This window comes from Schistocerca cancellata, chromosome 3 (assembly GCF_023864275.1).
Source record: "Schistocerca cancellata isolate TAMUIC-IGC-003103 chromosome 3, iqSchCanc2.1, whole genome shotgun sequence".
NCBI classification, from domain to species: domain Eukaryota; kingdom Metazoa; phylum Arthropoda; class Insecta; order Orthoptera; family Acrididae; genus Schistocerca; species Schistocerca cancellata.
This window is the reverse complement of record NC_064628.1, coordinates 315,330,925-315,475,103: the sequence shown is the minus strand read 5'-3', so window position 1 is coordinate 315,475,103 and position 144,179 is coordinate 315,330,925.

Sequence of the window (144,179 nt, the reverse complement as noted above, 5' to 3'; positions counted from 1 at the left end):
CAGTTGTTTACTCCATCCGTTTGGTATTCTGTTATCAGTTTGTTTCGTTTTATGATTATTATTATTTTTGGTACTTCCCTCATTCATAGGTGTTCCGCTTAAAGATCTGTGTAACTTTGACTTCTTTGCTGGTGTAATTCGTTGTACACTCAGGTTCCCCTCGGGTTCATTACTTCGTTGGAATATCTGATTCCTGGTATAAAAAAAATTGAAAATAAAGGAGCAATTAAAAATAAAAAAATAAAAGTGTTATTCAATATATGTTAGCTGCTGATCTTATTTACTATGGTTAACGATAGTCTGATTTTATTATGTAGTTTTATCATGTGATTTATCCCCTTTTTAGTCACAGTCTGTGATTTCTGTTGTCTGTACTTCCATACTTTATTATCATGCTATGAATGTTCCTATCCACAAAAGCCAGAAAATGACGCTCTTTGGCGTCGATATTGATAGCATGCTGTGAATAAACAATAGCTGTTGGTTTCAATTATTATTATTCCATTACAAATATTATTATTTTACTAACCGTAATTCTACACTATTCACAAAATTCGGTTTCCCTTGTTCGCAACGGTTTACTATGACTCAGTGAATGTGAAGAAGACTTACAGGATGTGTTAAATGGAATGTACAGTTTCATGTGCACACACCAGGGATTGAGAGTAAATCGAAGAGAGGTAAAAGTAATGAGAAGTATCAGAAATGAGAACAGCGACAAACTTAACATCAGCGTTGGAGATCACGAAGTAGAAGGAGTTAAGGAATTCTAATACTTAAGCAGCAACATAATCCATAACGGACAGAACAAAGAGGATATAAAAATTTGGCCTTCAGTGGCAAAAAGGGCAGTCCTGGTCAAGAGAAGTCTACTAGCATCAAACATAGGCCATAATTTTGCGACGAAATTTCTGAGAATGTACGTTTCGAGTTCAGCATTGTATTGTAGTGTAACATGCACTGTGGGAAAACCGGAACAGAGGATAATCGAAGCCTTTGAAATGTGTTGCTACAGAAAAATGTTGAAAATTAGGTGGACTGATAAGGTTAGGAATGAGGAGGTTCTCTGCAGAAAAGACGAGGAAAGGAACATATGGAAGACACTGACAAGAAGAAGGGACAAGGTGATAGGATATCCGTTGAGAGATTCGGGAATAACTTCCATGATACTAGAGGGAACCTACTCTCTGGAAGGAACGGCATTAACACTTATCATTGACAGTCACTTGCTTCAAATTTTCCCAGGAATAACTGGACCTGGCATGCCTGTACACCAGTCTGTATCATCCTACTTGGGCAGACTGTAACACTTGTGGTCTGACTTCTCTGTAGGTCTTGCAACGATATTAGTGTGTAGGCATCTATTTGCTCTATATTTATTAATACATCTTTGGTCCATATCTGCAACCACTGCTGGTGAAACTACAGGGACAAATCCATACGACCATATACGATAACAAAATTTATCTGTCTGTTGATAGTATAAGAACAAACGAAGTGTTATGCAGTCAAACAACAGTCTCGGATCATATCAACTGACATGGTACAAGTGTGTAAGGCATGTTAGACATACTCTGTTCACAATCGCTCTTTTCGGCTTTCATCCACGAGGCTTTGCATTCCATTCTGCAGATGCAGCTGGTATCTGTGACAGAGCACCGACAGCTCCTTTCAAGGCTTACTATGTCCCATGTGAATAATAGAAGTCTTCATGTGCTTTAACACTGACAGGTGACGTCATTTCCACCGTTGGGAATGGTCTATGTTACTGGATCAGGAATATCTTTGTGTTGACTTTTAGAGTATATGCCTTCGTTACTAGCAACCATGGGCAAACCTTGTATTGGAGTAACCTCCCTATGCATTGTCCTATATGTCTTCATTGTTCTGAGGTTTCCGTATTTGCTGGTGTTACTTGTTGCCTAATGTCTCTTAAATTGTTAGAAAACTCTGGACAGGTTCTTTGATAAATACCAGTTTCAGGTTAATCACCTCACAAAGTGAGGACATTTCTCTCGCATACATTACCTTGTACGGCGGAAGAACCCTCATTCTTTCATCCAACCAAGACATCGAAGAAAGGCAGACTACCATTTTCCTTTATCTCTATAGTGAACCGAATGTTGTTATCAATAGAGCTTTGGAGGTGAAGAAACTCAATTAATTTGTCTTCTCTATGAGACAACACTATGAAAGTATCGTCCACATACCTCCAAAACATAGTTGGTTTAAGGGTCAGTTGATGCAGACCAACTCTCCCTGAAATACTCCATTGAAAAAATGACCACCATGGGAGATAGAGGGCCTCCCATGGCGACACAGCCATTATGTTCAGAATATATCTTGGTTGAACATAAAACAGGTTAAGGATGGAGCGTGCCGAATTAAAGCAGTGATGTCCGCTTGAAACATCTGGCAATTAGTGAAGAATCTGCCAGAGGCACATTTGTAAATTTTTCTTTACAAACCATTTTATGGAGAATTTCGAGGATCGATCATCTGCATCAGTTGTTCTTAAACCAACTGTATTGAGGAGGTATGTGGACCATAGTTTCGTAGTGTGGCCACATGGAGAAGATAAATTAACGGAGTTTCTTCACCACGTTAACTCGATTCATAACAACATTCGGTTCGAAATTGAAAGAGAGAAAGATGGTTGTCTGCTTTTGTTGGACGTCTTGGTTAGGCAAAATAATGTTTGCTCTCTGCGGAATTCGGTTTATCGTAAGCCCACTCACACTGATTTCTGTTTGCAAGCGTCAAGTTCTCATCACGTGTCGCAATCTATGAGCGTGCTTAAACACTAGTACATAGAGATCACACTGTCTCAGATCTTCGTAATTTGTCTAAAGAGCTCGCACACCTAGAGACATTGCTTACAAGAAATGAATAATCCACCCAGAAGGTTAACAGGGCACTGTCAATTAAAGTCAAGACTCAGGAAGTGGGCAAGGAGGAGAACGCGCCTTCAATATTTTCAGCTTTTCTCCATTTTGTGGGCAACATTTCGTTTAAAATAGCCAGAATTCGCTGTAAATTTCAAGTGAACTTGGTTTTCCGTCCCCCACCTAAGATCACAGATCTTTTGGGACCGGTGAAGGACCACTTGTTATTGCGGATGTCCGGAATTTGCAAAATACATTTCCAGTGGGGTATGCCTTACGTATGACAGACCACACGCACTGTGAAAGAGCACTGCACTGAGTAACAACGTAGCACTCTCCTTTTGCCACCAAGCAAGACTGATATTGAAGAAAATTTTATGTCCACTGGACATTCAATGGATTGTGAACCTGACCACAGCAAAATGTTTTTGGTGCTCCATTATTAAAGAATCCGTGGAAAAACGCCTGGCGGAAAATATGATGAATCATGTTATCGGATTTCAGCTGGATAGTGCTCGGAACCCCATCATGTCCATGATTTGTTCTAATCGAGGACGGCGGAGTGTGCCAACGGCCGGGGTGAGAGGTAACGCAGAGGACCGCTGAGTTCCGCGTTGCCACCAGCGAGGTCGCTGCTGCCGGGAACTGTGGTTCGTCGGTCAACTAGAACTCTGTAGCATGCACGGAATTTTCGCAGTGCGCTGTATGGGGCAGAATGGAGCAGGTCTTCGTCAGTCTTCGATGGCTCATGTAAAGACGACAATCAGGTGCCTAGATGAAATGTCATGCAATGCATCAAACAGGGGTCGGCTGCAAGCCCAAAATTTGTTTGAACTAACCTCCGTGTTCACAGTTCCTAGTTCGTTCACCACGTTTCTCGTAGTTCAACTGCAGATGGTTTAATTATTCCTACCTACTCAGGTTACCCCCAACGGACAAACGTGCTTATTCTTCGATGTTATCTTTTCCTTGTCATCAGTCTCCTGACTGGTTTGATGCACCAACCAAAAATTGCACTCTTGTGCCAAACTCTTCCTCTCAGATCACCTCTTGCAACTTTGGTCCTCAATTATTTGCTGGATGTGTTTCCCTCTCTGTCTTCCTCTACAGTTTTTACGCTCTACAGCTCCCTCTAATACGTTATTTCCTGCTTTGTCGACAAGTGTGTTCTACCATCCCGAACCTTCTTGTCAGTGTTCTCCATACATTCTATTCCCTTCCTCGCCGAATCTGTGGAGAGCCTCTTCATTCTTTACCTTATCAGCCCACCTAATTTTCAGCTTCCCTCTGTAGCACCATATCTGAAATGCTTCGATGATCATCTATTCCGGTTTTACCACGGTCCATGTTTCCCTCCCATACAATGCTGTGCTCCAAACGTACACTCTCAGAAATTTCTTACTCAAATTAAGGTCTATGTATGTACTAGTAGACCTCTTGGCCAGGAATGCCTTTCTTACCAGTTTAGTCTACATTTTGTGTCCTCATTGCTCCATCCAACATGGGTTATTTTGCTACGTAGGGAGCAGAATTCTTCAACTTCATCTACTTCGTGAACAACAAACCTGATATTAAGTTTCTTGCTGTTTTCATTTCTGCTGCTTCTCATTACGTTCGTCTTTCGTCGATTCACTCTCAGTCCACATTCGGTTATCATTAGAAACATCTTGGGCCATTTTACATTGTCGTGCGCTATTTCCTGGTCAACAAACTCTGTGAGCGAGTTCTGATTTTTCTTCTGTCTTGATTCCGTTATCAACGACAACGTTAGAGCTGCATGTCCGATGCCTTGATATCTGCTGACGCCAACCTGATAGCCATTAATTTTATTTCCCATTCTTCTCCATTTTATTCTTGTGGGCCACTCGGAAGCATTATCTGTCAAGGTGTTTGAACGAAATTCCCCACACTTGTCGACTTTTGCAATCATCGGAATCGAGTTGATGATATTGTCACATACAAGGTGTAGTTAGATGAATCACGAACACTAACTTCACTTAACGAAGATTTATTCAGCACTTGCACACACAAGAGAGCGGAGCGAACTACCTCCGGCCAGAATACAGAGTATATATACAGCTACAGTACATTCCAGCACAATGCTTCTTGACATTTGTGGATACTTCTAGAATGTACTCGAACCGAATATAGAAATTAATACTGTACAGTCCAGGTGAGTTTTCAACTGACGACCCTCCACGCAACAGTTTAGTGTCATAACCACTACAACACGGCGCTACGCAACTTCTTCTGCGATATTGCTCCCTCCTTAAGTGAACATCGTCTCGGTATTACGTCGTCCTAGTCCGGGAATGAGTCATCGGTCCTGCATACTTCGACTCCCGATGACTGATGCTCGCCCTGGCGGAGATTTTCTTAAAACTTTTTTTCTGCTACGCGCTTCGTCATCTTTCAGCTTGTTGCCTGTCGCTGAAGCTTCGAATTTACCCTGCGTGGCAGGATCCTTGTAAGGCTTCATTCAAAGGACGTGGACCGTATCTCTGATGTTTCGTCGTCTTGCGTCGGAGTCGAAATCTTCAACTTCATAAGTAACAACAGACAACTGTCTTACAACCTTATAAGGTCCAAAGTAGCGTCTGAGGAGCTTCCGAAATGGAGTGAAGATCCAGACGAGGTCACCAGGCTGGTAGACAACACAGCGGTGGCTCGCGTCATACCTTCGACGATAGTTTTCTTGAGCGTGCAGAGTCGAGCTAACTACCGAGCTTCCTCACCTCTGGTTAACAATTGGCCGATGTGTAAGTAGGCTGTTTATGTTTTCTTATTGGCAACGTTACGTAGCGCTCTATATGAAAATCACAGGCTGTGCTGTGTGCAGTCTGTGGCTAGTTTGCATTGTTGTCTGCCATTGTAGTGTTGGGCAGCGGCAGCTGGATGTGAACAGCGTGTAGCGTTGCGCAGTTCGAGGTGAGCCGCCAGCAGTGGTGGATGTGGGGAGAGAGATGGTGGAGTTTTGAAATTTGTTATACTGGATATTATGAACTGCTATGTATATTATGGTTTTTCAACACTATTAAGGTAAATACATTGCTTGTTCTCTATTAAAATCTTTCATTTGCTAACTATGCCTATCAGTAGTTAGTGCCTTCCGTAGTTTGAATCTTTTATTTAGCTGGCAGTAGTGGCGCTCCCTGTATTGCAGTAGTTCAAGTAATGAAGATTTTTGTGAGGTAAGTGATTTGTGAAAGGTATAGGTTAATGTTAGTCAGGGCCATTCCTTTTTAGGAATTTCTGAAAGTCAGATTGTATTGCGCTAAAAAATATTGTGTGTCAGTGTAAGCACAGTCATGTATAAATTTTTCTAAGGGGACGTTTCAGATGTAGTCGTCGTCCATGTCATCAGGATGTAACGGAAGCACAGTGTCTATCGTCGTAGTCGCCTCATGCCCATGCACCAGGAAAAATGGCGTAAGTCATGTGGTATCTTGTTAGGCGGTGTTGTAGGCTAACGTCACGAAAGGTAGCACCTCATCCCAATTGCTCTGCTCAACACTGACGAACATTGATTGCATGTCGGCCAAGGTCTTATTAAGGTGTTCAGTAAGCCCGTTAGTTTGCGAATGGTAGGCAGTCGTCATGTGTTGAGTAATGTTGCACCGACGGTGTATGTCTGACACAAGATTCGATTGAAAAACTTTCCCTCGATGCGTAATTAACGACCTTGGGGGCACCGTGTTTTAATACAATGTCTTCCACGATGAATCTGGCTACCTCGGATGCTTCGGCTGTTTTCACGGCTTTTGTAATGGCATAGCGTGTCAGATAAACAGTGCAAACAATAATTCATCTATTGTCACTATCAGACGGAAATGGTCCGAGGAGGTCAGTCTCAACACGTTGGACAGGCGTTTCGGCTCGTGGAATTTGTATGAGTCGGCCAGGTGGTTTGGGAGGAACTGCCTTTCTCCTCTGGCACTAGTGACAGTGCGACACATAGTGACGAACACTGCTAAATAAACCTGGCCAGAAAAATCTCTTGCGGATCCTATCGTATGTCTTAACAAATCCTAAATGTCCGGCATCAGGTGTGTCATGGAATTTCTGTAGAACATCTAAGCGCATGTGTTTAGGAATCACAGGGAGCCACCTCATTCCAAACGGATCAAAGTTTTTCTTCTAAAGTAATCCATAAACTACCTTAAATTGTCCTTTCAACTCTTCTGACCGAATTTGAGATATGTTGGCGTCCTTTTTCTGCTCAACAGAGAGATCCAGGAGTGCGTCGAGACAGTCACTAGCTTCATCAAAGTCTTGATAGTCTTGCACAGGACTTCTTAAGAGACAGTCGGCTTCTTGGGTGTTTTCTTCCACTTTTGAATGCTACGGCAATGTCATACTCTTGAAGACGTAGTGACCACCTGGCGAGTCGTCCTGTTGGATCCTTAAGACCTGTCAGCCAACAACGTGAATGATGGTCTGCAACAACTGTGAATGGCCTTCCACAGACATACTGTCGAAAATTGCACATTGCCAAGATCAGAGCAAGACATTTTCTGTCTGTAGTTTCTCTCGGCTTTTGTAAGTGTCCTAAAAGCATACGCTATAACCTTTTCTTTTCCATCCGATATTTGCACCAGAACAGCACCGATCCCATACCCACCGGCATCCGTGTGCAGTTCTGTAGGTGCTCTCTCATCAAACAGACCAAGGACAGCGTCACTTGTCAGAGCTTTTCGCAGCATATCGAAATAATTTTGTTGAGCACCACTCAAGATAATCAACCAACAAGGAAGACTGGAAGCACGTAAAGTTTTAGAACTGTATGGCAGACCTCAGCTTTTCAAACTGTACCATTTTCGTAACTATAATTACAGCAACTTAGCATGAACGTTTGTTGCTCATTGTCCCAATTGCATTACCAAGCAGAGTCCCTTCCTTTACCGAAATGAACCCGAGTGTCGTTGAAATTCAAACGCCAGCATTAAAGTAATATTGTTAATTCTATTTCACTGCTTTAATTTCAAAGTTCAGTTAAAGTATGCACAGCTGGCTACAATATTCAGATTACACAAGCACAAATTAAGAGTGCGAGTTTTGTTACCATATTTTAGCTTACCTGTGATTGCAGCTCAGCTTGGTATGTACAAAATTTTACTATTGTTAATTGTTCAGAATCATTTAATTCAAGATCAAAGTTAAATATCTTATTTCTAAATTGCGTAGATTCAAGTAGCTTTTGAAATGATTGTTGAGGTAGTCCAAGACTAACTGTGTTTTACTGAATTTCGATGTGCTTCAGAAGGAAAGCTCACTATTAACTTCAGTCACTAAATTAACTTTCGATTTTCCTGTTTTATTAATTCTTTTGCTAAATTAAGTCAGAGTGTAGCGAAATTTATTACTTCTGACAAACTTCCAGTTTTCACACTACATGTGCAACCTTCAGTTGCCACACTTCTAGTGCTAATTATATGTGTAATTACCTTTCTTTTTCAGTTACTATAGTAATTGTCCTTAGGACTGGCGTCCGTAATTTCCCCCAAATCTCAAATATCTAATTACCGCTAGTTAATTGATAACGTAACGGCTGCACATTTACTTTCTTTATTAACTTTACCCCTTTTCAAAATTAATTTCCACCAGTTTCATTAGCACTTTTCCTTTCATTTAGATGTAACTCTTTCCTCCCTCTTTACCGACAGATTAACTTCGGTGACGATTGCTTTTCCAAAACTCCCATTAGGTACACGCGGTTTCATTTTTCACGGTCATTAAGGTCGATAAGTGAGGGGGAGGTTACACGTGGCGACCTTCGGATTTGAGGTTGTTCTGGACACGAATTTTGCATTGTGCAAATCTCGTAACAAAGTATTGGTTACGTACAGGCCGTTACGTCAGCGAGAATAAGTAGTGGGAGTAATCCTAATTATATTTGAGATTTGGCATTTATATTGAAAATTATTAAAATGAGTGAAGGCAACAATGGCCAAAATTTGGTAGACTTGGATACGGAACAATCGGTCGAACAGTGGGAAACGCGCACCGCGGTACCCATTGTTCAGGGGCAGGCGGCTAGCATGAAAGACGCGACCGCCGAAACGCAACAAAGAGCAGAAATGGAATTCCAAACTTTAGAAAATGTTTCGGAATCGGAAGTGAAAATCAAATCTGAATCCCTTGATGACGAATACGTGGGGACAATTAAAGAGGAAGCCGCTACGGAAGTGAAACCGGTAGTTTCCGGGAATTTAACTGATTTATTGAATGTTTTGATTAACGAAATCAAGAGTCAATCGGCCAAGCTAGAAGATCAGGCTGCCAAGCAAGAAGCTCAGGCTGCCTAGCAAGAAGCTCAGGCTGCCAAGCAAGAAGCTCAGTCTGAAAAAATTGAACGGATGCTAGACAATCAGAACAAAGCTATTAACGTTGTTAACAACAATGTTGGAGTTGTTAACACAAAAGTTGATAAAATCAAAGAAGGTATTGTTGTAATTAATACCGAAATCGGTAATCTTAAACAGGAAATGATAGGCGTTCAGGCGGAAATTGCGAGCATAAATACTCGTTTTTATTCCGAAATTAGCAGAATCGAGAAAAGTGTAGGAGCGTCAGTTGCTCCGATCATCGAGAATAAGGTGACGGAACAAATTCAATTAGTGAAAAAAGAGGATCAAAAGAAAGTGGAAACTTTAAAGGCTTTAGTGTCCGAAGTAGATACTAAAGTGAGGGAGCAGGCTAATACCTGCGAAGAGAAAAGGAGGGAAGTGGAAACGCTTGCGACAACCACTTTCTAAGTAATTACGAGAGTGTCGGAATTAGAAAAGAAACTTGACGAAAAACAGAGCTATGTGCCAATCTATGCACATAGTTCGGAATTGTTGACGAAAGAGGAGCGGTTCGACCCCTTGAAAAAAAGGCGGTATACACGCGACGGATTTCATTAAGAATTGTGAAAGAGTTTTACCCAGATCATGGACTAATGAGAGAAAAATTAATGCGATTATTGATGTGCTGGCTGGTGATGCCAAGCGTTGGGGCTTAAACCTCAACCTAACTTTTGACGAGTTTAAAAATTTGTTTCTGGCTGAATACTGGTCAGAGCAAAAACAGCGAAGTGCCTGGCGCGAATTTGTCGTATCGAGGACTTTCGATGCGAATTCTCGCGGTTCGATAAAGGAGTTTTGTGAGGGCTGTATCCGCAAGTTGGAATATTTGCGTGATCGCCGCACGGAATCCGAAATAGTCTGGGAACTCTACAAAAAGCTTCCAGATGATACAAAACGCTACGTAGGAAGCAATTACAGGACAATAAATGATTTCCTGGAAAGAGTGGAGGACGAGGACAATTGGCGCAATAATCGCGACAGTGGTAGAGGCCGTGGTAACAACAACGGATACCACAGCAACCACAACAACGATAACCATGGAAATAATGCATACCGCAACCATGGCAGCAATAACAATAATGGTTCGGACCGTAATAACAATCGGTACAATGCAAATAATAACAGGAATGACAGAAACCAGTATCATACTAACGTGATACGGGCTTCGCAGAATAGTAATAACGCCAGAGGGTGTGATCAGCCGCCTCAGCAGCATCTGGGGAGCATATCTGCTGGGACGAGACAGGGAAACCATTAGCCGCGCCGGTGAGGGGCCGACCGGGCGTGGAGAAATTTTGGCGGCCCAATAACAGGAGAAAACCCAGGTGTCGACGTTATGAAAATTCCGTGTGGAATAATCAACGGCGGGAGAGTGTGCCAGTGTTAGGAGAAAGGAGTGCGCCCACAAGTAGTAGATCAGTTGTATACACGGCAGTAAGAAGTACATTCACTGTCAGTGAGAACAATTTAAGTAGTGTTCCGGAAATCGATTATAAAGTGGCAGCTGTAATACCCACAGCGGAACTGGAGATTGAGTTTAAGATTGATACGCAAGTGTTGAGAGAATATCAGATGTCGGATAAAACGTCCGTCATCGAGCGAGGGGATGCAGAGAGGGATGAGGTCTGGTTAAGGCAGTTCGGTCGCTTATACGACGAACTAAGAGATTATAGGGGTCTTTATGGGAGAAGCGTTCATGGGGAGCACGGGCAGGATTTGCCGCGTCTCGTCCCGCAGGAAGATAGTGTTTGTGAAATGATAGAAATTTCTGGCCCTAACCGGCAAACTGTACCAGAAACAGTTGATGTTAATGGGGAGCACGAGCAAGATTCATCGTGTTTCGACCTGCAAGAGTTGGATGTTGAGGTAGTAACGGAAAGGTCTGGCCCTAACCGGCAGACTTTACCGAAAGTTATAGTGGTAGAAGTAGCCGACCTATCCGACGCAAACCTCCAGTTTAAACATTGCGAGAGTATTAAGGAGAAAGATTGCGAAAATTTTAGTGATAGCCGGACACGATTGGTAGAAAAGCATATAGATTACAGCGTGTATGAGGTTAGAGCTGACATTATACGGTCAGACGATAGCAGTGTGGGTTGCGCAGATCTAGCGGAAGTAATTGCAGAAACTACTGGGCACATTCCTCCAGGTAGATTGGCGGATGAGATCAATCAGGCCAAAGAGGAATCAACGAAGGTGACAATTAGTGAAATGATAGCAGGGCAACACTGACTAGGTGACGAGTTAAAGGAAAAGGTTTCGGTATTGGAGGTGAAGCTACAGACTAAGCCTCAGGACAAACGTGTTGAAATTAAAACTGTATGTGAACAGAGGCTGAAAAAGCCGCCAGATAAGCCGGATTTAGGATCAAAGCCGGATTGTTTTTTCCGGAATGACCTGGATATAGACGAGGATTTACTGTGGGAAAATAAAGAAACAATCGAGGACAAGTGTAGACAGATAGTAGTGTCGGTTAATATGCACGACCTACAACTAAACGTGTTGATTGACACCGGTGCAGAATTGAGTGCTGTATCTGGGAAAATATTTGAGTTACTGAAAAACAGACCTGGCATCGTAGTTATGCCAGTAACAGGAGTGAAAATTATTGGTGCTACTGGGAAGGCCAGTAAACCGGTCACAAAACAGATTTTTGTCCACTTCGAGATATGTGGGGCACGATTTGAACAAGAGTTTGTCGTCGTGCCAGACTTAACTACGGAAGTAATTATCGGGTTAGATTGGCTATTAAAGTAAAGTGCAGTGATTAACTGTGAAAGCAAAACTTTGACATGTATGTCACTAGATAAAACAATGGTAGAGGGTTTTGACGAGGCAGGAGACGGTGTGCATAGGCAATACCAGCCTATACACATTGTTAACTGGCCGGATGACATTGACGTAGGAATGAATTTGAACTGCCGTAACGTGAGGAATCTCGGCACTGACAAAAGTAAAAGTTTAGTGGAAGAGATAATCAAATTCCCTTCACGGATTAACATTAGTATTGGTGTGAAAAAAGATCGTTTGCGAGGAGTACTGAAGCTAAAAGCCGATGCTCGCATACGTCGTCATGACGCTAAAGCGCGTTTTGCTAAGTTTGCAATCGGAGACTTAATACTTGTAAAAGCTCATGAGAAATCGAGCGAGATAGACCATGAAATCTCTAAATTTAAGTTTGTTGATAATGGGACATATTAAGTCATTGGTATACCTCACACAAATGCTTATTGCTTAGAGTATCCAAGCTCTGGAAAACGATTAGGTATACGGAATATTGTAGACTTGAAATTGTACCAACCTAGGATCGATTAATACCACACAATGGGTAACTTGTACAGTATGTAAATATAGAGTGTAAGATTTAAGGATGTGCCATGTTATGATGCTTTTGCCTGACCTAGAGGTCATTAAAGAAGTTGTAATTAATAAGTAATTAATTTTGACTAAATGATTTAAGAGTAACTGATTAGTAATCATCTGAAAAATCCAAGCTGCTAGTTTAAGTTTTCAGCTGAGTCACAGTAGATTAAGGAATGTAAATATGATATTGTAACTTGCTGTAATATTTGATGAATGTGTGTTTTTATTAGTCATTGCCGATGTACTTAGACGCTGTTTTAAGTTTCAGGCTAGTACATGCGTGCGATGATGGACAGTGTTGAGTTATCCACTGTGATAGTGTTTATGGATTCCTTGAGATTACTCGGGAGTGAGTTTTTCCGAAAGAATTCAGTGGAACGGACGTTCTGGAAACGCCGTTACAAGGGCGAGTGAGATCAAGCGTGCCGCACAGGCGGGCGCAACAATACTGGCAAGGCTGAGCCGCTGTCGGCTCTTGTGTCGCTGTCGGCTCTTGTGCCGCTGTCGGCATTCTTTGTACTTGCGAGTACGGAAGGCGGAGTTGTTTTTCTTCCCGGACAGCTGATGTGAAAGAATTCTGCTGTCAATATTTATGTTTTTTTCGAACTGCTGTATATTATTTTCTTGTTTAGCGTTAATTCGACATGACGAGAAAATTGTTTATGAAAAGGTTACATAAAATGTGTATTCTATGTAATTAATCATTAGTTTGCGTATTTTGATATACCTGTTTTTTATGACCATGTACTCTGATTAATTTGGCAAATGGTATTGCATTTCTTATAGTGTTACGAATTTTAATCATTTTGGAATAGCTAAACCATTTTCTATGTTTTCTATGAATTTTGACATGTTGTCAACCTGTTTATTTTGTGCAAGATGACAGAGTGGAATAAGATTACGAGTGCCTCCACTCAATTATTGTTGTCTAAAAATTGGTTTATGGTTAATTAGACGAATGCTAAATTTTTTTGATGTTTTGAGCATATGTATTTCCGCTGTTTCTTTTTTGGGACATTTTTTGAGTCTGTTTACGTTACACGAACATCCTCAGACAATGTGGGGCACGTGTAACGCCGGAAATGCATACCTCATATTTCCATCTATTGTACTATTATTTTTTTCCTTGCTTTGTTACCTCAAGATATGACATTTCTGTCTCTTTGTATATTGTGATTGTTTTACTGTTTGTATATATAGATTTATACTTTTATGTCGATGTATAATTGGTTTGTTTCGTAAATATTATTTGTATTTTTACGCTTGGTCTTGCCTAGGGAAAACTACGCTATCGAACGATTACATCGATAGGTCGTGTGAAGAATCTAAGTGTGTAGGATCTTTGGTAGTGTTCACTCTGCCGCGTGGAGTGCGGGCTGAGCAGGGGGAGTTTGGCTGGAGTAGCGAGTGGAGCAGGTGCGTTGTGTGAAGCTCCCGCGTGTTGCCGCGCTTCCGGGGTTTGGCAGCATGTAATTGCGCTAGACTCACGATAATAGTTTCTGACATGGTGTCGCAGACGGGAAGCATTAGCTGGCGCACATCAAGAGCCCGTTTCGCTTGGTGACCGTGTCGAGAAGAAGGCGCGCCAACATCCAGCTTCTGCAACAGCGACGGCCGACAATGAGTGACTGTCGCCACCTCCTCGATCGACGGCTTCAAACCTTCAATCAACCAACAAGGAAGACTGGAAGCACGTAAAGTTTTAGAACTGTATGGCAGACCTCAGCTTTTCAAGCTGTACCATTTTCGTAACTATAATTACAGCAACTTAGCATGAACGTTTGTTGCTCATTGTCCCAATTGCATTACCAAGCAGAGTCCCTTCCTTTTCCGAAATGAACCCGAGTGTCGTTGAAATTCAAACGTCAGCATTAAAGTAATATAGTTAATTCTATTTCACTGCTTTAATTTCAAAGTTCGATGAGCTTCAGAAGGAAAGCTCACTATTATCTTCAGTCACTAAATTAACTTTCGATTTTCCTGTTTTATTAATTCTTTTGCTAAATTAAGTCAGAGTGTAGCGAAATTCATTACTTCTGACAAACTTTCAGTTTTCACACTACATGTGTCAACCTTCAGTTGCCACACTTCTAGTGCTAATTATATGTGTAATAACCTTTCTTTTTCAGTTACTATAGTAATTGTCCTTAGGACTGGCGACCGTAATTTCCCCCAAATCTCAAATATCTAATTACCGCTAGTTAATTGATAACGTAACGGCTGCACATTTACTTTCTTTATTAACTTTACCCCTTTTCAAAATTAATTTCCACCAGTTTCATTAGCACTTTTCCTTTCATTTAGATGTAACTCTTTCCTCCCTCTTTACCGACAGATTAACTTCGGTGACGTTTGCTTTTCCAAAACTCCCATTAGGTACACGCGGTTTCATTTTTCACGGTCATTAAGGTCGATAAGTGAGGGGGAGGTTACACGTGGCGACCTTCGGATTTGAGGTTGTTCTGGACACGAATTTTGCATTGTGCAAATCTCGTAACAAAGTATTGGTTACGTACAGGCCGTTACGTCAGCGAGAACTTTACCCCTTTTCAAAATTAATTTCCACCAGTTTCATTAGCACTTTTCCTTTCATTTAGATGTAACTCTTTCCTCCCTCTTTACCGACAGATTAACTTCGGTGACGTTTGCTTTTCCAAAACTCCCATTAGGTACACGCGGTTTCATTTTTCACGGTCATTTAGGTCGATAAGTGAGGGGGAGGTTACAGAGGGTAACGTCCTTTTTATTTCTCTTATTAAGCTTCCTGCAACCAACACAAAAGTGCCAACTGCCATCATTCTTCCTGCCGAGGACCACATGTGACGACCATGTTCTCTGTGAAGACTGAATGAATGTTGTCATTATTCATCATTTTCTCTACCTCGTCGCGAATTATTCGACGTTCCGTTGCTGACACATGGTAGGCCCTCTGGCTTATTGTTTGATTGCCTCCAGTACTAATCCGGTACTTCGTCGATTTGTCTAATTTTCTCTTCACCTGTGGATTGAAGCATTCAGAGAACTCTTGAAAAATGGCAAGTACCTTCTTCAGTTATTCCTTAGTGAGATCTGGTGATAGTCGAGCTAGAAGATTTTGTAGTGGTAGCGCTAATTTCACCCGTCATCGGCATCGAGGTTTGTATGACGCTCACCTGTTCTGTAATTAACGGCTCAGCGTTTGCTACGCACATGCGTCATGGAAGGATCTGCGGTTCTTGGTGACAGTTAACTATCCACAATGCTCCGAATCCTTTTTGAACGAGAGGGCAGAAGTTGGGATGACCAATTTATTCTTCAGTGGTATGCTTCTCTTACTACAAGATCCGTGGGTTGATGCATGGCATGACACATGACAGTTACCTTTCTAGCGCTGACTGCAGGAATGATCACTTCATCCAGCACACAGTCTCCATACACTCGGATGCGCATCTGCCTGTCCACAGTATCTCATCTCGTCTAGCATAATATTCCAGTGACCGCAACCTACAGGGTGGTCCATCGATGTAGACCTCCACGTGCGGTATGTCACAGGTCAGCCGGCTTGTCTGAAATCAAAACTGAGTTGACGTTAGCGAAGTATATAGGATTATTTAGGTGTTGTACCTCTCTTAAGTTATTTGGATCATAGGAAACAAAATGGCGGCCATTTGAAAAAAAAATAGGGTTTTTTCATCGATTTTTCGTTTTCGTCGGCCAAGTAAAAATGTTTATAGTTGATGAATCGGATCTAAATTGCTTATACGATTGAAAGTTAGCAGCTACTCTTTGCATGGTTCCCACTATTGCGCCGTCCATATGCCCACAAATGAAGTCAAGTTTATGTCTTAGTGACCAATGCTCCGGTAAACCGACCTGGAATTGATTGATAAATGTGAGTGGTTGTAAGCCGTTTCCGCATTCTTTGTAATGTTGGAACTTTCTGACTATCGGAAAGTGATCATTGTCAAATTTTTCTATTCCACAATACGCGTTTGTGTTTTCACAACATTATCCCTTTCCTTCAAGTGTGTCATGTTTTCTTGTATTCGTTCTACCACATTTGGATCCCGAGATGACAGATTTACGTCCCATCCAGTAACGTATCTACGCTTTGGAATGCAGTTACCTAAACCTTCTGTATCGGACTGAAAGATTCGTTTAAATTTCCCGTTACTGGATCAGTGTTTTGCCTTCCTATTCGATTCATATTTACTTGCAGCCTATAACCAGTTGTACTTTAATTTGGAACTTGAGAATTTGGTACATGTGTCGTCGCAACTTGCTCTGTTCTCGCGGCACTCGCGTACGTTCGGAGGGTCGGCTGCCGCTCTGTTGGAACGCGAGCGTTTACCGTTTCTCGCTCCATTGTCTGTTGTGGGCGCACATTACCTGCTTCATTCACCTGTGTTAACTGTTCTCTTCCCATTTGCTTCTGTTCCGTTTCGGTAATTATTGACGCAACGAATGAAATCTCATGAATTCTTTGTTTCCGCTACCGCTACGGAAGATTGCACGACTGCCTTGTTTACTTTGTCGGATGATACCACCGATTCCGTTGCCTCACTACTGCTTTCTGTACGGTTCTCGATACACTGTTACAGTTCTGCACGAAGTTGTTCATACTGTTTCTGACATTTCGAGACGATGTTTTCAGTGCGTGCGTCGAATCTTTTTAATGCGGCTCGCGTGACACATTTTCTGACAATGAGCTCTTACACGATTTGTTGCGCCTTACCAGACGTCTTACGTGCTAAATTATCAACTTTTTGATTAACATTAGACACTGCATCCGGAACCTGGTCAACGTTGGACCGCATCTCTTTCTGGTCAGCCATTAACGACTGTATAAGCTCGCGCCAGTCTCTCACCTCTCTCCGGATTTTAGTAAACAGTTCATTAACTTCCGTTCGTAGCTTTTGCTGATCTTCGCGGACTTTTTCGAATCCAGCATAGGTTTCAAATTTGACACTGTATAAGCCGGCATTTGTCTCTGTTTTTAAATTCGTTGTTTCGGTCTTTCAATTTTCTAACCCCGCATTTGTTTCTGTTTTTAAATTCGCTGTTTCTGTTATCAAGTCTGCTAACCCTGCAGTTGCCTGCTTTACGACCGTAGCAAGTGGCTTCAATATTGCGAAGACACTATCTGACTCTTCGTCATCATCACCTGTCACTATTTGATGTAACTTTTGCCGTTCGCGTCTTTCACGTGGTGTTTCACCGACCTCCGTAAATGGTGCGGACGCACTTACATACATTCTTTCTGATGGAAACTGTTCCGCATGATTTAGAATCACTATATTTGGTTCAACGTACTGAAAATGTTCGACCTGTGATTCTACTTCTGACCCACCAGATCCGTCATTTGTTTGTTTTTGTTCATTCTGAGACTGTGATACTAATCGAGAAACTACCACCATTCAATCTGTACTATCACCATGTTCCGTTCCGTGACTCGCACCCAGTACGTTTGGTTGTACCTCAGTCTCTATCTTCTAAAGATCTTCAGTTTGCCTTATCTACGATAATTTACGGACTTCCGCCATCTCCGATCGTCTAACTAACCTCTGTCTTTCTCGAAATGCGCGAGCCTGAGCTCTCGTCAACATCAAGTTATAAGATCTCATACGTTTCCAAAATATCGTAGAAAGTTTCTTAGACTATGTACACATCATTAGCAACGCCGTTCACGGTTTATAGAATTGCAAACCAATTCAACAATGCCGTGAATAACTTCGCGCTCACCAGCGAGGTCATGCACAAGCTACTTTTACACCAACATTAACATTATCTTATTTATTAACACAACTTTTCTACACTTTGGATCACACATTTACGGTATTCTGAGCACTATACATACACATACACTAGATAATGTCGTCACGAAAACGACAACAATTTTTTTTTCAATTCAAAAATTTTAATTTTCCTTTCTAATTTCACTAATTGCCATCCAGGCAGACCTATGGCCATCGTGGCAGGGTCGCCATTCTGTGAGGTCTTGAGGACAGAACAACAACTGTGTAAACTGTAAATAATTTTGGTTTTAATGTTGCAATCTTATCACAGAAATACACGCAATTGCACAGTTTACAATGTGACAATGTTACGAAGGTTGTCAAATAAACGCAGCTCGTCATCAAAAAGTGAAATAATCCTAAACACCACAATCGTAAACTTTAACTAGAAGTTTCTTTGCAAAATTATTCCTATGACTACGTCATGAAGTTGGCCAGTACTACGATAAACCATCCATTTCCAGTTCAAAGCTCGGTACTATTTAGGATGAGAATCAAGTTTACGAGGGTGACAGCTTGAGCGAAAGATTACCCAAGATCGCTCGAGTTTACAATGGATGTAAGCTGGTGAACCAACAAGCTTATGCCTCTGCTCGCGGTATTTACCTTAGCTGTAATTAGCTGTCGTCTGCATGGCTGCTCTCGTCCTCAGAAATTCCTATAAAACTAGTTAAGCCTTTGCTGATTTCTCGAGCAGAAACTCTCCCTATGTCTCTCGTTATGCGAGAAAACGTGTACTCATCCCTAGTCTTGGCATATGGAGATATTCACGTGCATGGCTGGAGAAGTGTGCATATTAAAATGCCCTCTCAGTCCTCACAAGGACAATTAACCATCTGAAATGATAATTAAATCAAGACCCTAAGCTCCCGGCAGGCGTTGATATATATCAACATGTCGGAAAGAACAGATACCATCCTCTTATAGTTAAGGCTAACTGGTCATTGACCTTCTTCTGTCCGGATGCACACGCATTGCCCGAAGTCTCACGGGACTCAGTAAGATTGTCTGCCATCAGTAATGAGTGTAATGGGCAGGGGAACAACGAATGTACTGTGTGGACTTGGGAATGTGGGTGTCACCGGGAGCATGCAAGGGATAAAATCCTGCAGTCGCACTATCCTCTGTGGCTCAGATGGATAGAGCATCTTCCATGTAAGCAAGAGGTCCCGGGTTTTAGTCAAGATCAGGGCACACACATTCAACTGTCCCCATTGATGTATACCAACGCCTGTCGGCAGCTTAGGGTCTTCTCCTCCGCGTCGTACAGAGAGTTGACTGCATTTGATGGCAGTTCAGAGAAAAGTCCCTGAAAATTTCGCTCTTGTCTTCCTCGTAGCCCAACTGTCTCGCCACCTGGGTTCTTTCGTTCTCGATGTCAAGGCTTTTTCGACCAATAGGAGCATTCCTCTTATTTTGTGGAAACTCTGTCTTGCCAATCGCAATGGCCCTACCATTAAATGAGTCGAAATTTCGGTACTTTATTCCTTCCTAGTTCTTTTCCGGCAATCGGAAGTTTTGTGCCCACTCCAGACGCCGAAAAGTTACATGTGCCCATCACGTGTGTAACATTCGCTGGTCACGTGATCAACTACATGACTGGTTTTGTTCTTATCTATTTGGATTTCCGAAAAGCAGTTTTCTAAAGCTTCCTCCTGTCCTACTTCTGGTAGCCCGTTACTTGCTCTCCAGTATGCGTCACCTGTCCAGTTGCTGACTCCCTCAATGGGACGCCCCCGAAGAGCTTTTCGTGGTGCCTCCTGTAGTGTGGCCTCTGCGTTTGCCAACGCTCATTTCCACACAAATCGTATCCTCTCGCTGCTTGTTTCACCTTCTGCTCACTGAAATGCATTATATAGGATTGGAGCGTTACTACCGTCGATTGACTGTCATCCCTTTTTCATTACGCAAATCTGCTCTTGACTGCAAAAGTAAGTTAGGTGCCATATTCGCCTTCCCGTTACGATTAATAAGTCTTATGTAAGGAGCGAAATTAACCTTCATTTATTCTGCCACCTTATATTTGTCAACATCTATCTTGTAGCGGTGGGTGGCGAACTTTGCTTAGGGGTACACATTGTATTTTAAAAAAATGGAAAACGCTCATGGTGTTGAGTATAATCCTTGCGTTTCTTAATCGACTTCGTCCATTTATTCACATAGAACTAACAAGGAGAGGCCACGAAACTGGGATCACGGTTTTACTTCAGACTTTGTACACCTTTAGTAGGCTATTAAAACAATATGATGTGCAAGTAGTAAGGTGCTCTACTCTGGAATTGCGGGAAAATAGAAAAAGAAGTTTTACGTCTCTGCTACGTAACTGATTCGTCTCGTCTCTTATGTTAGAGTTTATGGGTGTCAAGTGGTAAATGTTTAAGCTTTGTAATATAGACATATACAGGGTGTTTCAAAATTGACCGGTATATTTGAAACGGCAATAAAAACTAAACGAGCAGCGATAGAAATACACCGTTTGTTGCAATATGCTTGGGACAACAGTACATTTTCAGGCAGACAAACTTTCGAAATTACAGTAGTTACAATTTTCAACAACAGATGGCGCTGCGGTCTGGGAATCTCTATAGTACGATATTTTACACATATCCACCATGCGTAGCAATAATATGGCGTAGTCTCTGAATGAAATTACCCGAAACCCTTGACAACGTGTCTGGCGGAATGGCTTCACATGCAGATGAGATGTACTGCTTCAGCTGTTCAATTGTTTCTGGATTCTGGCAGTAAACCTGGTCTTTCAAGTGTCCCCACAGAAAGAAGTCACAGGAGTTCATGTCTAGCGAATAGGGAGGCCAATCCACGCCGCCTCCTGTATGTTTCGGATAGCCCAAAGCAATCACACGATCATCGAAATATTCATTCAGGAAATTAAAGACGTCGGCCGTGCGATGTGGCCGGGCACCATCTTGCATAAACCACGAGGTGTTCGCAGTGTCGTCTAAGGCAGTTTGTACTGCCACAAATTCACGAAGAATGTCCAGATAGCGTGCTGCAGTAATCGTTTCGGATCTGAAAAATGGGCCAATGATTCCTTTGGAAGAAATGGCGGCCCGGACCAGTACTTTTTGAGGATGCAGGGACGATGGGACTGCAACATGGGGCTTTTCGGTTCCCCATATGCGCCAGTTCTGTTTATTGACGAAGCCGTCCAGGTAAAAATAAGCTTCGTCAGTAAACCAAATGCTGCCCACATGCATATCGCCGTCATCAATCCTGTGCACTATATTGTTAGCGAATGTCTCTCGTGCAGCAATGGTTGCGGCGCTGAGGGGTTGCCGCATTTGAATTTTGTATGGATAGAGGTATAAACTCTGGCGCATGAGACAATACGTGGACGTTGGCGTCATTTGGACCGCAGCTGCAACACGGCGAACGGAAACCCGAGGCCGCTGTTGGATCACCTGCTGCACTAGCTGCGCGTTGCCCTCTGTGGTTGCCGTACGCGGTCACCCTACCTTTCCAGCACGTTCATCCGTCACGTTCCCAGTCCGTTGAAATTTTTCAAACAGATCCTTTATTGTATCTCTTTTCGGTCCTTTGGTTACATTAAACCTCCGCTGAAAATTTCGTCTTGTTGCAACAACACTGTGTTCTAGGCGGTGGAATTCCAACACCAGAAAAATCCTCTGTTCTAAGGAATAAACCATGTTGTCTACAGCAGACTTGCACGTTGTGAACAGCACACGCTTACAGCAGAAAGACGACGTACAGAATGGCGCACCCACAGACTGCGTTGTCTTCTATATCTTTCACATCACTTGCAGCGCCATCTGTTGTTGAAAATTGTAACTACTGTAATTTCGAAAGTTTGGCCGCCTGAAATGTACTGTTGTCCCAAGCATATTGCAACAAACGGTGTATTTCTATCGCTGCTCGTTTAGTTTTTATTGCCGTTTCAAATACACCGGTCATTTTTGAAACACCCTGTAAGAGGGGAAATTCCGACTCAAGCTCAAACCTTCATTTTGGTAGTATTCAAAAGCGTATCTCCCCTGATATTCAAAATATTGGCTCCTATACCATTTTCCCTTGCTACACTATCAACGTCTCACCGCTACGCAGGCTAACTGCCAAATGGGGTCTGCCTCTGTGTCTGCAGCTCCAAGCGTCTATGTACAAAGCACTTACAGGTACGGTACCAGATTGTCCATATAAGGGATTTTGCAAATCACAACACGCACACATTTTCACGAGAACTCTATGCGTTTCTCCGTTCAATGGTCGATAGTAACAATCTACACTACTGGCCATTAAAATTGCTACACCACGAAGATGACGTGCTACAGACGTGAAATTAAACCGGCAGGAAGAATATGTTGTGATATGCAAATGATGAGCTTTTCAGAGCATTCACACAAGGTTGGCGCCGGTGGCGACACCTACAACGAGCTGACATGAGGAAAGTTTTCAACCCATTTCTCATACACAAACAGCAGTTGACCGGCGTTGCCTGGTGAAACATTGTTGTGATGCGTCTTGTAAGAAGGAGAAATGCGTACCATCACGTTTCCGACTTTGATAAAGGTTGGATTTTAGCCTATCGCGATGGCGGTTTATCGTATCGCGACATTGCTGCTCGGGTTGGTCGAGATCCAATGACTGTTAGCAGAATATGGAATCGGTGGTTTCAGGAGGGTAATACGGAACGCCGTGCTGGATCCGACCGGCCTCGTATCACTAGCAGTCGAGATGACAGGCATCTTATCCGCATGGCTGTAACGGATCGTGCAGCCACGTCTCGAGCCCTGAGTCAATAGATGGGGACGTTCGCAAGACAACAACAACCATCTGCACGAACAGTTCGACAACGTTTGCAGCAGCACGGCCAATCAGCTCGGAGACCATGGCTGCGGTTACCCTTGACGCTGCTTCACAGAGAGGAGTGCCTGCGATGGTGTACTCAACGACGAACATGGGTTCACGAATGGCAAAACGTCATTTTTTCGGATGAATTCTGGTTCTGTTTACAGCATCGTGATGGTCGCATACGTGTTTGGCGACATCACGGTGAACGCACATTGGAGGCATATATTCGTCATCGCCATACTGGCGTATCACTCGGCGTGATGGTATGGGGTGCCATTGGTTACACGTCTCGGTCACCTCTTGTACGCATTGACGGCACTTTGAACAGTGGACGTTACATTTCAGATGTGTTACGACCCGTGGCTCTACTCTTCATTTTATACCTGCGAAACCCTAGATTTCAGCAGGACAATGCACGACCGCATGATGCAGGTTCTGTATGGGCCTCTCTGGATACAGAAAATGTTTGACTGCTGCCCTGGCCAGCACATTCTCCAGATCTCTCACCAATTGAAAACGTCTGGTGAGTGGTGGCCGAGCAACTGGATCGTCACAATAAGCCAGTCACTATTCTTGATGAACTGTGGTATCGTGCTGAAGCTGCATGGGCAGCTGTACCTGTTCACGCCATCCAAGCTCTGTTTGACTCAATGCCCAGGCGTATCAAGGCCGTAATTACGGCCAGAGGTGGTTGTTCAGATTTCTCAGGATCTATGCACCTAAATTGAATGAAGATGTAGTCACATGTCAGTTCTAGTATAATATATTTGTCCAATGAATACCCGATTATAATCTGCATTTCTTCTTGGTGTAGCAATTTTAATGACCAGTAGTGTAGTTTGTCGTAGTAATTAAATTTAATTAAAAATAGTATATAGTGAAATGGACTATGCGGCTGGTCCCGGCGGAGGTTCGAGTCCTCAATCGGGCTTGGTTGTGTGTGTTTGTCTTTAGGATAATTTAGATTAAGTAGTGTGTAAGCTTAGGGATTGATGACCTTAGCAGTTAAGTCCCATAAGATTTCACATTTTTCAAATAATACGACCAGCGATTAAAGAATAAGGTTGAAAACAAGTCGAAGTGTGAAATCATGTACATTCGTCTGAAGTAGCTCGAACACTAACCACTTGAGCACCACGAACTCTAACATGCAGTATCGGCGTAGAGATACATTTGTTACATAATGGATAAGTAGAACGTCTCTTCCGATTTTCTCGGAAATGCGAGAGTAGTGCACCTTTCTACTTGCACATTACGTTGTTCTAATCGCCCACTAAAGATGTACGAAGTCTGAAGTAAATCTATGATACCAGCGTCGTGGCTTCCCCTCGTAAGAATTTAGTTGTCAGCTCTCTTTTATGCCTGTCAAAAATATTCTGAAATCAGGGAGCACAGACTGAAGTTACATCCAGTCAGCTCCTTCAGCGGATGACTACCAATGAGTGAAGAACACATTCCAATATAAAACCATGGCTTTCTATCTTTGATTTGTATCAGCAATATATGGCGAAAATATACAGCTCTACCTCCGATATATCCCATGTACTTTCTCGAGAATGGAAAGAACTATCTTTATCCTTCCACGGTTAACAATAATTTCAACATCTTACCTATGGTTCATACTCATAAACTTATGACCGAAAATGTAATATGCCCGCCAACTACGTTCTTGACTGCAAACTTCACGTTTAGAACCTAAAGAAGAAGCCTGCATAATGGAGAGAAACCAGGTTATTTAACTTTTATCGCTAAAAGTACATGGTGTACTGAGAAACTAATTGGAGAGATACAGCTTTACTTCAGTTAGATAACACACTTTTAAAGTTGCTTCTGATGATGCGAAATCTGTATCGTACGATCAATGATATGGTTCGCTGACGACATTGCTATCCTCAGAGAAAGCGAACAGGAATTACAGTATGTTTTGAACTGACTGAGTACAGAATATGGACTGAGAATAAATCGAAGAAAGACGAAAGTAATGAAAAGTAGCAGGAATGAGAGCAGCGATAAACATAACATCAGAACTGGGGATCACAAGGCACACAATGTTACGGAGTTCTGCTACCTTGGGAGCAGAATAACCCATGGCGGACGGAGCGAGGACAACATTAAAAGTAGATTAGCATTGCCATAAAGGGCCTTCCTGGCCAAGAGGAGTCTGGTAGTATCAAACATATGTCTTAATTTGTGGAAGAAATATCTGAGAACGTACGTTTGGAGCACAGCATTATGTGGCAGTGAAACAAGGAACTCGGAAAAACCGAAAAAGAAGAGAACCGAAGCATTTGAGATGTGGTGCTACACGAGAATGTTGAAAATTACGTGGATTAATAAGGTATGAAAAACACTGAGTTGAAGAAGGGACAGGATGATAGGACATTTTTTGAGACATCAGAGAATAATGGTACTAGAGGAGGCTGCAGATGGTAAAAACTGTGGAAGACATAGATCAGAATACATCCACCAAATAATTTAGGACCTAGGTTGCAATTCGTGCTTTGAGGTGTAAAGGGTGTCACACACAGCACTGGAATTTGTGGGAGACCGGATGAATCCATCAAGAAAAAGAAAAAAAAGAAAAAAAAAACAAACACTCTGTGGCCCCAGGCGGTAGACATACGTGTCGTTGTCGTATCGCTCTCATCCCAGTGTAAACCTAACCAGTTACGTCGTTTCAGCTACCATTCTATTCGCTCCACCAAATCGGTTTCTTCTTCGTCGTACAGTATACCGTGTCAGCTCAGCGAGAACCTCTCCTTGTTGGTCGTGTAAAGTGCAAGCTGTGGCTCTGTTTACCACAGACAGCTCCAACAATGGCGCACCTGTCCTGCGGCAGCGCCCCCTAGTGGCCACAGCGATGCACCGGTGCCTCCGCAGCTAGAGTTGGTGTACCGGCCGCAGCCGCGGTCCAGAGGGCTTCCGGTCCAGCCGACGAGTGGACGTGTCGCGCGCCAGCTGCAGCCGGCCGGAATGCAATTAGGCAATTATGCCGGCACTCGGCCCTAATAGCCGCGGCGCGGTCGTAATATCGGTGTCGCCTCTGGCCGCACAGAGCCACGCCACGCGCCGACCGGCTTGGCTGCCTGCAGCCCAGCCTACACTTGTCAGCTAATTGCCGCGGCCGCCGCGTGAACGCGCTGCCCCCGCGCCGCCGTCCTCCTCGTCGTAATTGGCAACCAACACTCGGACACGTGGTTAGTAATTTACTGCCCGCAAAACCTATTACGACATCCGCCCCTTTCGAGTAAAGTATCAGGAGCATACATATTTCTCTTTGTAGAGTCTGTAAAGATCTCATTAAGTTCAGAAAGCTCCGATCAACGCAGTCAATTTTCTATCAATTACCACCACTTCTTCGGCTTCCACAGTTCAAGCAAATTCATTCTACATTTCCACTACTCGGTCTCTGCCGATTCATGTTTCTAGCGTATCCTCCCCATTCTCGGTAACTACACTCCTGGAAATTGAAATAAGAACACCATGAATTCATTGTCCCAGGAAGGGGAAACTTTATTGACACATTCCTGGGGTCAGATACATCACATGATCACACTGACAGAACGACAGGCACATAGACACAGGCAACAGAGCATGCACAATGTCGGCACTAGTACAGTGTATATCCACCTTTCGCAGCAATGCAGGCTGCTATTCTCCCATGGAGACGATCGTAGAGATGCTGGATGTAGTCCTGTGGAACGGCTTGCCATGCCATTTCCACCTGGCGCCTCAGTTGGACCAGCGTTCGTGCTGGACGTGCAGACCGCGTGAGACGACGCTTCATCCAGTCCCAAACATGCTCAATGGGGGACAGATCCGGAGATCTTGCTGGCCAGGGTAGTTGACTTACACCTTCTAGAGCACGTTGGGTGGCACGGGATACATGCGGACGTGCATTGTCCTGTTGGAACAGCAAGTTCCCTTGCCGGTCTAGGAATGGTAGAACGATGGGTTCGATGACGGTTTGGATGTACCGTGCACTATTCAGTGTCCCCTCGACGATCACCAGTGGTGTACGGCCAGTGTAGGAGATCGCTTCCCACACCATGATGCCGGGTGTTGGCCCTGTGTGCCTCGGTCGTATGCAGTCCTGATTGTGGCGCTCACCTGCACGGCGCCAAACACGCATACGGCCATCATTGGCACCAAGGCAGAAGCGACTCTCATCGCTGAAGACGACACGTCTCCATTCGTCCCTCCATTCACGCCTGTCGCGACACCACTGGAGGCGGGCTGCACGATGTTGGGGCGTGAGCGGAAGACGGTCTAACGGTGTGCGGGACCGTAGCCCAGCTTCATGGAGACGGTTGCGAATGGTCCTCGCCGATACCCCAGGAGCAACAGTGTCCCTAATTTGCTGGGAAGTGGCGGTGCGGTCCCCTACGGCACTGCGTAGGATCCTACGGTCTTGGCGTGCATCCGTGCGTCGCTGCGGTCCGGTTCAGGTCGACGGGCACGTGCACCTTCCGCCGACCACTGGCGACAACATCGATGTACTGTGGAGACCTCACGCCCCACGTGTTGAGCAATTCGGCGGTACGTCCACCCGGCCTCCCGCATGCCCACTATACGCCCTCGCTCAAAGTCCGTCAACTGCACATACGGTTCACGTCCACGCTGTCGCGGCATGCTACCAGTGTTAAAGACTGCGATGGAGCTCCGTATGCCACGGCAAACTGGCTGACACTGACGGCGGCGGTGCACAAATGCTGCGCAGCTAGCGCCATTCGACGGCCAACACCGCGGTTCCTGGTGTGTCCGCTGTGCCATGCGTGTGATCATTGCTTGTACAGCCCTCTCGCAGTGTCCGGAGCAAGTATGGTGGGTCTGACACACCGGTGTCAATGTGTTCTTTTTTACATTTCCAGGAGTGTATTAATGTTCTTCATTCGCAATAAGCGAATTTCTCAAACAATTTCAAAAATGGTTCAAATGGCTCTGATAACTATGGGACTTCTGAGGTCATCAGTCTCCTAGAATTTAGAACTACTTAAAGCTAACTAAACTAAGGATATCACACACATCCATGCCCGAGGCAGGATTCGAACCTGCGACCGTAGCCGTCGCACGGTTGCAGACTGAAGCGCCTAGAACCGCTCGGCCACGCCGGCCGGCTAAACAATTCCACATAGATGCTTATGAAGTAATTGTTTCGTATTCTGGGACTTACTGTACAGTTTAAAAACATTTCAGCCATCGTCCCATTCCTAAAAGGAACGTCGTCTAATGTAGGTGGTCGTGCCATTTGCTTCAGCTGTACTTCGTTAACTCAGTAGATTTCTCTAGTATATTTTATATTCTGTGATTTGCAATAGGAAGTGAGAAGGAACAGTGATCAAGCAATTAGCAGCAGCATAAACGTGGTGCCTTGCGAAGTTCGTAGTTGTATCTTACGGGAGTGATTAATGAAGATTTTGTATCATATTGCAGGTGTACGTCTACACAGACGAGCATGTGGATGACTACAGATATCACTCAAAACACTAACTGTATAGAAGTAACCACTGATGAAGGCGAAAAACTGCGGATATCTTTTTGGGCATTACATTAAGCAGATTTTGCATAATGGACGGGACTGTATTTCCACATTTTAGCCTGCGAACACAATTGCTGTTACAACTTGAAAACCGAACGATGATCATTTCATCAATCTTACGACAATGACTAAGCTCATTTGATATATTCTGCAGTCTCTAGAAGTTTTATAGTTACATCACTTTGCCTTGTGAATTGAAAGTGGGAGTCGTTTCAACAAACTTCGAGGAATTCTGTCTGAAAGCAACAGAAACCAGTATTCTTTCAGGTTTCATTTTCCCAGAGCATAAATTCTGCTTACTTTTGTGTCTCCTAAAATAAAAAGAAATTATCCCCTAGTACTTCATCTGCTCCACAATTGTAAAAAACTTCTGTACTACTTCCTATTTCACATCTTTGTATAGGCGTCTATAATGGTGGTCGTCTTCATGCCACTCGTCAGTAGAATAACTTAAGAGCTGACTCAGTAAACATTGTAACTGTTGAGCGTAAATATGTATCGGAGATGTAAAGGTAATACTTGATGAAAATGCTTTATTCTGGCACTTCACATGTTAGTTAGATTTATTTCGTAAAAACTGCATGAATTCTGGGTGTTACTGTGCTGCCAAAGCTGTAAGTACGTAAAACAGGCAGGTGATATTTATTAGCATGTTTGTATGTTTTTACTTTCTGTTATGAAATATTATCACCAATAATATTACTAAGGTTACTTGTACAGCTCGTGATGCGCAACGAAGTAAATCGTAATCGCCAAAATTACTTTTCATGTCTGCTCATCCAGTTAAGGTATATTTTGTTAGAAACAATAGTACAGCAGTTATTGATTCATTGACGAAAGAATTCTGTGTGCCTTCGGAGATAATGCACACAGAAAATTTTTAGATGCAAGGAAGTAATAAACATATATGATCTTGCTAGTCAATTTCGGTTTTCCTCATGGTTCTTAAACCATCACTTTATCGGTGTGTTGGACACTGTTCTCATTCCTTTACAGTGCTGAGCCAATAGTTTGACCTCCACCTACCTGTCACCCGCAAAGTATTTTGTAAACTTTTTTCTTGTTCCTTTATTCTTTGTTGAAATATTAATGAACTTTCAGTTTCAAGCATAAATGTGGAAACATTGGAAAATCCTTGGCTGACGCTTTACAAATGGAATTGGACATCCACTTTGATTGATACATACCAGAACAAACACACATACCAGAACAAACATACACAATGATCCACCTATTTACCCAGGGATACATTGCACATAATTTGTTAGAATTTACTGATTACCTTGTGGAAAACGGTTTAACTTCCTCGTCCAAATTACTCTCTGCAGCAGAGGTATATTACCAGGAATTTGTTTTCAGTTTAGTATCAATATAAGGTTGGAGCCTTACTCAGTTCACATATGATTAAATTTACATTCACATTTTGTCTGGGAATTATCCTCCAGAATTTAATTATTTACATTTACTGAATCTTCTATAGCCAATGATCCACGATACTCGTCCATACTATGTACTGCTCCAGATGAATGCTGTCGGGGAATTACTTCAAATAAGTATCAGAAAACATTAGTGCCCTTTACAAGCTATCATGTCTTCCATCTTACTCAGTACACACATCAACAAATACTCTTATTTTAGGCTTCATATTTTTAAAGGAGGATATAAGATGAACATCAACAAAAGCAAAACGAGGCTAATGGAATGTAGTCAAATTAAGTCGGGTGATGCTGAGGGAATTAGATTAGGAAATGAGACACTTAAAGTAGTAAAGGAGTTTTGCTATTTAGGGAGTAAAATAACCGATGATGGTCGAAGTAGAGAGGATATAAAATGTAGACTGGCAATGGCAAGGAAAGCGTTTCTCAAGAAGAGGAATTTGTTAACATCGAGTATAGATTTAAGTGTCAGGAAGTCGTTTCTGAAAGTATTTGTATGGAGTGTAGCCATGTATGGAAGTGAAACATGGACGATAACTAGTTTGGACAAGAAGAGAATAGAAGCTTTCGAAATGTGGTGCTACAGAAGAATGCTGAAGATAAGGTGGGTAGATCACGTAACTAATGAGGAGGTATTGAATAGGATTGGGGAGAAGAGAAGTTTGTGGCACAACTTGACTAGAAGAAGGGATCGGTTGGTAGGACATGTCTTGAGGCATCAAGGGATCACAAATTTAGCATTGGAGGGCAGTGTGGAGGGTAAAAATCGTAGAGGGAGACCAAGAGATGAATACACTAAGCAGATTCAGAAGGATGTAGGTTGCAGTAGATACTGGGAGATGAAGAAGCTTGCACAGGATAGAGTAACATGGAGAGCTGCATCAAACCAGTCTCAGGACTGAAGACCACAACAATAACAACATTTTTAATCTGGGTCATACCATCCTGAATTTCGTTTCCATTTCCTGGTGTGGTTAAGGATTCAGTTTCCTTTTCCATACTGTACTATGCAAGAAATGTATTCTTCCAATGACTTAATTTTAGTGTCATATAGATACCTAATTTCATTAGGGCCCTTAAAGCACACAGTTTGCATGTTGATCAAGTGGTTCACTTTACTCAGTAAAAACGTAGACCACGTGTATCCATGTATTTTCTTCGCATATATATGCAGGTAGCAAATCGATAGTTACTTATATAGAACATCGCAACGAGTTTTAAAGTCGACGTGAAAAAATCCGTAGCATATCGATGCTAAAGTCAGTACGGTTAACTACAGACACCGAGTAGGTACTATGGGTTTGCAAATAAACTTCATCTTTGATTTGCCCAAAAGCACAGAAGATATGGACATCTCACCACTGGCGTTGCTTTCATAGGTTGGCCAGGTGCTGTGGCCGAGCGGCTCTAGGTGCTTCAGTCCGGAACTGCGCTGCTGCTACGGTCGCAGGTTCGAGTCCTGTCTCGGCATGGATGTGTGTGATGTCCTTAGGTTAGTTAGGTTTAAGTAGTTCTAAGTCTAGGAGACTGATGACCTCAGATGTTAAGTCCCATAATGCTTAGAGGCATTTGAACCATTTTCATAGGTTGGTTTTCCGCAGGTGCGGCTGCTGTATGAGTCTGAACTTGCATAATTTAATTTTGAAAATTCTGTCCAACAACTGATGTTCCATTTTTGTTCCTGAGAAAATTCCTTGTTGAATGCGCAGTAAAACACACTAGTATTTAAGTTCTGCTTAGATATCTCGTTGATGGAATCTCGGGCATGTCGATCAAGAATATTAATGAGAAGAATGTCATTGGTATGTTTTCTTTTGTTTGATATAGGTGAATTGCGCAATTCTGAACACAATATCTCCTATCTCAAAGACTTTAACAAATTTTTCGCCTGTGGTTGGTAATCAAAACGACATGGGTCCCGCGCTAGAAACAGGCGACGGCCTAAATTCTGAAAACAAATTATCAGCAATGGATGCCGAAGACTTTCGACTTAGGGATTCACCTTCGCTCCGCCAACGGCCTTATCAGAAAGGGCTGATAAATGGACAGATGCCCAGGGCATTCTCCTGCCCTTTGGGTGGGAATCTCTCACAAAAGGTCGCAAGAATCAGCAATGATCAACGATATGAGCATGCAGAAAGCAATTGTTGTTGTAGTGGACTTCAGTCCTGAAACTGATTTGACGCAGCTCTCCATGCTACTCTATCCTGTTGGTGGGACATATTCTGAGGCATCAAGGGATCACCACTTTAGTATTGGAGGGCAGCGTGGAGGGTAAAAATTGTAGAGGTAGACCAAGAGATGAATACACTAACAAATCAAAACGAAAATTTCTGTTCCGACACTGACAATGTTGAGTGTTTATGGTAAAAGTTCAAGGCAATCGTAAAATGCGTTTTAGACAGGTACGTGCCGAGTAAAACTGTGAGGGACGGGTAAAACCCACCGTGATACAACAAAAAAGTTAGGAAACTACTGCGAAAGCAAAGAGAGCTTCACTCCAAGTTTAAACGCAGCCAAAACCTCTCAGACAAACAGAAGCTAAACGATGTCAAAGTTACCGTAAGGAGGGCTATGCGTGAAGCGTTCAGTGAATTCGAAAGTAAAATTCTATGTACCGACTTGACAGAAAATCCTAGGAACTTCTGGTCTTACGTTAAATCAGTAAGTGGCTCGAAACAGCATATCCAGACACTCCAGGATGATGAAGGCATTGAAACAGAGGATGACACGCGTAAAACTGAAATACTAAACACCTTTTTCCAAAGCTGTTTCACAGAGGAAGACCGCACTGCAGTTCCTTCTCTAAATCCTCGCACACACGAAAAAATGGCTGACATCGAAATAAGTGTCCAAGGAATAGAAAAGCAACTGGAATCACTCAACAGAGGAAAGTCCACTGGACCTGACGGGATACCAATTCGATTCTACACAGAGTACGCGAAAGAACTTGTCCCCCTTCTAAGAGCCGTGCACCGCAAGTCTCTAGAGGAACGGAAGGTTCCAAATGATTGGAAAAGAGCACAGATAGTCCCAGTCTTCAAGAAGGGTCGACGAGCAGATGCGCAAAACTATAGACCTATATCTCTGACGTCGATCTGTTGTAGAATTTTAGAACATGATTTGGCTCGAGTATCATGTCGTTTTTGGAAACCCAAAATCTACTCTGTAAGAATCAACATGGATTTCGGAAACAGCGATCGTTTGAGACCCAACTCTCTTTATTTGTTCATGAGACCCAGAAAATATTAGATACAGGCTCCCAGGTAGATACTATTTTCCTTGACTTCCGGAACGCGTTCTATACAGTTCCGCACCGTCGCCTGATAAACAAAGTAAGAGCCTACGGAATATCAGACCAGCTGTGTGGCTGGATTGAAGAGTTTTTAGCAAACAGAACACAGCATGTTGTTATCAATGGAGAGACATCTACAGACGTTAAAGTAACCTCTGGCGTGCCACAGGGGAGTATTATGGGACCATTGCTTTTGACAGTATATATAAATGTCCTAGTAGATAGTGTCGGAAGTTCCATGCAGCTTTTCGCGGATGATGCTGTAGTATACAGAGAAGTTGCAGCATTAGAAAATTGTAGCGAAATGCAGGAAGATCTGCAGCGGATAGGCACTTGGTGCAAGGAGTGGCTACTGACCCTTAACATAGACAAATGTAATGTACTGCGAATACATAGAAAGAAGGATCCTTTATTGTATGATTATATGATAGCGGAACAAACACTGGTAGCAGTTACTTCTGTAAAATATCTGGGAGTATGCATGCGGAATGATTTGAAGTGGAATGATCATATAAAATTAATTGTTGGTAAGGCGGGTACCAGGTTGAGATTCATTGGGAAAGTCCTTAGAAAATGTAGTCCATCAACAAAGGAGGTGGCTTACAAAACACTCGTTCGACCAATACTTGAGTATTGCTCATCAGTGTGGGATCCGTACCAGATCGGGTTGACGGAGGAGATAGAGAAGATCCAAAGAAGAGCGGCGCGTTTCGTCACAGGGTTATTTGGTAACCGTGATAGCGTTACGGAGATGTTTAACAAACTCAAGTGGCAGACTCTGCAAGAGAGGCGCTCTGCATCGCGGTGTAGCTTGCTCGCCAGGTTTCGAGAGGGTGCGTTTCTGGATGAGGTATCGAATATATTGCTTCCCCCTACTTATACCTCCCGAGGAGATCACGAATGTAAAATTAGAGAGATTAGAGCGCGCACGGAGGCTTTCAGACAGTCGTTCTTCCCGCGAACCATACGCGACTGGAACAGGAAAGGGAGGTAATGACAGTGGCACGTAAAGTGCCCTCCGCCACACACCGTTGGGTGGCTTGCGGAGTAGAAATGTAGATGCAGATGTAGATGTAGATGTAGATGTAGATCCTGTGCAAGCTTATTCATCTCCCAGTACCTACTGCAACCTACATCCTTCTGAATCTGTTTAGTGTATTCATCTCTTGGTCTACCTCTACAATTTTTACCCTCCACGCTGCCCTCCAGTACTAAAGTGGTGATCCCTTGATGCCTCAGAATATGTCCCACCAACCGATCCCTTCTCCTAGTCAAGTTGTGCCTCAAATTTCTCTTCTCTCCAATTCTATTCAGTACCTCCACATTAGTTATGTAATCTACCCATCTAATCTTCAGTATTCTTCTGTAGCACCATATTTCGAAATTTTTTATTCCCTTCTTGTCTAAACTATTTATCGTCCACGTTTCACTTCCATACATGGCTACGCTCCATACAAATACTTTCAGAAACGACATCCTGGCACTTAAATCTATACTCGATGTTAACAATTTCCTCTTGTTCAAAAAGGCTTTCCTTGCCATTGCCAGTCTACATTTTATATCCTCTCTACTTCTACCATCATCAGTCATTTTGCTCCCCAAATAGCAAAACTCATTTACTACTTTAAGCCACTCATTTCCTAATCTAATTCCCGCAGCATCACTCGATTTAATTCGAATACATTCCATTATCCTCGTTTTGCTTCTGTTGATGTTCATCTTATTTCCTTCTTTCAAGACACTGTCCATTCGGTTCCGCTGCTCTTCCATGTCCTTTGCTGTCTCTCACAGAATTACAATGTCATCGGTGAACCTCAAAGCTTTTATTTCTTCTCCATGGATTTTAATTCCTACTCAGAATTTTTCTTTTGTTTCCTTTAGAGCTTGCTCAGTATACAGATTGAATAAAATCGGGGTAGGCTACAACCCTGTCTCACTCCCTTCCCAACCACTGCTTCCCTTTCATGTCCCTCGACTCTTATAAGTGCCATCTGGTTTCTGTACAAATTGTAAATAGCCTTTCGCTCCCTGTATTTTACCTCGGCCACCTTCAGAATTTGAAACAGAGTATTCCAGTCAAAATTGTCGAAAGCCTTCTCTAACTCTACAAATGCTAGAAACGTAGGTTTGCAATAGCAATTGAAAGCACTTTATTGAAGACACATAATGTGTATCCAATAGTTGCAAGGCCTGTAATAAAAACAGTGTCGCGATGATCTTTCCACTGGAAATAGACTCCAGAATGGTCCTCATTTGGATTTCCGGCATGGGCCTGCCAATGGGGAGGTTACCATGAGAAAATATCAACGAAGAGAGCCAGAAATATCAACGAAGAATTAACGTCCTACAAGTCTCAGCATGGAACATCAGAAGTTTCAACGTAGTTGGAAATCCAGATAATCGAAAGGAAAACGCGATGGCTCATGTAGATATGGTGGAGGTCAGTGAAGTGAATGGAAAGAACGTAAGGATCTCTGGTCAGATGCATATAGGGTAATGTCAACAGCACCAGAAAGTGGTACAACGGGGGTAGCATTCGTTATGAGGGTAATGTCAACAGCAGCAGAAAATGGTACAACGGTGGTAACATTCGTTATCAACAGTAAAGTGTGGCAGTCAGTGCAGTAATAGGAATTTTCTCATTAGATTTTACAGCAAACCACTTACGTCAACAATAGTTCAGGTGTACATGCCGACATAGCAAGCAAAAGATAAGGAGACAGGGAAAGTATGTGAGGATACTGAACGGATGATACAGTATGTAAAAGGAGATGATTAAGAAACAGAAGAAACGTTAGAGAAGAGTACAGGCTACGCAGTAAGAATGAGAGACGAGAAAAGCGCGTTCCGCAATAAATTTCAGATGTAATAGCGAATACTCTGTTCAATATTCACCAGAGGACGAGGTATACGTTGAAAAAATCCCAAGAAACGAGAAGATTCCAGCTGGGTTACATCATGTTCACACAGTGATTCCCAAATCAGGAATTTGGTTGTAAGGCGTACCCAAAAGTAGACAAGACCCATCTCATAATGTACTAACGATTAATTGTAGGCTGAAGTTTGAGGAAATTATACGGAAGCATACTTCTGGAGGAATGTGGGATATTCAAGTACTGAGGAATGATGAAACGTATTGGACGTTCTCTAATGATGTGGATACTGCGACAAGGAAAATCACGGGAGGCAGTTCCGTTAAACAGGAGTGGATTTGTCTAAAGAGTTCAGGAATGCAAGGCTGTAAAAACATTGGGTAACAGAAGAAATACTTCAATTAATCGACAAGAGAAGAAAGTACAAAAATGTTCAGGGAATGACAGGAGTGTAACAACATAAATCCTTTAGTAGTGGAATAAATATCAAATGCATGACAGCCATGGCTAAATGGCTGCAGGAAAGATGTGAAAAAATCGACAAGGATATGACGCAAGCATACGGAAAAGTAGAGACAATATTCTGTGAAATAAAATGAAATAAGGTAAAAACAAGAGCGCAATGGGAATTACATTGATATATGCAAAAGAGAGTGGTAATAGGGAGGAACGAATACATGGTATACCTCTATTAGGAAAATACTTGCCTAATGACATGATAGAAGTAAAAACCAGGAGTGGAGAAGGAAGAGATAGTGGATACGGTATCAGACTCTGAAAGAGGTCTGGACAACTTAAAGTCAAATAATGGAAAGGGTTGTATAATATTTCACAGGAATTTGTAAAATTGCTTGGTGGAAGTGGCAGCAGAACATTGGTGTGTACACGGTAAGAGACTGGCGGTACATTAACAGACGTGATACATTATCTGGCATTGGGAAACACTTCATCCACTCAATTCCGAGGATAGCAGCAGCCCGCGTGTGCAAGAATTATTGGATAAATTGGATAATGGGCTTAATAGCTCATGCATCAAAGTTCCTGAGAAGTATAATATACGGAAGAATGGAGAAGAAAACTGAGGATCTTGTAGATGTCGATCAGTTTGGTTTAGGAGAGGTAAACTCGCATGGTGCTTGATAATGGATCAGAGCTCAAGAAAAATCAAGACACACCTATAGGAATCGTCAACTAGGTAAAGCGTTCGACACTGTAAAATGCTAGGAGGTGTTAGAAATTGAGAAAAAAATCGGAGAAAGATATTGGGAAATACAGTATGAACAAGAAACAAGAGATAACTAAAAGACTGAAAAACCAAGAACGATGTGTTCGTTGTAAAAAAGATGTAAGACACGTATGTAGTCTTTCATCCCTACATTCGTCCCTACTACTGTATGCAGTCTTTCATCCCCACATGAAAAAAGCAATAACAGAAATAAAAGAGTACGATTAAAATTCAGGGTTAAAGGATATCAATCATAAGATCAATGATGACGTTGCCATTCTCACAGTAAGTGAAGAGACACTACGGGATCTACTGAACCGAATGAACATTTAAAGGGGTTCCAAAATTTGAGCTGAGAGTCAACCGGAGAAAGGCAAGAGTAATGAGAAATTGCAGAAATGAGAATAGCGAGAAACTTAACATGAAAATTAGTGGTCGAGAAGATGAATGAGTTAAGGAATTCTGCTACCTTGGAAGCAAATTAATCCATCTAGAACGAAGCAAAGAAAGCAGAAGACGCAGACAAATAGGGCATTCGTGGTCAAGAGACCCTACTGGTGTCCAACGTAGGATTTTAACTACGGCAGATATTTCTGGCAATGTATGTTTGGAGCGTAGCATTGTGTGGCAGTGAATCATGGACTGTGGGAAAACTGGAACGGAAGAGAATCGAAGCGTTTGAGATGCGATACTACAGAAGAATGTTATACGATAAAATAAAGAACGTGGTAACACTCCGCAGAATCGACGAAAAAAGGAACACTGACTAGAAGAAGGAACAGGGTGATAGGGCATGTGTTAAAGCAACAGGGAGTAACCGTCATGGTACGAGAGAGCAGCAGAAGGTAAAAACAATAGGGGAAGACAGAGATTGGAATACTAGTATGTCAAACAAATAGATGAGGACGTAGGCTGCAAGGGCTACTCTGAAATGAAAAGTTCGGTGTAGCACAAGATTTCGTTGCATGCCGCGACATACCAACGAGAAGATTGGCGACTAAAAAAAATTCTTGTCAATATTGTGACTACACTGTAAAGAACGTTAATAAAATCGACAAACTGCAGTGACTGTTTACTGACTAGAAATGGAGGTCAAGGGTCCTACGAACATTTGTCCGGAAATGCACCGCTACCAGGGTAGACGGCGCTGACGAATGAATACGTGACACGAGTTCCTTCTGCGTTAAAGGTTGTGTGATTGACTCAGTATACTGTAAGTAGTTGAATGGTCCGGTATTCATGTCGGTTACAAGCCGAGATGTTGTTTATGTTCGGCCAAGCAGATGGAAACGGACGACAGGCAACTAGGCTTTACCAAAACTAGTACCCTCACAGACCCAACCCATATCACAAAGCATTTCGAGCCCCTTTTGTGTGACCATGGGTCCTTTCAGACAGAGAAACATGCAGGGACGCGGTGGACTGTGCGTACACCAGATTCGGAGGGCCGGGTTCTACAGGATACTGAGAGGAATCCTAGTCCATTCTCCAGGTAAGTGGCCTGCCAACATGGTGAAAGCCAATGCACGACTATGTGCGTCCTCCGTGACTGTCACTACTATCACTAAGACCTGCAACGAGTGAAAGGATTATCAGTAGCGATTTTCCCTCAAGTGGAAGGATTTTGTCGATGGCTTTTGAACCAGACCATCACTGTTTTGGGATTCATGTAGTAAATCCTCTTTACCGACGAGAGAATGCTTACGAGAACTGGCATCGGTCATTCTGCACAATCGTCATCTGGGGGTTACAGGAACGGCAGGTGGTCAGAGGAACTTCCATTCGTTAGCGCCATCTACCGTGGCAACGATACCTTCCTGTACACATGTTCAGAGGACCTTTCTTCCTCCATTCCAGGTCTGAAATCTGTCTATACGGTTTATTGGTTTTATTAATGTTCAGCCATTATTATTGCATTATTACTGAAGTACACAAAGCTGCGAAGAATTGTAAATATAATTTTTTTCCAGATGCGTGAGACCATGCCAACCACAGCTACACAGTCATGGAATGAGGCAGTTCGTAGGTTACTGCATGTTATATCTCTAAGCTAAAAATTAAAAAAAAACTAAGAAAATACGAAAGAAATCATGGGAATGTAGACAAGCAGCTAACACAAAACACAGAAAATGTCTAAGCAACTGTACAGAATAGGACTGGACCACCAGGCACTCTTTCAACTTAGATTTGGATAACTTGGATTTGCAAACGTGAAGTTTATAACTCAGTAATTTTAAGTTATGATGAAGGCTTACTGACAATAAAATATGTCGAATAGGACACATGCCTCTATAAGTCAATGTTTTCAACAGGAAATATATCTGCAGGGATGAAAGAGTTAAAATTCTGAGACACCTGAATAAGTTTCTATAAAAAATTCGAAAGCCAACAGCACAGGTCGACCTGAAATCTTTTTCCTGAGCTATCCACAACATTCTTGGTGAATGAACAAATGCGTCCCAAAATACGGCAACGTGCCAGAAAATAGGGTGAAATAGGAATAGCAAATGCCTTGGATAAGCAGTTGATAATTCTCTTCTGTTGCCCATTGGATCTACGTACGTATAACGGTTGTCTCTGCTCAGGTTAGTGGAGTGGAAATCTCTCTTTAAATGTCTGCTTCCTACTGTGAATACGAAGTGTACCTAATGAGAATAGTTGCTAGTTTTCAATCTTTAGCGTGCCAGTAATAAACGAATAAATGTAAATTAATTTGAGATCAGCATTACCAAATGAAGTTTCATAGAAACGTATATGATTAGAAAGGTGTGTTGACAGTGACGTACACTGTGCACAAAAAAAGAGTCAAAACTTAGTTTTTGGACAGTTGTTAACACATCTTCTTAGCTTTCGGTTTGATATTCCATGTTCTATCCACTGAATACAGTCACCAGTCTCATGTTACAACGGAGGTTACATGCATATTTTAGCAGCTATCTATCAGCTATGTAAATCAGACAGTAGCAAAGAATTCCTTAGCACATGTTAAATTTGGAATGGACACTAGTAAAGTGTCTTAGGTACCACAGAACAAAATGTCACTAGTGGTTGACACAATACTTACGAGTGAAATGAGGAAAGAAAATATTCAGGTCAATAAAGAGGATAATGTGATTAAAGACATAAATAGAATGTTGATAGAGGGTCAATCATTACGATAACAGATAAACGTAATACGATTATCGTAATTATGAGAGAAATGTTCACTGATAAGACCTTATAGTTTTTTAAGGAAATAGTATTGTAACAGTGGATAGAGACCCTATCAAAGAAACTCAATAAAAATAAAAGGAAAAAGTTTAAGTCGTATTCACAAACTGAGTCTCCAGGTGAGGTGAGGTGCAATATCTGAAAGCTAAAATCCAAGGGCTCCGAAACAAAAATCGCAAATAAAGGTCCATAAGGAGCAAACCGATAAAACCAGTGTTTGACACAAGAGGCCGACTTTCAAGGAAAATATGCAGAAAACGTATAAATGTCCTAACAAGGTATAAGTTTGGACAATAGTTTCCAGTAAATAGCAGCATTTAGTTAGTTGAGGAGGTAAAAGATGTTCCTATAACAGACAGAAAGACATTTGTGTCGTTAGGTATCGTTAACTTGAATGCGAGCATTCTTGTCACGCAAACTGTTGGCATTATTAGCTCTAATTCTGAAAGACTATGAAACTGACCGTTTCATCCACTTTCACGTATAGCTTATTCGTTTATTTTTGTTGAACATTAACAATAGTGACTGCCAATAGACGAAGTACTTTTACGTGTTTTATTTTTTGAGAATTGTGTTTGGATGGGCTGGTAATTTCACAGACACACGGCAGATCAAGCTGGCCGAAAGTCACCGTTAACTTAATGCAGGTTGTAAAACATGACGCCGACGCCAAGTAGAACAGAATTTGCCAAAGGCTTTTATGTACTGGACAGGGCGAAGAAACACACGTGGCGAACCAACACAATGAGTCACTGGAATTATGCACCAGATGACCACCGCTCCCACGTTCCTAAAGAATTTTTCGGCGGTGAGGGCGCTGTAAAGATCCGTAAAGGTCCCGGAAGGCAGACAAGAAGGAGCCTCTGGCGGAGATTGCAGAGAAGACGACGTGCATCTGGCGATAGGAGAGCGATATACAGGGGACACTATGCAGGCCCTGCGAAAGCTACAGGTGAGCGTGATACTGCAACTTCCTCGTTCGAAAAATACTTGTAGCTGTCCCCTAAAGCACTGTATATGAAGCAAACAGGAATCTAAGGAGGATTGTAGGAAACATCATGATAGAATACAATAACGAACTCCTTTGACGTACCTACAGCAAAGGGCCAAAACACAGCCCGTTCTTTAGCTGTGGCCTTCTGGACGCGAAAATGTGGAATTTTTATTGGTCAGCCTGGGGTGACGTGGTGATTTTGGAAAATTGTTGAGAAGTGGGGTGACGCTTCTGGAGCACTGACAATTGTCATTGGATGACTGCTCGTATGAGACCTAGTTATGCTCTCGAAGAAGGGGCGAATATTACGAGGGAAGACAGGAGGAAATAAGGTGATACTTCGTCCACTCCAATTGAGAGAATTACTTCGCACTCTGCTCGCAGAATTCGGTGTGAGAAGTAGTCATTTTACTTTGTAGCTCCTAATGGAGGATGGTGAAAAGTTGGCCTTAGGTAGCTTCTCCGGTTCCACAACCATCGTCTGACACAACGGCAGATGACAGCAGTATTGGCGGACAGCACAACCAGCTGTTAAAAGATATGTGTGAGTTAACGAGCATTTCGCTCTCATTTAAGTATATGGCCGAGAGAGTGAGCCTTCAGGAATTGTGAAACGAACTCTGTCGCTCAGGACTAGGTGTCACAAAGGGCTCAGAATTATTACCAGATTGGGAAACGCACAGACGTCTATTGTCTATTGAGGCATAAGTGCTGTAGTGTGCGAGTGAGACAGAGAAGAACCTACGTCATAGGAAAACCCAGCAGAAGCCGTTTGTGGCCAAGGAGATATAGCGGTGTTGAATATGGCGGACCTCAGTTCGGCCATAAAGGGAAATATTAATGGAAACTACTTAATTCTATAGCCATGCAGGGAATGAAGCCACAGAAATTGTGATCTACCACCTTCTTAAATTTTCATGGTGATCACAATAAAATTTAAATATTGATCATATCTACAATAGTTTAGGATTTACTGACAAAGTGAAAATTACAGGTTTTGTAACAAAGACCAGAATTCTAAAAGCTCAACGCCTTAATAAATCGTAACGATCAACATTTCATACAGAACCGCATCATTAAAACGACAAACATTGTAAATATCAACTCTTAACTTCATTTGTTTGAAAGATACAGTAAATTTAAAATACCAGTATTTTCAGCGAAGTGTTAGATTATCGTTTCCTCCAGACTAAACACATTGAACGATGACAGCATGAGACCTTATAGAATAATTGGGCAATAGAATATTTGTTGTAAAGTTAGACTATAATACCTACTTTTGTTCTTCATTTATTTATCAGAAACCACATTGGTGCAAGGCTATTGGCCGTGACATTCAAAGTTAAGAAGGAAATTGTGGATGTTTCACGTAAAAGAATTTAACGTTTATTATGTAATTGATATTATTGTTACCTTATTTAGAAAGTCAAAGTGGTCAAGCATTGTTTATTTAACTATGTTAAAAAGTAAAATAGTATAGAATAAGCTGTAACCAGCAAAATGGACGGTTTCAGAAAAGGGAACTGCCCCAGTCAGTTAAGCGATGAGATTCGGCACGTAGGAAACGCAGCCAGGGACGGGCAGATGGACAGTGATGGAGGAGACGCGAAAGCGGACGGTCGGTCTTTAGGCAGCTACAAAATGAAACGACTTAGAAAATTTAACGTAACGTGGTATCGCGGGACTTATTCTCTCAGCTGTGAGCAGCCGCGCGCCTGTTGTGAACTGTAACTTTTCGCGTAGAGAACTTGTATTTCGCGTTGAGATTGTGAATGATCGAACTGCGTCAAATGGATATGCGCTCGAGTGTAACACTAACTCTAAATACGACCACATCCGCTATTAGTTTTCTTCCTGAATATCCATTATTCCAACCAAATCGCAAGTATTTCGCAAACTTGCCATTAGCCAGACAATTTAACCAAAGGGTCACAAGTGTCTAATTTAGGGCGTGTAATGCGACACGTGCGGTTCAACTCCTAGAAGAGTTTGAGCCAAGTTATTTGGATGAAGAGGAACCGCATGTGAGCCCGAACATCTTTGGGTGTTAGCTCGCAAATGTAAGTTCTACAGTCTGCTTTAGCGTATATACATCACAATGTACTCAGTTAATGAGTAGGCATCCATAATTTCATGAACTGAAATTTTGGCAATCACTGTCGTCAGATTACGGAAAAGGATGTGTGGTAACAATGTAGTAACATACCTATCGGTTCCTTCTCTTGAATCTCCGCCAATTTAAGTTACTTGTAACTATTTCATTTTCTTGTGCCAATTTTTCTTCCTCAGCAGTTCTTACCTTCTACGGCAGTGGTTCCTAGCCTTTCTTAGACCGTAACCCCTGAGTGCACTCAGGCATTAGCTACTATCCCCAACCCACTGCCCGCCGGGTGTTGCCCGCCCCCCTCCCCCTTCCGCTGCCCCCACATCACCAACATTAGCTCCTAATTAAACAGTAGACTGAAAGACTTTCATTGGAACACTTTTCTTTTTAAAATAATGAAAGAAAAAATATAATTAGTGTGTTTGAGTGTGTGTGTAAGAATGAATGATGAAGGAATTCGTGGTGCGCCGCAAATGCTATCCACTATTCCTTCCCAGGTAAGAAAGGTAACTATCCACAATGAGAGTATACACTTGTTACAAAACATGCCTACCCTTTATTAGTTCTCCCCAGTGCGCCACTTGCTGGATCTGCACACTACAACTCCATTTAAAATCAAACAAGTTCAGATGTGTTCACTATACTGACTGTTTGTTACTTCTGAACTGGCAGAAATTGGACGACTTCATTCTGTTAATGCTTTGTGTCCAACCACAATAACAATAATAATAATATATAATGTATTTGACTGGTCAGGATGATGGCGGCTGGGCGTGAGGGCCTTAGGGCGGGTCACATACAAACTCAGAAGCGGTCAGTGTCCTCGCAGCCTACCGACCCGAACGCGACGCTGAAGCCCGGTGTCTGACGGCGCAGCAGGGTGTCTGATGACAACAGCCGCCCGGCCGACAGAAAGACCCACTTTTATTCTGCGTTGCTAGCTGACTCGCGCGGGCAGCGACTCGGCAATGCGGAATCAGCCGTGACGGAAATATGTGTACCGCGCTGGAGGGTGAACGATCGCTTGCCTACTTCAACCATTCCCCTACACCACCCTCCCGATTAAAATTGAGCTACCTGGTGGCTCATTAACAATCCTCTGCCAAATAACTTCTAATAACCTTAGGCTTCATTCACAATAGGTGCCAAGTCAACTACAATGTCACCGCCAGTAACGCGTTTGAGCTCAGCAGGTGCAGAGTGCCTTGACCGCTTTAATACATAAAAACCAAAGGTGATCAAACATAACTAAATTATTCTAAAAGTTGTAGTTATTCCAATGGAAAGCTTTAAAGTAATGGTACTCTGAGTAGCTTGTTGATACTGGTTAATACTGTTAAAAGCATGAATCAAATTCAAATCGTTGCCACTAGTACTTACGGACTGAACTAATTGGCTGCACAGTTCGACTGTTCCACTTAAATGTAAGTTGAATGAATTCATTGACTGAAGTAAGTAAGTATTAATGTGGAATACAGTAGAAATGGGAGCTACAGGTAACTTGCCTTCTACATACAAGGTGCCTTGGGACATTTAGGGTACATGGAAGAAGTCACTTGACAACTCACAGTTTTCTATGCCTACCACAAAACCACTACCTTGTATCTTTTGGGTAAAGGGGGAGAACGACTTGTTACACATGAAGGTCAGATCAATTGTTGAGTTGAAAGAGTCGATGATACCTTCAAAAATGGTTGAAATGACTCTGAGCACTATGGGACTCAACTGCTGAGGTCAGTAGTCCCCTAGAACTTAGAACTAGTTAAACCTAACTAAACTAAGGACATCACACACATCCATGCCCGAGGCAGGATTCGAACCTGCGACCGTAGCGGTCTCGCGGTTCCAGACTGCAGCGCCAGAACCGCGCGGCCACTTCGGCCGGCGATGATACCTTCTGCGAACCGTTGTAGGAAGGGTTGAGTGAGTGTTTTCAGGCTCTTGGGACAGTAGTTCCGGGGTTGAACATTCATGAAAAGATCTCTCTCACAGCTGTATACACGACTGTCGAAAAATATGATATTCGAAGGACAAACAAGTTTTTGTGTTTGCTCACAATCACGCAAAGTGCTCTGAGATAAAGCTAAGAAATATCTTCGGTCCTGACTAATTAAAAAGTACTCCTGCAGATGGTACTGAACATAGGTATGGAGGGACGCCCTAAATACTGGATACGTATATACGCGGTAAACTTCAAAGTGATGTCTGGAGTCTGCTAAACTGAATGGTAGCAATTACAGCCAATTCATTTTCCATCATGATTGCATCTACATCACTCAATTGGTAGTAGAAACACGAATTTTGCATATTGACAGGTAGAATCATAGTCACAGGATTAGATAATTTCCTGTCCATAACTATTAGCAATGCCAAAAAAATCTTTAGGATGCAGCAAAACACTGCTCAAATGATTAGCTGAGCTAGTTTCAATGGCCTGCCTCAGATCAGAAGCATCTAGTCGTGCATTTGACAAACTATCGGTAATCCTAAACAACAAAGTATTTAATTCTACATGGGCAATCAAGATGTTGACTTCGTTCCGTAATTCCCTTTCGACTCTTGTAGTCTCATTGTACAGATCCCTAAAATGAGCTATGAACTGCTTAACTACCTTACCAATGAACACGGTATTATAATAAATTGTCTGCTGCATATCGCGTAGTATCACTAAATGTTCAGAGAGTTCTTTAGCATTGGAATGTACTTCTTCCCCTAGCTGCTCTAACTTCTTACTCACGTCAACCAAATCCCTGTTAGTTAATGTTCCGAAGACAGTTCTAAGTATATTGCCACCAAACTCAAACCAAGCCCGCTTACGTCTAACAAGATTACTGTGGGGTAAACGATTTAAAATTCCCTTTCCCTTCTATACGCAGTAAAGGCTACCTTGACTTGGTTTTTAGCCATAACCCAACTATGATACCATGACAGGGCTGCATCCCATATCGTATGGTTGACTGGAATTGCCTCAGTACGGTTCAAGAGTTCACTTATGTTCTGAAACTGCTCTTCTACCTCACTTAGGTTATACTTCAACATAATCTTAAAATTACCACTAGCTAATACCATAATAGTTTGTGGTTCGAAAAGAACAATAGATTGATGCGCTGTAGCGTAGGTCTCTAGAAGAGCGTAGCGTTCCAAAGGATTGGAAAAGGGCACACGTCATCCCCGATTTCAATAAGGGACGTCGAACAGATGTACAGAACTATAGACCTACACTCCTGGAAATGGAAAAAAGAACGCATTGACACCGGTGTGTCAGACCAACCATACTTGCTCCGGACACTGCGAGAGGGCTGTACAAGCAATGATCACACGCACGGCACAGCGGACACACCAGGAACCGCGGTGTTGGCCGTCGAATGGCGCTAGCTGCGCAGCATTTGTGCACCGCCGCCGTCAGTGGCAGCCAGTTTGCCGTGGCATACGGAGCTCCATCGCAGTCTTTAACACTGGTAGCATGCCGCGACAGCGTGGACGTGAACCGTATGTGCAGTTGACGGACTTTGAGCGAGGGCGTATAGTGGGCATGCGGGAGGCCGGGTGGACGTACCGCCGAATTGCTCAACACGTGAGGCTTGAGGTCTCCACAGTACATCGATGTTGTCGCCAGTGGTCGGCGGAAGGTGCACGTGCCCGTCGACCTGGGACCGGACCGCAGCGACGCACGGATGCACGCCAAGACCGTAGGATCCTACGCAGTGCCGTAGGGGACCGCACCGCCACTTCCCAGCAAATTAGGGACACTGTTGCTCCTGGGGTATCGGCGAGGACCATTCGCAACCGTCTCCATGAAGCTGGGCTATGCTCCCGCACACCGTTAGGCCGTCTTCCGCTCACGCCCCAACATCGTGCAGCCCGCCTCCAGTGGTGTCGCGACAGGCGTGAATGGAGGGACGAATGGAGACGTGTCGTCTTCAGCGATGAGAGTCGCTTCTGCCTTGGTGTCAATGATGGTCGTATGCGTGTTTGGCGCCGTGCAGGTGAGCGCCACAATCAGGACTGCATACGACCGAGGCACACAGGGCCAACACCCGGCATCATGGTGTGGGGAGCGATCTCCTACACTGGCCGTACACCACTGGTGATCGTCGAGGTGACACTGAATAGTGCACGGTACATCCAAACCGTCATCGAACCCATCGTTCTACCATTCCTAGACCGGCAAGGGAACTTGCTGTTCCAACAGGACAATGCACGTCCGCATGTATCCCGTGCCACCCAACGTGCTCTAGAACGTGTAAGTCAACTACCCTGGCCAGCAAGATCTCCGGATCTGTCCCCCATTGAGCATGTTTGGGACTGGATGAAGCGTCGTCTCACGCGGTCTGCACGTCCAGCACGAACGCTGGTCCAACTGAGGCGCCAGGTGGAAATGGCATGGCAAGCCGTTCCACAGGACTACATCCAGCATCTCTACGATCGTCTCCATGGGAGAATAGCAGCCTGCATTGCTGCGAAAGGTGGATATACACTGTACTAGTTCCGACATTGTGCATGCTCTGTTGCCTGTGTCTATGTGCCTGTGGTTCTGTCAGTGTGATCATGTGATGTATCTGACCCCAAGAATGTGTCAATAAAGTTTCCCCTTCCTGGGACAATGAATTCACGGTGTTCTTATTTCAATTTCCAGGAGTGTATATCTCTAACGTCGATCTTTTTTGAGAATTTAGGAACACAGTATTATGTTCGAGTATAATGACTTTTCTGGAGACTAGGAATCTACTCTGTAGGAATCAGCATGGGTTTCGAAAAAGACGGTCGTGTGAAACCAGCTCGCGCTATTCGTCCACGAGACTCAGAGGGCAATAGACACGGGTTCACAGGTAGATGCCGTGTTTCTTGATTTCCGCAGGGCGTTCGATACAGTTCCCCACAGTCGTTTAATGAACAAAGTAAGAGAATATGGAATATCAGACCAATTGTGTGATTGGACTGAAGAGTTCCTAGATAACAGAACGCAGCATGTCATTCTCAATGGAGAGAAGTCTTCCGAAGTTAGAGTGATTTCAGGTGTGCCGCATGGCAGTGTCGTAGGACCGTTGCTATTCACAATATACATAAATGACCTTGTGGATGATATCGGAAGTTCACTGAGGCTTTTTGCGGATGATGCTGTGGTATATCGAGAGGTTGTAACAATGGAAAATTGTACTGAAATGCAGGATGATTTGCAGCTAATTGACGCATGGTGCAGGGAATGACAATTGAATTTCAATGTAGACAAGTGTAATGTGCTGCGAATACATAGAAAGATAGATCCCTTATCATTTAGCTACAATATAGCAGGTCAGCAACTGGAAGCAGTTAATGCGATAAATTATGTGGGAGTACGCATTAGGAGTGATTTAAAATGGAATGATCATATAAAGTCGATCGTTGGTAAAGCAGATGCCAGACTGAGATTCATTGGAAGAATCCTAAGGAAATGCAATCCGAAAACAAAGGAAGTAGGTTACAGTACGCTTGTTCGCCGCTGCTTGAATACTGCTCAGCAGTGTGGTATCCGTACCAGATAGGGTTGATAGAAGAGATAGAGAAGGTCAAACGGGGAGCGGTGCGCTTCGTTACAGGATCATTTAGTAATCGCGAAAGCGTTACGGAGATGATAGATAAACTCCAGTGGAAGCCTCTGCAGGAGAGACGCTCAGTAGCTCGGTACGGGCTTTTGTTGAAGTTTAGAGAACATACCTTCACCGAAGAGTCAAGCAGTATATTGCTCCCTCCTACGTATATCTCGCGAAGAGACCATGAGGATAAAATCAAAGAGATTAGAGCCCACACAGAGGCATACCGACAATCCTTCTTTCCACGAACAATTCGAGACTGGAACAGAAGGGAGAACAGGTAGAGGTACTCAAGGTACCCTCCGCCACACACCGTCAGGTGGCTTGCGGAGTATGGATTTAGATGTAGAAGGATTCTAAAAGACAAACAAAACCTAAAATAAAAGCAAGTGATCAAAGCAAAAACAATCATTATCCTTAAATTTAACATAATGAAGGCAAGAAGTTAGTCTTCTGCAGTAAGAACAATGTTAAATCTGACTAAGTTGGTTGTTACTAGAATAACACACTTTCACTTCTGCACATACGCAATTAGACACTGCACACTGCTGTAAACGACGTATACGCAGTTAGCACACGGTTAGTGTTGTGTCGGCCTTAGCAGATACCTTGACGAGGGGGAGCTCGGGGCCGCACCGGGGCACGTTCGGCAGCGCCCTGGCTTCTCAGCATCGAACTGTGGATCTCGGCGTCGATGGCACACCGGATGGTTACCGTCGGGAGTGCTCCGCGGATGTCTCAGCTGCTTCCAGGGTCTGCCTCGGGGTCGTTCTTCTGGTTCATCAGCTGGTTCCGGCGCTGGATTGCTCAAATATGGCTTTACACGGTTCTGGTGCATTATGATAAAGCGAAACGGCAATTGGACTTTTAATGTGACCGGGGAGATAATTTCAAGGACCTTATATGGCCCTTTCCAATGCAAATTAAATTTCTTAACGTGACCCTTCTTCAACACGAGGTTACTCAAACAGACTAAGTCTCCAACGCAATACTTAGGTACGACTGCTCTGCGATCGTGTTGCGCGGCCTGATGCAAAAAGGACTGATGGTTCCGAGCCTCTGCATGCTTCCATACTTCCTGCATTTTCTGACTAGGTCCCTGACGTGTTCATTGCTGCTGCCTGTTGTTGATGCTGCGAAGTCGATAGGCGTGGTCATTCGCCTTTCATAGACGATTTTGTAAGGGCTGAGCTGCAAGCTGGTATGCACCTTCGTGTTGTAAGCACTCAGTACGAATGGAATGTAGTTGTCCCACGAATCATGTTTGCTGCCCACATAATGAGTTACCATTTTCATGAGATTTCTATGAACCCGTTCCACTCGGCCATTCCCCTCTGGATGAGCTGGCGTCGTCCTTAGTTTGTCAATCTTCAGTAACTTGCAGACTTGCTGTAGTAAATCGGAAGTAAAATTGGAACCTTCATCAGTTATTATGGATGAGGGAGAGCCAAATTTCAATATACACTCGTTAAAAAATACTCGCGCCACAGTCTCAGCACTTTGGTCCGGAATTGGTATCATTAATAGATATCTCGAGAAATGATCCAAAATAGTCAAAATATAGCGATTCCCATCCTTTGTTTTCGGTAGGGGTCCTACGATGTCGAGACCTACTCGTTCAAAAGCAGTGCTCGTTTCTGGAAGTTCTTGCAGAGGTGCTTTGGTTTTGCCCACATCATTCCGTTTATTGCATGAGTCACAACGTGAAACGTAGCTGTATGCATCAGTTTTACGATCTGGCCAGCAATAGAGTTGTGCTATTCGTAGGTTACTTGGCCTTTTGCCACTATGTCCTGCCAATGGGCTGTCATTACATCCTTTTAACACTTGTTCCCGTAGTGCTCCAGGTACGACAATGCGGTTCCCTTTTACAGTCATCTTTTACAGTATCCCATCGACAACATCACATTTACGATCATGATTCTACGATTGATACTGCGTGTCAGCATCTTGCGCATTTATTAATTCCTCTTCCCGGCCGATGGTGAAACATGTTCTGACTTTCCTACTCAATCCATCCGCATTGCTGTGCAGTTTCTCAGGGCGATGGACTACCTTGAATTGGTACTCACTTAACTATAAAGCCCATCGAGCTAAGCGACTGCTGCGGTCTTTTGGGTTGAGTACGCACTTCAGTGCTGATTGATCCGTCAGTACCGTGAATTCTCGGCCCACTAAAAAACATCGGTTGTAGTTTGTGCCATAGACAAGTGCACATAACTGCTTTTCTGTTGTCGAATAATTGCACTCTGTCTTGTTCAAAAGACGAGAAGCTAATGAAATTGGATGCTCTTCTCCGTCAATTTCCTGCGAAAGTACCGCTCCGACAGCGAAATTACTAGTATCAGTTGCTAGGATGAAAGGTTTCGAGAAATCTGGATAAGCCAATACGGGAGCTGTTGTCAATGCTGTTTTCAGTGCTTCCATTGCTTGTGAACATTCGCAACTCCGCTTGAAAACTGGTCCTTTGTTCTGTAATGAGTCATTGGCCGTGCTATGTCAGCATACCCCTTAATAAATTGTCTGTTGTAGTTCGCTGTGCCTATGTGAGACTGTAGCTCTTTCACGTTCATTGGTTCAGGATAGTTATTCACAGTTTCCACCAATTTAAAATTCTGCGGTTACCCTGTGTCCCAAATACTCCACTTCAGGTACAGCAAAATGACACTTTAACATAGACAAGGAAAGATTTGCTCTGCGTGGTCTCTCAAAAACAGCTGTCACTCCTTCAGCGTGTTGTTTCATGTCCTGAGTGAAGATAATAACATCGTCGAGGTAAACCAGACATTGCGTGGGGGTTAGTCCTCTGAGGACTGTATCCATCAGATGTTGAAATGTTGCTGGCGCATTCCGTAGACCGAAAGGAAGACGGTTATACTTGTACACAGCTGTAGGCGTAATAAACGATGTTTTAGCCCGATCGTCTGGATGTACAGTCAGTTGATTGTACCCGCTGGTTAGGTCACAAAAAGAAAAGATTTTGCACGAACCAAGATAATCCAACGAGTGTACAAGATCCGGTAATGGATGTATATCCGGTAACGTCACAGCATTCAGCTTCCGGTAATCAACACAGAATCGCTACTTCTGTTCTCCTGTAGGTGATTACCTTTTTACGATCACGATCGGGGAGGCTCAGGCTGGATCAAACGGCTCTCTATGTTCAATAAACCCGGCTTCCAGTTGTTCTTTAATCATCTCGTCGACTAAGGCTTATTGGCTACAAGGAATTCTGTATGGTCGTTGAGCGATGGGTGCTGCTCCTCCGGTATGTATTCTGTGTTGAACTAATGGAGTTGCTGGAAGATTATCCCGCTCACGGAAGAGATCCGAGTAGTTAAGCAGCACTGGTAAAATTATTTCCCGATCCTCCGGCGATAAATGGTTTAATTTAGTAACCAGCTCTTGTTCGATTGATCCACGTGCTTCCACAGTTACCTCTCTTGTATTGACATTCGGTGGACCATAAGTTGCTACTTGTACATCTTTCTCCTTGGTAGGTATTTCCATCACGTCTTGTGGATCTAGGTTCGATACTGTCGCCACAGTAGTTCCATGTGGTAATTCCGCTTCCGCATTACTCATGTTAGCAATGTTCACTGGCACTCGCAGTTTCCCATTTGGTTCGTCCTCAATAAGACAGTTCTTGCTACATAACAATGCTTCTGGTCTAGCAAGTCACGTTTACTTATGGCTCTGTTAACAACAAATTACTTCCTCGGCACGTCGGTATCTTCACGTCGATATGCAGTGTTTTTCCTGTTCCCGGGGGGATGCGCTCACTTTCAGTCAAATGTCAAATGTACGTCGACTCGGAACGGTATACTTGTGCCGCTATTCGGTTTGCGCGTTACCTCAGCGTCACTAACATTCTTTTGAGTCTGACTCTTAGAGATCCCATTGCAGCTTTAATCATTATGACCGAATCGGAATTCTCTCTTTGCTACATCGATCTGAGCGTGGTTAGCTGACAGGAAATTCAACCCTTGTATACCTTCGTAGCATTTATCTCTACTTCTTGTCACTTGCATTCCGGCCTCTTATTCATCTTGGCCTATCACGAAGTTAATCACAACTTCTCCGTAATTGTGCACCTGGTTGACATTTAACTCTTTAATGGTACAGCACGGCTGCCTCCAGTTTCTCTCTTTAACTACATGGCATCACATTAGAGAAATTTGAGCCCCTGTATCAACTAGAAAACGTAAATTCTGTCCACGGTAAATTGCGTTAACAAGCAGGCCTTCAGAACTGTCATTCGTGGAGCTCGCAGTAATGATTGCTTCTTGGGGGCGGAAGTAGTTGTGGCCCTCCCGACCCCTCTGTCGTTTAACGCACTCCTTGCATTCCTTCCTCTACAGTTCCGCGCTATGTGGCCTTCCATTCCACAAGCGAAACACGGAATCTTCTTCCCACGAGTATTGGCCGCCTGTTGCCCGTTCCCACGATAACTGGTTCCTGAATAAGCTTCGAACACACGCCGATCCGGTTTGCGGTCCATTTGAGGTCTCCGTAGCTCTACCGCAAATCGAACTGCCGTCTGTATGGCTTCTTCAAGTGTCTCACAACGTGTCAATCTGACTGCACGACCGACTTCACCCTGTAACCCACTCGAAAACGTATCTAATGCCCTTTGTCCTGCTTCAAACAATTTTTCCTCATTGTGCGAATCGTTCTTGCTGAGCTCATACGTATTAGCGTTAACTTTTCTAATGCGATTAGCAAAACTCTCAATAGATTCACCGTCCAATATACGCATGTTGTGTAGTTTTCCCTGTAAAATCTTGCTGTCTTCTTCCCTTTGTACCGTTGTGTCTGCTTAAAAACGTCATAGGTAGCTGCTCGAGTGCATATGGTATCACACGTAACAAAATCGAGTGCATCATCTTGAATTCGCAATTTCGCCACGGTTACTTTATCTGAATCACTCAAGGATCTTAAACTTGCTGCGTTTTCCAGTTTACTAAAAAAACACGTGAATATCCTCATCAGACTTCCCACGAAAGATCGGAACTGTGGGGATCAAAGAAAAATTTTTAACTACTGCTGAATCTGTTGTGTTTTCATCGGCTACATTCCGAAGGCTACTATTCACTTGTCCCGTATCCCTTCTACTTTCTGCATCTGTTTTCAATCGCTGAATTTCTTCTCGTAACTGTGTTATAACAGTCTGCAAATCTTGTTGTGCCCCTGCCATACTGAATATCGCGGTCACTCTATTTATTTAAAAATTTGCCATCATAGCCGTTCGCATGCACGCCAGGCAAAGCCAGTATCTGCTACAGTCCTACCTTCAGTGCTGGGTCTCGTTCCGTTGCATCGTCTGCAGAGATGTGCTCCGACGGAGGATGGTATCCGTCTTGTGCTGCTTCCACGTACGGACGAACTTCGCGAACAATGCAAATCACTGCTATAGCCTATTGGAAGACTGTAGGTTTTCTTCTCTCCCCAGGAAAGGATTTCCAGAGGATCCCACTGCTGACACCATTTTGTAAGATATTTGACTGGTCAGGATGACGGCGCGTGGGCGTGAGGGTCTTACGGCGAGCCGGTAATCAGCATTTGAACACGGTCGAATAATTTACTTTAACTTTTACCAAAAACTCGTCACATACATACTCAGAAGCGGTCAGTGTCCTTGCAGCCTACCGACCCAAACGCGACGCGGAAGCCCGGTGTCTGACGACGCAGCAGGGTGTCTGATGACAACAGCCGCCCGGCCGACAGAAAGACCCACTTTTATTCTGCGTTGCTAGCTGACTCGCGCGGGCAGCGACTCGGCAATACGGAATCAGCGGTGACGGAAATATGTGTACCGCGCTGGAGGGTGAACGATCGCTTGCTTACTTCAACCGTTCCCTTACAAATAATAATAATAATACTGTGTACAACACTATAGTGCCCTTATGTAGTTACTGCTTTAATTCAATTCAATTATCTGTTTTGAAGTGGCTAAGAAAGCAATTTCTTACGATATTTGGAATTTGTTAAGTATACGTCTCATTTTTATCATTAGTGACATGCGGAACAAAGCACAAGTTAAGTATGCAGTGGGTGGACTATGTGAGGAACCTGTAACATCCATTGCATTAATGGTAGTAACTGGAAAAAGTAATTATTGATAACTCAATGAAATCTGGTTTCGCAGGACAGAGCGGATAAGGTTGTGTAACTGTGTAACTGTCAGTTACACAATAACACACAACATAATTCCTCGAAAATCAATTCACAGTTTTCTCTTTAAAACAACAAGGATCAGTTCATGGCTGAGGGCCCAAGTAACGGCTCGATAATAAAGTTTAAATAATCCATTTTAAAACACAAGAACTTAGAGAAACGGCTAAAGGCCTTAATTAAGTAAAATTAAAATATCCTTAAATAATTTATTTTAAGGCAAAAGAATTTAGACAAACGGCTGTAGGCCTTACTTAAATAAAATTAAAATATCTTCTCAGATAAAGGGCCAAATAACATTTCGGATCAGCAAAGGAAATTCTTACAAGGCAAGCATTTACAAATTTTGACTGGAAGCTTTAGTAAGGAAAATTTCAATTAATTCCTCTGCTGAAAGCCCAATAACATTTCAACATAATAAAAGGCAACTTTTAAAGAGAAGCATTTACACAGTACAACAGAAAAACCTCTTAAGAAAACTTGCAATATCTTGACGGCTGAAGGCCCAAGCAATTATTCAAAATAATTAAAGACAAACCTGAAGATAAGCATTTACACAGTATGGCTGAAGGCCATTTTAAGATTTCAAGATAATTAAAGAGAAACCTTATAGACAGGAATTTTCACATTACGGGCTGAAAGCCAGAGATTTTGAAACAAACGCGGCGGAAGGCCTAAATTCAGAGTAAACAAGAATTTTAAATAAAACACGGCTGAAGGCCTAATCTTAAAATACGCCACATAAGGTTCGACTGAAGGACATATACTGAACATAGAGCAGACAAAATTAATACACGGCTGAAGGCCTCGCACAGTACTTGCGACAAAAGAAAATCACAATCACAAACAGAACAGTGGTGCTCAGATGTGTTCCAAGGCTCGGCCTGGAGAGGAAACTCTAACAACAGTTTAGGTGAGACTGGCAGCCAAGCGTAACACTAAATAATCAGGTGGCAGCGCGACCCAGGGACGGCTGAAGAACCAACCAATAACCCAATCAGTTCCCTTCCACCCAAGCAACGGGACGACAACCCAAAATATCAGCGAGGACGAGGATAGCAGCAGGATTATATCTTAATAATTGGCGTCTAAGCACAGCAAAGTCACAATAACAACTCAGAGAAAAAGCTGTCGAACTACACGCCGTGCCAGACAGCAACACGACAAGGAAAATACACTGCCAGAAAAATACGCTAAGGTCCAGGGAAGGTAACAGGAACGTTATCGGCTGCAAGGCAGAAAATACCTCTGGCGCACTTCACTAATAAATTATAATCATTTCAAAATTGAAACACCATACAGGAAGACGGCTGCAAAATTTTGTCATCCGCAGCACACCATACGTTGCTGCTCACGGGAACGACCCAGGAAGCTACAACCGGTAATGAACGAAGAGATATCACGGTAATTGAGGTTTAATAACCGGTTAACTGATTATTCAACTCGAGTATCCAGGTCTGGTGGGCGACGGACCATGCAGCTCTCACAACTAGTACCTCACAACTCCAACCGCATGTGCACACCACCAGTGGCCCCAGCCAAACCTCATGCCGCAGAGACTTCTTCGCTGCTCCATCACAACCAACCAACTGGCTACTCCAGTACACAGGGAGCATTCATCTGCTCAGCGAAAATCACAGAAGCTACACACAGTTCCCCGTAAACAGTTGCACCAAGAACTCTGACAATCCTAAAACCAATCACTGTGGAACAATAAGGACAAATGACAAGTCACATACACAGAGAGTTTCCATAAGCGGTCGGCGACCGAATACACGTCGTCTGATGAGATTACCGACCGAAATACCAACCAAGGTCGTCTCTACTCAAATTATGTGGGTCAGCAAAGGTCGGGCGAGTCTTGGCTGTCTGGAGCTCACAGCAGTTGCAACCCAACTCAACTCAATTTCCGTTCGGAACTCGGAGACACAACGACCCAGGCACACTGGCTCGAACCCAACCATGCAGAGGTAACTCTTGCCCATTGGCCACGACATCTCTGCAGAAGGAAGAAATCGACCCACGTCTGGCAAGATGACCATCTGATTAGGCCCAGAAACGGTCAAAAGACCAAATACTCTCGCCCAGTGAGACGACTAACTGAACGATCAAATAGCAGCCGTTCCCTCTCCAATCTCATTCTGTCATGTGTGTGGCAGGCGGTCGGCAAGCACTGGCTGTGCGCTCCTCACTGGCGCTCCATCCCCGACTCCTGCTTCATCCCCGACTGAACTTTAGTCACACGACGTTTCAGCAGTACTAGTGGTCGCTCCAGAGATAGTACGACAGTGCATTTATCGATAAGCGCTGCTGCTGCTGCCACTTACGGGCAAGAAAACCAGAACCTACTGACGCCAGTAAATTGTATAAAAAGAAAACAAGGCTACAGAATCATAAAAACTAGATGACGAGCAATAAACGGCATGACCGCGAGCCGCGCACGGCTCACTCCCATGGTCAGTATTAGGGTCTGACAAATTGTGATAACAGTAATGAGCTTTTGAAAATAATGGAAAGAAACATAATCGAATAGCATACTTTTTACCCCTCAGAAAATTTCATTTTACCCCTCAGAGGGTAAGTAGTATACCCCCAGGTTGGGAATCGCAGCTCGACGGCACCGCCTGGCACCATAGAAGTTAATCCGTCGTATCTTAACAGATGTCCTACCATCCTGTCTCTTCTTCTTGTCAGTGATTTCCATACGTTCCCTTTGATTTCTGTTTACTCCTGCCCTCGACAATTCTCCAGAAAATCTACTTTTTCCTTAACTCATCAGTCCACCTGAATTTTAACATCCTTCTCTAACACCAAATCTCAACACTTTAATTTCTTCCTTCCTGGTTTTCTCATAGTCCATGTTTAACTTTTGATTTGATGCAAACGTACACTCTCAGAAATTTCGGCACCAAATTAAAACCAATGTTTGATACTAGTAGACTTCTCTTGGCCCTGAATGTCCTTCTGCCGGTGCTAGCCTGTTTTTTTTTTTTTTTTGTTAGTTTGGACTTGATGTTGTAGTCGGCGCACGAGCGATGGGACAGAGGGGCAGAGCACCTTCTAGGTAGCAACGAAGTGGTGATCTCCTCGTGCGACTATTTCACGAGTGTACCGAGAATATCAGGAACCGGTAAAACGTGAAATCTACGACATCATTGAGGTCGGAAAAACATCTTGCAAGAATGGGATCAACGACGACTGAAGAGAATCGTTCAGAGTGTCAGAAGTGCAACCCTTCCAAAAATTGCTGCAGATTTCAATGCTGGGCCATCAACAAGTGTCAGTGTGTGAACCATTCACCGAAACACCATCGATATGAGCTTCCGTAGCCGAAGGCCCAATTATGTACCTTTCATGACTGCACGACGCAAAGCTTTACGCCTCGTCTGGGCCCGTCAACACCGACTTTGGACTGTTGATGACTGGAACCACGTTAAACACGGCGCCTGGTCGGACGCGTCTAGTTTCAAATTGTATCTAGCGGATGGATGTGTACGGGTATAGAGACAAACTTCATGAATCCATGGACCATGCATGTCATCAGGGAACTGTCTAAGTTGGTGGAGGCTCTGTAAAGTGTAGGGGGTGCGCAGTTGGAGTGATATGAGACCCCTGGTAGTCTACATACGACTCTGACAGGTGAGCCGTACGTAGCATCCTGTCTGATCATCTGCATCCATTCATGTCCCTTGTACATTCCGACGGACTAGGGCTATTCCAGCAGGAGAATGCGACACCCCACACGTCCAGAACTGCTACAGGGTGGCTCCAGGAACACTCTTCTCAGTTTAAACACTTCTGCTGTCCATCAGACTCCCAAGACATGATAATTATTGAGGATATCTTGGATGCCTTGGAACGTACTGTTCTGAAGTGATCTCCAACCGCTAGTACTCTTACAGATTTATGACAGCCCTGCAGGATTCATGGTGTCAATTCATTCTAGCACAAATTCACAGACATTAATCGATTCCATGCCACACTTCGTTTCGGCACTTCTGCCAGTTCGCGAGGGCCCTACACGGTATTAGGCACGTGTACCAGTTTCTTTGGCTCTTCAGTGTTGTTCATGACCACCAATCTTGATGTTAAGTTCTCTAGTTGCTTTCATTTCTGCTAATTCTCATTACTTTCGTCTTTCTACGATTCACTATCAAACCTTATTCTGTACTAAGTCGACCATTTCGTTCAGCAGATACCATAATTCTTCTTCACCTTCACTGACGATAGCAATGTCATGAGCGAATCTTGTAATTGACATCCATTCACCTTGAATTTTAATTCCACTCTTGAACCTTTTCTTTATTTCGGCCACTACTTCTTCGATGTATAGATTAATCAGTAGGGAGAGAGGACTACATCTCTGTCTTGCACCCTTTTTAAACTGAGCACTTTCACCTCTGCCTCTCAGTCTTATTGTTCCCACTACGTTCTAGTACATAATGTATATTACCCGCCTTTCTTTACAGTTTACCCTATTTTTCTCAGAATTTCAATCATTTTGCTCCATTTTACATTTTCGACCCCTTTTACAGGTCGATGAATCTTATAAACGTTCCTTGATTTTACTTCAGTCTTGCTTCCAATGTCAAGCGCAAAATCAGAATAGTCTTTCTTGTGCCTTTACCTTTCCTAAAGACAAATTGACTGTCATCCAACAGACCGTCAATTTTATTTCCCGCTCTTCTGTATATTATTCTTGCCAGAAACTTGAATGTATGAATTATTAAGCTGATTGTATGATAATGCAATAAAATACAATAATAACAATACCGCAAAATTTATGTAGTTTACTGCGATGGGATGGGGGTGGTCGCTTGGGAGCAAGAGACTACGTCACCAGACCAAATTTCAAGAAGATTAAGATGTTCAGTGAAGGACTAGTCGATGTGAAGACGGCTAAGGTTTGTACTGCAGCTCACGAAGGCTGTCTATATCAGTATGTGTGTTCTGGATCTCCCAAAACTCTACACTTAGTGATTCCATTTCGATATTTTGAGGCCACAGTTCGCCGATTCAAGTTACTCTAAATGGATACAGACAGTTACTTCTAACTGGTGAAAGGCTGCAATCCATGCATTGTAATTAGATACAGTAACGAACAATGCGACAAGTTAGGATTTGGCATAATACTTCAATACAAGAAGGTAATGGATCTGATGAAAGTCGACGCGAATGGTTTGCACATTGTGAAGTTTGTGGGAGTCAGGTCGAAAATCTGTGCGAAATGCAGGAACCCTTCCTTCCACCTACCCCCAGAGGCCGACTCTAGAGGTCTCACTTTCACGATCGAGGACTACCCAAGAGCGTAGTAACTGCGATGCATAAGGCGTGCCAAGTATTATTTTGATTGGGAAAAGCCATGAGGTACATACAACTGGAGCTCAAAATTGAGTTGTGGAGTCATGGCAAAAAATGGTTCATCTGTAAGGCAAAGGCGAAACCTTAATACATTCACGCTGTTCATAGAGGGATAGAGTGTGAGGTTGTGTATTTACTTATGTGTAAATAATGGATGTACATCCAGAGTACTTGGATAAACCGCTTGTCGTAGCTGTGTGCATGTGAATACACATGCCTGATTGGACACAATGTGTGAATATGTACTGTATACAGAGGTGGACACTTTGGATGTGTGTAAACATTGTAAAAGATTGTGTGTGTGTGTGTGTGTGTGTGTGTGTGTGTGTGTGTGTGCGCGCGCGCCCGCGCGTGTGTGTGTGCGCGAGTGTGCTTGTGCGTGTATGTTTATGCGTAGTTTATATTCACCTTATGCTAGTAGTCCTCATTTCCCAGAAATGCTGCATGTAGAAAAATGATCAGAAATATATGATTATATGATTGAAATATAAAGATTGTATATAGAAGAATCAAGGCACAGAGAAAATTACTGAAACGGAAATAATGATTGTATGAAAGAGTAACAAATGTGTATAGAAACTGTGTAAGTAGGCTGTTTATGTTTTCTTATTGGCAACGTTACGTACCGCTCTGTATGAAAATCACTGGCTGTGCTGTGTGCAGTCTGTGGCTAGTTTGCATTGTTGCCTGCTATTGTAGTGTTGGGCAGCTGGATGTGAACAGCGCGTAGCGTTGCGCAGTAGGAGGTGAGCCGCCAGCAGTGGTGGATGTGGGGAGAGAAATGGAGGAGATTTGAAATTTGTAAGACTGGATGGCATATATATTATCATTATTAAGGTAAATACATTGTTTGCTCTCTATTAAAATCTTTCATTTGCTAACTATGCCTATCAGTAGTTAGTGCCTTCTGTAGTTTGAATCTTTTATTTAGCTGGCAGTAGTGGCGCTCGCTGTATTGCAGTAGCTTGAGTAACGAAGATTTTTGTGAGGTAAGTGATTTGTGACAGGTACAGGTTAATGTTAGTCAGGGCCATTCCTTTGTAGGGGTTCCTGAAAGTCAGATTGCGTTGCGCTAAAAAATATTGTGTGTCAGTTTAAGCACAGTCTTGTATAATTTTTCAAAGGGGACGTTTCAACTGGCACAAATTAAATGACACATGCATATTTAAGTTGTTCTCTTCTCAGTTACTATCAGCGTAATTAAATGTATGTAAGAGTAATGTACAGTCGTGGACAAAACGAGCGAGACCCCTCGCCTTTTCGTTATGCTGATCCGCACAGCTCTAAAGTCAGCTACACAGCATAACAGGCAAGGCGCCGAAGTGCTACCAACGTACAATGCAAGTTCGCTCACTGGAGAAACTCGCGCTTCGAAGACGCCACAGCATCGTTTGCCACCACTTCGTGGGATACGAAATACCCCAAGTCTAAGCCATTGTGTTGTATTCGAATATCTGTGACCAACTTTTTAGCAACAACAGATGATATTAACATCTTGCCGGCGCGGGTTAGCCGTGCGCTGAACGGCGTTATATCGCGGACCGCGCGGCTCCTCGCGCCGTCAGTTCGAATCCTTCCCCAGGCATGGATGTTCGTTATGTTAGGTAGGTTCAAGTAGTTCTGGGTCTAGGGGACTGATGATCTAAGCAGTCAGGTGGCATAGTTCTTAGAGCCATTTTTTGAACTTTCGCGGAATTTTTCGTAACATAAACGGCCGTATGTTTAGACTGCGTTGACATAGCTCACATTTTTACACCACCAAGGGACCGTAGACCGCAGGAAGTGCGATACGTTTCTGTTTATTATGTCCATCCTACCCAAGGTAAACGTGTTTTAAGGGTTGGGTAGACAGATTGACGGTCAAGAAAGTGAGACTAGTAGGGTTCCATTTTTACCGATTTAGGTGACGATATCCTAACAACGAAAATAGCTACCACGGTTACTGAAGATGAGGGCCGCATAATAATTTCCCCTAATCTTTATTCGAAATGTTCCAGTTGCGGTCGATACAGCAGCATATTAACAGTAGCTACGCGTTTGATCCAAATCATGTTTACAGGAACGCAAATAAAATCAATTTGCCTATACACGTAGTAATCCCACTGTAAATGTCGCCGCGTTTTAGATGTGCGAGCATTCCCATTGCTAACTAGCTTAAGAGACACTTCGGCTAATGAATGTTTTCTGGCTGTGGCGAGTCTAATGGAGAATTCGAAACATTGTAGAATATAATTGGCAGCTACGTCGCCGTTTATTTCCTGGGGTGTTGCAGATCTATGCTAATAAATTTACTCGCTAATAACAGTTTTTTGTTATTTCGATAAACATCCGTAATGATTGTCACATAAGCGGTGACATAAAGATAGACAATTCATGTTTTTTGAGTCCTGAAAGCTCTATGCAACAGAAACTGCAGATCATTTTGCCATTTTCATTGCAAAATTGCCGGCTTCTTCATGTCTGGGGTAATAATAGAGGGCTGTTTGCCTGTGTTGTCTGCCACTATAGTGAAAGGTGTTTGCTACTGCAAGGGAGGTCAGGTTTTGTTTTCGGTTCTAATCTCGATGGTGGCCGATAGACTATGAGTAAAGGAATTTTAAGAAACTCTCGCGCCCCCAATACATTTTATGGCAACCTTTATTCTGCACCGGCGCCCTGTGGATGTCGATATGAAACTCTTGTAGAATTTCATACTTGTTACTGCCTACTTTTTCCGCTTCTGTCGATAACTGAATTGACTTAAGTGTGTCAATGAATGATTTTAAACTGAATTTCGTTATTAATCTTCACGCATTGCTAAATTTGCACACTTTCATGGTTGGTCAGCAACGGTAATCCAGTATGACTGGTCTGAACGTTGACACAGACCATTTCGCGGCCGAATGTGCATAATATTTTGCTAATTCGTAACGAGCTGGGGTAATTTGTCTTACTAAAACAGTTATGATATCTCGATAAGCTGAAATTCATTTTTATTAATACAGTTCATACTAATTATCGTTTCTTACTTCTTTTATAGCTTATATTTAGGTGTTGTGTTTAACACACTAATCAGCATTAATATCGTCTTACACATGATTGAAAACAGTCTGACAAATTTCGGGTAGTTTTTAAATTTCACGCCTGTGCAAAGTATGTTGGTAGCACCTCGTCACCTTGTCTGTTATGCTGTGTAGCAGACTTTAGAGCTGTGCGGGTCAGCATAACGAAAAGACGAGGGGTCTCGCTCGTTTTGTCCACGACTGTACATAAGTCACAAAAACTGTAAAATACGGTTTTACAATGTACTGTAAATAATCCATTGTATATAAGTCATAAAAAATATTTATTAAAGACTTCATTTGCAAATCAAACCATGAATTGTTTACGAACAACAAATAATTATCGTGAGAGAATGGTATTGTATACAAACTTTTAATAGTAAATCATTAGTTAAAGTGTTACATTACTGTTATTACTTCAGAACCCTTCCACTGTGAACTAGGGTTAATTATAAGTTGTATATAAGTGACTCTCCCCACGATATACGAACCTCGAATACAGAGGCATACGCTACCGAACTTAGTCCAGGGGATGATAAAGGGGCGGAAGAGCTCATGTTATCGATCCGTGTGGAGGGGAAAGTCTTCCCTACCATTGTAATGTGCTCAAATCACCTGTGAGAGACGAGGAGTATCATGCAATACCATGTGACCTGTATAGAGATTCGTCACGCAACTAGTCCACTTGCGTATGCATGGAGTTGGAGACGGGTTCCCCTTGGTGACCTTGAACAGTTGCTGATCATTTCCAGGTGTGGAGGAAACTGAGTCTGACCTTGAATACAATTCAAATGAGTACCTGACACAGAAATTCCTTATTAGTGGTTTGGGATAAGATCGTTATGTCATCCAGTACACCCACTAGATAACTACCTGCTTGTCCACGAGAATAGCTTTGGAGTTACATCCAATACGGTATTATGTCAATGAGATAACAGCTGGTACTTGGCCTTTATGTCCCACTCAAGCCTTTGACACTGTAGTCTCTAACTTTAATAAAAAAAAGCCCAATTTTAACACCTTATTGTCATGGATATTCTTTTTCGGGTCAGAAGTTCAGTTCTATCACACCAGTCATCATGGCACCATATTCACGATTAATGTTCTTTTTCTTATAATATATCTTCTAGCTGGTTTGATGCCATTTGTTACGTCTCCTTTTCCTGTGGTAACCTCTTCACATCAAAGTAACAGTTACATGCATCACTCTTATGTGTGTGTTGAATATATAACAATTTCTTCCCCTACAGTTTTACCTTCTACAGGTACCTCCAACATCAAGGAAGTTATTCGGTGATCCTCTAACGTCCTAAACTTTGTTCTTGACACCGTCTTCTACATACTCGCCCACCTCATCGTTCCTGCAGAGAACCTCCTTATATCTTGTCGGCATGACGAATCGCTCTGTTCTCAATGAAAGCGATCGGATCATTTTGAGTTTATAGTAAAAAAAGCATCTTTGAATCTAAATACTCCAGTGTTCGAATGCGTTCATGTTACATTTTGTATAAAACAACGTAACGACTTAAGTCCACATGTTGCTAATCTATTCTATCCACTATGCAAACTTCTGTTTATTTAGTTATCATTAACTTGATTTTAATAATAATAGTAAACGAATATAGCCATATTCTCATTTATTGACACGGCAGTCAACTCGTTCTTCTAATATAATTTTATATTATTCCTTATACTTTTCCAACTAGTTAAGGTGATGGAAGTGGACTCTCTGATGACGTGATAATCACCCGTCATCGACACGTTGCCGAAAACACGTTAATGTCTTTCTTGCTACCCAAACTCCATTTTACGAAGTCCGCATTACATTGCTATTGTCAAATAAATCATTTGATTTATTGAAATTTCATATTTTCACTGTCCTGTGGTGTCACCATGCATTTTCACTTGCCGATGAAGTCTTCTGCGTCTGACTTTCACTAGAATGGTGTTGTGTCTAGACAAGACAGTCTAGATACAATGAGAGGAAGCCGAAAGGCACGCGCTTAAACTCACGCAGGCTGGCGTGAGGTCTGAAACAGGATACGTAATGAATGCTATAAAGAAAAGTACGTAGCTTCTGGAATACTTAACTTTAATCCACATTTGTAGAACATCGCTCTTGATGATACATTAATAGAATCTCAATATCTATACTGGTAATGGCGCCTTGCTAGGTCGTAGCAAATGTAGCTGAAGGCTATGCTAACTATCGTCTCGGCAATTGAGAGCGTAATTCCCAGTGAACAATGGCTAGCAACGTCGGCTGTACAACTGGGGCGAGTGCTAGTACGTCTCTCTAGACTTGCCGTGTGGTGGCGCTCGGTCTGCAATTACTGACAGTGGCGACACGCGGGTCCGCCGTATACTAGCGGACCGCGGCCGATTTAAAAGCTACCACCTAGCAAGTGTGGTGTCTGGCGGTGACACCACATTCCTCCCCCGCAAATCGGCGAACGGTTGTATTATAAGGATTCCGCCCGCCGTGTGGAGGACCCCATGTTGACGTATGCGACGAGGTGGGGAGCCTAACAACAGGCGAGACTGTGCCACCCGCACCCGGCCATTCGGTCCGAGGGGAGCTAGGAAACGCCTGAAAACCTAGTCCAGGGTGCACGCCAACATGAGGTGTATGCGCCCGTAGATAGTCAGGAGGGGCCGAAGGGTCGACCTCCATCGGGTCGGAGCACCCGACTGGCGAAGACGACAGATGGTCCGGAGCGGGCAAGAGGTCCATGTCGGAGGACAGCTTGTGACGAGAAGCGATCGGCGGCGCTTGACCCAGGGAGGCGCCCGGCGGTTGCAGCGACGCGTCCACTGCGGGCGGTGCCGGCGAGTGAACAGGCGGCGGCGGCGGAGGCGGCGCGTCGCCATGGGGCAAAATGGAAGGCAGCGTCGGTAACACCTGGGGATGAGGCGAGTTAGTAGTGGATCCCCAGGGCGCTGACCGGATGGCACCGTCGCTGAAAGCAGACGGGGAGCGGCAGAACCCAGGCGACGACAGAGGCGCAGCTGATTGAGATGCCGACGCACCTCACCAGCGGCCCCCTTAACCAGATACATAGCGCGGCCGAGGCAGCGAAGAATGCGCCCTGCGAGCCAACGCCGTGAACCTTGATAGTTGCGATAGTATACAACGTCGCCAGGAGCAAAAGTAGGTGGCTGCCGCTGCACAAGAACCTGATGCGGCGGATGCAGCAAAGACATCAAGGTTCGATGAGGGTGACCATGAAGGAACTCAGCCGGCGAGCGACCATCGCGGGGCTGAGAGCGATACGAGGACAAAAAGAGCAATAACGCGTCCTCCCGAGAATGCGACTCTTTCAACTTCAACATCTGGGATTTGAAAGTCCGGACCAAACGTTCAGCGGCACCGTTTGACTGAGGCGAAAACGGCGCGGATGTCAGATGTTGAATTCCATTGGCCTTGCAGAATGACTGAAATTCGGCGGACATGAATTGTGGGCCGTTGTCGGAAACAATAGTCCGTGGAAGACCTTCAATGCAAAAGATAGCGGATAACGCTTGGATGGTGGCAGAAGACGTCGTGGAAGACATCCTGACAACAAAAGGAAAATTACTGAAGGAATCGACCACAACCAACCATCGAGCATTCCAGAATGGACCAGCAAAATCGATGTGTAAGCGTTGTCAAGGGGAAGTGGCTTTCGGCCATGCAAAGAATTTCCGCGGTGGTGCGGATTGTTGTTCGGCACACGCCATGCAAGAAGAGCACATAGTCGTAATCGCAGCATCGATTCCGAACCAAGTACAGTGCTGACGAGCAAGTTGTTTCGTGCGCACTATACCCCAATGTCCTCGATGGGGAAGCCGTAAGACAGAGGACTGTAACGAACATGGGACCACGACCCTGGACTGATCATTATCAGAACGCAACAGCAATACACCACGTCGTACAAAAAGTCTCTCCTTGTGAGCAAAAAATTGGCGAACCAACGGATCCTCGATCCGTGACTTTGACAAGGGCCATTGCGTAGCAACAAAACGCAAAACGGTAGCAAGGACAGGGTCTGCAGCTGTGGCTGAAGCTACTCGACGAAAATCAATTGGAAACGATTCTACCACGTCATCGGTTTCCGCATCAATGAACATGCAAGCAAGTTCGGAAGAATCGAAGGCTCTATCCTCAGCAACAGGTAAACGGGACAACGCATCGACGTTTCCGTGCTTAGCAGTAGACCGATACAAGATATCGTAGCGGTACTGCGAGAGGAAAATAGACCAGCGAATAAATTTCTGTGCTGTACGTGGAGGTACAGGCTTGTTCGGATGAAAAAACGATGTCAAAGGTTTGTGGTCTGTGATGATGGTAAAGTGACGACCATACAAGAAGTAATGAAACTTTGTAACACCAAATACAAGAGCCAAAGATTCTTTCTCTATCTGTGAATAATCACTTTGCGCAGACGAGAGCAATTTGGACGCAAGAGCAATAGGGCGATCATGCGAGCCATCTTTGTGCGCAATCACAGCACCGATCCCGAAATCCGATGCATCTACCATCAACAAAAGGGGTTTCTGGGGATCCAATGGCGTAAGGCAAGTATTAGAAAGCAACGCCGATTTCAGCTGGCGAAAGGCGCGTTCGCATTCCGTCGACCAGACGAACGGAACACCTTTACGGCGTAAGCGATGAAGTGGAGCTGAAATGGAAGAGGCATGGGGGATATAGCGATGGTAATAATTTATTTTACCCAGCACACTCTGTAGCTGCTTCAAATTCTGCGGCGAAGGTAAGTCTTGTATGGCTCGGAGGTGCTCGGGACTGGGATGTATGCCTTGGGCAGTGAGTACATGTCCCAGATATGGCAAGTCACGAGCAAAAAACACACATTTGTCCTTCCGCAAGCGAAGACCATTTTGTCGCAAGACCTGAAATAATGTTCGGAGGTTGGCTAAATGTTCTTGCAACCTCTTCACGCAATGCGTGAGGAACATTGCGCGCTCTGAAAAATTTCAGTTGCGCGTTGACTTTCAGGTCCAAATGTGGTTTATAGTTCTTAGCGCAACCAAGGCCCTGTGCAAAAATGTCTGCAAATTCTTCACATAGACGAGAAACACTGGCTGAAGGCACAGTCTGGTTCACTGATAGTACCTGATTGACTATAGACAAGTTAAACAACTGAAATAAATCTAAACGAAACAATTTCACTGCAGAAGAAGAACGAAGAACGTAAAATGACACAAGTTCTGTTTGTCCCTTGTATGTTGCAAGAAGGCTGCACTGTCCTAACACAGGGATCTGCTGTCCTGAATAACTATGTAACTAACATTTCCGGCACGCAACGGAGGTTTGCCCAGCTGTATGTACGTGTCGTGACTGATTAGGGAAACCGCAGCTCCGGTATCGAGCTGGAATGGTATCACGTTGACATTAATTTCCAAGTCTACAAAAAGTTTAGTGTCCTGCCGACGACAAGAGCGACTGTCTTGTGCAACGTGAACAGACACTGGTACAGAATCACTTGCGACGTGACGGGATTTCCGTCGACGTCGACGCACACTTTTTGTGGGTCACAGTCACTGTTAGAGAGAGTAGCACTGGACGGAGTGGAATTAACTACATGAATGTCCATGGGCGAAGGTTCACGAGCCCGAGTATTCGTGGTTCGATTCCGGCGCGAAGCAAAGGGCCTGGAATGGTTGTGAGTGTCCGATCGAAGCTTTTTCTGGCAAACACTTTGAACATGACCTTTTTTATTACAGAAAAAGCAAATAGCTGGGCGTGACGGGCAATTCTCACGCGAATGTCTAGTAGCACACCGCGGGCATGATTTTATCACTGTATTTGCATGCTTGCGCGGCACACGTGACTGCGCGGAAGGGCGCGAGGGCTGTTTATGGTTCCGTGCAGCTCGCCCGGCGGGCCGGTCATTGTGACACACAGCTGGCGAAGTTTCAAATGATTCCTGAGCAAAGTCAACTGTGTCCTGCCGATCCAATATGTCTATCACTTGTGGAAGGGAGGGATTGACTAGTTTCAAAATCTGTTCCCTTATGCGAACATCAGAAACGTTCTGTGCAACTGCATCACGCACCATAGTATCGGAATTAGGGAGTCCACATTCACACTCAAAAGCACAATCCCTTGTAAGGCCTTGCAAAGTTGCAACCCACTCCCGATTAGGCTGACCGGCCGTACGTTTTGTACGAAAGAACGTATACCTTTTTGCAACGACATTGACGGATTCTTTGAAATAGGCATCTAAAGCAGACAAAATTTCTTCGTAGGACAGAGTTACTACGTCGCGTCGGGGAAACAATTTCACTATCACACGGTAGGTGGACACACCGACACAAGAAAGCAGATGAGGCTGCCGCTCTTTACCTTGAATTCTGTAGGCGGCGAGATGGAATCCAAATTGGCGTGACCACTCCGTCCAGCTTTCCATTGCTGCATCATAAGGCCGAAAGGGTGGTGCAACTGCGTTTTGTGGCTGCTGTAGCGGTGGAGCGGCGGCGGCCGCATCGTTTTGCACTGCACGTTCACCCTGGACGAGCAGTCCAAGGGCATCCAATAAGGCCTGCGTCTGCTGATTCTGCAAGCGATAAAAATCGGACAGTACATCTGGAGAATGTGGCGAAGCCATGACACAAGTAAAATAAGCAAGTAGAAAGAAGAAGAAGACCCTTTTTGAGACTCGTCGCCAAATATGTTGTGTCTAGACAAGACAGTCTAGACACAACGAGAGGAAGCCGAAAGGCACGCGCTTAAACTCACGCAGGCTGGCGTGAGGTCTGAAACAGGATACGTAATGAATGCTATAAAGAAAAGTACGTAGCTTCTGGAATACTTAACTTTAATCCACATTTGTAGAATATCACTCATGATGATACATTAATAGAATCTCAATATCTATACTGGTAATGGCGCCTTGCTAGGTCGTAGCAAATGTAGCTGAAGGCTATGCTAACTATCTTCTCGGCAATTGAGCGCGTAATTCCCAGTGAACCATGGCTAGCAACTTCGGTTGTACAACTGGGGCGAGTGCTAGTACGTCTCTTTAGACCTGCCGTGTGGTGGCGCTCGGTCTGCAATTACTGACAGTGGCGACACGCGGGTCCGTCGTATACTAGCGGACCGCGGCCGATTTAAAAGCTACCACCTAGCAAGTGTGGTGTCTGGCGGTGACACCACAAATGGGATTTCAGGTAACAGTATTCAATCGACAAAACCAGAAGTTTATTTAGTCATTAACTCAGATTGCTCTTGTCGTACTCCTGCAGTCGTCAACTGATGAGTCCCACATTTCGAACAACTAATATTCAAGAATATCACGCCAATTTTCATTGAGGGGCGCACTACAATGGCGATACTGTGACACGCCTATTCATTGACTTGTTTATTATAGATGGTCCACTTATCGTGATCGGGCCAAATATCTCACGAAATAAGCGTCAAACGAAAAAACTACAAAGAACGAAAGTTGAACTTGTCTAGCTTGAAGGGGGATGGCGCTATCGAGCTATGGTTGGCCCGTTAGATGGCGCTGCCATAGGTCAAACGGATATGAACTACGACTTTTTTAAAAATAGGAACCCCCAATTTTTATTACATATTCGTGTAGTACCTAAAGAAATAAGAATGTTTTAGTTGGACCACTTTTCCGCTTTGTGTTAAATGGCGCTGTAATAGTCACATTAATGCAAAAAATGCTCACAATTACGTCCGTCAACCCCAGTGCATTTGACAATACGTGTAAAGACATTCCTCTCAGCAGCGAGTAGGTCGCCTTCCGTAATGTTCACATATGCATTGACAATGCGCTGACCCATGTTGTCAGGCGTTGTCGATGGATCACGATAGAAAATATCTTTCAACTTTCCCCATAGAAATAAATCCAGTGACGTCAGATCTGGTGAACGTGCGAACCATGCTCATGAAATATGCTATTCAATACCGCTTCAACCGCACGCGGGCCATGTGCCGGACATCCATCATGTTGGAAGTACATCGCCATTCCGTCATACAGTGAAACATCTTGTAGTAACATCGGTAGAACATTACGTAGGAAATCAGCATACATTGCACCATTTAGATTGACATCGATAAAATAGGGGCCAATTATCCTTCCTCCCATAATGCCGCATCATACATTAACCTGCCAAGGTCGCTGATGTTCCACTTGTCGCAGCCATCATGGATTTTCCGTTTCCCAATAGCGCATATTATGTCGGTTTACGTTACCGCTGTTGCCGATTGACGCTTGGTCGCTAAATAGAACGCATGCAAAATATCTGTCATCGTCCCGTAATTTCTCTTGTGCCCAGTGGGACAACTGTACACGACGTTCGAAGTCGTCGCCATGCAATTCCTGATGCGCAGGAATATGCTACGGGTGCAATCGATGTTGATGTAGCACTCTCAACACCGACGTTTTTGGGATTCCTGATTCTCGCGCAGTTTGTCTGCTACTGGTTTGCGGATTAGCCGTGACAGCAGGTAAAACACCTTCTTGGGCATCATCATTTGTTGCAGGTCGTGGTTGACGTGGTTTCCTTAAATAACGTAACTATCCGGCGAATGGTCCGGACACTTGGATGATGTCGTCCAGGATACCGAGCAGCCTACATAGTACACGCCAGTTGGGCAATTTTGATGACAATAGCGATACATCAACACGGTATCGACCTTTTCCACAATTGGTAAACGGTCTATTTTAAGACGGGTAATCTGTCACGAAGCAAATAGCGTCCGCACTGGCGGAATGTTACCTAATACCACGTATTTATACGTTTATGACTATTACAGCGCCATCTATCACAAAGCGAAAAAAGTGGTCCAACTAAAACATTCGTATTTCTTTACGTACTACATGAATATGTAATAAAAATGGAGGTTCCTATTTAGAAAAACTCAGTTGATATCCGTTTGACCTATGGCAGCACCATCTAGCGGGCCAACCATAGCACCATCTGGTTTTCCCATTCAACCAGACGAGTTTCGTTCTTTGTAGTTCTTTCGTTTGATGCTTATTTCGTGAGATATGTGGCCCGGTCATGATCAGTGGACCACCCCGTATATATATATATATATATATATATATATATATATATATATATACCGGGTGTTCAAAAAGTCAATATAAATTTGAAAACTGAATAAATCACGGATTAATGTAGATAGAGAGGTACAAATTGACACACATGCATGGAATGACATGGGGTTTTATTAGAGTCAACAAAATAGAAATGTTCAAAAAATGTCCGAAAGATGGCGCTTATCTGATCAAAATAGCAATAATTAGCATAACAAAAGTAAGACAAAGCAAAGATGATGTTCTTTACAGGAAATTCACAATATGTCCCCCATCATTCCTCAACTATAGCTGTCGTCGAGGAATAATGTTGTGAACAGCACTGTAAAGCATGGCCGGAGTTATGGTGAGGCGTTGGCGTCGTATGTTGTCTGTCAGCATCCCTAGAGATGTCGCTCGATCACGATACACTTGTGACTTCAGGTAACCACAAATCCTGTAATCGCACGGACTGAGGTCTGGGGACCAGGGAGGCCAAGCATGGCGAAAGTGGCGGCTGAGCACACGATCATCACCAAACGACTGGCGCAAGAGATCTTTCACGCGTCTAGCAATATGGGGTGAAGCGCCATCCTGCATAAACATCGTACTTTCCAGCAGGTGTTTATCAGCCAGTCTGGGGATGATGCGATTCTGTAACAAGATTGTCATGCGCAGTCACTGACGTTTTGCTGTCCAACGCCATCTGTCGGACATTTTGTGAAGTTTTTTTTTGTTCTAATAAAACCCCATGTCATCCCAAGCATGTTTGTCAATTTTTACCTCTCTATCTACATTATTCCGTGCTTATATATATATATATATATATATATATATATATATATATATATATATATATATATATATATATGCGTGTGTGTGTGTGTGTGTGTGTGTGTGTGTGTGTGTGTTGTGACCACACTCATACAGCATACAGTTATTCTTGTATTTCTTTCACGAATCACAGAACTCTTCAGAACACTTGTGTCCTGAAAAACGATTCATCAGCACAAGACTAACCAACAGAAACAAGATATCTTTAATCTTAAAGGAAAAAAAACCTGCAAAAATGATTAAATTTTTAAAATTAAATTCGACCGTTGCCTACGTAATGTCGTGACAGAAACTGTCACGGCAGAATCGTTTATATCTTTGCCTGCGCATGTATTAGCTTTGTTGTATATCTGTGGTAATTCAAGGTCGTATTTTGCTTGCTATTTAAAATTATGAAATCTTGAAGGCAATTAGCTTTAAAATAATTAAAATCGAATTTGTACAAGATAGTTTACATTGCGGTGCGAGGTCGCCAAATGGAGCAGCACTTTTTTTTTTTTTTGTTTCATCACAGGAACGTCGTCTATGCAGAACGTTGGTTTTTGTTGTTGATATGAAATTGAAATACTTGATTTTGTACACGTCATTTCAGTCACCTTAAATGTTGCGGTGAAAATAGGATACGTTTTAAAAATTCCGCCTGCGTCAAACTTTTCATCTCAGAGTAGTACTCGCAAACGAGATTCCCAGTTATTTGCTGCATGTTATCCAGTTACTATCTTCCTCTACATACTTTACCCTCTACGGCTCCCTGTAATAACTGAGATGTTATTTCCTGATGTCTTAATAGATATCCTAGCATCGCGTTACATCTTTTTGTCATAATTTTCCATATGTTCCTTTCCTCGCCAATTTTGTGGGATATCTCATCATTCCTTCCCTTATTAATGCACATTTATTTTCGACGTTCTTCTGTATCTCCACATCTCAAATAACGCGACTGTCTTTCCGGTCTTTCTACAGCCCTTATTTCACTGCCACGTAATTCCGTGCTCCAGTGGTACATTCTCAGAAACTTCTTCATCAGATGCAGACCTGTGTTGGAGCCTGTAGACTGCAGGAATCTCATTTTGCTAGTGCTAGTCTGTTTCATATGTCTTACTTACTCCGTTCGTCAAGGGTTAGTTTGCTCTCTACGCAGCACAATTCCTTATCTACATCTACTTCGTGATCACCAATACCGATGTTAAGATTCTCTCTGTTCTTATTTCAGCTAGTTCTCGTTACTTTCGTATACCTTCGATTTACACTCCATTCGTATTCATCAGCCATCAGACAGTTCATACTAATCAGATGATCCTTTAATATCTCATCTCGTTCCCTGAGGGTAGGTATGTCATCAGTGAATCTTACCATTTACATCTTTTAACCTTGTTTTTTAATCCCACTCTTCAATGTTTCTTTTCTTTCCGTCATTGTTTGTTCAAGGATGGGTGAAAGACTACAGCCCTGCCTTAAATTACGGCAATTCGTTCTTGGTGTTCCAGTCTTATTCTTTCCTCTTGGTATTTGTACATGTTGTATACTACCCATATATTCCCACATCTCACACCTCCTTTTTCCAGAATTTTGAACATCTTATATAAGCTCACATTATCGAATGACTTTTCCGAGTCAACAACACATATGAACTTGTCTTGATTTTCCGTCAGTCTTGCTTCCGCTATGAAATGAAACGTCAGATCTACCTGTCTGACCCCTTTATGTTTCCTAAAGATAAAATGATCGCTATTATTCTTTATACTGTAGTTATCAGCAACTTCCACGCATGAATCGCTAAGCTGGTTGTCCGATGATTCTCGCTCTTGTTGGCTCCTACAGTCTCCGGAAGACGTTTTTCAGAGAGTATGATGGTATATCCCTAAACTCATATACTCCACACCCCAACATAAATATCTGTTCTGTTACTGTTTCTCCAAATTACATCAGTAATTCCAATGGAATGTTATCTGTCCCATCTGCATTATTTGATCTTAAGTCTTCCAAGGCTCTTTAAATTCCGTTTCTAATACTGCATCCCCTTCCCTCCTCCATGTCGACTCCTGTTTCTTCCTGTGTTATGACATTAGACAAGTCTCCCGCCTCATAGAGTCTTTCAATGTAATCTTTCTCCCTATGCGCTCTCTCTTCTGAATTTAACGGTGGAATTCAACTTCAGCTTACCCTTCATCATTACCAAATTGTGATTTGAGCCTATATATGATTTCTGATATCAGGCTTTTTGCTGACCATGATGTAATTTAACTGAAATCTTCCTGTATCTCCCGTTCTTTACCAGGCCCCTCCTCTTGTGATTCTTGAACAATGTATTTTCAGCTACTTGCTGAAATTTGTTGCAGAACCAAATGAGACTTTCTCCTCTTTAGTTCCTTTTACCAAGCCTATATTCTTCGTTAACCTTTTCTTCTATGGCTACCCTTACAACAGCAGTCCATTCGCCCATGACTTAATTTTCATCTCTATTTATGTATTTAATTACCGGTTCAGTAACCTCATACGCTTTCACTATATTTCCACGTTCTGCTTGCGATGTTGGCCTTTATACCCGATATTGTTGTCTGTGTCGGTCTGGTTCTTATGAGAACAACGGTGACACTAAGTTATTCGCAGTAACTTGCTCTCTTTCCTTCCGTCGTTTTCGTAACGAAGCCTACTCCGGTTATACTATTTTGTGCTGCTGTTGATATAACGCTATACTCATCTAATCAGAAACCTTTGTCTTCTTTCCATTTCACTTCACTGATCCCACCATGTCTATACTGAGCATCAGGGTTCCTTCCTCCACATTTTGCAGCCTTCCTGCCAAATAAAACTTCCGATATTCCACGCTGCTACTAATACAACTTTATCCTGTCACCGCCTATTCAGTCTTTATCCTATGGCCATCCCACCCTATGCAGTCTCCTCCCAGAGACCGAGATGGGGGCTAATCTGGAATCTTTAGGCAATGTAAAGGTCATCATGATACTTTTTCTATTTCTAGCCATATGTCCTGTGGATACAAACTATATCGTTAATTCAGTGATTTCCGTTGCCTTCTGCATCCTCATGCCATTCATCAATCCTGATACTTTCGCCTATCACGACCAGTTTTCCACTCCAACAGCAAGAGAATGGTCTCCACTTGTGTCTTCTCTTCCGCGCTCTCTGACAAGGCCACTGACGGAATTAGAATTAATTCTTATGCCTGAAATCTTTCGCAATAACTGCTGATGATTTTTATTCAAAATTTAATCATTGGAGGGGTTAGAAGCTGGGACAGAGATCATTTTGTTGCTTGTCATCTATGCTGGCCCTGGGCCACAGGTGATCACCGACGTAATTAATGAAAATGTTGAAACATTTTCCCAAAGTGAGGAAAACAACAAACCGCTGACTCAATACAGCATCCAGCTGTAACAATGATTCATATCTGAGCAAATATAATACAAGAAATGTTATCCTAATAAGATGCATAACTCAATCTGCGAGATTGTTGTGAATAGAATAATGATCCACAAGGTGTAGAATGAATTTGATTATTTCCGTCTATAATCACAAACTTGTTAGGTCCTCAGACTGCCGGTTCCTGTCCGCAATTACCATCTTTAGATCTGTTTTAAAATCATGTCCAAATTTAATCCATCATAGTGACATCGTCACTATGGCTAAACACAAAATTTTATTTGTGACGACGCTGAGATGATTTTGTGTTCATCTCTTGATGATGACACTATGCCTCCATTGTATTAGGACTTGGCTTTAAAGCAGATCTGGAGATGATCAATGCTGATAACCTGAAGTCTGAGGACCTAACAAGTTTGTGACCATAGGCGTAAATAAAGAAATTTATTCGAAGAAGCAGTCCATAATGAAATAATCACTAAACATAATGAAATGACAAATCAGTTGTCAAGTAATCATTTAAAATGCCAGTCAAGTTCACTGAAATGCAAATCTATTATCATCTAGGGCATTAAATGAAGTTCCAAATCAATTAAATGGAATTTTGGCTACTTTGAATAGTTTGCCCATAGACGTAGGAAATTAAACCTTACAGAAAGATTAAATGTTATCCAAACAGTATGCTGTGTCAACAGAAGTTACAAATAATTCATTACAACTACAGAAATCACCACATTGAGAGGTAATATCAGGGCATACCTAATGTGAAGGAACAACAGTTCATGTAAAAACGCAAATAAAAGAATCTGTCTGAAAGTTAGATCCGACGAGAATTTTACAACTGAGCAAGAGGCTAAGACTGAACTACAGTAATATGCACAAATTGAGATTTTTTTTAGGTTTTCTCCCAGTGGATCTCAAGAAAGGGAATAAATACAAATGAACAGGTAGATTGTTCAGCAGACAGTTACTGAAGAGGGGGGAGGACACTGTGGGATAATTATGTAACATGAAGCTGAACCAGATTAAACCAAGTCTAAACAAGGAATTACTGCTGTGGCGAGATAACTTCATGACACGGATCAGTAATATGCAACATGAGCTGTGAATGTTTAAATAAAAAGTATATGACTCAATGCCTTGCATTATTTGAACAGACAAAAAAATATTAGTCATGTGCCACATGTAGGAAGACATAGCAGTTATATGAATCATACAGGTATGTCACCTAACCATGCATCATACGGGATGCAGGCAGAATTTCTGTTGTCATCTGTTTTTTGGATGAAATCTTGCTAAGGAATAGACAGTTACACTAGACAAGAAAATTCGTCCTGTGGTTTTTCTTAAGTAGTTAAAGGGTGTATTGCCGAGGTCATAGAAAGATCAACAATAGATCCACTTCATCGCAGGTATCATTCAGGGAAAAGCATCCCTTTCGGCAACTTAGAGTAGTGAAAGTTGTAAGATTTATCGACTGTTCCAAAGGGCATTCTTATCGAAATATTGGTCTGCTTGTACCTAAGAAAGACTCAGTAAGGAGATAAATATACCAAGACCCCTCAATAGTAGACGAGGGAATCCTGTAAGTAATTTCAAAAATACATAAATGAGACACATGACTGGGACAAACCCACATTGAATATTAACATTCTGTGAATATCAAAGCCAAAATTATCGCTGGATCTAAGGGAAAAACTAGACCATGTATGACATTTTAAACCTGAAAATTTTGTGCCTGCATTAGACTTCCTTATCATGTCCAAATATATTCAAAATTTAATAATATCACAATAGTGGCACAGCACAATCTTTCCACCACATATACAACTATGCAATCATGGTGGGATAAATGAGAATTGGACAAAGTTACTTGATGCAGCCAGTGTCACCTCTGAGGCGTAATGTACTGCAGACTTATCATGGGACACAGAACTTTAATAAACAGAGAAGGAATAATAACTGATAACACCTGATTTGCTATGGTAATGGTGAGTAGTAGTAGTAGTAGTAGTAGTAGTAGAGGGTTTTTTGGGTCCACAACAGCAAGGTCTTCAGCGCCCGCTCAGTAACACAGTGAGACTGGTGTCAAGAAAATCTCAGAACAGTAAGATAAAACAGAACATAAAACACAGGTGACAAGCTTTGAAAAAGATGTGCCTACCCACGCCGAAGCATGGGAAGAAGCATGGCGTCAGCAGTAAAACATGGGCAACACAGGAAGAAAGTGGTAGAGGGAGCTAAAACAATGCAGCAGATGGAAGTGGCTGGTTGCCCGTAAGGAAACAAGGGAGGAGTCAGCCACTCTGCAATACACTAAAACCTCCTGCCTAAAAGTTGAGGCCAGAGTCCAGACACACCACAAAACTTTAAAACCCTAGACACACACGTCTCATCGTTAGCTAAAACACAGGGCAGATCCCCATCAACTTGTGCTTCTGCCCTTGCATCACGGTATAAACCGCAATCTGTTAAAATGTGCCGGACAGAGATGTGCACACCACAAGCATCACAAAACGGAAGATCCTCCCGCCGTAATAAAAAGCTGTGTATGAGAGGACTGTGCCCGATCCGAAAACGTGTGAGGACCACCTCTTCCCGCCTGAGCAACCGGCAGGAGGAACGCCACGGCCGAGTTGTTTATTGGTCGTCACCGCCAGCCGTTCTTCCTCCCACAACTCCATGCACTTCCTATGGAGTGCTGAGATGACAGACTGCAAGGGGATAGGACACTGGACCACATCCAGCTCTTTGCAGGTCTCCTTGGCAGCCCGATCAGCCTGTTCATTGCCCCACATTCCTACATGACCAGGCACCTAGCATAAGGATATCTCCTTACCCCGCCGTTGGAGCAAGTACAGTTGGTCATGTATCAGCTGGACCATCTCCTCAGTTGGGTGCAAATGCTGCAGTGATTCTAAGGCACTAAGAGAATCGGAGCAGAGAAGAAATCGATCGCCCCGAACACGATTCATCTGCTCCAGTGCCTTCAGGATCGCGTGGAGCTCCGCTGCGAAAACAGTATATTCATCAGGGAGGCATATCCGGGTAACATGATCAGGGAACACCACAGAACAGCCAAGGAAATTCTCCTGTTAGGAGCCATCAGTGTAATCGACGGTGAAACCGCGATGCACATCTACATTTAAAAAAAACAGAGATTGGAATCTAAAATGTGGTGTGCTATCTTTCTTAAAATTAGTCAGATCTAAAGTAAGTTTGGGTCTCCGTAGGAGCTAAGGTGGAAATCTGCTCCAACCGCGACGTAAAACAAAAAGACCAGCCATAGACATCACAGCGAGGCAATCCTGTGCGCGAATCCCATAGGGTTGCGTCGCACGTTGCCGGTTATGAATTAATCGTGCCAGAGGAGGCTGAGCAGTGGTATAGTATGCAGGTGTGTATGGTGTGGACAAAGTTTTATACGCCTGGCGCACTGTAAGTAGCCGTCGCCCCATATGAAGTGGCGGTTCACCAGCCTCTGCACAGAGGCTTGGTATGGGGATAGTTCGGAATGCCCCAGTGGCCAACCGAAGCCCTTCATGGTGCACATCGTCCAACATCTTTAAGTAAGAAGGCCTCTCAGACCCATACACCGTGCACCCGTAATCGAACTGAGATCGCACAAACGCCCTGTAAAACTGGAGCAGACAAGTCCTGTCAGCTCCTCATGTACTGTGGCTAAGACATTTTAAAATACTTAGAGCCTGAAGTGACCGTCGTTTCAGGTTTTTAAGATGAAGTAACAACTTAAGCTTTGAGTCAAAAACGAGCCCCAGAAATCGCACCGTGCCTTTAAAAGTAAGAATAGTATCCTCCATCCTCAACTCAGTAAAGGGTAAAAGCGAACGAGAACGGTGAAAAAGAACACATACGGACTTCTCGGTGCAAAACTTAAAACCGCTCTTCTGCGCCCAGTCATCAAAAAGTCTAAGAGTAAGTTGCAACTGACGCTTTGTCATTGCAAGGCTTGAAGAAGAGCAAAACAAAGGGAAATCATCGACAAACAAGGAACACTTGACAGGACTTTTCACTATGGACGTAATGCTATTAATAGCGACGGCAAAGAGAGTCATACTTAAAACGCTAGCCTGAGGGACACCGTTCTCCTGCTCAAAACGATCAGACAGGGCGTCACTAATTCGGTATCTAAAATATCGTGGCGAGAGGAAAGACTGAATAATAAGAGGAAGGCAACCACGAAACCAGATTCGTGAAGCTGCTCCAGGATGAGACGCCTCAAAGTGGTATCGTAGGCCTCCTCGATGTCAAAAAATACACCTAGAAGGTGATGACGGCGTAGGAAAGCTTGTTGTATAGCCGCCTCCTGGAGGGCAAGGTTATCGAAGGTTGAACTAAACCTCCTGAACCGACATTGAAAGCGACTAAGAGTTGCCGGGATTCTAACATCCAGACAAGGCGGCGGTTGACCATCCGCTCCACGGTCTTTCCCATTCAACTAGTGAGGGGAACACCACGGTAGCTACTCGGGCTTGTGCAGTCTTTCCCAGGTTTTAAAAAAGGAAATAAAACTGCCTCACGCCACGAGACACGAAAGTGACCTGACGTCCAAATGGCATTAAAAAGTGCGAGGAGCATTTCTTTGTTGTGCCTTGTGAGGTGCCACAGCATGCTGTAATGGATCCTGTCGTGACCAGAGGTTGTGTCACGAGCTGCAGACAATGCAGAATCCAACTCCCACATCGATAACGGGCAGTTGTAAACTTCATTAGAGGTGGAGTGGAAGTCCAGACTACACCTTTCAGAAACCGCTCTATGGCGCTGGAAACCCGAATCCTGACTGGCTGATGCAGTAACAGTGGCAAAATACGCTGCCATAGTCTGGGCAATGTCTCGCGGATCCGTGTGGAAAGTGCCGTTATTCACTGCAGAAGCCATGGGGCACCTCCCTCATCTGCCAGAAATTTTCCTGGTGGTCTCCCACACAATGGAACTTTTGGTGGAACGATTAATAGTGTTCAAAAACTGTTGCTACGACCTCTTCGTGCTCTCTCGAATGATGCGGCGACATCTTGCCCTCGCCACCTGAAAGGCTGCAAGATTCTCAGCAGTCAGCCGACACTGGAACCGACGCAGAGCCGCACGCCTGGTCCCGATTGCAGAGCGGCACTCGGCACCCCATCAAGGGACAGGAAGCCTCTTCGGGTGGCCTGTGGACTGTGGAATGGATGCTGCAGCGGCGTGGTGGACCGTTATGGTAATATGATCCACCCACGCCTCAACATTCGCACAGTGTTCAAACTGGGCCAACTGGCTATAAAGTGTCCAGTCGGCTCCACTGAGCACCCATCTTGGTGGTCTCCTTTCGGGGCCCATGCCATCTGGCAGGTGAATCCAGATTGGGAAATGATCACTGCCGTCAATAACCACTTCCCATTGAGCACTGGCGGCAAGAGCTGGAGAGCAAAGCGAGAGATCAGTGGCAGAGAAGGACCCAGTCGCTTTGCGGAAATGAGTGCTCTGTCCTCCATTGAGCAAGTAGGCACAGGATGGCAGGAGAAGCCTCTAAATTGCTCGACCCCTGGGGCAGGTAAATGCAGAGCCCCAAAGCACATTTTGGGCATTAAAATCACCACAAATTATGAACGGCTGAGGGAGCTGTGTAAGAATGTCGGTGAGGGCCGCTTCATCAAGTGCATCATGTGGGGGCAAGTAAAGCGAACAACAGTCAATGGATGACGCACGTGGACGGACACAGCGACGGCCTGTAAAGTCGTCGTAAGCGAGAGAGGCGACGAGTGGTAGTCCGTCCTGACGAAAATACCTACGCCTCCTCTAGCTCTCTCTCCACGCAGGTCGTCTTTTTTGTGGAGTGTATAGCCTCGTAGCTCAGGGGAGTATGAGGGATGGAAATAAGTCTCCTGAAGTCATAGACACAGTGGTCTATCCTGAGAGAGTAGACGAAGTTCCTCCACATGCGTCCTGAACCCTTGTAAGTTCCACTGAAGTTTGGGAGCCATCTATGATGGGGGTAGCACCTTGATCCTGTCTCTCCGACGGGGCGGGGAGACCGCAGCAGGTGGAGAGGCCGGCGTGGGGCGAGATGATTGCCCCACAAATACGTCGTATTCCATCAACTCTGGGGAGGAGTCAGATGAAGCCTCACGTAAAACAACATCCGCAAGGTGAGACGGTTTACCACGGGATTTGACCCGCTGTTGCTGCTGTACAGGTGCTTTCTGCGTTTTGGAGGGCTTTGGGGGAGCCAACGTGGGAGTGGTAATGGCCGTACTGGGCTTCGGAACAGCCTCAGCTGTTGGAGGCGCCAGGGGCTGGCCCAAGCTCGCCACTGTACCTTTGTCTGCTGTTCGAGTAGGGTCTACCGGCTCTGTAACAGGGGCTGCGTTGTAAATGCACTGACAGCTTCAGGTATTAGTGCCAACACTCACCACCTCTGTCTGCATTGAGGCCTTTGGAGTAGGCATCTCAACCAGGGATGCAAAAGATGTAACAAATGTGGGAGGTTGCATTGACTTATAGATCTTCTTGGCCTCACCATAGGGGATACGCTGGGTTGTTTTTATTTCCTGGACTTTGCGTTCCTCTAAAAATATTCGGCAGTCCCTACTCCAAACTGGGTGGTTTCCAGAGTAATTGATTCAGTTGGCTGGATACGAGCAACCAACTCCTTCATGAGCAGCTTTAGCACAGTTGCCACAAGTCACTTCGCCTTTACATCCTAAGGTGGTATGCCCGAAACGCTGGCATTTAAAACAGCGCATTGGGTTCGGGAAATAAGGCCGCACTCTAAGGCGAAGGAAGCCTTCTTTAACATGTTGAGGAAGTTTAGTGCTATTGATAGTCAAAATAAACGAGTCGGATTTGACAAGATTGCCATCAACCCTCGTCATGATATGTTGAACATCAACAATATCTTCCGGAGCCCACTCACGTTGCAGTTCGTCCTCGGGAATGTCGACTAGATCCCGGCATGTCACAACTCCTTTGCTATAATTGAAGGTGCTATGCAGTTCAGTGTCTATGGCATACTCTCCAAGGCATTTAGCAGATTGGAGGTTAGTTGCTTGCTGGGAAGTGGAAGTTTCCACTTGCAATGTCCCATTACGCATATGCTTCACTGATTTTAAGGAGCCACAGATGCCCTCCGAACCCTTTTGTATATAGAAGGGCGAAAACTTCTCAAAACTACCCTCCTTCCGTTTTACAATGAGAAACACGTTCTGATTACCAGCATGTATTCTGTTACTTAAGATTTGACTTGTCAAAGATGTGCCGCAGTCAGGGGGACTGACTGCACGAGTCCTCTTCAGAGACCGCGTGTTAGAACCTTCCAGCGGCCCACCCTTTCCGCTGGGAGCCGAAAAAGAGTATTTCGAAGGATCCATCTCGGTCCCACGAGCAGCTATGGAACTAGAAGTCCACCTAGACAGAGCCCCACGTACCTAGGAAAGCCTTATACAACTGAGGTGCGGCAGGTTCCCCAGACGTTGCCCGCTAACGACTGTTCCACCTCAACAGCCATGCATCGCATCAGCGCGCAGCACACCTTGTGACTGAGGGGTTGTTTATATTGGTTTATTCCATCCTCGCGATCCGGGAGGTCAAGCCAAGATCCCCATTCCCTGAGGCACACAACGTTCCACCGCCGCGCCACACGGTGGTCGCTGAAGTATGCCCAGAGCTTACGGTGACAGGGGACTGGCGGCGCTTACCAGTCCCCAGATCAGGAACCCCGGGGTCGCCAAACCCATACCCAGCAAGTGAATGCTGAGCCCCTGGGGGCGGTAATGGTAATGGACACTGTTAGAACCATGACAACAACTGCAATCGACAGAGTTCCCAAATGATAAACTGTAACCAGCTTGCCATGTTCAGTAATAATAACTTGCTAGATGCTCTGGTACAGAATTGAACACTGAATTTGATTGGTGAATGTAGAATCCTGCTGCACGTATCATTTAGGTCGCAGAAGAGCCCTGCCCCAAAACATCAGAAACAAGAAATTAAGTTTTTCCCTATTGTGCCCTCAAACGTTGGCTGTGGGTTGATCTGAACGTATGTAATCCAGTAAATTTAGTATATTACAATAATGAAATAGACATTATAGACTTTTAACCGCTGTCCATTTCAAATGCTGTAGTGAGAATGAAGAGATTGTAGAAGCCACTTTAGATGCTATTGTAGGGCAGACATTTACTATGTTTTGGGTACAGTTGTCATGGTTAATTTCATGTTGTCCAGTTTGTTTGATAAGATTAGTGAGCTCACAAAAATACCCATATTTCCTACGAAAAATTATACAACCATTGGATCTGTTACCGTTAAGTCACGAAATGTCCAAATGCAATCACTGGTCGAAGCTGAAATACGAAATGGAGCTATAAAATGCCTGTTCCCAATTGAAACTGCATTCATTGTACAACGCATTTTAGGCATTGACTTACTAAAGGAGAAAACACAGTGAACGACTTCTATTCAGGCAAATGTGTTCTAGACATCGATACCAAATTATTGTAACTGACTTAATCAAACAAAAATACAGCATGAGAGACATTGCCATGTCTTATAAGTAATGTTTCGTATGATAGAGAGAACGTACATCACTCATACATCCTCATGAAGTAGTCATGTTCAGAATACTGAACATCAAGTGCAAGATAATATCACAGAGTCTACTAGTATTGATTCATTGTAATAGAGACAATTAAATGAATTACTCTTAATGAATGTCCATGTATTGGATAACCAATGTGGTATATTAACACTTAGATGAATTTAATGGTGACATAGACTGTTAGTGTACATACTCCATCGCTTGGGCCTACAGAGCGGCGGTCACTAACGATATCTGGCAAACGATGTGTGTTAAATTATACGTTACAAAATCTACTGCAGTGGATTCAGTTATTAAGAGAAAAGTAAACAATAACAACCGTTGGCTAGCCTGCTATCTTGCAAAATTCTATTGCAGGCCATGGAAAGCGTTTGTACATAAATACAATTTTAAAAAGATATTAATATGACGACTTCCTTAAGAAAGTAGCTTATCAGAACGTATTTTTCGTGAATTTAACTTGTTTATACGAATGTATGAACACAGTCATCAGAAGAAACGGACAGTATATTTCGATTTGTGTGCACAGGTCATAAAAATTTGCTATAGTACACCATACAGTTCCCTCCAGTTGCAATAGTATACAAGAAGAAAGAGAAGACAGAATAGACAGATTCACTTACACATCTTCAGAGACAAGAATGTTCCTGGGAAAAAAAAATAATCGCACTCACTGGAAAGCACCGTTGAAGAAAACCTACTACGCGAAGATATCAAGTACGGGAATGTGTTTTGTAGAGAACTCGCGTGAAATGTGCGTTTCATCGAAAAAGAAATCGTGAAAGGCAGCTTTAATACAACGATGTTTATAAAATAGAATTCCATATCAAGACCTCTGGGTCTAACCTGAAAACACAGGTGTGCAAAAAAATATTTTTTGAAAGTAGTTTCAATTTTGATAAATGACTTTTATGTACTTTTTAGCGCTGACTTATAAAATGTAATCCATATTTTTCTATCACGTTAGGTTTTCTCACAAAAAGGGAGTATGTTGTGTACAATAAAATTCAAGCAAATTATCACATTTATTCCTACGTTATAAAATTTTATTTTATTTATAAATCATTTTCTACAGTACGTTTCCAGTACACTTCCATTTCTCTTTAAGCTCATAAGTCCTTAAAATAACGCTTTCCTTTTCTGTCGAAGCGTCTTTTATTGCTTTTCCGGCTATGGACGCGTTGAGGATCATCTCTTTTTATCATCCAGCAGTAGTCCGCTATCATGTTGACGTTCCATCTTCCTTGGTATCTTCATTCCATTTCTTTGATGTCTTGGTGGAATTTTTCGCCCTGCTCTTTACATACATCACTAAGGTTTGCAGTAGTCCAGATGTGAGCTGACAAATTGAACTTTTAAGCTCATATTACATCCCAGCTACTGAAAGTTGTCGAGATTGTCGGCGACGATTGTCTTGTAGTTTCGATCTCTTTTGTAACCGGTAACCACTAATTTAAATGATGTCCATGCAGCCTTTTCTTTTGTTTCCATTTTGTCCACAAAGTCGGGACCTGTCATTTGTTTTCTAATGTCTACTCCGACGAAGATTCCTTCCTTTAGCTTTGCCTCGGATAAACCAGGATACCTGTCCACAAAGATATCTGAAACACTCCCTTTCTTTTGGCAATGCCTTAACGAATTGTTTCATAAGTCCCAACTTAATGTGAAGTGGTGGAAGTAACACCTTCTTGGGATCCACAAGGACCACTACCTGTAAAGTTTTTCTCGAGGGCCAAGCTTCTTTTTATGTAGTGTTGCTCTCTGTCTCTACTGTCCCATTCACAGAGAAAGCAAGGGAACTTTGTATAGCCACTTTGTTGACCAAGCAGCATTTAAATCACTTTTAAATCACCACGTTGTGTCCATTTGTGGTGTGAATAGCAGAGTTCGCTTAAAACGAGTTCAAAGTTTTCGTAACATTCCTTCAAGTGAACGGAGTGTCCAACTAGTATAGAAGCATACTTATTGCCATTATGTGGAAGTACTGCTTTAAGGCTTCTTTTTGAAGAATCAATAGAAAGTTCCCACACATCAGGAGCATATTCTATTTTGAAACGTGCCATAAGTCCAGGAACATCACTGCGAAACACCAGGTCACCTTCTTGAGAGAAGAAAGATACAAACTCCTTTCCCCTCAATCGATACCAAGAATTGGATGTACCCGGAGCCAAAATATGTTTATCTTCCAATCCAGATCCTAAAATCTCTGCCGATTCCTTAGAAAGGCCTAGGTTTCTAACTAAATCATTCAGTTCATATAGTGAGAATGGAATGGGATCGGTTGTGCCAGGATAGTAGTAACCTCTTTCCTCTTCACTATCACCTTGCTGAGCCAATGGCTCGTGTTCATCTATTTCATCCAAAGAATCTGGAGGAGAGGGTATTGCTACTTCAGGTCGATGAGGAACAGGGCGGACAGCTGATTGAATGTTGGGGTAAGAAATGTCCTTTTTGTTTTTCAAACTGAAACCTCGTACGTTGCAAGAACAAAAATAGCTGTCATCACTATGACTTTTGGCCTCCCTCCAAACTATTGGCATTCCAAAACATGAGAACTGCTTTTCACTGAAACCATTGCCTCATTTCTTCACCACACACTCAAAAACTTAATCTTGATCGGCTAACTTTATACCAAAATAGGCGAAATATACCTTCTCAACAAAATCGGGAATGATTCTTTGTTGCTTTTTTCCGGTATAGTTACCACAAATGTAGCAGAAGCAATCTGACGAGTTTATACATTCACTGCTAGCCATTGTCCATTGTTCATCAAGCAACTTCAAAACACAAAAAAACAGTCATTACATCAAAGCAATAGTAACGACAACACTTTAACACCACAGAGTGAAGAGGTATTGTGAAATGAAGGAAAGTAGCAGAAGCTCACTGCTTAGTGATGGCGGGGAAAGTGGCAGCATGACATATAGGCACTGACACGAATATACTACTGGTTTCCCCTAATTACACTTTCTTTTACGTATATATAGTATAAAAACGGCTAAGTAACACTTCATGCAGATCCTAGAAACCAAAATTCAAACTCGCTAGAGTGCTGAAATATCGAAAAAAGCTAAAAATGGACAAGCATTTTGTGAAAACTGTGCGTGATGGAATATTTCACTATTTTTCCCGAAATCAGCGTTGAAAATACTATAAAAATCACTTAATAAATTTGATTTGAAACAATTTTTATGTCGCAGACCTGTGAAACCAATAAAATCAAGGGATATAATGTCTACCAGGATCTTAAAAGAAACTAGCATGAATGATGAGTTTTCTTAAACTTATGTGATATGTTTCTACTTAAATTAATGTTACTAGAAATTTTTTACAGCCATTAGCAAGGGAAGTATCTATATGGACTGAAACAATGCTACGAGATCAGTACTACCGGTACCTGCGTATTCATTACAAAGAGAATATTTAAGTAAGCGGTATTTAGGCGAAGTTAATTCACACATACTAGTAGTACATATGAAGTGAACTGATTGCCAAGCACTTCACTGGGAAGTTTATTCAGACAATTACTGTTATATGTACGTAATTAAGAATGTAAGGTCAAATGACACTTTAGTACTACTGTAAGAAATTAAGCAACTGTGCATTATTGGATACAAAACCTAATTCTTGCGGTGATGAATGAGGTGCTTACGTCGACCCATTGTGTAATAGTGATGAAATGACGCTGTTCAAGGGAAGATTAGCATGCTTACATTTATTATTATGTGTCTGAATGAGTTGATTATTCCCTTTGTGAACAGTCTGTTGCAGTGTTTGTGGTGATTAATGTTTAGTTCCGAGTATTATATCTTTATGTGTTTTTCCAGTGCCTTTGGAATAGAGGAGACAGAAGCTTTGCTAAAAACGACTTACTTAAATTACCAAAAATATTTGTAAATACCTTACACGCCATGTTACTAAAAGGTTACTAAATGTTACTAAATTTAATTCAGTGTTAGTAGTATTCAGAGCCATATATATATTAACATTAGCCATGTAAGCTGTTTCTGAAAGATCACAGATATCCTGGCTCCGAATGAGTTCAAAGTATATGATCTGCTCCACTTTGAGAGCGGATTTTTGTTCTCCTCTTTGTTCGTTTCCGAGTTCCGCATGCAGTTTTGGTTGAACATTCTACACATAGGTTAATTTTTTGTCCTATAAATAGCCTATTCTGTTCTGCCCTATACAAAAGATGGTACTTCCACAATGCGGGGCTATATGAAGTCAGGTCAGCATCGTAAAGAGAAAACTCTTTCGAGGACTGGGAGCTTATTTCTGTAGAGAAGTGTGTCAAAGATTCATACAAAAGGATGTACATATTTTTTTTCTGTATACATGAACGTATCAAATGCTTTATGAAGAACACTTGGTATCCAAAGTGCCATAGCGGTGACATGAATGCAAGAGGGGTAAATGAGTTATACTGACGTACTCTGAATAGTGAACACAGGTAAAAACCTGTGACTGTGTTAATGAACACGAGATACAGATATGGGACGCTGATGAGCACACAACATGAACAGTCGAGCCACCGTGAAATGAGCACTGTCTTTGGAGGCATTCATATGGACAACAAAACCTAGCACCAGCGCGAGCTCTACAAAAAGAGTTTTTCACTTATCTGGGATGAACTAGGTAACGTGCAATCTACTTTTGGTGTAACGCAAGAAGATGAAGTTTTCCTAATGTGAAGTTTGATACCCTTTCGCACACTTTCCCACACAGTAAAAACTCTGATGTTCCACACGCAGGAGGCACAATGACATAGTGTCGTGGTTAAACATTCTACGGGCCAAGTGCCAAGCTTGAACGACGCCATAAATGGTGAGTGCGCCGTCATTACTGATTTGATGAATGCATATGAAACAATATAAAACTGTCTCTACTATCCAGTACTGGACGGTAATAAGACTCCGGATGAAAAAGGGAACGATTTCCCCCTCCCACTCTCCTGCCACACACATACACACACACACACACACACACACACACACACACACACACACCACACGCACACACTATCCTCAGTCCCCTTGTTAAGCGCGGATCCTTCCAATATATATATAATTTCTTTGTAAAATCTATAGTGTAAGAAATTAATTTCTATACTAATGAAGAAATTCCTTTCAGTACAGTCTATGTGGTTCGTACGTTACGTAGTAGAAATACTATGGCACAAGGTTTTAGTGTAACCTGGTAACGAGGAACTGTCTGAGGCTACCATGAAACGTAACCAGAACTACGCAGACACTTCCTGTTTACTGTTGACGACTTTTCTGTCACGAACGTGGTCACTTGAGTCCCATCACATCCGGCAACGTCTCCTGAAATTTGTCATTTACTCCACCACACATGGTCATCGGATAGGGGAACATCCAACCAGTTCTTCAGTCTAGTATCTCATGACTTTTCATGCCTTTTAACGCCTGTTGCTGTAAAAAAAGAATGTAACCCTAACGATCCTTCTACTGTCACCACCTTGTGTGTCTTACCATGAAGATTCTGCTTTTTAACGCCTGTTGCTGTAAAAACAGAATGTAACCCTAACGATCCTTCTACTGTCACCTCCTTGTGTGTCTTACCATGAAGACTCTAGGCAGCAACTATAGAACTATGATGTACTCACCCAGTGCCCAAAACAATTTGTAAAATTTTTTGTGGGAAGCATGGGGGCTATGTAAGTAGGCTGTTTAGGTTCTTATATTGGTAACGCCGCCGCCACGTAGCTCTCTCTGTATGAAAATCACTGGCTGTGCTGTGTGCAGTCTGTGGATAGTTAGCATTGTTGTCTGCCATTGTAGTGTTGGACAGCTGGATGTTAACAGCGCGTAGCGTTGCGCAGTTGGAGGTGAGCTGCCAGGAGTGGTGGATGTGGGGAGAGAGATGGCGGAATTTTGAAGTTTGTAAAATTGGATGTCATGAACTGCTATATACATTATGACTTTTGAACAGTATTAAGGTAAATACATTGTTTGTTCTCTATTAAAATCTTTCATTTGCTAACTATGCCTATCAGTAGTTAGTGCCTTCCGTAGTCTGAATCTTTTATTTAGCTGGCAGTAGTGGCGCTCGCTGTATTGCAGTAGTTCGAGTAATGAAGATTTTTGTGAGGTAAGTGATTTGTGAAAGGTATAGGTTAATGTTAGTCAGGGCCATTCTTTTGTAGGGATTTTGAAAGTCAGATTGCGTTGCGCTAAAAATATTGTGTGTCAGTTTAAGCACAGTCATGTATAATTTTTCAAAGGGGACGTTTCAACTTCAATGTATATACATTTGCAATCCATAATCCACCGTTTTCTTTTGACGTCCTAACCTTCGCCTTAAGTAGCAAAGGTGTTTTACAAACTTCACACATACCTAAGTTGGAAAGACTAGGTCAGAAGTGTGTATTAGAAGTCATCTGATCAGAAATCTTCGCATCGATATTTCGTTATACTCACTGAGAACAGTGATAGAGGTTGGAATCGAATTTGCGATCGCTATGTATTAATCGAAAACCCTAACCACTACTTCAGTCCATCACAGCTATGCAATGAAGCATGAAACATCGGTATTCGAAGAACGAAAAGACTCAGCAAATCGTTACACTGTAATCGCCGTTCTTAACTTGCCCTATAGTTTGTCAGTTTCAGGGCTAATAATGGTGATATAATATCATAATTAGATAGGTCGGTGGTAAAAGCGGCTGTCACGTGTTTAAGTAACTATCCTAGGACAGACCTACTGAAGCGTGAAAACTACCCATTACTTAAAAAAGGTATTGGACCAGAGATTTTAGCCATGCACCTCAAGTCACTAGGCTCGTTACTGCTACACGGACGATACAGTAAAGACATTTATCTGAATATGCTATTGTTAGCAATAGTTAAAAGTGACTTAGGAAATAATGACTCTGTAAATACGGAAGCTCTATTTACAAACAACCTTTGAGAGTGAACACAGGCAACGAGTCAACCTGTCTAATATAAGTTACCTGTCGTTAGTATTTGTGGAAATTATTCATAGATTGTTAGATTTCCGCAGCTTATCCAGTAGCAAAACACAATTCTTCTTTGTCTTCTGCAATTGCAACTTTCTCTTAACGAAAACCATTTCCCCTATTTGTTTTGGGCAGCATAAGAGGCAAGGGACAGGAATTTATTTAATGATATGGAGTCCTTAAGATTTAGACAAATGCAGATAAAGCATTTAATTCTATGGCTCCATTGATTTGGCTTAGAAGTAACATGCGTCCAGACACAGAATATTTTTGGCGCCTCAGTGCAGATCATTTCAGGTGAATTCACAATTCATGGGACTTTTCTGAGTATTGTACGGCCACAGTGTTTCTTGCGTTGGAATATACTTTACTATCAAGTTTACTTCAAAGACAAGCGGTCAATGATTTGCCCCATACTGGCCCACAAAATGTGTATATGTCAGTAACCTAAGACGAGCAGTGTCCGTGACATTTGTACACCTCTAGTAAAGTTGCACTACACGGTCTATCCACTCGGTTTCCCAACACTCTCGACTTGAGATGTCAACTGTATATCAATGTACCTGTTAAAGACTGAATAGGCAAATGTTACTGCCATCCTACTGAGGTACAGATTTACACTGGCCAGTACTATTGAACTTCGGTCTATCAAGGAACAAATTATGACCAGTTGCTTCTAGATTTGCAGCTGGTTGCGTTTGTAAACGTTAGTTAGAAAACAAAGAGCAAAATTACCCTTTATTTTTCTGATTCACAAATATTTATTAATGTGGCAAATTCTTAAGTCGCGGTGGAAAAAAATAATATATGGATACCAATTTATTCATATACCTTCTGGACGTTCGTGTTTAATTTTAAGTTTGTATATTTCTAAGAATATTGCGCCCCTGGAATAATGTCATTATGTAGCATAATCGGGATACTGAAGTAAGGTTGAAGTTCAAGTACGGTTCCCTGCAGTCTCTGCAGTCTCACTATTGGTGACAATACTAATTGACATTTGCTGTGTGATTTACAGTTCAGATTGTACAATAATGGTTGCTGTTACGGTGACAAGCGAACTCGAAGCAACAGGCAGCCTACCAGCCGACTTAAGCTCCGTGCTGTGACGTCACGGCTGTGTGCCATAGGCCACGACCCCAGGCCTGGCTGGGATGATCTGGTGGGCAAACAGGCCCGTGGCTACGCCACGAGCGGACCACGAGCAGCGGACCGCATCACAAATAAAGGAGACCTCATTAGTGATGGAAATCCGGAACCCCGTGCTGTGCCACGTAAATGGACTTAGCATAAACTGTTGCCATTCGCCTTTGATGTTGTGTAAGGCTCTGTCCATTATCACTCCTCAAATCGTTATACACGCTTAACAGAAACTGTTATTCTGACGAAGCCCCCAGTGTATTGGGCGTCCTGACAATTGTCGAAAGTAAACGCAGAATAACTGCGAAATGAAGTACTTGTTGACAACTGATGGAACCATTCTACGAAAAAAGAAAGATAAGTATTGATTCTCTTCTATTTCCACTATGTTTTTTTTAAATAGGTAGCCATAACGTTAAATGCTTTTATTGAGGGGAATAATTTACAGTTCAACAGCATTCCTGCTTGGGACACCTTCTAATGCAAAACAAATTTGCAGGAATCAATCAGCTTTGTATAGAACTTCAGGTCTACTGCTACGGCGTATAGTTTGCATTCTTCTATAATGATCCTACCTACTCCAAAACAGATCGACGCCCTCATATTTGACTTCGATTTGGTTTCCAACACTACTAAATGTTGGACGAAATCCTCTCACAGGAGATTCTTTCGGATGGGTTTCGAGCGGTACGGCAAAGATTGTTGAAATTTATTGATTGCAAGATCTGTCAGTTTACTTAAACAAGGATAAAAGACACAGCCTTATAATTAATAGCAGTAACTACAATAACACATGCAAAAATTTCTCTTCTAGCCAGATATTCATGTATCCACGGTTATCATCAAGACCAACACTGTACTGGAACTAACAAGATAAGCTGCAGTGAAAAGTTTGGTGGCTTCTCTCTGAAAGTACACGAAACAAGAGTTACAACAAAATATCTTTGCTGACTTCCAAAGCAATCACCATTAGCTACAACACGTTACTGACATCGGTTATAAACTGTCACTCAACTTCTTTTGTGACATCGCTCAAAGCTCCGTGGTGAAGCTTGTTAGATGTCCAAAAGGGCTGCCGGCTGGTGTGGCCGTGCGGTTCTAGGCGCTTGCGTCTGGAACCGCGTGACCGCTACGGTCGCAGGTTCGGATCCTGCCTCGGGCATGGATGTGTGTGATGTCCTTAGGTTACTTAGGTTTAAGTAGTTCAAAGTTCTAGGGGACTCATGACCACAGATGTTAAGTCCCATAGTGCTCAGAGCCATTTGAACCATTTTGAACCAAAACGGCCGTTACCTCAACTTTCTCTCTCAACAAAAGGTGAATGTTCTTCAACACCCCCATATTCTCCATATTTGGCGTTGGTAGACATCTTTCTGTTTCTCCGAGTTAATTAGCTCTAAAAGGGTTATTTTAATTGAATCACCTGTGGGTTCTTAGCGAAACATTACTTTTGGCACTGTTTTACAATTTTTTTTGTTAGTGCTGTTGCACAACCGAGGTTTTGGGTCATAAGCGCATTTTCAAGTACATTACTGGTTCCCAAATATGATAACGCACAGATAAATAGGACAAGGTAAAGATAAACATCTCAACTTCTTAAGGTATCAATCCACAGCTTAATGTACAATTACGTCAATGACCATTTTTTAACAAATTACAAAAGTTATTACACATTCAGCAATTACACTGCAATGACCAGACAAAACTGACGCATCGTCAAGAACTTTTTAACTCCGATGTACCCAAAGTTTTGCTTCTATCCTGGGGTTGTGATCCCATCTATAAGAGGTGAATAACTTAATTGGGTTTGCTCGTTTCATAATAGGCATAGAGATATACACATCGGCTTTTTAATTTCTAAAACTTATAATTGGTTGAGTTTGGCCCCCTTTTCCTCTATGTGCAGGACTTGTACATCTATTGTGTATTTCTGGTTATAGTTCAGGCAATTTTCTGCAAAGACTGGATCAGGCTTCTTCAATCTCCAGCTTCTGTGGTGTTCTTTAAGCCTGGTACAGATTGACCTCCCTGTCTGTCCAATGTAGCAAGACTGACACATTATCTATTGTCTGAGAGTAACTTATAGCCGACGTTGCACGTGACCATGGTGCATCAAGTATTTCGACAAGAAACGTCTTCTGACAGTTTTCAACAGCTGACCAGTCTATGGAAGAATTGTGTGTATTTAATGGTGATTAGTTTGAAGACCAGTATACGTCTGTTGCTTGCAACACTAACTTATCTTCTGACACCATTCGCCAAACTTCTCGGATGCAGATTGCTATAATATTTCCACAACTATAACTGCTCCTACTTCAAAATGGTTCTGATGGCTCTAAGCACTATGGGACTTAACATATGAGGTCATCAGTCCCATAGAACTACTTGAACCTAACTCACCTAAGGACATCACACACAGCCATGCCCGAGGCGGGATTCGAACCTGCGACCGTAGCAGCAGCGCGGTTCCGGATTCAAGCGCCTAGAACCACTCGGCCACAACAGTAGGCTGCACCTACTTCAACTAATACTACTACTATTACTACTAGTTCTACTGCTAACTAGTACCACTATCTCTATAATAACAAAATATTGTTATATATCGATAGTGTATCAAAGAGATGGTCTGTAATAGCGAGTTATTACAGAGAGTAATTCCGTTAAAACACTCCATGAAGGGAATTTAGAATTTGAGAGAGACCTAATGGCAAGTGTTACTTTTGTCAGTGGCTAATAATGTAATTCATGTAAATGTGTGTATGAACCCTTTAATATTGTTAACTCAAACGGTTATTACATATGTGGAGAACTGAAGGATACTAAACCATTTAACATGTCTGCATCAACATCCCTGTTAACCTATGAATGAACTTTTTATTGTTTCGCTGTTTTCAACTTCACAACTTCCACACGAATGTAATCTTACTACGCGTGCTTGTAATAACTTCATTGTAAGACGGCTTTGGGTTTCCAGTGGACCTGTGGCCATTACTCCTGATTAGGAAGCGTATTTCAGTATTAAATCCCAGCAGCCGCATGGCAAGTGGCAACGGTAGTGGGTAGGATAACAGTTAATTTTGTCCTGAACCTTACATTATCTGCCAACAATTTTAAAATTTGACAAGAGTTGGAAAAGTTTCACTGGTGTGGGAATCGACAGAGGAGCCGATGTATCAGGATGTTGTAGCAAGAATAAACACTTAGGTGGGGAAAACAGAAGAACAAATAGATATAAAGCTGGAGAATGATGATGAAGATACTCCTGTTAGTGGTCAAGGTTTGTAATCTGCTAGGTGAAATGGGTGATGTGAGTGAGTTTTATTCGTAAGTTCTGTATACTTCCCTACAATATATTGAAACGTCACAGTGACGTCACTCGACGTTACGACTCCAGTTCAATACGACGAGCATATGGTTAATCAAGAATATTATTTGTCTCAGCGACATTTTATAATAGTGGTGAGGTACAGATTATTATTCACCATCAAGATAAACCGCAATTTCCTAGCCCAAGCTTCCTGTATGTGGAGGGGGTATTAACACCTAAGAAAGCCGCGGTGCAATCAGTAATATCGCGCTTTACGCGTAATGCAGTCTCTTTTCTGTTTCAAGAAATTAGATATAAGATTAATAGTGTTGAAATTGAGTGCTTCTAAAAGGTAGACGTCATATTTAAATTCAATAGATACGTCTCCGCCTCAAAATCGAACATGAAAGCTCTACGAAATGCAGTATGGTTCATAGAAGGATCGATAGATAACTTCTTTAGTTCATGCATTCCACTCAAAATGTTAATGGGCTTCTTTGAAGATAGCAATAGAATTTTGATGAACAGGGTACACGTGCATACTAATACAGGGAGAAGAGGAACATAAATTTGTGCTAGGTAAATTGATATGGAAGGAGCCACCCTATCGCTTTCTGATGACGAGAATCTGAAAGTTCTACATGTTCTGAATTCAGGTGTGCAACTGCCCTTGACTTCAAGTCATGGAAATTGTTTGAGTACCCAGTACATCCACAGACACCTCGCCAAAGTGTGGCCTCTTAAGACTAGAAAGACCTCGCTTTATTATTCTAGTGCTGCAAACACGCAGGCGGGAAGGGGGGGGGGGGGGGGAGCCCTGAAAAAGAAACAAGCATATTTGACAGCTGCAATCTAATCAATGCCAAAGTTCACCAAAATTCTCAGCTTTTTCCGCACGATAACTTACAGCTCCACTGAAGCATAATCGTTTATGGGCTGCCTTTAGATGGTTTTTTATGCATGCTTAGCCCACAAAAGGTAAATGAATTTTTATTCATAGTGGTGATAGATAGTTGAAAGCAACGCAATTCATTGGAGACTGGAACTGTGGAGATACATATTGAATTCGAATCATTCGAAAACTTTCCTGTGGGTACTACACGATATGCATTAATTCTACACAACTGTCTTATAAACTACGCATCAGTAGCACGAATTGTACAATGTGTGGTGTCAATGTAGAGGCGTTACACAACATACAACAGTTCATACAATGATGCCTCAGTGAGAAAAAGTAGTTCGAGACACACAAAGGTTTTACGATGAGTTCGGACGATCTGTATTTAAAAATATGACGTTCCTAGCATTCTCCTACTTTGACATGTACGAACGAAGTATTCCTCGGTTGCTGAGTTACTCAAAGCGTTTAGGTAAGTACTGCGTTTTAAAACCCAAAAAATAGCTGTGTAATTGACTGGATTATACCACGTAAATCGCCATGATGATGAGGGGATGGCTTATGAAGATATGATGTCGTCGCCCCAAGCGTATGATTATAGAGACAGCATACTTTATGTCAAAAGCTGTCAGATGATCTCCTGGTTTCATGAAATTTATAAATGTGAATCTTTCCAGAATTTGGAAACAGACGGATATCTTGCCCTCAAGCAGGTGATGACGAAAAGATGCGGGCAAAATGAGTTTACGAACGCTTCACAAAATGCATAACTATTAACCACTTGGCTTACTATTAAATAAATTGTCACTTCAGAACTTTGTATTTATTTATTCACTTTCTATTTTCCAACTCCACAGTTGCAGGCCTTAGGCGAGCATGTAACAGCGTTCCCCCGCACTCCTCACAACAATAAGAAGCGCCAAGGGCCCTATCGAGCAGACGCATCCCTGAGCTGGAGATGTCGTACCATCAGGCACTCGCAGGAGCCAGCGGGAACAGAAAGTCAGTTTGACCTTGGGTTAGATTACGCTATAGCATCATGGTGGTACCATTTATGCAGCACATGGAGAGTCACTGGATTACGAGTACGCAAATACGCAAGTAGCAGTGTTGGATTTCAGGTACTTCCGTATGTGAAGTACTGTTACCTCCTTCTCTCCCGAAAAGCGCATGCGTAGTGGTAAGTGCGCCTCCTGCTCCCACGATTACACGAACGTAAGCACTGGGTTTTGCAGACGACTCAAATGGCTCTGAGTACTATTGGACTTAACATCTGAGGTCATCAGTCCCCTAGAACTTAGAACTACTTAAACCTAACTAACCTGACGACATCACACACATCCATGCCCAAGGTAGGATTCAAACCTGCGACCGTAGCGGTCGCGCGGTTCCAGACTGAAGCGCCTAGAACCACTCGGCCTCACCGGGCAGCTCTTGCAGACGCCTGCTTCTTCTGGTACATCCATATCCACACCTATGAGCACGTACCGCCTGTGTATAAATAACTGAAGCTGATGATGAAGTCGCTGGTAAATGCACTTGTTTGTCAGACGATGACAACTTTGTTCCATGCATAACATCACCGCTTATGAATGATGAGGCATTTGAATTCCTCATTAATGATTTACGTAATGGCGAATGTAAAAAAAAATTCTATAAATTATATATCAGTGTTCTTTCCTCACGTTTCTGTGTGGCACTTACGTGTTTCCTTGTTTTTTTCTTATTTAGGTTACCATATCGACATTGGTCCGTCACAGCATGCGTAAATGGCGTCATTTTCTTCTAAGAGCTGGTGGAGGATCACACAAGTCGTTGAGAGGCAGGTACGTATTATTACTTCTTCTGCCAACAATAATAATTATTTTTATTGTTGCGTAGAGTGGCTCTTTTTTCGAGATGCACTTGGTGCCGATATTGCAAGGGAAGTGAAACGGAAAAAAATAGAATACAGCAGACCTAGTATTACGATTAATAACGAGGCCGATTAGGGCCTGAAAGCACTTTTTTCGGTGAACCGCGACGTAATTATTAGAATTTAATTATCATTGGTGTGTGGTACATGCCTGTTACTTGTATCTCTATGTGGTGCTTCTTCTCTCTCGGTTGTCCAATTAGGCTGTTTCACAACACAATGGCCAGACCCTTTACAGATGTTGGAGTCGATGTTTGCGTCACCTTGACTTAGCGGTAGCGAGGTGGTGCCGTCGACGTCTCTGTCACCTCAGCCAGGGCCGTCAGCCTGCCGCCTCCGACCTAGCAGTACCAGGGCAATGCTGTCAATGTTATGACCGTCACCTCATCCTGGGATGGCAGGTTACCACCCCATCCCTAGTGGTAGCAGTGGCGCCATCGACGTCATTGCTCCCACCCAACCATGCTTCTAGCAGCAGCAGCACAGCCTGCGTTGTTCACCAACAGCATGTAAATCACACAGCCACATTAGACTACCCTGTGAATAGTGGTATTTTCAGGGACAGGCTCTTACAGTCTCGCCTTGATAAAGTTAATGCTGGAGTTCCAGATCTATCTACATTCCTTCGTGCAGTAGTGGACGGAGTGCTCCCGGAAAGCATCAGTGCCCAATGGCACCCCGCCATGAGGTGCAATATGGTTCTCTATTCTGAGCCATTCCACCCTTCTAGAAAAGGCAGCACTGATGCTGCAGGGACAAGTTTCGTTAAACTGTGGGGGAATGATGGCGTGATACCGCAGGACATGTCAACTGCGAGGTAGTGTGGAACTTTACCGAGAGCGTGACAGAAAGCATTTTTTGAACGGAAGAGGCTGTGGTAATGTGGTCAGCTGCCTGTTCCACTTTGATGTATGATGTTTTTGATGATGTTAATGACAGGTCCAGTGTCATTCCTCTCCCAAATCATATTACCAGTAGAAATGCATGTATGTCGATTGAAGGAGGAATACTTCTTCTCATGATCGCTTCTGCCTTATGATAGAAATTACCCAAATATGCACATCTTACAGATAAATAAAAAATCTAATGTCTTCAGGCAATATACTTTGAAGGTATCTCATTACCTATTCACAATTCTATACCTCTCAAACTTCGAGAGGTAGAATGTAATTACTCGTTTCACTTTTACAGTCTGCGTGTAGATGATAAGAAAACCAAGACAATAAACGTAAAACAAAGTAGTTGGACCTCTCTAACTTTCCAAATTTTCCTCACAGTCGTGTATAAAAGAGCGTAAAGGGCACTTTCACCAAAAACGTCCCAACTCTTTTATTGAGTAGGAGTATTTAAAAAGACAACTGATTGACTGCTCAGGATTTGGTACATGTAGAAATCCCCACTCAAGATAAAATGTTTCTTAAATGTAAGAACGCCCTCTGCCGTGAACTATGCCCCTTTGCTGTAAATCCTGACTCTGTGTTTACTTGTTCCTGTGGTGCGTTCTGGAGGTGGTTCCAACGCCTCTTTCACAAAACAGTAAGTACCCTATGCAGCATGGTATCACGTTGTATGCTGGTATGATTACAATCGCAACAAATTTGACTCATGTCTGTGATTTAATCCTAGTAGACGGTTGCTCCTGTGCCCGAACTATTTGCGTGGGATGTTAATCTCCTTCATAACAGAAACATCCCAAAGACCACGCAGGAAAAAGAAAGAGTAAAATTGCTATGGGTGGAGCTTCTGTAGTACGCATTTCTGCCGTTAGGCGTGCAAAGCGCAACTCTTTGTCAGGTCCGTGCCACCTGTGTTGTAGAATTGGCTTGTTCTGTTCATTTGCTGTGATTGTTCTTGCAACCTCTGGTTTGTTATTGTTTCGTTTTTTATAACAGCAAGTTTAAGAGAACAACTTTAAGCTGTGAAACTTTGATTTCTCATCGGTGAAAACTCTACTAAAACGGTTTTAATGTTGAAAAAAGCCTACCAAGTTGACGCTATGGGAAAGAGTCAAATGTACGTATGGTCTGCTCGATTTAAAAATGTTATCTTACCGACTGGTAGCGAAACTCTTCCTGATCATTCAGCAACGGCCTGAAACGACGAAAATGTTGACACATTCGACAGATTTTTCTCATTGGTCATCGTCAAACAATTGATCAACGGCAGAGATTGGTGAGTTATCTTGGTGCACAATTCGTCGAATTTTAACGGAACGTTTGGGAATGAAATGGGTTGCTGCCAAGTTTGTTTCTCGGGTTCTGACTGACAATCAAAAGGAACGTCGAGGTGATGCATGTCATACTTTGAAACAACAGCTTGAAACTGATCCAGATATTCTGTCTACAGCCATTACTGGTGATGGGTCGTAGTGCTATGCTTACAACGCTGAAACAAAGCAACAGTCAAGCCAACAGTGAAGCCAATGGAAGACATCATCGTCACCCCATCCAAAAGAATGTCATGAAGTCAAATATCAAATGAATGCTAATTTGCTTTTTTGATGCCAAGGGCGTAGTTGATTCAGAGTTTTCTCACCAAGGTCAGACCGTTAATCAATCATTGAAGTCGTGAAACGATTGCGCGACAGGACCGAATTTGTGCCAGACAGAAGACTGTTTCTTCCACCACGATAACGCACCTGCACACACAGCCATGTATGTTAGTTTTGGCGAAAAATGGCATGAAAAGCGGCATGGAAGGACACCGATTTGACAACATTGAAGAAGTCAAGAAAATAACGAAGGACGAGCTGTTAGCCATTTATATAAACGATTACAAAAAAAATGTTTGGAACAGTGAAGCACCGGTGGGACAAATATATTATATTTAATGCAGAGTATTTTTGAGGGGATAAGGCTGGTTAGCAGACAATTCAGAAATATATAGCTTTTAAAAATTAATTTGGTATTTTTTCGGTACCGCTCGTATAAGCTGGCAGTTAAATGTCATACCTGCGACATGTCTTGAATAGTAAAGCTGAAACTCCACCTAGATACCACTGTCGTTTAAGGGAGAAGTTACGCGGTGCAACTTGCAACACATGCAACCCGGAATACAAATTGTGATGACGAATCTCCGTCTTCTTCCACAATCTTAGCGGCAATGATGCTCAGTTTCTTGTTGAGCACTTGGGTGCTCTCGGCTTGGAGAATGATAAGATGAGTATCCTGTCTGACAATGAAGAAAACAACATTTAATTCTCAAAGCGAATGACGCGAAGAATATCACTCCGCTTCCGCGAATCAAAACGATTTACGCAGGCACCCCTTCAGAAATATGACGAGCGATGCGACGAGAGGATGTGCGTCCGAGCTGCATTTCGCGGCGATCCAAAGTTTCAGCTTCTAACGAAGAAGGGAGCCTTTGTGAATGAATATATGGAATTGATGGCGGGACTCCGCGAAACCTAGTACCCGATATAACCACTTTTACCAGCAGAATCATGACCACTGCCATAATGGATGCGGAGTAGAGGCACATAGTGAATGTTTTACCAAGAGTTCAACATCTTTGATTTAGAGGGTCATGCTAAATTGTATGTTGATGTGCGCCTGCTCTCAGACGTTTTTGCCCGCATCTCGTGGTCGTGCGGTAGCGTTCTCGCTTCCCACGCCCGGGTTCCCGGGTTCGATTCCCGGCGGGGTCAGGGATTTTCTCTGCCTCGTGATGGCTGGGTGTTGCGTGCTGTCCTTAGGTTAGTTAGGTTTAAGTAGTTCTAAGTTCTAGGGGACTGATGACCATAGATGTTACGTCCCATAGTGCTCAGAGCCATTTGAACCATTTTTTCAGACGTTTTTGAGATATTCCAGAGTTTATACCTGAGCACTTACACTCTAGATTCTTCCTTCTGTTACACAGTGCCAATGTTTCCCTAGGGTGCAGTGCTAAAAAAGCACATATCAGCCTCGAACTGTAAATCGATGTTGGTATGTCGCTTTTTTCGAACGTGGGATTTGCACGGGAGTTTGCAGTGTATCCACAGGCACCCCAAGGCTAACAAACTGCTGTTGTGTGAGGGGGAGTACTGGTAATCTGACGATTTCAGCTGCATACTTTACTTGGATGTCAACAATGGCCGGCCAGTGTGGCCACGCGTTTAAAGGCGCTTCAGTCTGGAACCGCGCGACCGCTACGGTCGCAGGTTCGATTCCTGCCTCGGGCATGGATGTGTGATGTCCTTAGGTTAGTTAGGTTTAAGTAGTTCTAAGTTCTAGGGGACTGATGACCTCAGATGTTAAGTCCTATAGTGCTCAGAGCCAATTTTGTCAACAATGTTTACAGACAGGGCATGGAACAATCTCGAAGTCGTCATACAAAAGGACAAGATCCTTAATGTTGCTGTTGATGTTCACAGGGGATGTGTCCTGGAGACAGACCTGGAATTTGTCACCGATTTGCATGATGCATACGCTTACCTTCTGTTCTGTCTTGAGGACCTAGTCCTGTGAAATGGTCCCATCCCCTAGCTGATGACAATGCGGGAGAACAAGCACAGATACATTCTACACTGGAGAAACGTCCAGCTATGTCTCATTTTAGAGATGTGACTTTTTGGAATCAACCATGGCATGTCCTTCAAGGAGCATCCCCGGTTGAAGGTGTACAGTTAATTAAACATGGAACAGAGGACTCTTGCGAGGTGTGATTTTGAAGAGGACATTTATAAATTAATAAATACTTCAGTTTTCAGAAAAACCATGGAGATTGTTGGAAACTGGCAATATTCAGTTGGTGTACCGTTGGGATGGGCTCGAAAGATTATGTCATAAGGCCAAATTTTTAATGGGCCACAATATTCAATGAAGTACTACCCGCTGTGGAGATGGATAAGGTTTCAGTGGAGTTGCTGAAGCCTGTCCATATCTTTATATCGTTAAGTGTGTTCTTGACCCGCCCAAACTTCACATATACCTACTACATCATAATATTTTGAAACCGGACTGCACTGATGCCAAGTTACTTTATATAGAAACAGACAGTTTCAGATAGTGGCTGAAAGGCTGCAATCCACATTAAGTAATTAGATGCAATCCTGAGGAATTAGAAACATCTACAGCTATAGGCGATAATCCTTATGGTATAGCATTTGCAATAAGAAGGTTATCGGTCTGATGAAGGTTGAAGCGAATGTTTGCCAGATTGTAAAGGTTGTAGGGCTCAGATGGCCTATGTATGCACACTGTGGGGATGCAGATGCCATGCTGAGATGGGATAAGGCTGTGCATTGTGTGGTCCCAGAAGTGCTCACGAAAAAGACATGTGTGTGTGTGTGTGTGTGTGTGTGTGTGTGTGTGTGTGTGTGTGTGTATGTGTATGTGAATTGAATATGTTATTATGTGTAACACATACACGACTGTACACTGTGTGTGCCTCTAAAGATACTGTTTATATGTTGTGTGTTTGTGTATATGTGAGTGGTTCTTAACTTGTTGGTCTTAGTCCCTATACACTGTCAATATTGTAAATAATTTAAAAAATCATCTTAGTATAATACATCTCTGACAGCTGGTGAACTGCTATTACATAAATAAAACCAGTCTGCATTTATACAATCTGATTTTTGAAACTAACAATTGTTACTGCTATAATGTATCTCTGCTGTTGTAAAAATTATTGACTAGTTGATCAGTAGCTGTCTTGTAAAAAAATTATTCTGTATTAATCCAATCTGTTTTAAAAAGAATTACTGTGTGTAATTAAAATTAATATTTTGAAATATGTCTGTTATTATTTTTTCATACTTTATGAATTTAAGTGATTGTTGGGAGCGGAAGTAAATTACTATAGCTTCTTAGAACTTTTTTTTTCATTTTACACCCAATCATTCAGAATTACAGAAGGATCGAAATAATTTTTATGTATACTTTGAATTCATCCAGAATCGTATACATGGGCAGACAGTCACTAAATTCAGCCTCCAATGATTTTATGGTTACAGGCTTAACACTTGCACACTTCGGTGTAGGAAGAATAGAGAGATTAATGCACTGCTCTACTTGAGCAGTGTTTACACTGCTATTGCGCAAATACTTAAGCAATTCTTATTACAATCGTAGCCGTCAGTTCCGCGGAGCACCATATTCTGCTCTCTCACATTGTCTAATGATTAATGAGGTCACTGATATGGAGTACCTGGCCGTAGGTGTCAGCACAATGGACCTAATATGAAAAATGTATGTTTTTTGGGTATCCGGATACTTTTGATCACATAGTCTATATATTCCATCACACTGCATATATAGTCCCACTCATACCATGAGTACTGCACTTTACTACCGTCATGTTGTGCGTTTTGTACCTCTATAACTACTTCAAAGTCACTGTCGTGTGACAAACCTATATTCACACGTTCTGAACCACTGAAGGTTACATTGTATGTGTTAGCGAATGAGAGAGCTCTTGTGGGACTTCGATGCTGTGGTTGTCCTACGGCACAGTCGAAGGACACCAGGCCTGAAGTGTCGTGAAAACCTCCTGTGGGCTGCAACTAAGTGTGCTCGTTCAGCACTGGATCAGGTACTCGTCGAAGCTACTTGCTGTGAGCTACAGCTGCTGCTGTGCGTCAGTAAAAGTTGCAGAAAAGGAAACTGAATACAGTGAAGCATAAACACTTCACAGTAATGTTAATAATTAGAAATGGATTGAAGTAATAAATATCGATATTATTGTTCTCCATTCCAGATGATGGCTGCTGCTGGTGGCGCTTTGTTGTGGACAGATAATGATGGTGCATATGCAATTACCTTATTCATAAAATAAATGTCAATAGAGTAGGGAGCTGAACTTGTGCAACATTGGTTGCAGAGGAGGGGGAGCTTGGAGTGAGGGGTTATTTGTGGAGAGTTTGAATTATTGAAGTTGTTACTGGCAATGCTGCAAAACAAGGGTTATCGTTGCAAAATACCTGTGTAGTAAGATGTCAGTCCTGATCTCATTGGAAGTTAATTATATGTGGTGTTCCTCAAAGTTCCATCTTGGGTCCATTGCTTTTTCTAGTGTACAAAATATCCTCTCGTCTGTTACATTGCGAGATGCTAAGTTTGTTTTGTTTGCAGATGATTAAAGGACTGCAATAAGCAGCAAGTCAAGTACAGATTTGAAAATAGCTGGTAATCAAATTTCGACTGACATTACTAAATGGCTTAAAGCTAATTCACTGTCAGTAAACTTTGAGAAAAGCCACTATATGCAGTACAGAGCCTTTAAGACAATTCATTCCAGCACGTGTATAACAAATGAAGACATGCAGATCAAAGAGGTTGACAGTGTTAAACTTCTGGGATTACAACTAGATAATAAATTCAGTTGCAAAGGGCATACCACAAAATTGCTTAAGGGCCTATACAAGACTACGTTTGCAGTGAGAATGATGTCAGATATATGAGATAGTATGAATATAAAACTTGAATACTTAGCTTACTTTCATTCTACTACATCATATAGTGTAGTGTAAAATCAGCAACATCATGTGGAAACCTGTTCAAGGAACTTTGTACTCTAACCCCTGCTTCTCAGAATATTTATCGCTTAGTAATATTTGTTGCAGATAATATATCTCTATCTCCCACCAATAGCTCAATACAGTATCCATACTAGGAATAAGAACAATCTACATAAAGACCTAAAATCACTTACCTTGATCCAAAAAGGGGTCAAATATTCAGGAACAAAAATGTTCAATAAATTGCCAGCAACCACTAAAAACTTGGTTTCAGACAAGGCGCGGTTTAAACCGAATTTGAAAGACTTTTTGATAGACAACTCCTTCTACTCTACAGATGAATATCTTAACAGAGATCGTTAAGCCAGCTTAAGTAAAAATGTCTGTTATATTTCAGTTTTGACAGCGCTTGGTCACAACAGTCGGGATTAGGTATTTTGTGCATGACAGTGTTTCATTCTGACTGCGTGTTAATCCTGTGAATATTAGCTGTTCCAGTTTATCACATTGTATTAACCCATTTTGACAATCTCCTGAGAAATGATCAGAGTAGTAAGTATTATATTCAAAAGTTTTATATTTTTGTGTTATACTTTCTGACATGTTCCACGCCCACGAGAATCATCTCAGTTTTTGTTTGGGTCTGTGGAGCGAAAACTGAATCTAATCTGATCTAATCTCGGGAGGTGGAGGTGTGGAGGCCCCCCCCCCCTTGACCTTCGCAAGTGGCAGGATGTAGTGATTTCTGGAATCACCTTGAAGATGAGGAAGTGATGATGTTGAAGCCAAATATGACATGCACTTCAACAATACGTCTACAGAGATAAGCCAACAGCAAAACTTGTAATGTGTAGCTCTGAGTAGTTTTTGGGATTTTTTTAATAATTTTAATCAGTTGAGCGTGATTTACAAAGTTTTGATATGATGTAGTTATTTTAACCCTCGTAATGAATAATATTTAGCGAAATATCTTTTATGGTCGCTTGTGTGATGGACACAGCAGTTCTCACGTGGTTGGTGGTCATTGAGCTCACTGCGAGGGGAGTTACTCAGTCTATCTAGAACACAACAGCCTACACAGAATTTTATGATGTTGATTCCCATTGCAGTTACATCAGTTACGCAGCTTAAGGCATTAGTTTAAAGGAGTAAGTTGGGAAGGTTAGATAAGCTTTCAGAATGTTGTGATTGGCACATACGATGAATATCAATAGCTCTGAACGTACCGACTTCACGGGTTTGGCAAGAAGAGTGTGTACGGCCTATTCAGCAGAAGTATCTAGAGTGTGTCAGTGAACATAAATATCTGTGTAGGCCTATTTGAGTAAATATTTAGGGAGCTACATCAGAAAGCATGGTGGTAAAACGAATCAGTGTTTTGAAGTACTTACTGGCATGTAAGCAATGTATTTTCAAATCTTTTTGTGAGTTATTTTCAACCTCATATTGACGTTATTGTCAGTTTTGTTTACAATTATCGTGTTCCAGAAGGTCGTCAAAGTCCATCGAAACTAGTTTTTCCAGCAATGGATGGTGTATATGAACATGTCGTTAAGACAGTATGGTACGAATACGTTTAACCACTGTGTAGTACTTAGAATTAAAATTAGAGGTTTCAGTTTAATGAATTTAATATATAAATTGGCATCACCTTTTCGGTCGCTCCCCACCTGCAGGTGAATCTCGGACTGTGCCTGGCTTCTCCATGTCTTGGTATAAGGTGCATGTGTGGCGATGTGGCGGTCCCTGTATGTTTCATAAAGGTCATGTTTATAAACGCCATTAGCTCTGTATAATATCTGCTGGAACGTGCTAATAGTTTTGGTCTATACTGATCATCCTCTGGTTCCTGATAATTGACAACAAACCAGGCATTGATGTCAGTATTAAATTGTAGAAAGAAAAAGAACAGTAATTGTTATAATACACTGCATGTCTCCCAAAAAGTACTTAGTAGCCAACAACGTTTCAGCTTTTTAATTTCTGAAGTATGAAGCAGAAATGTCTCAATGTGGACTTTGATAACACATTTGTGCCATTTGTACCTTACAGTTCACGATTAATGTGTGGCGCAAAGGCCGGCCGCGGTGGTCTCGCGGTTCTAGGCGCGCAGTCCGGAACCGCGCGACCGCTACGGTCGCAGGTTCGAATCCTGCCTCGGGCATGGATGTGTGTGATGTCCTTCGGTTAGTTAGGTTTAAGTAGTTCTAAGTTCTAGGGGACTCATGACCACAGCTGTTAAGTCCCATAGTGCTCAGAGCCATTTGAACCATTTGTGGTACAAGGAACGTCTAGATGAAAGGAGAGAGATTTTTTTCAGGGATTGTGCAGGAGGTACTTTAGGTCGGTACTCGTTCTTCTTTTCTCAAAAGATTGTTAAATGTTGCTTTTATTATTGTTTATGCTCTTTAAGTAAAGTGTCATCTCTACAACACAAAACAGTATTAATATTCTCCTTGTTTTAGTGATTAGTGTTGGGGCTTGACTGGTGTTATTACTATAATTATTATGTACTTTCACTATTGATGTCTGAATTATGCCTAAGAATGTTATTGTTACTGGAATACATGTGTCTTAGTCACAAGCATTCGGAGAGAATGAGTGGTGTCTAAAATTATTGTTTTTTTTGTGTGTGTTATTATATAAGATACCTAAAAGCAATCAGCAGGGCAAGTAAAGTAAAAGGTAAGTATAATAAATATTCCGGTATTCTTGGTGCAGGAATAGGCAACAAACGGGGCCCTTAAGTTCCATAGCCATCTGCCCAATAAACGAAACTTGGGAAACAGCTTTAACGGGTTATTCAGGAATTGTATAAATGTAGCGTCCGCCGAATTTCACGTTTTCCTGACAGCATGCTAGAAGAGTCGACGCGCAAGTGTTTCGTAGCCCAGATAGACGTAACAATAATTGGAGTGCGGGACGAGTGCGCCACGCTCGCAGCGCCGCCCGGCGGGTCTTCGGTCATCGGCTGCAGACAGGCCGCAGAGCCCGAGTTTAAGAAACAATTACGCGGGCAGAGAGTTGTGGCGGTGATGGATGTGCAGAGTGGCAGCGGACATTCATCACAGCTGACGGCGGCAGCCTCGCCAGGAGGCGGCGCCGTCGCGCAGGGCACGTGTAGGCAGCACAGCGCTCCGCCGGCCTGTTTCCGCCACCAAAGGCACAGCTGACCCAGCACTGAGCGGCTGAACCGAAGGGCAGCAGCTCAGCTATGGTGAATGACCGTCACGAGTTGTCTGATCACTTGATACTTCCTCACACCGCTAGTTTACGAATGCCAAGCTCATCTACACGGTCTTCAGCAAACGTCTTTGCGATTTTAAAATGAAAGAACACGGAAACAAAGATTGGTAAAAGAATATAAAAATACGTACGTTTGTTGTGGAGCCTGTAATAACATACAAATCTTTCTTAGTAGTTGTTACAAAAGCTACTGACTGATCACGCTGTAATTGCAATACGTATTCGCTATATACAGGGTGTCCCAGCTATCTTGTCCACCCAAAATATCTCTGGAACAATAACAGCTATTGGAAAACGACTTTCATCGGTATCAATGCAGGTCTGGGGCCCATGTATGTACATATTTGGAAACATTCTGAATCGACAGCATATGTGTTTTTTAACACGAACTTATGTTTTTTAAATGGACCTCCTATAGTTTTTCTTCAGCAATCCATAGCATGACAAAGCACATACACAATGGCGTTGAATGCATCGCAATATTCCCATTGCATCCCGAGATATTGAGCCGCGAAGTTGACGCTTGAAACACCCGACATGCACTGATAGCGCACGTCCTGAGGCTCAGGCGTGAACCCCATGCTGCCCGTAATCGCGATGAGATTGACAAGTAAGTGTCCCTCTTTATAAGTATGGAGGTGTGATTACACATGTCAATCACATCGCGATTACGGGCAGCATGGGGTTCACGCCTGAGCCTCAGGACGTGAGCTAGCAGCGCATGTCGGGTGTTTGAAGCATCAACTTCGCGTCTCAATACCTCGGGATGTAATGGGAATATTGCGATGCAATCAACACCATTGTGTATGTGCTTTGTCATGCTATGGATTGCTGAAGAAAAAATATACGAGGTCCATTTATAAAAACATAAATTTGTGTTAAAAAGCACATATGCTATCGTTTTAGAATGTTTCCAAATATGCACATTCATGGGCCCCAGCCCTACATTGATACTGGTGAAAGTCGTTTTCCATTAGCTGTTATTGTTCCAGAGATATTTTGGGTGGACAAGATAGCTGGGACACACTGTATAATACTTACAAGACCAGCGTGATCAGTTTCGCCGCTGAAACATAAGACGAGGTATCCAAATAACCGGAATTATTTTTTAAAAGATAGATATTTTCAAATTGTTTATAAAACAACCTTATCTCCTTCAAAATACTCTCCACTGCACTAATACATTTGCCCCACCGAAGCTTCCATTCTTCAAAACATTCTCTTTAGTCATCTTTAGAAAATGCTGACAGCTCCTCCCTCATTTTTTTTCTCGACTTCTTCAGTGCTGTCAAATCGGTGTCTTTCATGCCCCTTTTCTTGGGTGGAACTGAGGCAAAGTCCGACGTAGCCAGGTCAGGCGAGTATGGTGTGTAGAGCAGCAGAACCATGCCATGTTTACCCACATACTCTCAAATGGAATGTTTATGGGCATCCAGAAAGAGTTTTGTCATCAATCAACATATCACCGTTTTTAAATCGAGCCAACAACTCGTACACTTGAGATTTTCCCATAGCGTCATCCAGCTGTTTTCAACATTAAAAGAGTTTCAGCAGCATTTTTACCGAGTGGAAAACAAAATTTCACAGCTTCACGTTGTTCTCTTAAGTTTGACATCATAAAATAGGAAACAAGAACAAAAAAGCGCTAACAAAAACACTCATCGCGGATAAATAATACAATCCAGGTCGACAACACAGGAGGAATTGAACTGGCAATGAGTTGCGCTATGCACGCCTAGCGGCAGAAATGCGTGCTGCACAGGCTCTGCCGACGGCAATGTTATTCCGGTGATTTTGGGTAACCCCTCGGAAAAGGGGTTTAGCTTACCGAAGATAGAGGCTGAAATCAATTATATTATAAATTAATGAAAATAAACAAACAAGGAAAAATATGAAATAACAATTGGCAACACTGCAGATATACCTTTTAAGAACATATTGTTTAATCAGTAACGTTCAAGCTCCCACTGTGTGGTGTACCTACAGGCTTATACGTAAATAAAGTTAACTATGGATATTATATAGACAGTCCTCGAGTTAACTGGTGCTCACTAAGATCAATGAATCAATGAGCGACGTGCACTCACTATATTAGTTCTTGCAATCGCATTATTAGGTACCCGTAACCAGGATGCGATTAGCTATTCAGAGTGTGTCTACTTAAATAAAATCACACTGGTCTGCTGTACTCCCCGATGCCAGGAAACATGAGTCTCTCCTTCTGCATTGACGTCCCGCACTGTTCTTCCCTCTTTTCCACCACTTCTGCTCCCAAAACCACCTCTTACAACACCAACACACGCTAACGTCATGACACTTCAGCCAGTCAGAGCTCGAGCAGCTCCGCAACACGCAGCACATTTCGTACAACTCCTTGACATGTATACAAATGGACCACCATTCGTCTGCTAACGATTGTATCATTAAAATACATATTCTAAATGACAGGTTTGGTCGAGATAGGTCTGCTGGCACCAATTCTTATCATTTTTAATTACGTATTTCATTAATATCGATATATTTGCGCCTCTAGGGCACTCTTTTACACTATAATCAGCATGGATCATAGATTAAAAAATCGTACTGCTTCACTTGACCAGTGTAAATGTGTAGAACGATTTGGTTCGAAATCTTTAGACATATAAACTTAATATTATTGAATATTTAACAACAACAGTGTAATATTTGTTGATGCCTGTTTTACATCCTCATTACTGGCCATACGGTGTACTGAGCATCATAAAGGTATTTATCACTCAATAAGTGTAAACATTTGTGGTGGAATGAATGATTTAATTGTAAACATGTTTCCGTTGCAATGGCAAATTTTTATATGATGTACAGTATTTCACTCTGTTGATTGACTTGATGCTCTTGCATTTACTTTACTAGTCTTCCTAGTCCCATTTTATGTTATGAAAGTTCATACTATGTCCACAATTAGGCAGTTAAATACCTTAGGGTCCAACTATCTGCGGTCCATCGCGGCTGTCCTGCGTCTGCCTGTAATCACCCTGCCAGTGAAACCAAGTCGCTCAGTCGCTAGGCCCTCTCCGCACCTGCTTCGTGGGAACTATTTCCAGACTTCTACCTTTCTGTTCATATTTACTAACTTCTCAGACTGAAAACCCACTTAACCTCTGTTACGTTTCACTGAACTCTCACGATTTTACCAAGACTAGTTAGGTTACAATCCTCGACCGCTCAATAAATATTAACTACTTGATATGTTCAGTTCCATCAAGGGTTTCACACTAAACTCGTTAAGTTACATGGTCTCCACAAAACACAAAGTGACTACCTCTTTCCCGTAGCCATGTGTGATGTGTACCCACAGTATTATCCCAAAATTAACGTTTGAGATGCGGTATCTACACTCACGCTCATAAATTAAAGACAATGCTGATACACGGTGAAACAACGCTCTGGTAGGCAGTTTGCGGGTTTGAATCACCTCGGGGTATGACCATGCGGTGCATTTGACCTGCGGTCGTCGCACGGTGTCACTGGCAGCAGTCCACATAAACAGAGGTGTGTTGGTGCATATCAGAGTACGGTGCAGCGAGTAAGTGTGCAAATGTTTTCACACGTGCTAATGGTGATTGTGTGTTGAAAACGGCTCAAAGAACACATATTGATTACGTTATGAGGGGTAGAATACTAGGGCGATTGGATGCTCGTCAAACACGGCAGGTCGTAGCTCGGGCTCTCCGTATGCCACAGACTGTGATCTCAAGATTATGGCAACAATTCCAGCAGACAGAAACGTGTGCAGGCGCTTGTACAGTGTACAAATGGTTCAAATGGCTCTGCGCACTATGGGACTCAACATCTTAGGTCATAAGTCCCCTAGAACTTAGAACTACTTAAACCTAACTAACCTAAGGACAGCACACACATCCATGCTCGAGGCAGGATTCGAACCTGTGACCGTAGCAGTCCCGCGGTTCCGGACTGCAGCGCCAGAACCGCACGGCCACCGCAGCCGGCCACAGTGTACAACACCACAAGAAGACGCATATCCCACCATCAGTGCCCGCAGACGGGCCACGGAGTACTGCACGTAGCGTTGCTCGGGACCTTACCACAGCCACTGGAACAGTTGTCTCCAGAGACATAGTCTACAGACGACTGAACAGACATGGTTTACTCGCCCGGAGACCTGCAAGGTACATTCCACTGACCCTGGTCACAGGAGATCCCGTAAAGCCTGGTGTCAAGAACACAGTACATGGTCATTGGAACAGTGGTCTCAGGTTTCGTTCACGGACGAGTCCAGGTATAGTCTGAATAGTGATTCTCGCCGGGTTTTCATCTGGACCAGGAACCAGTGATCCAGGAACCAGACACCAACCCTTTAATGTCCTTGAAAGTGGCCTGTATGGAGGTCGTGGTTTGATGGTGTTGGATGGGATTATGATTGGTGCTTGTACCCCTGCATGTATTTCACAGAGGAACTATAACAGGTCAGGCGTATCGGGACGTCATTTTGTACCAGTATGTCCGCCTTTTCAGGGGCGCAGTGCGTCCCACCTTCCTTCAGTTGGATGATAACGCACGGCCCCAACGAGCTGCCATCGTGAAGGAATACCTTGAACCAGAAGATAGCAGGCGAATGGAGTGGCCTGCCTGTTCTCCAGACCTAAGCCCCATCGAGCATGTCGGGGATGCTCTCGGTCGACGTATTTCTGCGTGTTTTCAAACCCCTAGGACACTTCAGGAGCTCCGACAGGCACTGGTGCAAGAATAGGAGGCTGTATACCAGCAGCTGCTCGACCACCTGTTCCAGAGTATGCGGCCTGTGTACGTGTGCATGATGATTATATCCCATATTGACATCGGGGTACATGCGCAGGAAACAGTGGCGTTTTGTAGTAGCTCATGTGTTTCGGGACGGTTTTCTCAACTTATCACCAATATCGTGTTCTTACAGATCTGTGTCGTGTGTGTTCCCTATGTGCTTATGCTATTAGCGCCAATTTTGGTAGTGCTACTTTGTGTGGCACCACAGTCTGCAATTATCCTCAATTTATGAGCATTATCCGCCCTTTTCTCATGCGAGAACCGTTAACTAGTGAACGCTACGTTGTAATTTTTGACAAACGTGTCACCACACAACAAACATTGGGACGTCGACTAGGTTCGAGTGGATTGTGCAATATGACTTCCGAATACGTGATACTGCACAAGTACTTCGCTTTTTTTATAAGCTCTTCGAGGGTGCAGTTATTGTTTCAAACTGTTCTAAAAGTACTAGCGTAGGCATGTGTCAGCCATTGTATTCTCGCGATCTGACTTCTTGTGATTACTTTTTGTGGGGAATAATGAAAGGAACTGTTTACCGGCAGTAACTGTACGCTGGGTGAGTCTGGTTGTCGATGTGCCTCATGTATACATTTCTTTTGAGTTAGTAAATGCCGTTGTTAGTTTGCACCAACTCTCTATAATAACAGCAGTGAACATTTAGAAAAGGTTGTGATGTTGTTGGTAAGAGTACTTGCAGAGGCCGAGTTGGTTCATGCATTTTTATACGAATTTTACTGCGCCATATATTAGCCACCTTTTGTCACTACGACTTCTAAACTTTTCTGAGACCTTCTTATATCTTTCACAATGGACATACATTATCTTTCACTATGAACACACAAAAACCACACAAAGACGGGACATCATAGCTCTAGTAGTGGAGAGTATATAAATCGGGTTGGGGAGAAGCGTGAAAAGTTCAGTTGTTGTGATGTGGAAACGAAACGACTGGTCTAACGTGCAAACGAGCATGATAATTGGCTTTCCGGCCAAAGGCACAAGGAGATCCGAAACGGTTAAGTTAGTAAACTGTTCGCATGTCATCGTGGTTAAGCCATACCGTGTATGACAAAAAGGCATTATCCAAAACAGGCGCCAAGGCAACTGTGGTGCACCACGAGCCATAGATGACGGAGGTGAACGAAGACTGTGGACAAGTGTACGACCGAACAGGCGTGTAACTGGTGGGAAACTGACCACCCAGATAAACCAAGGGGCCACCAACATGCCTTCTCAACGACCGTTCAGCGTACATTGCTTCCAATTGGCCACCGCAGCAGGCTCATGGTTCATCCAAGACGACATGTAAAGTCGTGGTCCAAGATGGATGAGTGGAGAGGTGTATGTATCTTCCCCTCCAAGATATCCTGACTTCAAATCTCTGGATTTTTGTCCTCGGTCATCTCATCTCCACAGTCAAGCTGATGTGGATGAAAGACTGGGACAGCGAAGCGTACAACATTCTCAAAACTTACGAGATAATCTGTGGGCGATAATACGCGAATGGCGAATTTGACTCACACTACAATTAAGTGTTTGTCAGTTTCATTATAATATGATTTATTTCGAGGCTCCTACAATGTGAAAGTTTTACAGTGTACGAGTGCTAGTTTGAATCGTGTGTGGCATATTCGCTTAAAAGCAATTTTAAATGCCCCACTAACACTTTACCACCAATTCTAGTTCCCAAAATCCCCAGTACATTTTAAATACAGCGATTTCTCATACCATTAAAATAAGTCAGAATTTTAATCACTTAATTACAACTGATACTTCTCGTGTAATTTTATTACATGAGTACCCCAGCTCGATACAAAATCTAATTGATTATGGAGAATGCACCCCTTTAACGGCCAAATACACTTAGGGAAAGAAAATGCATCACTGAAATGTAATTAATGGATAGTAATGAAATTATGGGAATGCATATATCTAGATACGATATTTAATTAGTTTTCACTGCAAGGTCACAAGTTAACGTAAGCTGAGATATGAAATTGTACCCAGTACAATGTTGAATTCAAGTATGTAGTGTGTTGCACAAGTGCTGGATGTCAGTTTGTCAAATCAAGTCCCTTGCCTGTTGCATTTGGTCGCTCAATACAGGGACGATTAATGCTGATTACAGATGATGCTGCAGTTGTCGTCCAGTGATGTCACATATGTGCTCAACTGCAGACAGATCCGGTGATCGAGCAGGCCAAGGCTACATTTCGACAGTTTGCAGAGCATATTGGGCTACAATGGCGGTATCTCGGCATTATTCTGTTGGAAAACCCCTCTGTAATGCTATTCACGAATGGCTGCACAACAGGTCGAATTACCAGACTGATGTACGAATGTGCAGTTAGGATACGTGAGATAACTACGAGAGTGTTCCTGCTGTCATAAGAAATCACACCCCAGAGCATAACTTTGGGCAAATGTCCAGTGTGTCTAGCACGAAGACAGGTTCATTGCCGGCCCTCACATGAGCTTCTAAACAACACACAGTCATCATTGGCAATAAGGCAGAATCATCTCCACCCGTCTCTAAAATTAGCTCCCCCTTTATATAATTGATCTCGCAAATGGCGGTGCCATTCGACATGTTTCATAGTTTTCAAAATGGTTTACTCGCCAGTCAATGTACCTTGTACTAAGATACCACTGGCCACCATTTACATTCAGTGACTTGTCACAGTAGTCGAACAGAAACATCAGCGAAGCTATTCAGCAGCGCCCAACAAATTAGGACACTAGAATAGAAGCGCACTTGAGCATCGATGCCAGATAATACACATGTAATATTAGGTAAGGTAATCATCAGTGTCACCGATACGAAGTATAGGACTCTGCAGTGGTACGGCGGGCAGCGTTCTGCAAGGAAAACGAGCCGAATTGTTAGTACTTCCTGGCATAAGACCGAATCAACGTGCAGCTGTTCATACAGTGGCATCATCCTCACTCACAATACACAAGGACACGGAGAGTGTACTGTGTCTGGAAATTTGCACCTGTCAATTAGATACAAATTTCTCAGCTCCACTTCACTTACAATATCATGTGGTCAGGAAGAAACCCTATATAGTAATCCTTGGACGACAAGATATCATTAAAAATTAATAAATAAATAAGTACATCCTAAAATGAATACCTGACGGAAACCAAATTCACCCAGTTCCTGCACCAGTTTACAATATACAGTGCTTGATCACTCGTGATAAGGGTACATCCTTATCTATGTGCATCCTCTTCCACATTAGGATTAGCTTGACACTTATTTCTCCTTTGACTCATCAGTCTTCTAACTGATCCGATAAGGCTCACCACGAATTCCTTCCCTGTGTCAACATTCTCAACACAGAATAACAATTGCAATCTACACCCTCAATATTTTCTGCACGTTTTCCAAACCTTTTTTTATAGTTTTTACCCTCTACAGCTCGCTCTATGCGTCCTGTGAACCTGTCCCTTCCTCTTGCTAGTAGTTTCTGTATATACCTCTCCTTGCCAATTTTGCGGAGAACATCCTCATTCCTATTTTGTAAGTCCACTTAATTTTCAAGCTTCTTCAGTAGCACCACACCTCAAATGCTTCGATTCTTTCCTGTTTCGTTATTCCCGAAGTTCATGATTCACTGCCATTCAATGCTGTGCCCAAACGAACTTTCTCAGAAGTCTATTTCTCAGGTCAACAAGGACACTAGCAGACATCTCTTGGTCAAGAATGCCTATTCTAGTCTGCTTTTTATGCCCTCCTTGCTCCATCTATTGAGGGTTATTTTTCTACTAGGCAGCAGAATTCCTTAACTTAATCGACTTCGTCATCTTCAATTCCGATTTTAATTTTGCCGCTGCTACTTCTCGTTGTTTTCGTTTTCTTTCGATTTACTGTTAATCCATAATCTGTGCTTAGTAGCATGTTCATTCCATTCATCTTCAGTTTCACTCAGGTTAGCCATGACATCAGTGAATATTATTACTAGTGTCTTATCACATTGAATTTTGATCTCACTCTTAAATCTTTCTTTTATTTTAGTCATTGCTTCTTCGACTTTTACATTGAACAGTTGGGGTGAAAGACTGTACCACTGTCTTATACTCTGTTTCATCCGAGGGCTTTGTTCTTGGTCTGCCACTCTTACTGCTCCCTCTAGGCCTTTGTAATTATCATATATTCCCCCTCTTTCCCTACAGCTTACCCCTAATTTTCTTAGGATTTCGAACGTCTTGTGTCATTTTACATTCTCGAGCGCTTTTTCAAGATCAACCGATCCTATAGTCGTATCCTGCTTTTTCTTCATTCTTGCTTCCATCACCAACAACAAGATTAGAACTGCCTTTGTGGTGCCTGTACGTTTCCTAAATACAACTGAGCGTCGTCTAACAGATATCAAAATTCCTTTGCATTCCTCTGTATAGTATTCTTATCAGTAGCTTGGATGCATGAGCTGTTATGCTCATTGTGTGATAAGTCCTGCGCTTCGGCTCTTGTATCCTTCAGAATTGTTGGGCATGACGTTTCTCCGACAGTCTGATGGAACATCGTCGGTCTCATATTCTCTACACACCAATGACAATAGTCATTTTGTTGCCTCTTCCCCCAGTTATTACACAAATTCCGATTGAGTGTTATTTATTCCTTTAGCGTTACTTGATCTTAAGACGTTCCAAGCTCTTTTAAATCTTGTTTCTCCTTCTATAATGGCCTCATATAAGTCCTCCTCACAGAGGATTTCAACTTACTCTTTCCACTTAATCGCTTTCTTCTCTGCGTTTGTCAGTGGTATAGTGGTGCACTCTTAATGGTACAGTCATTTCTTCTGATGTCACCGTAGTCTCTTTTGGCTTCTCTACATGGTGACACATCCCTTACGACAATCCTTTATTTTTCGGTATGTTCACATTTTTGATGCAACCATTTCCTCATAGCTTCCCTGTACTACCTATCTATATCGATCGTGGGAGACTTTTATTTCTTTGTTCCCGAATTTCAGTGAAAGTATTTGTACTTCCTTCTTACAACGATCAACTGAAACAGAGTGATACTCTTATAACGGACTCTACTCCGTTACACAATTGCCTGCTGCTATTGATAATATCCTGACCAGAAATCCTTTTCTTCTTTCTATTTCGTGTCACCGATCACACTATGTCTCGATCGAATCTTCCCATTTCCCTTTTCAGATTATCTACCGTCTCTACCACGTTAAAACTTCTCACAATCGACGCCCTGGCTCGTAGAACGTTATCAAATTGTTCAAATGGCTCTAAGCACCGTGGGACTTAACGTCTGAGGTCATCATTCCCCTAGACTTAGAACTACTTAAAGCAAACTAACCGAAGGACATCACACACATCCATGCCCCAGGCAGGATTCGAACCTGCAACCGTAACAGCAACGAGGTTCTGGACTGAAGCGCCTGGAACCGCTCGGCCACGACGGCCGGCGTAGAACGTTATCCTTTCGTTGGTTATTCAATCTTTTTCTTATGATCTTATCCTCTTAGGCAGTGATCTCCCGGAAACCCGAATGGGGAACTTAACCGTAACCTTCTGCCAATGGAGAAATCATCATCACATTTTTCCAGTTACAGGACATATGTCCCGTGGATACGTATCCTTTCATGCAGTGGTTTTCGTTGTCTTCTACATCCTCATGCCGTTGATCACTGCTAATTGTCCCTCCTTGTACGGGCTGTTTCCCAATCCAACGTCAATAGAGTGCACTGAATCTCTGTCCGCACCGCCGTCCTCTTTGACACGGCAGAGCGATGGTAACTTCTTATGCCAGCAGTCTTCGGCAGGCTTTACAGATGACTTTTATTAAAAATTTTAGCAGTGGCGGGGTTCAAAACCAGACCCGAGCACAGTTTCATTTCTAGTCAATGAAGGTACCCCTGGACCATGGATGAATTCATAAATTAAGACATGTGTGTCAAAAAATCTTTCCATTTTGGGAATTCTTCACCAATAAGGTGACCAGGGCAACAAAACGCTAAATCCAGGTGGGTCCCACATGCCTGGGCAAAAGCTATCCCATTATTTTATCTGCCACTCGACTTGTATTCCATCCAAATCTCATTCCATGGTATCAATGAGATCAACATTTTTTATGCATTATAATATATTTCCAGGTTGTCATTGGCTTTTATTAAAATTCATAGTAAAACCTTCAGCCGTCACTTATTTTACACAGTTCGCTACTAGTTTCTATCAATGAACATTATCATGCTTAGCTGGCGTAAATGGAAAATTATGGTTTACGCTAACTAAGCTTGATAATGGTCATTGACCAAAACTAGTAGCAAAATACACAATATAAATGACAGCTGAAGGTCATCTTTAATTTTAACAACTACTTTTTAGCGTCAAAATCCTCACCTGAAAATATACATGTCATAGGCTATCCTAAAACAATTGGGGGTGGGCTTGAAAATAGCGAAGATATAAGCAGCGTCCGCTCTCTCAGGAAGCATGTAACTAAGTGTCCCGAAGTTGGCAAATGACGATTTATGTTTAATCGTAAACATCAGGCAAGCTGGTGTGGCCTTGTGAGCTTCGTTCATTGCCGTATTGAAGGCGTACCCTAGCCAACATAAGGGACTATCCCCCAGGTACGATCGCTGTGATAGAAAGCGACCTCAAAAAAGGAATCTACTGTTTCTAACTCCGTTAACGCTAGTCTAATGCTGAGCATCGCGTGACTCAGCTGTTGTTACTGCCGGTCAGGTGGGGCCATAGGACAACCAATAGTCTCCCTCAGACAGCGCACTAAGTCGGTTGCGCTGCCCGATGTATCAGCTCTGTGAATCTTTACTTTCTCCACTAATTCTTTCTTTCTCAGTTCCGCTATCGCGAAAACCTCCTGGGCAGGCAAGCTGAAACAGAACCACAACAAGTTATATCTATTAAACTGAATGCGACATTATTAATGGAGTATGCAGTTTTCAGTTTTCTCCAACCAAAGAGAAATATCCGATGTCGTACTTCCTGTGTTATTCCGAGATACATGGCCGATCGGTTCTAGGCGCTTCAGTCTGGAATCGCGCGGCCGCTAAGGTCGCAGGTTTGAATCCTGCCTCGGGCATAGATGTGTGTGATGTCCTTAGCTTAGTTAGGTTTAAGTAGTTCTAAGTTATTGGGAACTGATTACATCAGATGTTAAGTCCCATAGTGCTCAGAGCCACTTCCGAGATACATGAACGCATGTCCAAAGGAACAGGCACTGCGGCAAGTACAATAATTAAGAAATACCTGAAATGGATTCGCAGTTGCGAACATGAACCACCATGAACTTTAGAATGGAATGAAGCCAGTGAAAATCTGTGCAGGACTGTGACTTGAATCCAGTTTTCCCACTTATCGCAGGTGGTCGCATTACCACTTTGCTATCTGAGCACTACTCACGGCCGGTACTTAAAACATTTATTTTTAAAGATTTTTGAATTACAAAGAAAGTTTTCCGTGATACATTTAATTCCATTGCTGTAATCTGTAACATCTGAGGGTATAATTACATTAATCCTCAGGGGGGTACACGCCTACTTTGTGTTCCATGTGTTTGGCAAGCACAAGGAGCCCTAGCTAATATGGTATTTGCTTATACAACTTTACACATCGGTACCATATTCCTCTAACACATAAATTACATAGCTATCTGATCATTTAACTGAGAGAGACAAACTTTTTTATTACGGCAGTGACAGATGTTTACGTAATTACACCGTTGGATAACTTCACACTTACGAAATTGTATTTTGTCTGTACTTTGTGAACTGTTCATATGTTTTCGGACCCATTGTGATATTATGAAAGCTTTGAATGATATATTTGGTATGGGATCACGATTTTTAAAGTACGTTTGAGGCAGATGACACTTTTGACATGAACAGAGATTTTTTTTAATTATTGGAGGAGGCTACGACGATTTTGAGAATTGACTGAGATATTATGATATTATTACGACGACGATGTGTATTATGCTGTTGAGGTATGTTTATGGTCAATAAGCCGATGTTATATGAGGAATTTGATTATGCTACGTATCTGTTATGATGAAATATTGCAGAAGTGTCGACGAAGAAGGTAAGGAATAATGAGTAGTGGTTAGGGACTCTGGTTCGTGAAAAGGTTGTTGGAAACCAAGAATCGTACTTTAAGAGTTATGAAATGTATGTAAATGCGTGAATGTATTACAATGCCGATGAAAATTTTTTGGACACTGTTATATCAGTAGGATATTGTTTCTACAGCTTTGTAACGCAAATTCTTGACCTGTGAAATATTTGTATATGAGACTGTCACTGTAGCGGAAACTGCTGTCGTAAATATTTCCGTAAGAAAGTTAAGTGACCACCTGCACGTGCGTCGTGGGCACCCAGCTGTGTGAGACGCCTAGAGAACAAGCTATTAGGGTGTGCCTTTTCAGAGGCACAGTTAGAAAAAAAAGGGGAGGCCATTAACCTCGCTATTGACATTCCTTTATAGAAAGCACCACAAATACGACATGCTTACATCTGCACACCTGATTATGACAAGTATCTTTCTACGAGAATTGAGAGATTTTTTTACTACCTTATGAAATGCCATATGGCTAATGAACGATGTTTCATGCCTTCCTTTGTACATATTTGTTCATTTTCTTTAATATCTAGTTCCTAGCTGCACTGCAGCATTGGTTAAAATAAAATTTTATAGATGTACTAATATAAATATTTTATGCCTACAGATCCAGAGAAAAAGAATAACTTTGATGTACTTAAAAAAAAACAAAGGAGCACAAAAACACATTTCCCTTCACAGGAATTGCATACATAATTTTCTTTTCAACTACCTGGTAATATTTTTTTGTAGAATAAGTTGTGGTGCACCACTTAATTTACATAGACATTAAGATGTGAATATACATTTCCCTTGTCCGCTTTATTGTCTTTAGTGTAATGTTTTTTTCTGCTTCAGCTTTGTCATGTTTAGGTATAAGTTATTTCATTTGCTGCTGCTGTTTGCTAGGCATTGTGTTACTGAATTTGACTTTGTGTTACTCTGTTAAGCTAGTTTTACTACTGATTTATTATTCTTGTTGCGCATTGCTTTATATTAGTTGTAATATTGCAATTGCTTTGCCTATTTAAATTTTTTGTCATTGATGTTTGTGTTAATTGTTTTGTGCTGCTGCATTGCCTCGTCCCTTAGCTTAGTATCTGAGCTCAGTAGATTTCAGTTAGCTTAAGAGGGGGTAGCCTATAAGAGAATGAGTTGCGATGAATTTGAAGAAATGCACTGAGAGGTTATACGAGAAAAATACAGAAAGCATGCTTGGATAGGATTTTTTTGGTGGAAACAAAGGTTGAAATAAGACGAAAGATCTATGGAATGAAGTTTTGGGTCGGACTGCAGTACCAAATGTTACACTGAACACAAACCCTGTCCTTTCCTTTTGTGTTATTCCACTATGTGTTTGTGTACCCTTGTGCATTTGTTTTCTTCCTGTCTCTGTGTAGTTTCATAGAATTTTTTTTTCTTCTAATACTAAGCTACATTCACTATGATGAGGAATACTGTTATCCTTAAATATAATTGTCATTAATAATGTGTTATTTACCTTGTAAATATGCTTAGACATTATTTATTCTGTTTTGTTTTAATGCTCTTGTGTAAAGTTGATGTTTCAAAAGTTATTCTGATCTTTTATGTATTTACTTATGTCATAATTCCTGTAACACTGATGTATATGTTAGATCAATTCTTTTGTAAAGCCCATATTACCACAAATGTTATCGGTTTTATTATGTTTTTAATGATGTATTTTGTACCTTTGTAATCGTATTCTTATGTTATAAAATTGTAATTGACACCAGTTCATCATATTATTAACTTGTAAGTTACATTTCACTGCACACGTTTCTGTTGGTCATACTATATGGACAATATGTGAGAAGTAGGGACTGTTAGTGTTTGCAAGTGTGTTAATAATTCAGCAAGGGACTGGATAACAGCATTGCTGGTTCGAAGGACATTTAAAAAAAATGGTGAGTGCACAAGTGGTGGTTTATGGACTTGCTATATTGTCTGCAAGACTCTTTGATGGTGGTTGTGCACTTGCACAGTTGCATCAGATGGCTGCTGACCATCTCTACAAGGACTACAGTGGGTCTGCATCTCTGATGACCCACCAATACCACCATCTCTACCAGGACTACAGGGGGGTCTGCACCTCTGGTGGCCCACCAATACCGTAATCTCTACCAGGACTACAGTGGATCTGCTCTGTGATGACCTACCTACCAATATTCTTCAAAACTTCGAATGACTCTGCTGTGGGTTTGCTCTGTTGTGGCCCATTACCTATCTGCATGTCGAGAGTCAGCACTGTCTTTCGGTTGGAAGGACAACACTACTTCTTCAAGACTGCATGGAAATCCACTATTTCCGTGTGCATTGTCTTTTACTGCTCAGACTTTGAGAAAAGAAACGGCAGTTTCACTGTGATGAATAATCAGGACTGTCTATATGGACTGTGAGAAAATTTTAGCTTATGACCAACATTGTATCAATACGTGAGTGCATTTGATATCTTTGTTATTGTAATTATCAAAAATTTTATCAAATCATTATTGACCACTGCCCAAAAGAATTTGTAAAATTTTTTGTGGGGAGCATGGGGGCTATGTAAGTAGGCTGTTTATGTTTTCTTATCGGCAACGTTAAATAGCGCTCGGTATGAAAATCACTGGCTGTGCTGTGTGAAGTCTGTAGCTAGTTTGCATTGTTGTCTGCCATTGTAGTGTCGGGCAGCGGCAGCTGGATGTGAACAGCGCGTAGCGTTGCGCAGTTGGAGGTGAGCCGCCAGCAGTGGTGGATGTGGAGAGAGAGATGGTGGATTTTTGAGTACAGAATGGATGTCATGAACTGCTATATATATTATGACTTTTGATGACTATTAAGGTAAATACATTGTTTGTTCTCTATCAAAATCTTTCATTTGCTAACTATGCCTATTAGTAGTTAGTGCCTTCCGTAGTTTGAATCTTTTATTTAGCTGGCAGTAGTGGCGTTCGCTGTATTGCAGTAGTTCGAGTAACCAAGATTTTTGTGAGGTAAGTGATTTGTGAAAGGTATAGGTTAATGTTAGTCAGGGCCATTCTTTTGCAGGGATTTTTGAAAGTCAGATTGCGTTGCGCTAAAAAAATATTGTGTGTCAGTTTAAGCACAGTCTTGTACAATTTTTCGAAGGGGACGTTTCAATGTGTATTTTTACTTGATAGTCTCTCGCCCGGCGTCGGTGAATAAATATGATAAAGCAGTGCCTATGTTAATCTGAAATACGATGCAGTGTTCCTGTACGGGGACATACATAATGGATGTTTGGGTACAGGTAGTAAACACGTAAGTCGAGTTCGCATAGCTAAATCCTAAAGCGCCCGCTCCCAATAATTGGGAAATCCGAGCCCGAGCCCCATTGCGGTGCAAATTTCCTCTGTCATCATTCTATTATACAGCTGATGGTTGTCCATATTGACAACTGGGAGTACACTTCATGTATGTATAAACAAAAATATTGTTGGTATCACAACCACGTGGCCACAGCCGAGCGACATTCTCTGTTACCTAAGTGTAGAATGTCTAGCAAATGGAAGGGCTACATTGCAGTGAGTGTTACCTATTCATTTAAAATTATTTCAAATGTCGCTATAACAATTTTTCATTACAATTTTCCAATTCCCATTAACAACTTAATTACAATTTTCAAATCCCGATCGCTCCAGTAAGTATTGATTACAGCGTTGTCTCACGCAGTTATAATATATATATCAAAAAAGTTTTGCATGACCTCGGTTTCAAGAGTTCCGGAACCTGTACAGAAAACTGGAATAGAGATCAACATAAACATCATTTCAGCCCTTTTTATTGCTCATGAAAACCACACATTGCATGTTGTACCTCCATACAGCGAGACCGTCAGAAGTGGTGGTCCAGATTGCTGTGCACACCGGTTCTTCTAATAGCAAGTAGCACGTCCTATTTCATTGATGCATGCCCGTATTCGTCGTGGCATACTATCCACAAGTTCAAGGCACTGACGGCCCGGATTGTCCCACTCCTCAACGGCGGATCAGTGTAGATCCCTCAGAGTGGATGGTGGGTTACGTCATCCAGAAACTGCTCTTTTCAATCAATCCCACGCATTTTCGATACGGTTCATGTTTTGAGAACATGCTGGCCACTTTAGTCGAGCGATGTCGTTATCCTGAAGGAAGCCATTCACAAGATATGCACGATTGGGGTGCGAATTCATGACGACGAATGCCACGCCAATATGCTGCCGATATGGTTGAACTATGTTTCGGAATATGGCATTCACGTATCTTACAGCCGTTACGGTGCCTTCCATCGCCACCATCGGATTACGTCGGCCGCACATAATGCCACCCCAAAACACCAGGGAACCTCCACCTTTTTGCACTCGTTGGACACTGAGGCGTTCAGCCTCACCGGGTTGCCTCCAAACACGTCTCCGATGATTGTCTGGTTGAAGGCATATGCGACTCTCATCGATGAATAGAAAGTGATATCAATCCAGAACGGTCCTTTCGGCATGTTTTTGGGTCCTTCTCTACCACACTGCTAGGGGTCGTGGTTGCAAAGATGGACCTCGCCATGGACATCGGGAATGAAGTTGTGCATCATGCAGCCTATTGCGCACAGGTTAAGTCGTAACACAACGTCCTGTGGGTGCGCGAAAAGCTTTATTCAACATGGTGGCATTACTGTCAGGGTTCCTCCGAGTCATAATCGGTAGGTAGCGGTCATCCACTGCAGTAGTAGCCCTTGGGCGGCATGAGCGAGGCTTGTGATCGAAAGTTCCCGTCTTTCTGTACACCCTCCATGTCCGAACTAAATCACCTTGGTTCATTACGAGATGCCTTGACACTTCCCTTTTGAGAGCCCCTCCAGGCACAAAGTACCAATACTGATGCGATCGAACCGCGGTATTCGCCGTGTAGGCGTGGCTGAACTACATTCCATATGAACCTTATACTTCCTTCCTGGTGGAATGACTGGAACTGATCTGCTGTAGGACCCCCTTCGTTTAATAGTCGTTACTCATTCATTGTTGTTTATATCTTTGAGCGGGTTTAGTGACATCTCTGAACAGTCAAAGGGACTGTGTCTGTGATACAATATCCACAGTCAACGTCTATCTTCATGAGTTCTGGGAACTGGAGTGATGCAAAACTTTTTTTGATATGTGTAGGTCAACATGTTAAAACGCTGAACTGCAACTGTTCGTCACTCATCCCAAACTTTCTTTAGCAAATTTCAACGGGCGCGATTTCTTCATGCTGTGCTGTTGCTGCTGATTATGCTCTAATTTTTCTGTTGAGATTATTTTCTTATTTTCTTGATTCTACTATTCGTCATCTCATGGTTCCATTGCGCAAATTCTAAACAAATTTTTCTAATTCATATTTTTAATGGGCAGTGAACAGTCTGTGTCTCATAATGTTGCTACTTCATTTCAGTGTTCCAATTTCTTTGGGCAATGTTCAGTGTGATTTTGGTAGTGGTTTTGAGTAACCGTTTTGATTTAATTTCTTGTACAGTGAACACAAGATAGTTTTGTCTCTAGGTACATGTGTGCACTGACACGCAGTTCGCAACAATAATTTCAATTCACCCCTTTATAACAGAGGACGGTACATTCAGTTTTGAGTAAAAAGCAGGTAAACATTTTAATGCTCAAGAACGAACAAACGGACGAGTCAGAACAAATAACGTCGGACTCTCCGCTGGAAGTTTTGAAAATCAGTCGTATAATGAATTGCCTTCAAGCAGGTGATAGATTTTGTGCATGCTGCAACAGACTTTCTTTCACAATTTAGATGCGCACCTAAGCCTACAATTATATTTGTTTGAAATGGTATTTGATTAACATTAAGAAGTACTGCAGGGACTGTTTCACCGAAAAGGTCACTCATCAAATGTCGGTGAGAAGTGACGATTTCCTGTGACCTCTTACGGTTCAATCTATGACCTAGATCTTGTGCTCATCATAATGCAAAGTTCGTCAGACATACTTGTTATGGAAACAACAATTTTTATACGGCTGGCAGTTTGATATCGCCAGCATATGAGTGGTAGTTAGAATAACGGAACACATATGAAATATGACTCATACCGAATTGCAAAGAACGGTGGTGAGAGTATTCAGGGATTCCTGAAAACGCAATTTTCCATCACAATGACCTATACGACCCACAGAAGACACCATAACATCCGTCTTTGGGATAAATGTCGAACCACAGTACTCTACTTTTTGAGAGGTTTAACAGTTTCACTTTGATGAGTAACATAAGAAATCAACCGTATCGAAAACCTATCTGTAATCAAGTTGTGTTGAAATGGTCGCTTCACGTCTGTCTGCGGCATGATTGATGTGATTAGTTACTTTCTTCATGCACTTTCTGTACTGTGGTCTTTTTGGAAGTGTGAATGATATTTGTCATGGATGATATACGTTTATAGGTTATCTGTAAAGTATTTACCGACAATCTACTCTGTGGGTTTAGCCACTGCAGGTAAAATGCTGATAAGCCTATAGTCACCTGATGATTATTCATACCTACGTCGATTCCATCATTACTTTCTGCCTCGGTAAAAATTCTCATATTTACTCCCTGTGTTGCCTGTGTAGAAACATTCTGTAGAGGTATGCTGTATTATGGATGATACTTTATTGTAACTTTAGAATTGACAACTGTTGATAAAAAAACGCTTAATTCAATTGCGGAGACTTCAAATATTGAATAAGATTTTGCGTTTCTCATGCGGAAATTGAGCGGTTTTTGCTCACTGTTCCCGCATTCGCCACGCAGCATAAAACAGAGCTCGCGTCCTGGTTTTGGACTTGTGGAAGTTTTGCTTCGCATCGTTTCACAGTTATGTGTATACTTTATGCAATACAGGAGTAGGGTTTCACTTGAGTATTCTACGTGCAGAAACGCGTTTATTCATTTTGGATACTTATACAGTCAGCCACGGAACAAGAGGTGTCTTTAGATTGGAAGAAGGTTTAGGAGCTTATTTTTGATAAAATGTAATAAGTCTAAAATTTAAGTCCAGGACTATACATTCTAATGTTGGCTAATTAATTATATAGTTCCGTGAAATATCTGAACAGAGCTTCTGTAAGTGATCATGATTAATTTGTTTCAGGTTTCTATAGGTTACTTGGTGAGATTTTTCTTTGGTGGTCTGCACCAAGTACATTAAGAGTATCGCGTCACATCCAGAAAAACTGGAGGAGATATTGACACAAGGTGTGTGGTAGGTTTGATCTAGAGGTGTAACACACATGTCCTGTTTTGATATACTATACGGTACTGTGTTTAATTATCGCAGGTATCATCTGTGTCATTAATGGAAAACCAGGAGGTGGCGGCAGCGACCGTTCGATACAGATATTTAAAATTCTCGAGGATATCAGCTTTAGATTTTCCGACTACCTTTAATACCATAAAGCAAGTTAGTACTTTCAATGGGCTGAATGGTACTAAGGAAAATGCACGCCTACCACATGGTCTAAGCTTTTACATAAAGGTACATATTCTGTGAGCATATCCGTGAAAAGTGAAATACATAACGGTTAAAAATAACTAACTTGTACTATAATGTAAACATTTTATTGATAATCTTTTATAAATGGTATCCGTTGCTTGTGCAAGTTGTAAGAGTATTTATTGTGTACAGGTAGAATCCAGAGGCGCTCAGAGCGGTTACTTTACCGCTGCCTAAGTTCAGTTTTAGCAGTCTTTCTTGCGATGGAACTTATTACTGATTATTCACCATGATCTGCTATTAGAGTTTTATCGTTATAGTTTCGCTATATTGTAAAAATAAGTATTGGATCGAATAAACCCAATAATTATGCATAAAACCCACCATTATTGTAACTAGGAAATTTTTATATTTGAAAATATTATCACACATAATTACTGCGTTAATATGTGTGGTAAGATAATGTTTTGGTGACTTCATGGTTATCAACCTGGATTCTTATTCCTAGAAAAGAAACATCACGGATACACTGACCTCGGCGGCCATGTATGACGCATTGCAATACGCGTGAATGCATAATGAAGTACAGAAACAAAAAAATATAGAAAAGAAGATGAAAGGTCATTTCTTCAGAAGAGAGGGTGCTGAAAAGTAATTTATTATTCGTATCTCAATATAGGTTGAGGTACTACAGGCCATCTATATTACTCGGTCGACTTTCCTGCTTTGCTGACCCAACTTGCGACCCTCTGTCGCTAGAGGGCCGTGCAATACAGCGAAGTTTGACGTGCAGTATATGATCAAAAGTATACCGACACTGGCGGAAAATGACTTACAAGTTCGTGGCACACTCGATAGGTAAAGCTGGAATTCAGTATGGTGTTGGCCTACCCTTTGCCTAGATGACAGCTTCCACAGACATACGTTCAGTCAGGTGTTGGAAGGTTTCTTAGGAATGGCAGTCCATTCTTCATGTCTTCACGGAGTGCTGCACTGAGGAGAGGTGTCGATGCCCGTTCGGTGAGGCCTGGTACGAAGTCTGCGTTCCAAAACATCCCAAAGGTGTTCTATAGGATTCAGGTCTGGACTCTGTGCATGCCAGTACATTACAGAGATGTTATTGTCATGTAGCCACTCCGTCACAGGCCGTGCATTATGAACAGGTGCTCGGTCCTGTTGAAAGATGCAATCGTCATACCCGAACTGTTCTTCCACAGTGTGAAGCAGGAAGGTGCTTAAAACATCAATGTAGGTCTGTGCTGTGACAGTGCCACGCAAAACAACAACAGGTGCTAGCCCCCACGACCACACCCTAACAACACCGCCTTCGAATTTCACTATTGGCACTACACACGCCGGCAGATGACGTTCACTGGGCATTCGCCACACCTACAACCTGACATCGGATTGCCACAATGTGTACCGCGATTCGTCACTCCATACAACGTTTTTCCACTGTTTAATCGTTCAATTTTTACGCCCCATACACCAAGCGAGACGTCGTCTTGTGTTTGCCGGCGAGGCGTGTGTCTCATGAGCAGCCACTCGACCATGAAATCCCAGTTATCTCACCTCCCACCTAACTGTCACAGTACTTGCAGTCGATCCTTATACAGTTTGGAATTACTGTGTGATGGTCTGGATAGATGCCGCCTATCACACATTACGACCGTCTTAACTGTCAGCAGTCTGTGACAGTCAACAGACGAGGTCGTCCTGTACGCTTTTGTGCTGTACGCGTGCCTTCACGTTTCCACTTCACTATCACATCGGAAACAGTGGACCTAGGGATGTGTGGGAGTGTGGAAATCTCGCGTGCAGACGTATGACATAAGTGGCACCCAATCACCTGACCAGTTCGAAGTCCGTGAGTTCCGTGGAGCGCCCCACTCCGCTCTCTCACGGTGTCTAATGACTACTGAGGTCGCTGATATGGAGTACCAGGAAGCAGGTGCCAGCACAATGTTTTTGGGGGTGTAAATATCTTCAACATTTTGCGGCCCTGTCAGCAACTGTAAATCTTAATTTTAATTTTAATAATTAACGGCCTCAGTTGCACCGTTTGCCTAGAGTTTACCTAGGTTTCAGTCGGCATAACCCAACCTTCTTCCGAATACCAGTAACTACCGTTTGTCGATAGTGGACATCGTCAAGCTAAAACTACAAATCCATAAATTATCGTCAGACTAGAAAACTTATATGGAACTGCCTCGGTCCCACTTCGCGACCGCGATGCGGCAGCACTCGTGGCTGTCGCCCTTGACCCTGCGGTCGCTCTAAAATCATTAAAATTATGATACAGACTTGTTTAAAAAAGAGAACTGAACGATATCTTCATCGGTGTCGGAATGGAAATTTTAAATCAAGCTAAAGATCAGAGTACGGTGTTACGCATCTGTTAATACAGAATAAATAACGCTCACAGGATGATATAAATGAAACATACCAACTAATGAAGGAGACTTATATAAAAGAAATATGTTTGCAAGGAAGTTAAATTGAAACTCTGTCTGTCGTGTCGATAAATTTTAGCACAAAGGAACTGTCAAAGAAACATGTGCCTACAAAAATACACCAGATGGCCTTGATTTGTCCATACTCAAAGAGTGACAGAGGTTAATAACTGCTGAAATAATAGATAAAACTACTTCACATTTGTTTGACAGTAAACTACACACATGGCGAAAAATGAAACATTACCAACGTGCACGTTCCAAATTTTAAAAAAATACAGTCTAAGCATTTTACTACGTCATTTGTACATAATATACACGTGACTGGCTGGCAATGAACCGGAAACCATGGTATAGAGGGGGATGTACTTCCGGAGATCTGCAATGAGTCGATTTTAAAAGACGTAGGAGAAGTAACTGCTTTTTCCTTGGTACAAGCAAAGGTGGTAATCAGACATGTACAAGAGGTAATACGTGTGCTTGGCAAGAGCAAAACGTGTTAGCGTAAGATTCATTGTGATAAGCATCTATTCCCGAATCTAAAAAAAAAAAAACCGAAATATTACTCAAGAGTATGGCCTTAGGTAATATGTTATCTTGACATTCCCGAAGATCACAAGCTGTCAGTCTCTGTGAAATTCACGAAGTGAAGCGAGAGCACATACCGGCTCTTACAGTAACAGAGCCGCAACACCATCCCCATACTGCTACCGCCTCGGGTCTATCTCCACCAATATCAAAACCCAAGCGCCACTTCACCAACATCGGACCCAAAATGCGTTCTAAACTATTCGTCCCTCTAATTCCGGCGTCTCACAGAAAAAGAGGCCTTCTAAACCCTTGTCCACAAATCAGGGTTCGTGGATGTGTTTTGAGCTAGCAGGGAAAATAAAATTGTTGTCAAATGGCTGGTTCAAATGGCTCTGAGCACTATGCGACTTAACTTCTGAGGTCATCAGTCGCCTAGAACTTAGAACTAATTAAACCTAACTAACCTAAGGACATCACACACATCCATGCCCGAGGCAGGATTCGAACCTGCGACCGTAGCGGTCACGCGGTTCCAGACTGAAGCGCCTTTAACCGCACGGCCACACCGGCCGGCTAAAATTGTTGTCAGAAATCCTCTCCTACCTACTGACGAGTGCTACGTTAGTCCGCGACAAAATATTAGCTGATAGTCAAACTTCTGGTATCGTCGTTAGTAGCCCTTGAGACAAGGAGTGAAGCAAATGCCTAGCCCTTCCATTCGAAATATATTCGACCTCTCCTAAGTAGATCACGGAAAAGTGCTCACATTCCCGTGGTTCACAAGCAATCGCCGCCGGCCCCTTTGAGGGTGCTGTGGCCTAATCTCCTTGCTACCTCCGTCACGCATTAGCGTCATCCCGCAATGTTGGCGATTAATTTCACATCGCCCCTCTTTATCCTTTAAGGAGGAGCTAAACTCTTCACAGTCGGCTACCGCAATAGACGCAGTCCTTCACTGCCTTTATTCACAACCTCTAATGCCTTCACAACCTCTGCTAAGCAAACTACCTCGTTATTAAATTTAATTATTCCCGTCGGTGCTCAATCGTAAGGGTTTCACTTTATCCTACAGTCCCTCTTGGGATGTACTGTAGGCTGTAATCTGCTCCTGATCTCCCATCTGTTGCGTTCATACTGATTCTATATCCTGCTGCACTGCCTCCTAATGACCCTTAAAATTTTAATGTAATTTTTTTTTGTTCCACTTTTATGACTTGTATTTTCTTCGACCCTTATTAATTTTCGTCTTGCTATGTCCGAAATTCCTTTGTCAACTGAAGGCTAGCGTTTTGGAATCGCTAATCTAAACTATTACAAACCTCCTCGATCTGATTACCAAATATCCTCCCCGTTTCACGGCATCCCTTCACGCACATTTCTCACTGTTTCCTAAGCTCTTTTAGTTCCTTGTCCTGAAGTTCGCCTTGTTTATCCATTTTCCACCTTATATCGTCTTCTCCTTTGCCTTATTCAACTATCTTTGTGCTTAAAATTTTACGTTCCAGAATGAAATTTTCACTCTTCATCGCAATGTGGGCTGATATGAAACTTCCTGGCTTAAAACTGTGTCCCGGACCGAGCTTAGAACCCGGCACCTTTGCCATTAGTGGGAAAGTGGTCTAATACTGATCTCCCCAAGTACAACTCACGACCCGTCCTCAGAGCTTCAATTTCGAGTCTCGGTCCGGCACACAGTTTTAATCTTCCAGTAAGTTTCATATCAATGCACACTCCGCTGCAGAGTGAGAAATTCTTTCTGGTAACATCCACCAGACTGTGGCTAAGCCATGTCACCGCAATATCCTTTCTTCGAGGAGTGCTAGTTCAGCAAGGTTCGCAAAAGAGTTTCTGTGATGTTTGGAAGGTAGGAGACGAGCTACTGGCAGAACTGACCCTGTGAGGACTGGTCGTGAGTCGTGTTTGGGTAGCTCAGTTTCCAAAGCATTTGCCCGCGAAAGGCAAAGGTCCCCAGGTCGAGTCTGAGTCGAGCACACAGTTTTAATCTGCCAGGAAGATTCAAATTTCACTTTATTTCCAATGTCATAAATGGTTTGCTTAAATTTTCAAATTGCTAGCTTTGTTCTTCTATTTTCGTGCATCATTTGTTGAAACACTGTGGGAAAAATTCTTCAGCCGTAACACCCTGTGGGTAATTTTCGACTTCTTGCAAATGCGTATTACAGGAGATCGAGTTTTATGGAGTATATGGTGTACAATCAATACCTATAACTGTACAATCGCTAGGTGTCTCAACTTCCCCGCTAACAGTTTCAGTATGTTGCCCACTGGAAAAGGAAGTTATATTTTCAGCACTGTTTTCATCATTTAACCTGCTGTGAACATTGTCTAACGAATCTACCTCATACATGTTGCATTTCTAATTATGTAAACATATCAAGCTCCTCGAATTTGTCTTGGATCGGTTAAACAACGCCATTTCCAATAGAATTCCCATGCGCATTCATAAATATCAAATCTAACAATGACAAGAAAGTTAACGACACACGCTTATCTATTTCCCTGCGGATGCCCCCCACTAAATCATTTCACATAAAAAATACGAAAAATAAACAGTTCACGTCAAAAAAAAAAATTTACCATAAGGACACCTCGAAGCACAAAGTTATGAAATTCCATGCAATACCTAAAGACAATCAAAACCCATTCAAGTTGCAAAAAATATCATTATACTCTTATTTAAATAAGACGTTCATGCTTGTGGTGCAATCCGGTTACGTGTCAGAAGTTTCGACCTACCTTTTCTTAATCTTTGTCGTCTTATCTGAATTCTTCTCATAAGATTCACGCTCTTGTTCGTTAATCCTGAGACAGGGTTAGCCAAACGTAAGGTATTCGCTTACAGAGAATAAATCACTTAGGCAGGGTGAACTAAATGAAACATACCTATAAAAGGTGGAGGGGGGGGAGGACGACTATATAAAAGAGAATTATTCCTTAGGGATAGGTTTATTGAAACACTATATGTCATGATGATACAGGTCTGCACAACGGAAATGTCACAGGAACATGTTCTGTCCCATTGAAAAGGAAACCAAGAAAATGAAATGAGAAAATAAGGAATTTAAAGGAAGTGGCAATATTTAATAATTAAAGATGTCTACTACCGTATGGTGTAGGCACAGGGGTTTTATATTGTCTTAAAATAATATTAGTTGCTTCGTCCGGTTTGTAGGAGTGTCTGATGTGTCTAGGTACCAGTGAGAAGTACTGTGAGATGCTTTACCACTGCTTCTTGCGATAGAATGGGTGAAAGCTCCGCAAACTTGTATGATGCTTCACAGTCCGTGTGAGCACATCGCTAAACACTGCACCAAAAGAGAAAGAAAAAAAGGAGAGGAGAAAAAGCCAGACAAAATTTTATATCTGTTAAAGAAAAAATAATATTGTGTCATAATATGTATATTAAGAAATATTATACCATAATTTAATTATATATTTTACTTCTGCTGCATGGTACATTCGTAGTGAACAACTGCACAGCCACTTCCATGTTGTTAAAATTTCGCGAGTCGGAGAAACTCAGATCACTTTAGTTTGAACGCATGTTACTTTAGTGTGACTACATTATCATTTTGCTTACGTGTTAAGACCATCAGTTATAATTTTTTAGCAGCACAATAAGTTTAATACAACTTACCGGTACCCTCAACTGGCGAGGCGATTCACTGACAATGTGCCTTAATCGTTTCAGTACCAGTGGTTTCTGCCTGCAACCACCATTTCACTATTATTATTATTATTTTGCAGTGCTAGTGCCTATAGCATCAAACCAACTATGCTGCAGCAAGACAGAGACCTTTAGTGAAACAATGAGGTACTTCTACGGATGCAGTGCACTGTATTAGTCACTTTTAGAGTTCAAAGCAAGGGTCGGTGCGAAGATTGTGCTCCATGATTGTAGGATATTGTGGATTTCTTCTTTATAGTGGTCATCTTGAGGAGATAATTCACAGTGAAAATGGTGTAAATAAATTTATTGTAGCGTAAATTAGGGTTTGTAAGACTGCTTTTATGAATCGCTCCGAAATGAAACCAGTGGAGCAGTATAGGCGACATAAAATTTATTAAATTTTATGCCCTCATTTGCTTGTTACTTAGGACTATAATTTGTGCTAGGCGTTATGTGGTCATGGAAGTTCTGAGTGTGGGATTATGTCTAGGAAAAATGTGAATTTGCTTTTTGATAATATATCACACGTAACGATGGGTGGTTAAAAACTGTAAGTCCCAGTGATTCCTAAATGAAACCACCTCCTTAAAGTAAGTGCTTGTTTTCTTATGCCGTTGTTTACTTGTATTAGTTGCTTACAATGGTAATAACGATAGTTTTGTGAAAAAATAAAATTATATTTTTTTTATTTTTGGGACAGAAAGACTTAAGTAATTCAGCGAATCAAGGAAGTCATATAAGCTAGACTGCCACCAGTGAAAATTGTATAAAATCATGATGAAACCAAGTCGTTATTTCGTAAATGTTCATTTCTATTGGAGCTATAGCTTCTTCCAGTGAAATATGGCGCCCTTAAATGGCTATACCTACGTCTTTTTAATGTTGTTTAATTTCGTTAACATTCAGTCTGGTTGAGTGCAGCAAGAAATATACTTCTGCAGCTCGTGTTACTTGCGATGGCCTGCGATTGGAATTAAAAACGTGAAAGTACGGGTGTTTCATTGGAGCAATGTCAGAACCAGCTAATAAAGATCGTAAGGACTGAACTGAAAATGGACAGCTTACTGCAGATTTTTTGATGCAGCTAAACATATTTGTGGCGAAAATATTCTACAGTAATGGAAAACGTAACAGTAATTTATTGAACATCCAAAATTACAGAATTTATAGAAGGAGAGATGACGTAACAGTGCTCTTCAGCTACAAAATTTAATATCATTTGTCAGCAGCCAAGATGATATACAGGCTGTTCACTTTATCTGAGTACATTAAAATGTCTCGAAAACTACACATCGGATGAAGAAAGTTATAATCCTGATTTACTTACCTCGGAGAAGAACAACCAGTAATACCACACTCGACCCCTCATCGCAGCCCATGCGTGGGTGGCGTGGTGTGTGTGGGGGGGTGGGGGGGTGGAGGGGGACTTCGAAATCTTCTATGGAACCCCTGTTTTTTACTGCAAATGACGATTCTACGGCAAAGTCTACGTACGGTTTGTCTGAAGAATTTTCTTCGTTTGGCCACAGATGGCGATTTAGTTACAGGAATATGAATGGATACACAGTCGTAATTTACGACATGCTGCTCAATGGCAGTTGAATTTCCAAATGCACGTGGGATGGAAACTCATGATTTAAGGGCTCAAAAGGCCAGTGATCCGAGCCGTGTTGCGGCTCGCGTTGGTGCCGTTGGTAGGTTGGCATCGTGTAATAGGGATAGTGGCGTCTCGTTTTCTTCTTCTGTTTACTGGCGCCACTACGTTTGCTAGTGTTGTCTGTCCGTGAGTGTCAGCAGCAGCATTTATCGATATCTAGTACCGGTACGATATTTGAAAAAACGTTAAGTGTTTTCCGGGTCGGGTGCGTCGGTAGTTCGGTTGGGACAGAACAGCAGAAAGGTATGGCAGCGCAAGGACATGCCGGGATCACTGGCGGCACGCAGGCATTGCCGGATCGAGGGGCTGTAGTTACGAGGGCAAAAACCTCGTTTTCCACCGGACCCAGGACGTTGAGCTGAGTGAACATTAATCCAGTAGTGAAACCTCCACTATTTTGTGAACACGCCGTTTGATCGTATGCTGCTACTCGCAGGGTCGTCGTGAGACGAACAGCAACATGTGGAGCGTGTCGAGATGGTGGGATCTATTATCCGTCTTCTACTGCCTGTTATTAGTGTTTGAATTTTGTGTTATTATTGGTGAAGTGCAACCAGCGGTATTTTACTGCCTAGTGGCCGCCAACGCCCCAGTTACCTCCCCTGGAGGATAGCGTATTTTTGTGGCAGTGTACTTTCGTCGTCTTGCCGATGCTGTCAGGCATGACGTGTAGTTCGACAGCCTCTTCGCTTGTCCGCCGCTCGTGGTCTCGCGGTAGCGTTCTCACTTCCCGAGCACGGGGTCCCGGGTTCGATTCCCGGCGGGGTCAGGGATTTTCACCTGCCTCGAGATGACTGGGTGTTTGTGTTGTCCTCATCATTTCATCATCATCCAAGAAAGTGGCGAAATTGGACTGAGCAAAAGATTGGGTAATTGTACGGGCGCTGATAACCACGCAGTTGAGCGCCCCACACACCAAACATCATCATCAGCCTCTTCGCTTGTGGTGTAGATTGTGGTTTCTTTTGTCTACCTTGGTTGTAGTGGTTCCTTCTGCCTTTCGATGTTTTAAGCACGAGATTCTGTAGATGCAGTGCTGTCTGTCACTTCGTCCTGGCCTGAATTATTCCATCGTTGTACTGGTTATAGCGTTAGGTGGATTTGGTAAGAGGATTGTCGTTAGTTTTAGTTGCCGTCCTGTGAGGTGAGCATAAGTCTTGGCTGCCTGTCTCACCGCTTACGCAGCTGTAGGGACTTTTATCAGGTCGATCCTTGGAGCAATGTCTGTGGATCACTCCCTTCTTTATTTGGTGTAATTGTGTCAATTGTCTAGAATAATATTTTGTTTAAAATATTCCTATTGCTTGTGGCCTTCAGCCGACAATTAATTTGAATTCCTTATTAATAAGCTTTTCAGCTGTCAGTGTAGCTTGTGTTACATTCAAGTTTTTAATGACCGTTTTTAAAAATTATTTTGATATTTTTAACGTGTAATTGTCTTCCTCATTTGTAATTCAGGCGTGATGACAGGGTGTTGTGTGATGTCCTTAGGTTAGTTAGGTTTAAGTAGTTCTAAGTTCTAGGGGACTGATGACCATAGATGTTAAGTCCCATAGTGCTCAGAGCCATGTGAACCATTTGTAATTCAGGTCTTCAGCCGCTAATTGTTCTGAAATATTGCTTGTGGCCATCATCCATCAAAATCTTTTGAATTCTTTCGTAATAAGGTCTTCAGGTGAAAGTGTAGCTTGTCTTACAGTCAAATTCTTTTAAATGATTGTTTTAAAAAAATATTTCCTTAAATAAAGTGTATGTGTTTACTGTGCAACCAACGGTAACTTATTAGGCCCCGTCAACACCTTATCCTGCTTTCCCTAAGTACCACGTTTCTGTGTCATAACTCCTAGTTGGAAACTCCATTCCCATCGTCGAATTCCTCCAAAATATCGAACAGGTGACTACTCGACGTGCCACTATGGTTGTTACTGCAGGCGAACGATACTCTACTCTTACAATTAAAGCAAGTGTCCAAACATAGTACTGCCAACTTCAGTACACTTAGTAATCCGCTTTTCAAAAGACCCAAGCATATGTGTTGGAATGTCAGCACAGACGTTTCTGATGCAGTCGAACATGTCGTCAGAGCTCTTTGGCACTTGCTGGTATACCACATAAAGAAATCCGGTGACGGTATATTCGGTGACCTAGCGGTCTAATAAAATGAGCCTCCTATGGCGATATAACAACCAGAGTAAACACGGTCTAACTCCCGTGTTTCAGTTGCGTAATGCACTAGGCAACCATCATTCTGAAACCACACACGTTGTCGAACGTCCAGGGCAGCATCCTAGAGTTGTACCGGTAGTTCCAAGATTGTTCGATATTTGCTTCCAGTCAACGTACTGTCGTGAAAAGAAGGGCCCATGATGCCACATCATACATTAATCGACGAAGGACACTGATGGTCAAGTTGTCGTAACCAGTGGGGACTACGCACATTCCAGTAATGCATGTTAGGCCGATTAGCGCTACCATGGTTTGTGAACATAGAGTCATCGGAAAATAGAATCTCGCCAAAGAAAGAGGAGTTCGTTCGCATTTGTTGAGGTGCCCATTCACAAAACACTACTTTGTTACGGAAATCGGTGCCATGACACTGTTCATGCAGTGATGCACGGTATGGATGATACTTGTAAGTGACGATACAGTATTGTGACAATACCACCTATGGACATACCGGAATCGTGGTATACTTGCCGGGCGCTTATCGGTGAGTTGTGGTGCACTCTCGCTATCTCGTTAGCTTCTCCTGTAACACTTTTGCTTCGTTTCCTTTTGCCCACCTGTACGCTGCCATCAGACATAAAGCCGTTTACAATCTTGTGAAAGGTGGAACGGGAATAAGCATCCTCTGGAAAACATTCGGCATTGAAGGCAACAGCACCCGCAATATTTCCCCTATATTCTCCGTAATTCAGGATGTTTTCTATTTTTTCTTCTGTGGTTGCTACAATCATCATACACTTGCATGTCTTTTCCGAAGATAACACGCGGGTGTGGAGTAGTTCGCTACGCTGCCACGGTGGCGCTCCAGTAATCAGCTGTTCCCTGTGTTGTGTGAATACAGTGTTGCGAATTGGGTTTGCCATTAGGAGCTTTGAAATACTGGCCTGTCCTACCTTCACAACATGGAGATGGGGTCCCACATGCTGTTCAACATTTCAGTGCCACTGAGTAGCATGTCGGAAATTACGTTTGTCCAACCATTTCTATTCCTCCGATTACAGTGCAATCTTTATCGAAACGAAGGAAATGCTTCGAACAAAACGAATTTAGATTTTGCCATAGAATCCTGATCTGCAATTAAGAACTGTGGTTCCTGTTATATCAGAATAACACAACAACATCCAAAATACTTAAACGATTTATTTTAAACATAGCTGCACAACAGCAACGGTTTCAAGTAATAAAATTATAAACAGCCGACCAGTTGCAATGGATAAAGAAATTCTTTACCTAGGTTTCGACAAATATAAATTTGTCTTCTTCAGAAGGTAGCAATTTTACATTAGTAAGGACGATGGTACGTTAGTAAGGACGATGGTACATTAGTAAGGACGATGGTACATTAGTCCTTACTAATGTAAAATTGCTACCTTTCGAAGAAGACAAATTTATATTTGCCGAAACCTAGGTGAAGAGTTTCTTTATCAATTGAAACTGGTCGGCAGTTCATAATTTTGTTATAAACGATTTATTCACGATACTGGTTCACAGAAGCACTTCACAATCCATAGCAATTGCCCATCCTGGTAGTACGGGGCCGAGTGGAGACTCGTTTCCATCTCGTGACACCGGCCTTCTAGTGGTCATCTCGAAATGGACTACGCGGCCTGTCGGCAAATCTATATGACCGGTCCGTGCGTGTTATCTTTGCAGCTACGCGGCTGGCCGCTCTTTGCGCGTGTTGACGTCCGCCGCTGTCGGCCGGTGGCAGAGTAATTGCGGATACCACAGTTCCCACTGAATATTGTCAAAGTTACCCTCCGCTACCACCGCAAGAATATTTATTTCTAAGTCGATGATTGAGGACGGTGTATGACAACTAAATTTGAACATTTCCAGTTCCAGATTTTGTGGATGCAAAATATGGGCGCTGAGATAAACGAAGAAACGAGGAATTTTACATATGACGCATTAAACTTTAACACCTCAGACAAAATGATAATACTGAAATAAAAGTCAATTACAAAAACGAGATGAGTAAGGAACTTGGTAAAATAGGTTCTTAGTTGATGTGGAGCATGAAATCCATCTACGAAAGATCACGAATATTATCGCCTCTTTGACCTGCATGTTCGATTGACCTAGCAATAAATCGCACAAATGTGAAATGATCAGTTGGCTTTGACAGTTAAAATTTTGCGGCGCAGTTTTTAAACGAAGTAAAATTACATTCTCAATAAGCATGTTTACATATATTTTAATGTTATTTCCTGCTGCTGTGTTTTATATTCGCAGCATTCAAGTTAGTCGCATATATGCTGCTTCAGTTTTGCAGTTTTTGCAAATGCTTTTGCACACGCTCGTGAGGACATGTTACTTGAGCAAAGTGCTTTAGCTACCTCGAACTGATTACATCATTTAACGATAACTTTCGAGCACTGACTACTCCGATTCTAGATCGCCAACAGTAAATGTTATTCTTGCGAAATGTTGCGAAGTAAACTTAGGCTGTAGGTATACCCTAGACTGTGCCACA